At 41.4% G+C, this 144,179-nt stretch overlaps 5 protein-coding genes, 3 long non-coding RNA genes and 2 pseudogenes across 11 annotated transcripts; 8 read left to right on the top strand and 2 right to left on the bottom strand.

The window, feature by feature from the left end:
- Nucleotides 1-815, top strand: part of LOC139369430 (pseudouridylate synthase RPUSD4, mitochondrial-like) — a 2,757-nt pseudogene extending 1,942 nt beyond the window's left edge.
- A 231-nt stretch (nucleotides 816-1,046) lies between these two features.
- On the bottom strand, nucleotides 1,047-12,770 carry LOC139370821 (transcriptional regulator QRICH1-like). 2 transcript variants are annotated; one of them, XM_071110609.1, is made up of 12 exons: nucleotides 12,486-12,770; nucleotides 11,113-11,388; nucleotides 10,797-10,877; nucleotides 10,485-10,589; nucleotides 9,249-10,370; nucleotides 8,544-8,703; nucleotides 8,157-8,311; nucleotides 5,873-5,987; nucleotides 5,548-5,656; nucleotides 4,399-4,559; nucleotides 4,055-4,145; nucleotides 1,047-3,885 (listed from the first exon to the last, which is right to left on the bottom strand). In XM_071110609.1, the coding sequence occupies exons 2-12, from the start codon at nucleotides 11,356-11,358 to the stop codon at nucleotides 3,696-3,698; spliced, it is 2,535 nt and encodes an 844-aa protein (XP_070966710.1). In that variant the 5' UTR covers nucleotides 11,359-11,388; nucleotides 12,486-12,770; the 3' UTR covers nucleotides 1,047-3,695. The 2 variants fall into 2 exon arrangements, with proteins under 2 accessions (XP_070966710.1, XP_070966711.1); XM_071110610.1 differs by having other exon boundaries at nucleotides 10,485-10,583; nucleotides 12,486-12,761.
- An 8,424-nt stretch (nucleotides 12,771-21,194) lies between these two features.
- LOC139370819 (proline-rich transmembrane protein 3-like) lies at nucleotides 21,195-26,995 on the top strand. The gene is made up of 4 exons (XM_071110606.1): nucleotides 21,195-21,299; nucleotides 23,397-24,413; nucleotides 24,533-24,634; nucleotides 24,761-26,995. Exons 2-4 carry the CDS (start codon nucleotides 23,441-23,443, stop codon nucleotides 26,701-26,703), a joined length of 3,018 nt encoding a protein of 1,005 aa, XP_070966707.1. The 5' UTR covers nucleotides 21,195-21,299; nucleotides 23,397-23,440; the 3' UTR covers nucleotides 26,704-26,995.
- A 12,381-nt stretch (nucleotides 26,996-39,376) lies between these two features.
- Nucleotides 39,377-59,232, top strand: LOC139370825 (transmembrane and coiled-coil domain family 1b). 3 transcript variants are annotated; one of them, XM_071110615.1, is made up of 8 exons: nucleotides 39,377-39,440; nucleotides 42,105-42,279; nucleotides 45,835-45,878; nucleotides 47,648-48,434; nucleotides 51,899-52,324; nucleotides 53,661-54,142; nucleotides 57,638-57,773; nucleotides 57,956-59,232. In XM_071110615.1, the coding sequence occupies exons 4-8, from the start codon at nucleotides 47,829-47,831 to the stop codon at nucleotides 58,268-58,270; spliced, it is 1,965 nt and encodes a 654-aa protein (XP_070966716.1). In that variant the 5' UTR covers nucleotides 39,377-39,440; nucleotides 42,105-42,279; nucleotides 45,835-45,878; nucleotides 47,648-47,828; the 3' UTR covers nucleotides 58,271-59,232. The 3 variants fall into 3 exon arrangements, with proteins under 3 accessions (XP_070966716.1, XP_070966718.1, XP_070966717.1); XM_071110617.1 differs by having other exon boundaries at nucleotides 48,166-48,434; nucleotides 57,956-59,231; XM_071110616.1 differs by lacking the exon at nucleotides 39,377-39,440 and adding an exon at nucleotides 40,305-40,383 and having other exon boundaries at nucleotides 57,956-59,229.
- Nucleotides 59,233-60,609: 1,377 nt separating this feature from the next.
- On the bottom strand, nucleotides 60,610-66,314 carry LOC139369429 (protein B4-like; annotated as a pseudogene).
- Nucleotides 66,315-75,013: 8,699 nt separating this feature from the next.
- Nucleotides 75,014-75,759, top strand: LOC139370855 (uncharacterized). Its single transcript, XR_011627188.1, has 3 exons — nucleotides 75,014-75,047; nucleotides 75,157-75,197; nucleotides 75,690-75,759. It is a non-coding gene; the product is annotated as an uncharacterized lncRNA (long non-coding RNA).
- A 5,653-nt stretch (nucleotides 75,760-81,412) lies between these two features.
- Nucleotides 81,413-82,634, top strand: LOC139370853 (uncharacterized). Its single transcript, XR_011627186.1, has 3 exons — nucleotides 81,413-81,462; nucleotides 81,602-81,655; nucleotides 81,855-82,634. It is a non-coding gene; the product is annotated as an uncharacterized lncRNA (long non-coding RNA).
- A 1,176-nt stretch (nucleotides 82,635-83,810) lies between these two features.
- Nucleotides 83,811-84,257, top strand: LOC139370851 (uncharacterized). Its single transcript, XR_011627184.1, has 3 exons — nucleotides 83,811-83,858; nucleotides 84,052-84,105; nucleotides 84,201-84,257. It is a non-coding gene; the product is annotated as an uncharacterized lncRNA (long non-coding RNA).
- An 18,246-nt stretch (nucleotides 84,258-102,503) lies between these two features.
- On the top strand, nucleotides 102,504-110,261 carry LOC139369989 (mucin-3B-like). Its single transcript, XM_071109268.1, has 11 exons — nucleotides 102,504-102,611; nucleotides 102,937-102,963; nucleotides 105,485-105,772; nucleotides 106,045-106,323; nucleotides 107,955-108,266; nucleotides 108,408-108,464; nucleotides 108,995-109,057; nucleotides 109,227-109,247; nucleotides 109,746-109,799; nucleotides 109,987-110,043; nucleotides 110,155-110,261. The coding sequence occupies exons 1-11, from the start codon at nucleotides 102,554-102,556 to the stop codon at nucleotides 110,259-110,261; spliced, it is 1,323 nt and encodes a 440-aa protein (XP_070965369.1). The 5' UTR covers nucleotides 102,504-102,553.
- Nucleotides 110,262-120,895: 10,634 nt separating this feature from the next.
- Nucleotides 120,896-130,642, top strand: LOC139369988 (mucin-2-like). Its single transcript, XM_071109267.1, has 12 exons — nucleotides 120,896-121,012; nucleotides 121,348-121,374; nucleotides 124,069-124,356; nucleotides 124,629-124,910; nucleotides 125,140-125,424; nucleotides 126,132-126,443; nucleotides 126,585-126,641; nucleotides 127,152-127,214; nucleotides 127,354-127,407; nucleotides 127,641-127,688; nucleotides 128,006-128,035; nucleotides 130,533-130,642. The coding sequence occupies exons 1-12, from the start codon at nucleotides 120,955-120,957 to the stop codon at nucleotides 130,640-130,642; spliced, it is 1,614 nt and encodes a 537-aa protein (XP_070965368.1). The 5' UTR covers nucleotides 120,896-120,954.
- The last annotated feature ends 13,537 nt before the right edge of the window (nucleotides 130,643-144,179 follow it).

The following is a 144,179-nucleotide window of genomic DNA, read 5'->3' as shown; positions in this document are numbered from 1 at the left end:
TCGACTGCCTTGAGGGTAATAAGCATAATATTATTTGCGAACTGCAGCATCCCAAATTATTCATTCTCAAGTTCGAGTTTTTTGAGCAGAGGCTGTGTATGTTTTGGTTCTACAAAGCTGTGTAGAACTTGCGAGAATATATGATATATGCTGTCCGGAGCACGTTAACGGACGAGTGTGTATTAATCCTGCTGTAGAATTAATTGCGGCCAGCAGTTCAAACGACTTAAAACGAACGAGTCAAATCAGAAGAATTGTATCATAACTCTCGAGTCAGTAAAAAGTCCTTCAAAAATAACAGATCGTTCTTTAGTCTTCGTGTTGTTGAGGGGTCTGCTACACACTAATAGCTCACATTAACCTAGGTCATAGAAGACACGATGCTCCTTTTAACAGTAGCACCATTTTTGAACAACCTTGTGAACCAGCGTAGCAACCTGTTCACTGTGTCTCTTGCCTCATCTATCCATCTCCTGCTCATAGGGGTGAGGATCCACACCCCAGCATACGCTCTGGGGTGTCATATCCTTGGGGACCACAAAAACTTCCACCTTAAGTAAACACCACTTCACAATATAGATGCATTACAACAAAGTGTTGCCTAAGCTTTAAACCTCTTTGGTACCAGTCAAGTTAACTGTACTGGCATGCAATGATGGACTTTGTTTCTTTTTACTTCAGAAATTGCTGGATGGTTTGTTACCGAGCCTGGGATTGAAACAAAGCAAGGCACGTCGCCGCCTTCCCTAACCCTGCACGCACGTCAGCTGACACTGCCAATGATATCACTGTGTCCTGCCCCCTGCTGAAGTACTTCACCACCAGCACCCTGCGACGACTGCATTCCAGATAAGAGGATGAATGGTGCATCAGCGGCTCCTCTGCAGAGCAGACAGGATTCAGAAGATTCTCTTAAAATCAGAAATACGGAGCGGCATCACTTCAAGTGACCTTTGACCTAATGGTTGTCCCAAGTTCCAAGAGCTAAGGCCTGACTGAAATTCTTAAAAAGCCACACACACACTCATTCACAGTACAAAGGCACGTTTGGGGGAAAAAAACAGACTTTCTTATTTAGCCTCCAACACCACTAGAATATCAATACATACAGGAGATCATAAATGCCAATAAAAATACATGTAAAAAAAAAAAAAAAAAAAGCAGAGCAGAGTTCCCATTAAATGTCTGTTGGTGTGTAATCCACTCTGCTCTTGGCTCCTGTCCTGTCTGGAACCTGAGAGCTTAGAGGACAAGAGGCACAGGAGGGTCCCTGTGAGGGCTAACATGTTAAATGTGGTACATTTCCATATACACTCCCCTACGTATTTATTTGGACAGTGAAGCTAAAATATGTACATTTGGCCCTATACTCTAGCATCTTGGATGACATCAAATGTTATGAGGCGACAGTACAGAATGCCACCTTTTATTTGAAGGTATTTTCATACGTGATTACAAACTTGTGGATGCATTTGCAGTTTGGTTGTGTTTCGGATTATATTTTGTCCAATATGAATGGTGAATAATGTATTGTGTCATTTTGGAGTCACCTTTTATTGTAAGTAAGAATAAAATATGTTTGTTAACACTACATTATTGTGGATGCTACCATGATTATGGACAATCATGAATTAATCCTGAATAATGAGTGAACGATGCTCCTCAACAACAACAAAAATGCTAACCTCTTATTGGTCATGTTGAGAGGTTCAAATGTCTTGGGGGTATGATCTTTGTGCCTAAACCTTCTCACTCATTATCCACAATTCATTCATGATTATCCAGAATTATGGTAGCAGCCACATTCATGTAGAAGTGTTCGGAAACTTTATCTTATTTACAATAAAAGTGACTCCAAAATATCACAATACATTTACCATTCATTTCTATCTACAACAATCTGAAAACACAACCAAAACAAACCGCAAAAGCATCCAAGAAGTTTGTCGTCACTTGTAGTCATTGCATGCTAGGAATGCGACCAAATACTACAATTTTGATTACTTTAATACTACAAGTGAATTTGTCACTTTCAAAAATGGGGGGACTAGATACATGTTTTACTGTTTAGAAATTAAAGCACTATGTATGAAAATACACTCCAATGAAACATTTCATCTCAAATCCAAAATGCTGGAATACAGAGCCAAATGAATCATTTTTGGTTTTTAGCATCATTATCCAACTAAATACTTAGGGGAGTGTACAGTGCCTTCAGAAAGTATTCACACCTCTTGACTTCTTCCACATGGTAACAATCTGAATTTAAAATTATTACATTGAGATTTGTCACTGGCCTACACACACAGACACACACACACAAAATGTCAAAGTGTAATTATGTTTTTATAAACTTTTACAAATTTAAAAAGCAGAAATATCATGAGTCAATAAGTATTCAACCCATTTGTTATGGCTTACCAAAAAGACAGTGAATGTTCCCGAATGTCCGAGTTACAGTTTGGACTTAAATCTACGGCAAGACCTGAAAATGGCTGTCCAGCAATTTGACAGAGCTGGAATGATTTTGAAAAGTACAATGGGCGAATGTTGCACAATCCAGGTGTGGAAAGCTCTTAAAGACTTAAAGCCAAATTACGCTTGATCCAAAAATGTGGTCAGAGGGTTTGTATGGAGGGTGTGATGCTAAGGCGGAGTCTCCTGAAGTGTGCAGAGGCCAAATCAAGCTCCGTACCGCATCGCTACGCGCCTCTCAAAATGTTTTAACAATGCGGAGGGCTCCGCATTGACATGACTGATTTGACGGTAGGTGGGGGCGAGAGGTCCTGTATAAACACAAACTCACTTCCTTGACAACAGCTCAGCGAAGCGCAAAAAGTATGTTTGTTCTGACTTCTGCGGAGGCCGCATCGCAGTAAATGCTGTATGGCTTGACCACGCAGCGCCTTTTACCCAGAAAGACCCTCAGCTGTAATCACTGCCAAAGGTGCCTAGAAAAAGTATTGACTCGGGTGTGAATACTTATGTAAATGAGATATTTCTGTATTTAATTTTCAATAAATGTGCAAACATTTCTAAAGACATGTTTCCACTTTGTCATTATGGGGTATTGTGTGTAGAAGGGTGAGATTAAAAATAAACTTTTTCATTCAGGCTGTAACAAAATGTGGACTAAGTCAAGGGGTACGAATACTTTCTGAAGTCACTATGTGTATAATATATTTATATGACTGAATATATATCCGATATTTCACCATCCATTTCTGACCATTTCATCTTTATTGGGGGCTGCAACAGCCTACAGGAGTACATGATGAGCTCTGATTTAGTGACTTTGTCAAAATCCATCTCACTCGTCTCGTCAGTCCAGGAAACAATTCTATGGTGAAGTGAGGTGGGGGGTTAGGTGAAGTGGTGGCTTACGTACACGTGTGACCATCCCCAAAAAGATAACAGCATTGAGGGTGACATAACTGCCATTGAACTGCCATTAGATGAATAAACGCAGGAGTCTATTCCTTAAAAAAAGGCCCATAAGTCCACTCTGTAAACACTATCGATCGCTCCCCCACTCCTATGGTTGGCAGGTGTGATGGGTTGAGACTGAGGCCACTGGAGGTCCTTAGAGTTAGTTACTGAGTGAAGGAGGTACCACAAAGAGGAACGCTTGAGAGAGAGGAAGGCTGATTTCGGGGGTTAGTGTGTCCATTTCAGTTCCTCCTCCCCTCCCCTGCTCAGTGCATGCTGGCCGACGACATGGCGATGGCCTCCTGGATCTCCCGCACCATGATGATGCGCGTGAGCATGTGCTCCACCTGCTCACTCGTGATTGGCTGAGTGGAGTACCATATGGGACTGTTGGGCGCCACGACGGGCTCTGGCGTCAGGTAGTACGCGTCGTTACGCCCCTTAGCACTCTGGGGACTGAGCGAGACGGGAGGGTTAGACGTTGATTGGGTCATTAGAAATGCATCAAAGAGCTCCTGTTAAAGTTGATGTTCTGGTGTGTATTTAACACCATGGAAAACGTCACCCTGTGCAAGGGCATCCTCTTAGCGACTAGATATGTCGGGGGGGGGGGGTCATTACTCACCATTTGAAGAGGTAAAAATCATACAGCTTAATTGGGCATCGCAGAGGGTTCTCAGGATCCTCAGCCTGCTCCTCATACATGTCATCGGTCACTGCAAAGTTCAAACATCACAGAGGTCAGAGGTGATCATCAGCAAGTAGTGATGGGGATTATGGACCTCATAATGTTGACAAACTTAGATCGGTCAGAGAGGCGCAAAGAATTTGCCCCAAAGGGAAAGTTTTGAATCTATGGAACACATAGCTGACCAATACCAGTTAGTCGGTGACTGGGAAAATGGAGATCCAGTCTAAAATATATAAAGCTTAATTTGTATTTATTATGAACTCTAAAGATGACTTCACCTTTCTGCCCTGCATGGTGTGTTCCTAAGGGCCCATGGCCCTTCAGATAGCGGATACTGGTGCTCTTATCCTTTGGGTTGGACGGGTTCTTCTTCGTGTGCCTCAGCACTTTGGAGAAGGCCACCTTCATGTGCTGCTCTACCGTTGTTAGACGGAAATACCTACAGGAGAGAAACGTTTAACACAAAAACACACACACGCAACAGACAAAACCCGGCATTCACACACATCAGCTACCCTGCATCCATCAAAACAACAGCAAATAGGCCTGATCACATGAATGCTACAAAGGATTACAATTATATTGTGACTTAGCAAGTACAAGGGTCGTTCCATTTCATTTCAATCGCACCACCTTGGATTTGAACTAAACGTTCTATGTGTATTTTCCCATGGCAGAAGTGGTCAGAAAGTAACTTTTTGGACTTGAATGCCAAAACATTTCGGAGATGGAGGAACTCAAAGTCGAGCCATTTTGCATACCACACCATGACACATCCATGTCTTCATCACTGGAAAAGATAAACGGTTGAGTTGAATATAATTTTAAAGTTTACAAACAACTTACTATTTTATAATTTCTTGCATAAAATGTTGGATAAATATTTTTAAAATTAACATTAAAATTAAAAAATATAGATTATTTAAAAAAAACAATGCATCTCCAATTAACAGACATACACAAAACATGACAGCCACCCTGTATTCAAGAGCATGCCGTGTTTCAACAGTAGGCGGGCACAACAAACACTTCAGATGATGTAAAACAGAATCTAAAATTACAACATATGCATATACATTTTATTTAAATTTCAGAAACAAGAAAATATTTTGACAACCGTGTGTCTGTAAGCTTTTAAATTATATCAAAGTTAACCGTTTATCTTTTCCAGTGATGAAGACATGTCTCGTAGCAAGGTGGGGTATGCAAAATGGGTCAACGTCGAGCATTAATGATTTGGCATTCAGGTCCAAAAAGTTACTTTGAGCACTTGGGACAAATATGCATGGAAGGTTTCGTTCAAATCAAAAGGGGTGCGGTCAAAAAGCGATTGAAATCTAATGGAATGACCCACAAGTCTATTGGGTGAACAGGAGACATTAGTACAATGAGTATGAAATAAGAATCATGTGTCCAGTATGACTCACTTAGTGTTGAAGAACATGAGTGTTGTGAGCAGCGTGGCTGGTGAGTGGGCACCCAGCTGTTTACACTCCCACAGCATCTCCTCTGTCACATGACTGGGAATGATGTACCCTGGGAGGAGAGAGCAGAGTGGCCAATCACCATACATTCTCCTCTCAAGAGACAGCAAGCAGCCCAAAACACAGAAATGTACTCAGGTATGGAAGTCACAAAAACAGACTTGCTTTTATTTTTTTTACACCGTTTTGACCCTTAGGTCTTTAGCGGTTTCTTCCCCATACTCTCTCTTGAATTTACACCCGGAAACAGAAACTGATTGTATCTTACCTAGTGGATGGATGACAGGCCTCCACTCGTCCAGGGCTTTGTGTAACCACTGGGAGAAGCGTGTGTAGTACTGGTCAGAGAAGATATCATCCACCCGTCCGTTTTCAAAGAGGTACTGCCAGCAGAAAATAGAGAACGGCATTAACAACCTCAGTCAACTGTAATAGACTTCAGTCAGTATCTTGTATTGTGTGTGCGCGCAGTGGTGTAAAGTACTTGAGTAAAACCACCTTAAGGTACTACATAAGTTGTTTTTTGGTGTATCTGTACTTTACTATTTAGATTTTTGACAACTTTTACTTTACTACATTACTGAAGAAAATAATGATACTTTTTACTCCATACATTCTCCCGACACCCAAAAGTACTCGTTACATTTTGAATGCTATGCAGGACAGGAAAATGGTCCAATTCACTCACTTCAAGAGAACAACCCAGGTCATCCCTACTGCCTCTGATCATGTGGATTCACTCAACACAAATGCTTTGCTTGTGAATGATGTCTGAGCGTTGGAGTGTGCCCCTGGCTGTCAGTAAATATTTATTAAAAAATAAATAAATATTTTTTTTTTTAAAGGGGCCATCTGGTTTGCTTAATATAAGGAATGTGAAATGATGTATCTTCTTATGGCTGGGGGCAGTATTGAGTAGCTTGGATGAATAAGGTGCCCAGAGTAAACTGCCTGCTACTCAGGCCCAGTTGCTAATATATGCATATTATTAGTATATTTGGATAGAAAACACTCTGAAGTTTCTAAAATGGTTTGAATGATGTCTGTGAGTATAACAGAACTCATATGGCAGGTGAAAACCTGAGAAAAAAATCCAACCAGGAAGTGGGAAATCTGAGGTTTGTAGTTTTTCAAGTCATTGCCTATCGAATATACAGTGTCTATGGGGTCATATTGCACTTCCTAATACTTCAACTAGATGTCAACTGTCTTTAGAACCTTGTTTGAGGCTTCTACTGTGAAGGAGGGGGGAATGAGAGCTGATTGAGTCAGGGGTCTGGCAGAGTGCCATGAGCTCATTCAGGCGCGCTCCCATGAGAGCGACCTGCGTTCCATTGCAATTCTAAAGACAAAGGAATTCTCTGGTTGAAACATGATTGAAGATTTACGTTAAAAACATCCTAAAGATTGATTCTATACATCATTTGACATGTTTCTACAAACTGTAATGGAATTTTTTTACTTTTCGTCTGGCCTGGATTTGTAAACTCAAGGCGCGAACAAAAAGGAGGTATTTGGACATAAATTATGGACTTTATCAAACATTTATTGTGGAACTGGGATTCCTGGGAGTGCATTCTGATGAAGATCATCAAAGGTAGGTGAATATTTATAATGCTATTTCTGACTTCTGTTGACTCCACAACATGGCGGATATCTGTATGGCTTGTTTTTGTGTCTGAGCGCCGTACTCAGATTATTGCATGGTGTGCTTTTTCTTTAAAGTTTTTTTGAAATCTGACACATTGGTTGCATTAAGGAGAAGTTTATCTAAAGTTCCATGCATAACACTTGTATTTTCAACATTTTTTATGAGTATTTCTGTAAATTGATGTGGCTCTCTGCAAAATCACTGGATGTTTTGGAAGCAAAACATTACTGTACGTAACGCGCCAATTTAAACTGAGATTTTTGGATATAAATTTGAACTTTATCGAACAAAACATACATGTATTGTGTAACATAAAGTCCTATGAGTGTCATCTGATGAAGATCATCAAAGGTTAGTGATTAATTTTCTCTATTTCTGCTTTTTGGGACTCCTCTCTTTGGCTGGAAAAATGGCTGTGTTTTTCTGTGACTAGGTACTGACCTAACATAATCGTATGGTGTACTTTCCTTGTAAAGCCTTTTTGAAATCGGACACGGTGGTGGGATTAACAACAAGTTTATCTTTAAAATGGTGTAAAATACTTGTATGTTTGAGGAATTTTAATTATGAGATTTCTGTTGTTTTGAATTTGGCGCCCTGCACTTTCACTGGCTGTTGTCATATCGATCCCGTTAGCGGGATCTAAGCCATAAAAGGATTATACGTACTTTTGATACTTAAGTACATTTAAAACCAAATACTAATTTTCCATTAAGGTATATTTACTTTACTCAAATATGACAATTGGGTACTTTTGCCCACAACTGTCTGTCTGTGTGTGTGTGTGTGTGTGTGTGTGTGTGTGTGTGTGTGTGTATTGAGGATGTCAGTGAAAATGCATCCTTTCTGTACGGATATGTGAATTCCATTGAGAGGGTGTGTGTAGTAGTGGTACGTGTACCTTCTGTATACACAGGAAGATGTAGTAGAGGGCATCAGGCTCAAACTGTTCTCCTTCCAACCCCCGGGCCTCTTGGGTCATAAGGGCCAGAGCCACGTTGAGCTCAGCCACCGCACTCGACACCAGGTCCTCCTGGAAGCGCAGTGCCTGACGACCTGCACAGAGAGACACAGGGAGAGAAAAAGGTCAGATGAATATGGTCATTTAGATGACGTTTTTATCCAAACTCCAACTAAGAGAACTGCCAATATTCAGAGTGGAATTTATTCAGTATTCGGGAATCAAACCAACAAGACAGACAGGAAGGAGAGGATAAAAGAGATAAGTAAACATACTTGGAGAGAGCGGTTTAATGAGTGAGTGGGAGTCTGTATTGTGTTGACTCACGTCCGATGGGCGCCAGCTTGTTCTGCTCTTCCTTGTCCAGCTCTGTGTTCTTGCGCTGGACCCAGAGGCGCCACACGTCCATGCCCTCCTCAGGCTTCAGGGAGACAGGCAGCAGCAGCTCCTGGGGGGCCTCCACCTGTGACTCTGACTCCACATGACCCTGCAGGGGGACACACAGGAAGTTAAAATGTTAACACGCACACCACCATGCGTCTTCGATTTGTGGTTTACCCTGTGAGTTGACTTCATTGTAGAAAATAAATTCCACACACAAAATTACTGGATATTTCTACACAAACACTTTAAAAAAAAATGTAAAAACTAGGCAAGTCAGTTAAGAACAAATTATTATTTACAATGACGGCCTAACCCGGCCAAACCCGGGCCAATTGTACGCCGCACTATGGGACTCCCAATCACGGCTGGATGTGACGCAGACTGGATTTGAACCAGTGACTGCAGTGATTTGCACTGAGATGCAGTGCCTTAGACCGCTGCGCCACTCGGGACATTAAACTAGTGACATGGAGATTTGCTTCCAAAACACCACAATAGGCTAAAGTGTTACACTAGTCAAGCCAATCATCCCCTTCTTAACTGGGTGAGACTACAGCCTAAATGTATGTAATTGTTGTGGAAAACCTTGGAATCGGAGTCAAAGACAAAGTCAAGGTCTAACCCAGGTAATGTAAGTCCTGTTCTGACCTGTAGGTGGAGCTGTTGCTCTTGGTGTTCCTGCTGCTGCTGGGGGTCCCAGATGTGGAGCTGCTGCGTGGCGTTGTAAGCCCCTCCCACCGTCTGCACCACCACAGGGCCGTGGATGTTCCCGTTCATGAACTGCGCCGGGAAAAGCGTCTGCACCACTTCGTCGTTTGTCGTCGTCTCGGAGACTGACACCGTGGTGCCCGACTGGACGGACCCAGTCCCCGACGACGAGGAGTGGGCCACCCTATTGTCCTTGTTGTCGTGGTGACCAGAGGAGGACACCTGCATTGTGTTGTAAGCCTCCTGGGGGATGGCGATGTGATGCACGCCCCCCTGCTGCCCCCCGGAGTACACAGGGATGGTCCAGGTCTCCCCGGCAGGGCCTGTGATGGTACCTGTGGTGCTGTACAGGTGGGTGCTGTCCACAGTAAGCAGGTCGGGCCGGAGGGACAGGAACTGCTGTTGCTGCCCCTGCCCCTGGGGGAGGGCCAGGACCACCTGCTGGCCCTGTTGGCCCTGAGGGAGGGAGTACGACACCTGGATGGGGACGTCCACCTTGCGCTTCTTGGCAGGTTGGAGGACGCTGGTACCCGCCCTCCTCTCTGCCTCCCGGGGAGAGCCCTGCTGTTGCTGAGGAGACATGGCCTCCACTGTCTGGAACTGGATCTGCTGCCCACCCTGTAGTTGAATATGTTGACCACCTGGTAGCTGAATGTGCTGGATTTGTTGCCCGCCTTGTAGCTGGATTTGTTGCCCCCCTTGAAGTTGGATGTGTTGACCCCCTTGAAGTTGGATGTGCTGACCCCCTTGAAGTTGGATCTGCTGACCCCCTTGAAGTTGGATCTGCTGACCCCCTTGAAGTTGGATCTGCTGACCCCCTTGAAGTTGGATCTGCTGACCCCCTTGAAGTTGGATCTGCTGACCCCCTTGAAGTTGGATCTGCTGACCCCCTTGAAGTTGGATCTGTTGGCCACCCTGTAAGTCCCCTTGAAGCTGGATGTGTTGGCCTCCTTGGAGCTGAATTTGCTGACCCCCTTGTAGTTGAATATGCTGGATTTGTTGACCGCTTTGTAGTCTAATCTGTTGACCTCCTGACACTGCTGCCACCAACTGGGCCTGGATCTGAAAGCCACAGAACAAATACCTGAGCCTGGTGTATACAAAACCAATTGCCTGGTTAGTAAAGGACATGGGGTGAGTGTGTGTACTCAATAATGCGGAGTGCTACGTGTGTACCTGCTGGTGCTGCTCCTCTGTGAGCTCTCCTTGCTGGACCAGCTGTGCTGCTGTGGGGATGCCCTGGAGGTCCACCGTCTGGCCCTGCTGTCCCTGGATCTGCACCTGACCACAGATGTGAGGAGAATAAACACAGTGCATCATACACTTCTGTCACATCCACCATGCGTTACATGCCACATGGCTGAGGGTGTGTATCCGGCTACTGCATTTTCAACTGATCCTTTTGGTTATAGGCCCTGGATGTCGATAAGAAGGCCATTCAGTCCAGTCTGGAAAATAATTGAGTGGGAATACAAGTACAGGCCTCACCTGTACTTGTATCTGCTGCTCAGACCCCTGGTGCACACCAGCAGCCATCTGGGGTGAGATCTGTGCAGAGTTCACCTGCACCTGTTCATCCACAGGAGAAAATCAATCAATCACAGAGCAAAAGTGACAATGATAGCAGCAATAAGATAGGTAGTACCAATGTTGAAGTATGAGTTGGGCTTTACTCTCAATTTAGTAAAGTGATCTGTTCTTCAAAGTATATAGACTAGATGAGGGTAATGGGCACAAACGCAGCCTGAGGTGTATTCAAAAGAACTGAACTACTGGAGGAACCACATAAGGTCTCTCCTCTTACCGGACAGGCCAGCTCCAGCAGCGAGCCAGCCACCTCAGTGCTGTCTGTGTAGACACAGTTGCCCCCCTGCTGGTACACCATGGTGGTGGTGTCACCGTCCTGCTGGCTGAACTCCTGCAGTGCCTCGGGGCCCTTGTTGGCCAGAGACTCCAGGAACTCCTTCATACGGTGCTGGGGCACACTGCGGGCCTTCTGACGCACGTACTCGTCAAACGAGACTACACCGCTCTCTACGGGCTCGTTCATGACAAGTCACTATGCCCTCCACGGCACCTTCTGAGGAAGGAGGGGACATAAGATGCGTTCAAGACAACTGGGAACTAAGAAAAAAACTAGGTAAAATCATGAGGTCTGTGATCTTCAGGTTGGAAAGAGTTCCCGACTTGGAATTCCAAGTTGGATGACCCTTCAAAAGATTTTCCCAGTTGGAGCTTGTTTTTCTCTGAGTGCCCAGTTGTTTTGAATGCAGCAATTGTTTACACACCTATACAGCATCACTGCTCAGGACTGCATGTCATTTAACTCTGGTATCATTTAAGACTACAGCCCCTGTCATCAGTACAGCCTAACATCTCAAAGTCTAGTATACATTTAATGGCCAAGCTACCTAACTGTTTGCATTAGAGGGGAAGGTGAAGCGAGATGGGGCCAAAGCGCACAAGCAAACCCCTTTCCTTGATGAACTTTGAACCAATTATTACGCCATCTGATCACCTGGCACTATGTTCTGAACACTGTCCCAAAAAAGCAATATGCTGTTGTGGTCAATGACGTGTACGTCATTGGTTGTGGTATACAGTATCTGTCTATGAAATAAATATGATCGTTATTATTACTATGATGTAATGATTAGCTAGCTAGTTACATGTACTACTGGGGCAGTGTAAAGAGCCATCAGCCTCTATCATTTGCCATATATCACATGATTACTTTTGCTTATGTTTTTTGTCTATTTCTAGCTGCAAAGTTCAGCTAGCTACAATAATCCCACAATCTGAATAAAGTTAACATTTCAACAACGAATAAATTGTCTTTGAGTGATATATATACGTGCAACTTGTGCTATGTATTCTATAATAGCTAGCTAGCAAGTTGCTAACGTTAGCTGGCTAACTAGCTACCAGTGCATCTTCCCATGCTACCTTAAATAAAACCAAAACCCCTCCGTTCCGCCAAGACACGGCGTTCAAAAATAAAACGCGATAAACTCCAAGTAAATTGCGCTCCAAATGACATTTGTAAAGTCTTAATTTTATAGCGATGGAATACATTTCAAGAATTATGAATTTAAACAGCTAGCTAGCCAACTAAACAATATCATAACGTTAGCTTGCTAGCTTGCTACGTCGTGTGAGTATTTAAGCGATATTTACCCTGCTTTCGATGAGAACAATATGGGGGTAATCCACACAAATTTGTCTCGCTCACAGTTTCTCCAGCAGAATTCTGAGCGTTTGGCGATAATATTTGTCTAACTATTCAGAGGGAAGTATTTCATCAATACAGAGAGAATTATGGAAGTAGGCCCGATGGAACAACGTGAATCCCCGGACTTCTGTGACACTCAACCGCCGCATCAGACAGAGCGAGTAGGTCGCGACGCTCATTCGGCTACACCGCAAATTCCCAACTTGCAAAGGCTAGGTAACGACACATTTCATATTTACGGGAACGAGCATCGCGTGCCCCCGAGACAGTACATTGGTGACACAGCAGGCAACTATTTTCTTATTGCACGACATACATTATTTGATAGTAATTATGAATAGGGTGTAAAATTAGATAAATAAGATCATGTCAACATACACTTACAGAGGAAACTGTGTGTGTGTGTGTGGTAATGCATCCAAATGATACATAATTGACTGTAGTAGTGCCGCTGTACCCATGCTGTGTAATGTTAGCCAAGCAATAGCCAAGTACAATAGGAAAAAAACCTACACGTCCCTTGTCTATCACGAATATTAAATACAATTATATTTGAACTCGGTTTACTCCGCTGATTATTTGTGGGGTTGGTAAAATATCCACAGCCAAGTATTACTAAACCAACTTTAAAACTCGGGTCTCTGAAAAGTAGGATAAATAAAACAAAAAATTTCGACCCACTGAAGGACCAACCACAAAGACAACCAGAAAAGTAAGTTCAAATGTAATTTGCTTCAGAATGTATAGCAATAATTGGTATCACAGTCTGATTTATTACGCAACATTGAACATTGGCCCAACATTCTGTTCTTTCTATCATTCTGCTCTAAAGTCTCTTATCTTTATTATTTATTCCCTCTGTACAGTCAATGAGTTGTGTTGAGACCTTGTGACAATGCACTTTAAATAAAGTTTGACATTACTTGTAACTATTCAAGCGAATTTATTTATCTGCACTTCTGTAAGTTTGAACACATCATCAGCACCTGTATTGGAGTCCTGCTCGCCCCCGCGACATATAGATCGCGCGTATGTACGCGAACAGCTCTCGCAATGTTATAGTACAGAACCCAAACAAATATCCTCCTTATTGTAGTGGGTTTACCTGTTACAATGGCCAACCGAACATCTCCTTTAAATTAGGATGTGACTTGTAAATCCTCCCAGGCCCAGCCTTTTTTTATTTGACTAATAATTTGCACTTTTCTTTTAACATTTCATTTATCAATTTCCTACACATTTGTTGGAAGGTAGGCACCATTTTACATTCAGATTGAATGGGTATGCACATATTCTCACGATTACTCGCTAGGAAAGGGTCCCGAGTAGGGCATGGATGCAAGCAGATAAGATGTGCTGCAGTTTTGATGCTCAGTATGAGGATATGTAAGGCCTATTATATTCAAAGAATCAAGAAGTTGTAGAGGATCAATGAGTAGAAACATAGAGGCACAATATGCTGTCCTCATATTGAATCCCCTCCATCCTTATTTTTTTCAGTGAATAATGAACTCTGAAGGTTTGCATACAACCCTGGTTCTTAAAGTAGAAATCCATTCCCCCAAAATATATTTGAATATTTTTTTAAAATCAGTCCACTGTTGATACAGTCCCCAAACCTTTTCCATGTCAGCAGTCAAATTTTCAAGATATTGGACTTTCAAGAAGCAAATTGTCACTCGCCACATGATGATGCAAAATGCAATATCTTGAAAACTTTACTGCTGACATGCAAAATATTTTGGTGCTGTATGAACAGTGGACTAATTTTAAAAAATGTGGCACAACAAATGTACATTGCAATAGCTAAATTAGTTGCACATGTAATACTGTGATTGTCATTCAGAAAAGAATCCTCATGAAAATACGTAGGCTGTTTTGTAATAATTCCTCAATTGCGGAGGGGAAAAAATCAGTATGTTTAAAAAGCCTATGTTTTAATGTCGAAATGAGTGTTAAACTTACTGTTAAGGTAAATAACTTAATTTGGATGCTTACACACTGTTTTCTGCATAAAGGTTAATTTAGATTAGAGGTTCATATTCAAGGTTCATTTGGACGTATAACTTTTTGTGTGTATGTGCCTTTAAACAGGAATACAACTGCCCCAGTCTGCCTTAAAGAGCCAGGCATGTGCCAGTGAGGGCCTACCCCTGCTCTACCCACAACAGGCTGCCTCTCCGCTCTCTTAAGGTGGACCAGAAGAGATGTGCTGCATGTGTATAGTACCTTGCTGGGACAGTGGACAGGAAAGAGTTAATTCCCACGGTCTCTCCTCTAGCCTCTCTATGATCCCATGGAGGGTTGTCAAGTGGATATGTTCATGGCTCCATTCGCCAGAACACTTGTAATAGACCTCATCACACCTAATAATATGGTACACATACCACAGGAGGCTGCTGAGGGGAGGGCGGCTCATAATAATGGCCAGAACAGAGCGAATGGAATGGCATCAAACACATGGAAACTATGTGTTTGATGTATTTGATACCATTCCACCTATTCCGCTCCAGCTATTACCACAAGCCGACGTGTCCTCCCCAATTAAGGTGCCACCAACCTCCTGTGACACACACATCGCACCACTCATACTCAAGTTAATTCACGAGGTGTGTATGATGAGAGGTGGGATGTTTCTTTTATCACAAGTTGTACACAATTACATGATGTCAACTGTTTTGAACTGTTCACAGCATACAGAACAAAGGGCACTATGTTACGATTGTGGAATGAGAGGCCTTCTCATGGAATATTGCTGCTTAGTTTGTATACATTTGTAGTATATAATAATTTTAGTGTGTACAGTTTATTGCACGTGTACAGTTTATTTTCTGTAAGCTAGTTTGTGTTTGTTGGCTGACAGTGTCACCAGAGCGGTATACTTCGAGTGAAGCTGGATCTACAGGGGTGTCTAAAGATAGTCATCTTCAGTTAGCTTCCCATTCCAGCTCAGGCTTCATTCGTACTACAACGGTGGATATTGCTTGTCAGCATCCCGCTAACTCTGGCAGGTTTGTAACTGCGTGTGCATGTCGCACGTGGCTAGTCGAACGCCAAACTCTTCTTTTTGACAATGCTGAAACTCAAACCTGGGCAAGTCACTGCAACATATTTTGGTCCAAGCAAGTCTCTTCTTCTTAGTGGTGTCCTTTAGTATTGTTTTTTTTCTTCTAGAAATTTGACCATGAAGGCCTGATTCACACAGTCTCCTCTGAACAGTTGATGTTGAGATGTGTCTGTTACTTGAACTCTGTGAAGCATTTATTTGGGCTGCAATCTGAGGTGCAGTGCAGTTAACTTTAATGAACTTATCCTTTGCAGCAGAGAAAATATATTATTTGGATCACTCCAATATATTGGTATCACTCCGCGGCGGAGGGATACATCCGAGGTGAGGATTTACAGATTTACTCCCATGTACACCTGTGTCACGGCTGGGGTCCGCTCCTATATATAGACTGTCCGTACGGTTTGAGTTACAAACTTTCTGAAGTTCGCTTGGTAAGTCACTGGTAAGTGTAATATCTTGCGTGGAAGTATACTCACTGGCTGTTTGCAGTGGAGCAGCTGGCCACTTGGCCAGCCCCTCCTCCTGGGTGCTCCACTCGCTGCTCACGGTTGATCTGTATCTTCCGCCCGTGGTTTGTCGTGCTTGTGTTTTGTTAGCGGTACACTACGACTCAGTGTGCATCCTTTATATATTGGTGGCTCTTGCTGCCACAAACTGTATTTACCTTACACAACTTGCCGACTGGCTTGTTCTGTGTGTGTTGTGAATTGCTTAACATGCTGTGGCGCGGGTTCTCTGCTAATTACCCTACAAGTTTTGTTTCTTATTCTTTCCCCTGCAGAATGTAAGAGTATTGTGGTGGGCTCCACTACATTGAGACATTAACTTTGGAGTTCCTTAACGGAGTTACTCCATCATATGGTGCGGTATTTACTGCTTGGATATTAAACCAGCTAGGTAATATTGCAGTTGGTGTAAAAAAAACAACACAAAAAAACACAATCAAATCCATTACCTGGTTGCTGTTTGTCTGCCTGTTTTTCCCACACAGGTCTTCCCTGTATTTGCAGAGGAACTGGGTAATTGATCCCTCACCGGGTTCCTATTCCTCCAAGCGGGTCATGACAAGCTCTCCCAGGGCGTCGGACCATTGCTCCGTGGCCTTGCTGGCTTGGCTGAGTTTATGGCTTCCCTTTGTGACAGGTGTGATGGTGGCGTCCCCCCTGGAGATCCGCATACCTCGTGTATGCACTGCCTGAGTTTGAGCCATGCGGTGAGGGCAGTGGAGCGCCCTACTGGATGCCAGTTTTGTGTGGTGTTCTCAGAAAGCCTGCGCCTGGCGCGATTGGGGGCCATGCGCGAGTGGGTCGGCCAGGCTCGGGCTCAGGCTGGGGACGAACTCCCTCCCTCAGGAGTGGTGTGCCTGCAAGCTGTTAGTCCCTCTACTGGGCCCACTACCCCTCCCAGGAAGCGTGCCGGAGCAGAGCCCATCTGCTGCCAGTCCTGGACGGGGGCAGAAGTCGGACCGCTGGGACCACCTTGAACGGAGGGCGCATGCCCTGCGTCAGGAGGTTGATAGCTTCGATGGCAATGACAGCTGTTCCCTGTTGGCCAGTGATAGGCTGTTTCTGGGGGACGATACTGGCACTGTTCACCACCGTGAGCAGGGCTACCAGGCTGACAGGCCATCAGAAGCCGGCGGTGTGGCTTCATCGCCCCCAGCAGCTTGAGGGGCTATGAGGGGCCTACTCACTCAGGTAGCCACTGCACTGGACATCAAACTGGTGAACAGTGATGACTCTCCATCTGTCCCCATTTCTGCTGAGTTCCGCGAGGCCTTGCAGGAGAGCTGGGCCTCTGCCAGGAGGCGCTTCTGACTCACAGCAGGGACTGGACCATGGAGTTTTGTGGCGGGTGCAGAGTCACTCATCTTCCGGGAGTACCCGACCGTGGATACCATGATAGCTGCCATGGTCCTCCCGGGCCATGATAGCTGCCATGGTCCTCCCGGACCATGAAAGCCACATGTGGGTCCCTCTGCTCTCTTGGCCGCCTTACCTACCTGCAGACTCTGTTGCCCCAGATCCAGGGGGGCACAGAGGAGCTCCTCCAGGAAGCAATGGAGGTGTCTCGCCTGCTTTCCCTGCTCCAGAGGGATGTGGCCCACTCCAAAGGACGGGCCATGGCGCAGGTGGTTACCTCCCGACGCCATCTCTGGCTGGCCCAATCCCGTCTGTCACTCTCGCCATCCCCCCAGGGCTGACCTTTGGCATAGGGGTTAATGACATTCTGGAGCAGACCGATAAGGTTTGCAGGGACCGGGAGACCCTGAGACAGTCCACCCACCAGCACCCGAACGACGGTGGGGTCCCTCTCCTGCCCCATGCCTCATGCTGAGGAACGACAGCGGTGGAACAGTGTGCGGTGGAACAACAACCTGTCAACCATCACTGCCAAAGGGACGTGCCTGGGGGACCCAGGGGGGACTCTGGGCGCCAGAGGAAAAGCGAGCCCCAGCAGGACCCCTGACATACCCTTCCCCGGCCTCGGCCGCTTCTCCTGGTCACAAAGGGCAAAGTGGGAGGAGTGTGTAGAGTCCCCATGGGTGTTGTCCACAATGCTTGAGGGGTACCAACTCCAATTCCGGTGCCGGACCCGGTCCTTCAGGGTTCTTTGTGTCACCACGGTGGTCGACCCCCTGAAGAAAGCCCTCCGGCTGGAGATCTCCTCACTCATGGACAAGGGTACCATCCACAGGATCGAGAGTTCAGAACATCTAGGTGAGTTCTCCTCCACTTATTTTGTGGTGCCAAAAAGAGATGGAGGGTTTTGACTGATTCTGGACCTCCGCAACCTCAATGTGTACTTAAAGGTACTGGTTCCACATGCTGTCCCCAGCCCGCGTGTTGCAGGCCATGTCCAGGGACCAGTGGTTTGTGATGCTGAGGGATGCGTATTTCCATGTTCCTGTTCACCCAGCTCATTGGCAGTACCTGCTATTCGCTTTCGAAGAGAGGGCTTACGAATTAATGATTCTTTCCTTCGGCCTCTCCTTGGCATCCCGCACTTTCACAAAGTGGCACCTGTCACGTCCCGAGGGTTGTTGATCCTCAATTACCTGGACGATTGGCGGATTAGTGCCCCAACCAGGACCCAGGTCCTGTCAGATAGAGACATGCTCCTGACCCACGTCGGCGGGCTGGCATTACTGTAAACGACAAGAAGAGTCGTCTGACGCCAACCCAGAGGGTGGCCTTCATTGGCATGGAACTGGACTAAGTTCTCATGAGAGCACGACTGCCCACCAGAAGGGTTCAGGCGATCTTATCTTGCCTCAACCTGCCAACACCTGTTGATTCCCCTGGGCCTGCTCCATCTCTGGCCTCTCAAACGGTGGTTCAACTTCCACCCACTGCACCCGAAGCACCACCGTCTCCGCCAGCTGCGGGTGACTGCACAGTGCCTCCTGGCATTGTTGAGGTGGGCTGCCACTCCTTTCTCTCAGGTGGGGTGGAGACGCTGAGGATGTGCCACCGGGAGCTGGTCAGCACAGACGCCTCCCAGTTCGGCTGGGGGGGGGGGGGGGGGTGACCAAGGGCAGGTCGGCCAGCGGCTGTTGGCTACCCCCTTGGAGCGGAAGGCACATCAATACATTAGAGCTCTGAGCTATACTACTGGCCCTGCAGTCTTTCCTTTCACATCTGAAGGGAAGACATGTCCTGGTGAGAACGGACAACACCACAGTGGTGGCTTACATCAACCATCAGGGTGGACTGCGGTCGCACTACCTCCATGTTATGTTATTGGAGCTCCTTCTCTGGGCTCAGGGATGTCTAGTGTCTCTACGTGTAGCACACATACCTGGCATCCTGAATGTGGCAGCGGATATGCTCTTAAAGGAGGGCCCGCCACCTTCGGACTGGAGCCTACATCCCCAGGTGGTGCAGCACCTGTGGGACAAGTTTGGGAGGGCGCAGGTGGACCTGTTTGCCTCCCTGGACAATGTGCACTGCCCCCTGTGGTACTCCATGTCGGAGCCACCAGGGCTTGGATGCTCTGGCTCACGATTGGCCAGGGCTGGATCTTTACGCATTCCCCCCTTTTCCCCTGATCCAGGCTATGCTGGACAGGACCAGGTTGGCAGAGCATCGTCTGCTTCTGGTGGCCCCATACTGGCCCAGACAACCCTGGTTCAGCCTTCTCCTGTCGCTGTTGTCTGGGACACCTTGGCAACTTCCCCTGAGACCGGACCTGCTGTCTCAGGCCGGGGGAACTCTGTGGCATCCGAGGCCGCACCGCCTCAGTCAATGGTCCATGTTAGGACTACAGGAGGGTGTAATGAACACCATGCAGAGCGCAAGGGCGCTGGCTACAACCGTGGTATAACAGTTGCGCTGGCGGTTGTTCTGCTCTTGGTGCACTGGTATTTGGTTGTGCCCCAGTCATGTGGGGTGTAATATGTCCTCTAATACCTGCAGTCTCGCTTGGAAGAGGACTTGACAGCCTCTACACTGAGATAGTATTTGGCCACTATATCTGCCTGCCATGTAGGGTGGATGGACAGGCCAGTGGGGCGCCATCCCTTGGTCTCCAGGTTTATGAAGGGGGTTCGTCGCCTAGTGAAACCAATATATTGGAGTGATCCAAATAGCTCACATAACCTTCAGTCTTTCTTTCCTGTGGCTGTGCTCATGAGAGCCAGTTTCATCATAGCGCTTGATAGTTTTTGCGACTGCACTTAAAGAAACTTGAAAAGTTCTTGAAATTTTCCAGATTGACTGACCTTCATGTCTTAAAGTAATGATGGACTGTCATTTTTCTTTACTTATTTATGGACTTGGTCTTTTACCAAATAGGGCTATCTTTTGTATACCACCCATTCCTTGTCACAACACAACTGATTGGCTCAAAAGCATTAAGAAGAAAATAAATTCCACAACTTAACTTTCAACAAGGCACATCTGTTAATTGAAATGCATTCCAGGTGACTACCTCATAATGCTGGTTGAGAGAATGCCAAGAGTGTGCAAAGTTGTCATCAAAGCAAAGGGTGGCTACTTTGAACAATCTCAAATATAAAATATATTTTGATTTAACACTTTTTTAGTTACTACATGATTCCATATGTGTTATTTCATAGTTTTGATGTCTTCACTATTATTCTACAATGTCGAAAATAGTAAAAATAAAGAAAAACCCTGGAATGAGTAGGCATGTCCAAACTTTTGTCTGGTACTGTACATACAAACATTCTCAAACACACCTAGACATTAGTGGAAAACTCTACACTCTTATAACCACCCCAACTCGGTATTACACTCTTATGAGTATTTTCTCATATTTACATATACTGTGAAATAAACTCTGTATACATCCGTCTTCTGCTTACATTATCCCAAACCCTCCCACTACACTGAAATACAGTAAATAATACACAAATATAACTAATCTTATTTCTCTACATTTATGCACCTGTGTCTGTGTGTGTTTTGTTCTCTACTGTCCTCGTGCACTGCTGGTAGCTTTGTGTCAATCTAATGATCTTAATGTAATCCTTGACTAATGAGATTACAGAACACAGCTGTGATATTGTATAGGAGCAAGAGACTCTGAGCATCACTCTAACAAATCCAAACAGGACAACTACAAATGGCTACACTTGACCCATGAGACCAACAGGAGAAAAGGGAAAGCCAGTATGCTACCCAACAACACAACAAATGTGAAGCAGAGGTCTAAAGAATCACAGGTAGGCTTTAAAAGGATTGTCTTTTTTTTATTGCTTTTGAGGGAAATTCAACTGGTACATTAAAGCATCTGTTACTGTGCCTCAAAGTTAGTGAAAGAGGCCTAGATGTTCTCAGAGAACAGAACAGGCATACCATGCATTGAGGTAGAGATGCTGCAAGTGCAGAGAGGAAAAGAGTGTGTGATGTACCATTAATCGTTACAACTGTGTTGATCTACGAAATGTGCGCCATTTGTGCGTCCCTTTGATATTTTAAGTAGAAATTGTGCACCATTGCATTTTAATTCAATGAACTTCCCTTTAATATAGACCACATGGACAATTCAATACATCTTAAATATGACTAAAGACTTGCTAAAGTGCCAAAATTCAGCATTTTGTCATGGCCCTCCATACACCCTCTCTGACTTCTAGGAAGATTTTAACATACTTAACCTGAAAATGTATCGAAGTTTTCACCATCATGGTAAAGCCCTAGTTATTTTGTTACTTTCACAAAGTTATTTCTTAAGATAATTATTTATTTCATGTGATTAGTGATTCATTTACGCCTGTCCCTCATTTCAAGGTCAACCCTGTTACGTGACATGACCTCTCATTTTAATACGGTGAAACTATTCCTTTTTATTATTTTTCAAAATTAACGTTGAACATCTAGTAGTCAAGTCATAATGTAAAAGCAGGTCAGGTGGTTCTAGTCTCTCTGGCCATTTTCTGGTGTTTTGTAACACTGAGTGGGAGCAGCATAAGACATCAACCCTGCTACCCATAGATAGGCTAGAAATGTTGTAACTTTTCTTTGTATTTTTGTGAAGCTTGCATTCAATTGCCCCTCCCTGTTGCACACAACAAGCTTCCATTCCCCTTGTCACGAGGGGATTTATGGCTTATTTAAGAATTTGTCAACCCTGTTACAGTCAACCCTATTACGGTGTACCCTGTTACGGTCAACCCTAATACGGTCTACCCTGTTACGGTCAACCCTGTTACTTCATTTGTCACTTAATAGGCACTTACTGTACTACTTTATTTTATTTAACCTTTTGAAACGGGAAACCATTTTTTTTAATGAGGTTGAACATGCGCTCTTTATGACAGAACGTTAGAATTAGGTGAAATCAATGTGGGTTTTTTTTTATAGCAAGTTACACTTCTCAAAACATTTGTGAAATGACCCAACTGTGTAAGTTTAGCTACATTTTGTCAACTCAAAGGGCACGTTTTTCAACTTTAATTTGATGACCGCTGAACTAATAGTAAATTATGTGACGATATGTAAGACAGGAGGATATTAGTATTGTGTGTGTCTGTTGAGAGATGCACAGTCTGCATATGCCTCATATAAATCCCAGTGAAATTAGGCATCATATTTTTATGATGGTGTCAGATTGCACTAAGGAAACACTAATATTGTGCACCAAACACTTCCTCCCTGTGCAATAACTTGGGGAGAAGGTTAAGCAAAAAACAAATAAGGATGTGACAAAAAGGACACACCTGCAAACCTTCAGCAGATCAGACTACTTGCAGCTGTAGGCAATAGCTTCTGTCCCTCTCCTCACCCCTACCTGGGCTCGAACCAGGGACCATCTGCACACATCAACAACTGCGTCCCACGAAGCATCGTTATTCACTTCAAGGTCTCAGAGCGAGTGATGCCACGCTATTAGCGCGCACCACCGCTAACTAGCTAGCCATTTCACATCGGTTACACACACACACACAACACACACACACACAGGATTACCGAGGGGATTTATTGGTTCTTAATGGATTGGAAGTGCAGATTAATAATCAGGAGGGAAGCTGTTTTACACTTTACCCTTAGCTTACCTTTACAAGCTTCTACTTAACAGCCCTGCTGCTCACCCTGACAAACGTCATGCTACTAACCCCTTTACCTGCAAATTTCCCTGGAAAACCGCATTACCTAAGCATGAACAACAACTCCCAGACTCATAGTCAGTGTGTCACAGATAGTGAATGTTATCCATTATAGTTACTTTGTCCAAATGGAGTGCTATGCCTGTCTGCCTGCTGCTATGTCCTATAGCTTCTAGCCACCTCACTTACGTTTTCCTTTCTGTTGTTCTGCAGGTCTTCTATAAGGTATGATTGCTGCTTCAAGGTTACATTGAGCAATGGTGTGGCTCTTATCTCTCTCCTTGGTGCTGGCCACACTGTTTCACTGTTCACCTGGAAACATTATCAGGGCCACCTCCACCTCACCCTCATCCATCAACTATGACCATGTCCCACTCCCTTTATTCTCTAACTCCCTCAGCACCACCTCCAACATGGGTACAACAACCCCCAAGCTTACCACAACACAACAGACAGGGACAGACATCCTTCTGCCCGCCAGCGGTATGCAGGTGCCAGGAAACAGGATGACAAGTATGGAGGACTTAGATGGGGCATTGGTTGGCACATCATATGGCAGTGATGAGTCTATGGATGATAGTGGACTTGGGGACACAGATATAATAGAAAGTCAACAAGAGACAACTGCCAGCACACTTGTTATCAATTATGCGCCTGGAAATGAGGAGAAGAAAGCGAAGGAACTTGAAATGCATTCCTCCATCCCTACTTCTCTCTACCCCCCTCCCACGCCCCAAAAACAGACCCAAGACAGCGTCAGCACAGCAGGACCAGCTGGCTTACAAACGTCAGAGGATGTGCGTTCACCGGCCAAGAGCCCACTGACCAAGCTTACACTTAGAGCTACGTCTAAATTATCTTTGCCACCCATAGGGGACGATGACAGTGGACTCAATCTGGAACCTGCGTATTCTATTGTAGAGATCTCAAAACAATCGGAGCCAACTGTCAACTCGACATCAGAAATAAACAATTCTCCAAACCCATTAACTCATCACAGCTCCCACCAATCCCCTAAAGACACAATTACAGAGGCCACTCTCGAAGAAGAAGGGCTTGGAGCACTGGAGGAGAATGAGGAAGAAGATGTGGTTGTGTTAAAATACATTTTTGTGATTGACTCAGCGGTTCCCATAAGCAGAGACACTCGGGGAAAACTGTCCCACTCCTCCACCCTGTCATCAGCCAATCCCAAACAAGCACCCATTGTGACAGGACAGTTTCAAAAAGGTAAGAGTGGCACAAGAGTTGACTATTTTCTAATTCTGTTTATATTTCTAATTACTCACAAAATATCCAAGTGTTTCCTCTGCTATAAGTTCTATGTGTATGATTATTTTTATTTTCAGAAAAGGAACAAACTCAATCCTTTCCTGACATACAATCAACTGAGTTGCCGGCACAATCGTCACCTGACGTGAAACACATAATCCATCAACATGAAGAAAACAGTAAATGGTCCTTTTTGTTGTTGTTCTAAGTCGGGCAATTTCTCTTTCTCTTAATATGCTTTCTATATTACTTGATGAGATTATAAACTATTCTATTTTTCTCACACACCTTCCTCACTTTCTCAGCAAAGGGTCAACTCTGGCCTGCGCCCTCTGTCCGCTACGGTGTGTTTGGTCCCGTAACACATCAGAACCTGAATGGAGGCCCCTGTGTGCTGGGTCTTGGCAGCTGCGTGTTCCCTACTGGCACCAACGGCACTCTCCTTCTTTGGGAGGACCTGAGCCGCACACTGGCCTTCGCCTGGGAGCTCCACGTCTATGGCTCTGCTGGACTCTTCCTGCTGCTGTCCTGTGTGGCTGTGTTGGGAATGGTTGGACGGTCTAATATGCTTCACCCCCTCTGTGATGTACTAACCCTGGCCAATAGGCTGTTGCTGCTGACCGGGGCTCTGCGTGCTGTCCTCCTCCTCACTGACCCGTATGGCACACGCCGGATCCTGTCTCGGCCGGTCCTCACTGCCCTCTATAATCTGCCTCTGCTGCTGCTGCTGTGGGCACAGGTTGCCCTGGCAATGATTCTGCTGTCCCCAACGATGCAGCGCCCTCGTGTGGTGGGAAGTCTGGCAGTCTTACACTGTACCCTGCTGCTGGCAGCCGACCTGCTCTCCCCAACACTGTCCCATGCCTTTCCTTTGGTTCTACAGAGCCTCTCTCTCTGCTGGGGCCTGACTCTCTGCCTGGGCATTCTCACTCAGTCACTCTCCCACCTGCAGCCCTTCTCCAAGACTCCCATACACCAGTGGGGGGCCCCTCAGAGGATTGAGGAGCGGGCAAGACGCGTGACGGCAGTGTGTGCCCTCCTAGGGGTGCTGTGCTCCGGCCTGCAGATCTACAGCCTGCTTTGGCTCTATGGGCTGCTGGGGGACTGGAGGCGCTTTGGCTGGGGCTGGTGGCTGGGGCAGTTCTGGGCACGGGTGCTGGAGCTGTTCTGGGGCTTCTCTATGCTGGTGCTGGGTTCCTGGGTGTTCTGGACCCCTCGGAGGAGCCGTGCCAGGAGCGACCATGGCCAAGGGATGCCAGAGAGATCATCGTTTTGGAAAATCCTGCGGATAGGGCCTTTCAGGAGTTTTGAGAAAAACTGGGCAGAGCTCATACCGAAAAACTGGGCGGGGCAGCATCACTCGGGAGCAGACAGTGACTCCATACGTGTCTATGACAATCCCCCCACCACACACAGCTTGAGGGACACCATGTCACCATCTCATCACAAGGGTGGAGAACCCACTACCAGCAGCAGCGGTGATACCCACCTACTGTGGCAGCGGGTGGGTGAGCGCGAGTGCATCCTCTCCCTCATAGAGTTTGACATGCTCCCCCAGTCGCCGATCAACCTCAGCCGCAGCATCGACAATGCGCTCCACAATGACAATGGACACCTGCTAGGGGTAGGCAGCCTCTTCACAGCCCCACCTTCTTCCACCTGGACCCACCAAGCTGGTGCTGACACTGACACCTCACTGGCGGACAGTGAGATCACGCCACTCTCTCTCACCTCTCCCACCTCTCCCACCTCTAATGTTGGCTGTAGGTGGGAGGTGGAGGCTGGTTCCAGGCCTGCAACTTCTGATCATTTCAGAGCAAACCGGCAGGCACTGCCTGAGGCAGAGCCTAAGTTAGAGCCACAGCTACAGCCGGACCCACAGCCGCAGCTACAGCCGGACCCACAGCCGCAGCTACAGCTGGACCCACAGCCTCAGCTACAGCCGGACCCACAGCCGCAGCTACAGCCAGACCCACATCCGCAGCTACAGCCGGACCCACAGCCGCAGCTACAGCCGGACCCACAGCCGCAGCTACAGCCGGACCCACAGCCGCAGCTACAGCCGGACCCCCAGCCGCAGCCGGACCCCCAGCCACAGCTACAGCCGGACCCCCAGCCACAGCTACAGCCGGACCCCCAGCCACAGCTACAGCCGGACCCCCAGCTACAGCCACTGGAGGCTTCTGATAACCAGATCCTTCAGCCATCTCCAAACCCTGAAACACCAGGAGGATGTTCCAGACAATGATATATACATGTCTATTGTTCCAAACAAGGTGAAGAAGCCAGGGCTCCCTCAGGAGGATGACTGGTCCAGTGTGGGCTGCAGTGATGATGTTACAGATCTATGAGCTGACCGTGACGTCATCATCACCTCATCGAAATGCCCATGTCACTTCATATCAGTACAAAAGGACTTGAGTGGTTCCACAGTGAACACTTGGCCAGGGAACAGCACCACTCATCAGAAGTTTAATAAAGTAATATATAAGATATAAACATATTCAGTGTTGTTTATCAGCTCTCTATGTTAAATTCACTTACTGTACTTTAACTCGATGTTCTCTTAATAAATATTTCAGTTAAAGAAGTCTACTTATTACTCTTTTTTTGTATTATAAAGTTATAATGTTCATTGTGATGTTTTTACCATCTCATTATGAATTTCAGTAAAAGAGTACGATTAAGATCACTGTATTGGTCAATTGCACACAAAGGCCAACCCGAAATTTGATTTCTGCTTTTAACCCAACCCCTACGAAGGAAACACATACTGTACAGGTTTTGGAGAGGTGCGGGGTCTGCCACACTGGGCTCCAACATCAATTAGGAAAGCGGTTTAAAGGTGGGGCAACTTCTAGCAGAGCCCTCAGTCTGTTCATACAAACTAGCTTGATTACACCAAATTTTGTGTGCGCCAGCATGTGAAAAACGATGACAAGTGGGATGTCGTGGAGACATCCTTTATTGTACTCTATGGTGACAGCGACACTGAGCTCTGTTCTAAGCCGGACCCACAAGACTCAAGCATTCCCGTGCCAAAAGATGCCAAAATTGAATGTCCATTCCGGGAGGCTTACAGTTGGTAATAAAGTCCAACTGAGAAGTGTAGGCCTTGGTAGCACCAACGATGAATCGGCCGAATCTAACAGCATTAAGACTCAAAACGGATCGCTGACATTTGCATTTGAGGCTGGTTATCAGGCCGACCAACCTGCATCTCAAGGTAAGTCACAAGGCCACATGTTTTTTCACGAAAATAATTGTGTTCCAAATGAAGGGGCAATCTGGAATTGATACATGAGCTTCGACCCCATCAGAACCAACAATATATGCTTGTTTTACTCAATTTGTTTGTAAATCATGTAGCCTAATACTAAAATGTTGTAAAGCTTCAACACCTGGTTAGAACTATCATTTTGATCTCATGGATGGTCAGTCATTAGATGGATGGTCAGCCATATTATTCTTGTCACTAAGTATTTTTTATTTAGATGTTTTAAATGTGGGACACTTGAAAAAGAGATGATGCATCTCAAGAGTTTCTCCTGCTAAATTTCAAATAAATAACGTTAGAAAAATGTATTTTCGAAGTGTCACCCACAACTGGTTACATTTAAAAAAAAACTTTGTTTGGAATTAACTTCCTGCAATTCTACATACAGTATTTTGCCATGGGCAGTTTTATAGCTAATCTCATGGTATTATACACATTTTGCTATGAGGCAGAGAGAAAATGGTGCAGTTTAAAGCAAATTTCCTCCAATTCTACACATTTTGCCAGGGCTTAAGACCCGACATCCAGGGGGCCCTCAACGGATGTGTTCATATGCTATCTGGGGGGGAGGGCCCTGCTATCTGGGGATCTCTCAGAGGTCGGGAACCCAGGCACAGGAGGCCCCACGGCACGTGCCCTATGTGCCTGTTTGGTAATCCAGCCCTGGTCCCTTGCCATACCTCAGCTGTTTACCAAGAAAGTGGCATGGTGCCACACTTTGTTGTTTGAATCACAGATTGCCCCTTTAAAGAAGGAAAATGTTTGAGCCTTGACAGATCCTGTTTATTCGTTTTCTTTCCCAGAATGGCACCAGTTGGATGCTAAACTCCAGGGCATGGGGCCATCAGTAACAGCAGCAAAGCAATGACCTTTAAGGTCAAAGGGGGAGAGCTCCACATTATATATATATAATATATATTAAACACTGATCTAGCTGATGCAGGTAAATTCTGAGTCCCAAATGAGTTGGGGGTGAGTCTGAGGTATTTCTGTCTTGTGCAGGTGATGGGTCTCCTGTTCTTCCCCTGTTCCGGATGCCAACTCACTGTGGCTTCTCTGTGAATAGGTCACGCAGAGATGTGATGTTTGTTGTACCATACCAAGGCTGCCATGTCACACAACAGGTGACGTTTCCTCCATGGAAGCTCACTAACTTTTACTTATTTAAAAAATGAGCCTCTATTCACATTGGTCATTATACCACATTCACAGGACTGGCATAATGCCACTCAAATGCTTTATTCTATGTCCGGCCACTGCTTCTGTAGCCACCGTATACATATTATTCGCGGCAAAGTTGCTTCCTGATTAGTCATGTCTCTGGTCCCGTTCGCTTGGGTCAAACGAAAACATTAGAATGATTAGTTGTGCCAAATAATGCCTCCCACAATGCAGACGATGGCCACTTGTTGCAGCTGGTGAGGAGCAGCAAGTCGACTGCAGTCAAAACATCATGACCTTTGATCCCATGATTGTTGTAAAGTTCACGTAGGCGCAAGTCAGACCATTTTTATCCCCATAGTCCAACAAACTCCGAAAGATGTTGGTCACCGACTTGACAAAAGGGATCCACTTGAACGCTCCCATTCTCCAGAGTAAGAGTAAGTGATGATCACCAGTTTACAGTGGTGGAAAAAGTACCCAATTGGCATACTTGGGTAAAATTAAAGATACTTTAATAGAAAATGACTCAAGTAAAAATTAAAGTCACCCAGTAAAATACTACTTGAGTAAAAATGTTAACGTATTTGGTTGTAAATATATCAAAAGTAATTGTATTTGATAAAATACACATAAGTAAATGCTATATATAATTTAAAGTTCCTTATATTAAGAAAGCCAGACAGCGAGATTGTCTTTTTTTTATTTTAGTTGTTTTATTTTTGGATAGCTGGGGACACTAACACTCAGACATAATTTACAAATTAATAATTTGTCTTTAGGGGCTCCTGAATGGCGCAGTGGTCTAAGGCACTGCATTTCAGTGCTAAAGGTGTCACTACAGACCTTGGTTCAATTCCAGCCTGTATCACAACTGGCCGTTATTGTCTTTTTTATTTTATTTGTTTTATTTCTGGATAGCCGGTTGTGATACAGGCTGCGCAATTGTCCCAGCGTCGTCCGGGTTTGGCCAGGGAAGGCCGTCATTGTAAATAAGAATTTGTTCTTAACTGACTTGCCTAGTTAAATAAAGCGCCCGCCACAGCGCATTCTCTTGGTGAATTTGACAATTTTTCCCTAAGCATTCGAAATGTAACAAGTGCACATTGTCTTTAGGAATGTTGTGGAGTAAAAATATTAATATTAATATGAATAGGTTTAATACTCACCACTGCATCCTGTATCAGAATGTCGGCTACTAAAGTACCATAGATCACTTCCTTATTCCCCTTTTGTTTATAAAGCTCCAAACAAAGCTCCCTCACTTCACTTTTAAAATGTACAAATATGAGACACCAAACCCGTTCACAGGGATGGTTAACTCTCCAGGTTCCACTGGTCCGTAGCCTACCGATCTAGGTAGATCGGCTTTCAGTGTTGATGCAAGCCATTCTTGGAATTGTCTGCAGAACTCCTTGCAACTTGATTACCTGTTGCCGCCAAAGGTCGGCGATTACAGTTTTTTCCCACTGCTTACACACAAAATCTTTTCATGTCACACGATTTTTGAGACCTCTCACTCAAAGTGCAAAACTACACACCAAATATCCAAAACCATAAGCTATTTCTCAGCCTTTGACTCCGTTGTCAATTGCATAAAACACTTTTTTCAAAACACTACACACAATTCTCTACCTAAAACACAAAAATCTAACAGGAAGTGACTTTTCCAAACACAACCAATCAAAATGCTACACTTATTCACCAGGTCACACACACACCCCTCACATGTGCAAACACTAATAGCTTAACGGATCACTAACCAATCACTGCTTTACTGTAGTATAGGCCTACACATAGGTCAAAGGTCAGATGACCTGTTTTGAACAATGGATGCCAACAATGGACAGAGAACAAGAGGAGTAGGAGGGAGAGGAAGAAGAGGACGAGGGCAAAGAAGAGAAGGAAGGAGAGCCATCTCTGATGAGATTAGGGCAACACTTGTTGATCATGTGATCAACCACGGTTTGACCATGAGAGAGGCTGGACTGAGAGTCCAGCCCAACTTGAGTCGATTTACAGTGGCTTCCATAATTCGAACCTTCAGAAATGAGAACAGGTATGCAACTATCTAATGACTTTTTTAGCATTACAGTAATGTACTGTAAAATTTCACCTTTATTCACAAATATGTATGACTGCATAGTATTGCAAAAACATTTGTAACTCTAAGCCATCAATTTACTGCATTGCATTGAATGAACGAGGTTGGTTATCATGCTGTACTACATTTTTTTGTACATTGTTTACAGTTCCTATGCTGAACACATACTGTGTTTGAATTCTGTACAGAGTGGAAAGGCAAAGACATCATGGAGGACAAGGACTCTTGTTTACAGATGTACAAGAGACTGCAATTATAAATATGGTTTTGGCCAACAATGCAATTAGGATTCGAGAGATAAGAGAGCATATCTTGAATAATGACACCATATTTAACAACATCAATGCTGTAAGCCTGTCGACCATACAACGCATCCTCCAACGGCACAGAGTGACGATGAAACAACTTTACAAGGTGCCATTTGAGAGAAACTCTGACTGAGTCAAGAATATGCAACATGACATTGTAGAGGTATGTATGCAACACTACTTCCAGTACTTCAGACATACCATATTTACTCATCTGTATATCCTTTTGTCTGTTACAGAGAGTATTGGAGCTGGATGCCCATGTAATTCGCCATGAATTTACTTATGTGGATGAGGTTGGCTTCAACCTCACCAAACCCAGGCACCGCGGAAGAAATGTAATAGGACAGAGGGCAATTACCAATGTCCCTGGACAGCACGGGGGTAATGTGTGCTGCCATCACTCAAAACAGGGTCCTCCATCACAATGCCACACTGGGTCCGTACAACACCGGCCATATGCTCACTTTTCTGGATGCAATTTACACAATGCTTGTCCCTGATCCAGATCAGGAACCTGCTAGATTTGTGGTTTTATGGGACAATGTTAGTTTTCACTGGGCTGTTCTGGTCCAAAACTGGTTTGCCACCCATCCACAATTTGTAGTTTTGTACCTACCCCCATATTCACCTTTTCTAAATCCCATAGAGGAATTCTTCTCAGCCTGGCGCTGGAAAGTGTATGATCTCCAACCCTATGCCCGCATGCCGCTTCTCCAGGCAATGGAGGACGCATGTGGGAACATAGAGGTTGCCTCTGTCCAAGGTTGTTTTGCAAGAGAAAACATATCTTATGATGTGGACGAAGTATCGTGGCCAGACCCAGGCCGGAGAAGAGATGAAGCGTAGCTTAGCACTGGTGACTGTCCCCCCCCCCCCACCAATTCCTGGACTGACTGTCTACCCCCCCCCCCCCGGGACCCCACACACACAATTGTGTTCTTTACTGTATTCTAAAGAATATACATTTGGTTTACATATGTTTATGGTTTTGTTGTATGCTACTGTATACAACAGTAATGTTTGGCCTAATAAATATTTTCTGTTTCTACATTGCATTGGTGTTTACAGTGTACTTGTTACCCCTCTCAGCAGATTACTTTCACTGTAGAACATTGTATTGAAATGTAGATATAAGCCTATGAAAGACCAAAGAGCTTTAGATTTAGAACAACAGTGTTTACATGGTATATCCAAAAATGTACTATTATGAAAGCAGTGTTTGCCATTTGATGCAAATGCTTAATTCTGACATGTGTTTATGGCCTTTTGAATGCAGTGTTACATTTTGAAGGAGATATGAGGCATTTTGCATTTTGTGTGTGCAGTTTTGGGAATTGTGTGTAGAGTTTTGAAAAAAGGAGACAGTTTTGAAAACGTGTGTAAGCAGTTGGAAAAAACTGTATTATAATAGTCGAATGTGTCAGCCAGACAGCCGCTCAAACAGTAAACTACTGGTCGCTGTCCATGGTGCTGACATTCAATGTCAATGCGGCTGTTTGCCTATCGAATCGATGATAGGCTTTTTATGGTGCCGGGGCATAGATTTGCTTTAGCTAATGGAGAAATGTTTATTGGTAGGGCTATTTGGTAGTCATTTTCTCATGTTAAGCCTAACATTTTACGAAGCTATACACGGTGTCGCAATGCTGCACTTTTAGCCTGCTGACTGGTGGCATTAACGCAATTACTTTTTTTCAGTAGTTAAAGTTGAAAATGCAAACATTGCACATTGTCAAATATTAACCAGAATAATAACCAGCTACCAACTGATATTTTACAATATACAGCTGTCCTGTATAGGCTACCTGAACCTGCATGACATGAGCCGTCCTCGCACTCCCTCCCAGCTTGGATAGAAAGTCATTGTGCTTAAAACCAGTCTATTAATGCCAAATAATACAGTCCGCCCACCCTCAAAACACAAGCTCACTAGGGATTAGTAGCTAAATACCGTCTTTAGCTGCGATTTAGGTGCTATTTATAAACATTAAATAAAAAGTACATATCAAATAGCCTAACAATGAGGAAACAAGTAGCCTAGTTGGCTTGAGGATAAATTCAACCTCTATTTATTGTTGAACTCAGCTGGTTTTGTCTATCAAATAGCCTACACAAATGGGCTGCAATATTCAAGGTAAATTAAATTAGGCCTGAATCAAACTAAATCCAACTTGAGAGACTCCCCTGGTCTCCTGAAGTCCTCTTTTTTGTGTGCAAATGTTTTCACCGCGGTCTGTAGGTCCAGGTTGCATGTCCGACTGTTTTCTATACTGAGTATTGCCAACCCAGACAATCTTGCCTGAGACGTTGTCTTTAAACTTAGGCTTGAATGATGCATGCCAAGATATACCAGAGATAATGGACTGTTGATATTGTAACCACACAACTCAAACGCCGGTTTACCAGCATGAATGAAAATCGCAAACCGCTTTTTTTGTTCAAGCACTCAATAACGATTGTCCACTAAATATTATAATCTGTTTTGCATCTGCTAATTTATTGGCTGTCCAGTATCTAGACAACCTGTCCCCAGAGCTTCCTATACAGTTAAACTATTTCTGTAACGTGTTGAGCCTGGCTATTAAGGAGAACGAGAGGCTCAATTAAAGATGTTGCAGAGCTGCTGTATTTGAAGCACTCCTCCCTTCTGCACAGATTCCCTGATGTTGCATCGACAATCAAGCTGTTTATACCATCCCTGTACCTTTCGTTTCTGCGAAGAGATCGTTTTCTAAACTAAAACTCATAAAGAACTCCAAAAGAAGCATAAGGCTCTCTGTCTGATGAGAGCTTTTTGAACACCCAAGTAAGCTCCACTCATTGCATTGGAGTCGTTTCAGCCTTGACCACGGTATTTGTAAGCCGATATCCCCCTTATAATTTGAATGAGTTAACTTTCTTTTTTTAAGACCTGGGGCGCTTTTTCAGTCACATTCCTGAAGCCGAAGAAACAAACACTTAGCTTCCTAGTAGATATGGAAATTAAAAAGGTTTATGAATTAATTACTTTTGAGCGTTACTGTCAAAATTATTTATGACATAAACAAAAAAAGCAATGACCGATGCATGGGCCCCCAGAGCTCGTCGGGGTGTCCGGTATGCCAGCGATGAAGAGATTGGTGTGGGTGTAATGTTGAAAGTTGTTGTACTGCTGTGCTCAGGGCACCTTTGAAAATGAGACCCTGGTCTCAATGGGTTTCCCTTCCCCTGACTAAATAAAAGTTAAATAAATAAATACAAATAGTAAAGGAAAGTACATATACCCACCAAAAACGATTTAAAACCTCTTGGGGCTAGGGGGCAGAATATTCACTTTTGGATAAATAGCGTGCCCAATTTCAACTTCCTGCTACTCATGCCAAGAATATAAGATATGCATATTATTCATAGATTTGGATAGAAAACACTCGGAAGTTTCTAAAACTGTTTGAATCATGTCTGTGAGTATAACAGAACATATGTAGCAGGCAAACCCCGAGGACTAACTGTTCAGAATTTTTTGCCCCCCCTCTCTGTTCCCTGAATTGTCTTTGCCAAGGGATATTTCATAGGAACCTGTTTCCAGTTCCTACCGCTTCCACTGGATGTCACCAGTCTTTGGATTTTGGTTGAGGTTATTCCTTTGTGCAATGAAGAAGTAGGCCAACTCGGAACAGGGGACACTTTTGTGAGTTGCGCAAGACATGAAAAGCAGCGCTGATTTGTTTTCTTTCCTGTATTGAATACAGATTGTCCCATCTGCATTTTCCCAGGTAATTGGCCAGTTGAGAAATTTGCGTCCCGCCTATTCCTAAGAGGTTTTAAGTAGTACTTCAAAGTATTTTTACTTTGTTACTTTACACCACTGTTTTTTCCCCCTCGGGATGATGAGTGTTTGTGGGTCTATGCCTTCGGTTGATGGGGAGCTCACAGTCTCCTGCCCTGCAGGCCACCCTCAAACCACCGCTGCACCAACCACCACTGCAGCTACTACACTCCCTCCCTCTCCATCATCTCTTGCTGACAGCAAGGCTCCTCCCTCAGCAGCCCAGTTACCCCAAATACCATTTCTATTCTCATCACCCTGGCCAGAAAGCCGTGCCTGTGTCAACATCTCCTATGGAACCCACTCTTACTCCTCCTACTCCTAAACCCCATAATCCCTGAACCCTCGACCCAGGCACCTGCACCTGTTGAAGACCACTAACACCTGGATACCCATACGGCTACCAGGGATACCATTACGGCCTATTTCCCCAGTACATTTCCCTCAGTGTCCCCTTCAACAACTCTCTGTCCCAACAACAACCCCAACCACTATTTCAACTGCAGTTCCAACCACAAGTACCACTCTTAAACACACTCATTCACGTCAGGCGGTGTCTGAGAAAGGCCTGAGAAATTGCCCAAGACTCCAGCCACCAAAGAAATGGACTATTCTCCATGCTCCCATCCAGCAGGCAGTACCAGTACATCAAGGCTCAGACCAACAGACTCCTAAGCAGCTTCTATCCCCTGGCCATAAGGCTGTTAAATGGCTAACAACTACTGCTCTCCCTCTCCCACAGACTATCCGCACTGACTATGCCGAACCACAAGTCTCTACCCACTCAGACACACACTTTCATTGTCACTCTTACTCACACACACACACACACACACACACACACACACACACACACACACACACACACACACACACACACACACACACACACACACACACACACACACACACACACACACACAATCACATACACCCTCACTCACACACTCATTACTGACACCACACACACACATGCACATATATATGCTTCTGCTAATTAGTATCTATTGATTTATCCTGCTGCTGGTCACTATTACTCATGTTTACATGTGCAGTGCATTCGGAAAGTACTCAGATCCCCTGACTGTTTCCACATTTTGTTACATTGCAGCCGTATTCTAAAATTGATTAAATAATCTACACACAATACCCCATAATGACAAAGTGAAAACAGGTTAGTAGAATTGTTTGCACATTTATTAAAAATGAAAAACAGAAATGCATTATTTACAAGTTTTCAGACCCTTTGCTATGAGACTCAAAATTGAGCTCAGGTGCATCCTGTTTCCATTTATCATCCTTGAGATGTTTCTAGAACTTGATTGGAGTCCACCTGTGGTAAATTGAAATGATTGGGCATGATTTGGAAAGGCACACACCTGTGTGAAGGAACATTTTATGTTTGTGCTTTTCTAATAACCAATTAGACTGAGTTCATGCATGTGACTGGTTGATCGTGCCTGGGAGGAATCCTCACTATCAGTATAAGCAATTTGGGAGTACGCCCAGAACATTGTTTTGAGAACTGAAAAGGGTGTCTCAGTTTCAAAGGTCTCAGCTTGGAGAGAAGAAGCCTCATGAGGTATTGGTTGGTCACATAAATAAACCAAATTATGAATAATGAATAAGCTAAATCATGCAAATATAACATGTCTGTTGAAGCAGTATATATGACAACTAATGGGACTGCCCCGGCGGAGCTCCTGACAGATGTGTACTAATTGGTGCATTAAGTTTGTTGGAACCTCTCCAGCTTGCTGATAATAAAGAATGATTAATTTAAGATTGACTTCAGGTGTCCCTGGTGGTAATTTCAACGACAATTGTCTATATAAGCTCCGACAGTTGACAGTGCATGTCAGACGTAAAACCAAGCCATGAGGTCAAAGGAATTGTTTGTAGAGCTCCAAGACAGGATTGTGTCAAGGCACAGATCTGGGGAAGGGTACCACAAAATTCCTGCAGCATTGAAGGTCCCCAAGAACCCAGTGACCTCCATCATTCTTAAATGGAAGCAGTTTGGAACCACCAAGATTATTCCTAGTGCTGGCTTCCCGGCCAAACTGAGCATTCGGGGGAGAAGGGCCTTGGTCAGGGAGATGACCAGGAACCCGATGGTCACTCTGACAGAGGTCCAGAGTTCCTCTGGAGATGGGAGAACCTTCCAGAAGGACAATCATCTCTGCAGCACTCCACCATTGAGGCCTTTATAGTAGAGTGGACAGACGGAAGTCACTCCTCAGTAAAAGGCACATGACAGCCCGCTTGGAGTTTGCCAAAAGGCACCTAAAGAACTCCCAGACAATGAGAAACATGATTCTCTGGTCTGATGATTGAATCTCTCCAAGATTGAACTCTTTGGCCTGACTGACAAGCGTCACGTCTGGAGGAAACCTGGCACCATCCCTACAGTGGAGCATGGTGGTGGCAGCATCATGCTGTGGGGATGTTTTTCAGCGGCAGGGAAAGATAAATGGAGCAAAGTACAGAGTGATCCTTGATGAAAACCTGCTCCGGAGCACTCAGGACTTTAAGACTGGGGCGAAGGTTCACCTTCCAACAGGACAATGACCCTAAGCACACAGTCAAAACAACGCAGGAGTGGTTTCGGGACAAGTCTCTGAATGTCCTTGAGTGGCCCAGCCAGAGCCTGGACTTGAACCCTATCTACCTGAAAATAGCTGTGTAGCGGTGCTCCCAATCCAACCTGACAGAGCTTGAGAGGATCTGCAGAGAAGAATGGGAGAATCTCCCTAAATACAGGTTTGCCAAGCTTGTAGCATCATACCCAAGATGACTCGGTGATAATCGGTGCCAAAGGTGCTTCAACAAAGCACTGAGGGTCTGAATATTTATGTAAACGTCATATTTCATATAAATTTGCAAAAATGTCTACAAACCTGTTCTTGCTTCTTCATTATGGGTTATTGTGTTTAGATTGATCAACGGGAAAAAGACGATTTTAGAATAAGGCTGTAACATAAATTTTTTTGGAAAAAGTCAAGGGGTCTGAATGCTTTCTGAATGCACTGTATATATTATATATTACATGTTCGTCGCCAGACCCACTGGCTCCAGGTCATCTACAAGTCTATGCTAGGTAAAGCACCGCCTTATCTCAGTTCACTGGTCACGATGGCAACACCCACCCATAGCACGCGCTCCAGCAGGCGTATCTCACTGATCATCCCTAAAGCCAAAACCTCATTTGGCCGCCTTTCCTTCCAGTTCTCTGCTGCCTGCGACTGGAACGATTTGCAAAAATCTCTGAAGTTGGAGACTTTTATCTCCCTCACCAACTTTAAACATCTGCTATCTGAGCAGCTAACCGATCGCTGCAGTTGTACATAGTCCATCGGTATATAGCCCACCCAATTTACCTACCTCATCCCCATACTGTTTTTATTTTATTTACTTTTCTGCTCTTTTGCACACCAGTATCTCTACCTGCACATGTTCATCTGATCATTTATCACTCCAGTGTTAATCTGCTAAATTGTAATTATTCACTCCTCATGCCTATTTATTGCCTACCTCCTCATGCCCTTTGCACACAGTGTATATAGATTATTTTCTTTCTACTATGTTATTGACTTGTTTATTGTTTATTTTTTACTCCATGTGTAACTCTGTGTTGTTGTCTGTTCACACTGCTATGCTTTATCTTGGCCAGGTCGCAGTTGCAAATGAGAGCTTGTTCTCAACTAGCCTACCTGGTTAAATAAAGGTGAAATAAAAAATATATATAAAAAAATACCATTAGTATATTACCATAGTATTTATATATTCCTGTTACCAGTCACTTTTCAGCCCTGTTTACACTGCTATATATTAATATTATTATTAATCCTACTACCAGTCACTTTCTCCTTATCCCTTCCTACATGTTTTTTTAAATTTGATTTATTGAACGTTTATTTAACTAGGCAAGGCAGCTAAGAACAAATTGTTATTTGCAATGAAGGCGGCCTTCAGACTGCCTACCCTGGACAAACCCGGACGACGCTGGGCCAATTATGAGCTGTCCTATGAGACTCCCAATCAAGGCCGGATGTGACACAGCCTGGATTCGAACCAGGGACTGTAGTACAGTGCCTTAGACCGCTGTGCCGCTCCAGATCCCATACATACATATATATATAGATTTTAACCTTTTACATTATAATATTGAAGTATCTTACCAGACGGTTTGTCTTCTCCGTATCAAAATAAATGTCAGATGAGTGGCCCTATCACCACCTACGTTGAAAACGCTCTATGACGTCATCGTGGGAGTGTTCCATCGGGAGAAATGAACGTTCATCAACACAATCCTCTCAGCGCCCATGTAAGTTGTAATATATAAATACACAATATAGTTTGATTGGAGAACTGTAATATCAATGTCGAGTATAGAATTGCTCATTTTGTAGTTGTATATTCTCGAAAGAGGTGTATTGTTTATCAACTTCTGTTCAACCTGGTGTTAGCTAAGCTAGCTCGATTTAGCTGGCTATCGCTAAACCTATCTAGCCACCGTTAGAACAGGTTGGTTGGGAGTAACGTTAGCTATCTTACTAGATAAGCGTTAGCTAGTTGTGTGGGTGCAAGTGATTTACTTTAATGTGTCGTTACTGTTTGGGCATGAGCTGACTACGGTTTGTGTTGGGGTGTGTCAGCATTCATATATGATCAACCATGCCCTATCACACATTTCCAATAAACATATGCGCGCTAGCTACATTGTCATTGAATTAAACTAGCTAACGTTTGCTATTAATATTGGCTAAGTTAGTAAATAGGTGTAACTTGTTATTCAGTGTGGTGTCTGTCAGGGAGGGAGTAGCATGGACGCCACTCAGCCTGTGTAACGTCTGTGCTGCGGTGGAAATCCACGGTCACAAACCTAGCTAACGTTAGCTAGCTATGTCGTTACATCCTACAAAACACCGGGTGGGTGGATGTTTTCAGGCTGTCTGTGAGATCATTAGCCATACGCAACAACAAAAGTGTGTCTGAAAACAAACCATCTTTTTCATGTTTTGTCTATTGCCGGGTTAGCATTTTAATTAGGCCTGTCCACGATAGTGGATGTAACATTAGCTAGCCTCGATAAAAAAAAAAATCCACACCTATGCTAATAGCTAGCTAAATGCTCATAGCATGCTCATATTGATGATGCTGGCGGTAGTGTTTGGCCACTGACGGTGACGTTTGCGCGGCTGTCATTTTCTATTCTGAAATGGGATGGGATAATTGGTATTTTCCACTTTATAATCTCGGTAGTTAAGGTATGTAGTCATTTGCTTAGCAATACCTTGCCGTTAGATTGAAGTGTGACTGTAATTAGCTAGGTGTTTTATCGCTAGCTAATTACGCACAGGCCGGTTTTGGGCGTGAACACCTCCACATATCTTGCAGCAAACACATTTATCAACGGTTATCTGTCTGATTACGTTTATCGGATTAATTTCGCTAACAGCTCTGCGTTTAGCTCGATAGTCAACTAGCTAATGTCTCCTATTGTAAAAACAACCCCCACACAACTATTATTTCATTGATTGGAAAATCGATCTCAGTCAGTTAGCTAAGAAATAGTAAGCTCACAGAAATAGGCTACTCAGTGGAGGCAAAGTTAGCTATCTAGGTAGCCGACTGATTGTGGCAGTTGAACTAATCTCACACGATTTAGCCAGGATTGTATTAGGCCTAGCTATTCTAGTGCTTTGCGTTGACAGGTAGGCCCATCACATCCCTTGAAGATGTTGGCATTGGTTTGCCTATCCCAGGCCAGTGTCTGTGCACCTGTTGTTTTAGTGTTAATGACAGCCCACTGGACTAGACAGAAGGATATGCAGTGCAATAGCAAATTAAATCTGGAGAATGTACTGTATTACGTCCAGTGGTGTAAAGTACTTAAGTAGTTTTTTTGGGGTCATCTGCACTTTACTTTACAATTTATATTTTTGACTACTTTTACTTCACTACATTCCTTAAGAAAATGTTATACTTTTCACATACACATACATATTATACTTTATACTTTTCACATACATTTTCCTTGACACCCATAAGTAGTTGTTACATTTTGAATGCTTAGCAGGACAGGAAAACAGTCAAATTCACGCACTTGTCAACCGAACATCCCTGGTCATCCCTACTGCCTCTGATCTGGCGGACTCACTAAACACACATGCTTCGTTTGTAAATGATGTCTGAATGTTGGAGTGTGCCCATGGCTTTCTGTAAATTAACAATACAAGAAAATGGTGCCATCTGGTTTGCTTTAATATAAGGAACTTTAAATAATTTATACTTTTACTTTTGATACTTAACCACAGTTATGAAATGTGTAATTGAACTACAGGGAGTTTCTCAAAAGCATTATGATCCTATTTAAGTAAATTTGCAGGCCATGGATGGACCATGATCTTAACCCTATCAGTCCTGAGATTCCAGCAAAAATCATATATCTGACTTTCATTTGTCTGCATGTTCAGCCCTTACATTAGCTTCACAAATACAATTTTGTTTACAACTATTTTCTTTATAGGACAACCAGGATTACAAGTAGAACACAACAATTTGTCATAAAACCGGTGCGTTCATGAGTTTTATCGACAAATGTCAATAAAATAAGGTCCACCAAAGCAAAAACATGATGAATGCTGTAAGTACATAATTAATTGTGTGGAGTTTGACAGAAACTGTGAGCTTATTATAGACTCTATGTCCTGGGATTTCCAATTATCTTCTATGTAGAAGAGCTCTTTGGACTCTACGCCCTTGTCTCACAAACACCGCTCTAGCTCAGCCCCCACTAAGCACACAGACTAATGGAATCTACGGATGCAGAAGAAATAGACCAATTCAATTGTACAAACCAGAAGCTCAATGTTTAAATTGGTTTAGAAGTCCAAAACGCACCAGCGATATGGTGGGACTCATTGGGTTAATGGTAAAGATGTTTGAAAACCTGCCCTGACATATTTCTACCTTCTTTCATTTTCAGCATGTGACATCCCGAAACATCAGTGGAAACTGTTGACCGAAGAGGAAAGAACATCCCAGCTCTTGTACTTTGAAAGAGTGTTCAAAGGAAGTGGGTTTTGGAAATTTCCTTGGAATACTTACGCTTTTTCTATGCAGTGAAATCCCAATAGGCCTGCTGATGACCGGAACTCAAGGTATGCTTCCCAGTAAAGCCAAACTAAAGTAGCTAGCCAAACTAAAGGGATCCTAGACTAATTGCCAATTGCACCTTTCCGAGTGCTATTTTGGTGAAAAAGAAGGCCACTTTTGAGCTTAAAAAAATGGAGCCTGAAATAGTTGTGGCATTAATGTTACAGCCATGTTGGCTTTCATCAGAATGAAGAATAGCTTTTGGTAGATGAACAGTGGTAAAAATAGATGAAAAGATGGATGCAGGCAGACACAGCTCATTAAGACATTGTCCTCTTCCTGGACAAAGGGCCCTGCTGTAGATGCCATGTGAAAGTAGACAGTTACAGTGAATGGACACCAGTACAGATATGGTTGCAAATGTGGTAGATACATTTGCATGAAGTATCTTCTCCATAGGCACATGTAGTATAGACTATAGAGAGACACACACACACATTACACACATGCTGGTGTGACCTTGGAAGGCTGCAGTGCATGAGGCGGCCGAGGGAAAGAGGGGGGTGATCTCAATTGCATACTCCTCGCGTCCTCTCCTCATCTCTTTCTCAAAACCTATTGGAGGAGAAGGTCAGAGGGAAGTGACCTCTGGCTTTATCATCCAATGGGTTTTGAGAAGGAGGGAGGATGCAATTGAGATCTTCCCAGTGAAGGGAGAGTGTTGGCTGACTCACTTCAGACAGAGATAATGTAGCACCCTAACAGAGGAAAAAAGACTGGGGGTGTCATGGTGTGCTTCACCGTGTGAATGTCTGTTAGTACACTTGTCCATGTACTTGTAGATCGGGGCGGCAGGTAGCCTAGTGGTTAGAGCGTTGGGCCAGTAACCGAAAGGTTTCCAGCTCGAATCCCCGAGCCGACAAGGTTCCTAGGCCGTCATTGTAAATAAGAATTTGTCCTTAACTGACTTGTAAAATGGATGTTTGAAACTGCAGCAGTGGATGTGGATTTTGGACTAAATCTGTGGCAGTAGGTAGTCTGATATTACAGCATTAGGTCTTGTGTTCCATACTTCTATGAGCCTATCTGATTGTGGCAGAGGGTGTTTTATCCATAAGATGGTTTGGGGTGCCTGCTTGTTGACAGTGACGTACAATAGCTGTGCCGAGTCTTGGAGTCACTCCTGTCTATTTAATAATGCATTCATAATGCCATTAGACTCCCTAATCACTCTGTGGAACATGCATGTCACTGTGTGTGCTTTTGTTTAGTTTGTGTGTAGCCTACCTGCTCAATTGTTAACCACTGCGTCCCCTCAGTGAATTCAGGCCTGCAAATGGGCCTATATATAGCCGGACCTTTCGGTCTCGCTTGCAATAAGTTAAACATGGGGTGAAATGAGGAGGGGAATGGGTAAGAGCGTTAGGGGATTTCCACTGATAGATGAGGAGTATGCAGATATGCCTGTTGTTGACATCTACTTTAGCTCATTTGGTGAGGTCAAGTGTTAGTTACGGCTAAGTGTGCAGCGCTTCTGGGCGAGATTAGCCATAGTGTTACCTCAGTGTTGGGTTAATGTTACAGGCTTAGTGTTCCAGCTATGAGGAAGGGACTTACTCAAATGAAACAATCTCTCAATCCTATCCATTTGGGATACTTTCACTCTGTCATTAGTAGTGTGTTTTTCTATGCTGTATTTAGGCGTTGCGCTTTGCAGGCAGTTTCTTTCTGCGTCCTCCAATCTTCTGATATGAGGGGAAATTCTGGTGATGTATCATCATTTGCGAGTGGGTAGGGAGTTGTGTGGGAGGCATCGTGTCCTGCTGGTGCCAGTAAACTGGTGGTGACTGAATTCTTTCCCTTTTCCTCTTCCTTTAGTTATGTGCGTATTGGGCGACTGGTGTGGTTGGTGGGTTCCACTGACAGGCACTTACTCTGTCCGAAGCGGCACCCTGTCCCCTGTATAGTGCACTACTTTTTGACCAGAGCCCATCAAAAGTAGTGTACTATGTAGGGGGATTTGGTTCCATTTGAGATGAAGGCTTTGACTCAAAAGCAGGTTCTTTGCTCACTGCACAAAAGGAGCTCTGCTGGTCAGTGTCTCTCAAGCTTTGAGTCAAAGCTTTGAACACTTATTTTAACTTAATATAATACATCAATAAAATCAATTTAGCCTCAAGTAAATAATGAAACATGTTCAATTTGGTTTAAATAATGCAAAAACAAAGTGTTGGAGAAGAAAGTAAAAGTGCAATATGTGCAATGTAAGAAAGCTAACGTTTCAGTTCCTTGCTCAGAATATATGAAAGCTGGTGGTTCCTTTTAACATGAGTCTTCAATATTACCAGGTAAGACGTTTTAGGTTGTAGTTATTATAGGAATTATAGGACTATTTCCCTCTATACCATTTGTATTTAATGAACCTTCGACTATTGGATGTTCTTATAGGCACTTTAGTATTTCCAGTGTAACAGTATAGTTTCGGTCCCTCTCCTCACTCCTCCCTGGGCTCGAACCAGGGACACAACGACAACAGCCACCATCGAAGCAGCGTTACCCATGCAGAGCAAGGGGAACAACTACTAAAAGGCTCAGAGCGAGTGACGTTTGAAATGCTATTAGCGCGCGCTAACTAGCTATTTCACTTCTGTTACATTTCACTTCTGTTACACCAGCCTCATCTCGGGAGTTGATAGGCTTGAAGTCATAAACAGCGCAATGCTTGACGCACAACGAAGAGCTGCTGGCAAAACGCACAAAAGTGCTGTTTGAATGAATGTTTACGCGCCTGCTTCTGCCTACCACCGCTCAGTCAGATACTTAGATACTTGTATGCTTGTATGCTCAGTCAGATTATATGCAACGCAGGACACGCTAGATAATATCTAGTAATATCATCAACCATGTGTAGTTAACTAGTGATTATGATTGATTGATTTTTTATAAGATATGTTTAATGCTAGCTAACAACTTACCTTGGCTTACTGCATTCGCATAACAGGCAGTCTCCTTGTGGAGTGCAACGAGAGAGAGGCAGGTCGTTATTGCGTTGGACTAGTTAACTGTAAGGTTGCAAGATTGGATCCCCCGGGCTGATAATGTGAAAATCTTTCGTTCTGCCCCTGAACAAGGCAGTTAACCCACCGTTCCTAGGCCGTGAAAATAAGAATGTGTTCTTAACTGACTTGCCTAGTTACATTAAAAAATAATAATAAAAAGAATCGGCAAATCGGTGCTCAAAAATACAGATTTCCGATTGTGATAACTTGAAATCGGCCCTAACTAATCGGTCGACCTCTACTCCTGAGTAATCTGTATGGAGTCATCACTGTGAGGTGTTCCACACACCTTCATGTCATGGTCTCATAATTTGAGTGTGCACAGGGCAGTGGAGATATTTGCTGTTAAGATGAGGACTTCTCAAAATGTATTCTAGGAGGAGTCCCTGAAGCCCCTCAACGTGTGAGTGTGTACAGGTCTGGTTGATTCTGTGCAGTTTGTACACGGCTGATTTGAGCACGGGTCCGTGTGCCGCCGTTGCCAGCGTAATTTATTTGTATCTCGTCATTGGTTCCATTTTGATAGTGATTTCCCTCTGATGTTGACTTCTTCCTCCGCAGCCAACCCTGAGCTGTAAGCCGGAAGAGGAGAAGCTGGACGGAGGGTAAGATCTATCTCCCTGGCTCTTTCTTTTTTTCCCCCTCCTCTTTCTTGCCACCTGTTTCTTCTTGCTCTCTCCTTTTCCCTCGCGCTCTCTTCCTCCATATCTCTTCCCCCTTTCTATGCTGTGCTAAGTAAAATACAGTCTTTATATAAAGTGCTTTCCTGGAGCTCAACTCTCAGACGATGTGGATTTAGCCTTAGCCATCTCCGCTCACTGCTCCATGCTTGATCTGGTCTCTGAGGTCCAGGCTCTCTACAGGGATATCATGGCGCAACTCTGGGTGCCTCAGCCAGATAAGAAACCACCAGAAGATTCCATTATATTCATTTATATTTTGTTTCATTATTACTCATCTTTTTCATACTATTTACTTTAAACTCATTCGAAATCCTCAAAGGATGTTTTTTTTGGCACCCATTTTAGTAAAGAAATAGTTTCTGAAATGCTGTGTGTCTTATATTAGACTACAAATGACTGTCTAAGTAAATAACAAATTAAGGCAGTGTTTGTTAACCTCTGCCTGACGAGGAAACCACAGTCAGATTAGGCTAGTTAACCCAGGTCCTGTGACATGCTTTCTTCCTCTAAAATTGTGTTTGCAATATGACACACTGAAGTGCCACTATCTATGGAAACTGTACAATAAAACCCCAGCATTTCAGAAATTGTTTTTGGAAAGTATTTTGTTTAGCACGACATCCGTCATTGCTGTAGAAGACTGCTTTCTTTAGTAGAGTTGTTTTATAAGTGGGTTTGGACATCACAGACGTTGTGGTTTGGCTCATATGGATTTACCATACTGAACAAAAATATAAATGCAACAATTTCAAAGATTTTAGTTACAGTTCGTGTAAGGAAATCAGCCAATTTAAATATATTCATTAGACCCGACTCTATGGATTTCACATGACTGGGAATACAGATGCTGGGCACCTCAGGATCTCGTCATGGTGTCTTTGTGCATTCAAATTGGCATCGATTTAAAATGCAATTGTGTTCGTTGTCCATAGCTTATTCCTGCCCATACCATAACCCCACAGCCACCATGGGGTAGTCTTTTCACAACGTTGACATCAGCAAACCGCTTGTCCACACGAGGCCATACACGTGGTCTGTGGTTGTGAGGCTGGTTGGACCTACAACGTCATTTGAGAGAATTTGGCAGGAGGCGGATTATGGTTGAGAAATTATCATTGCCTTCTCTGGTGACCGCTCTGCTGGACATTCCTGCAGTCAGCATGCCAATTGCACGCTGCCTCAACTTGAGACATCTGTGGCATTGTATTGTGACAACTGCACGGTTTTGAGTGGGCTTTTATTGTCCCAGCACAAGGTGCACCGGTGTAATGATCATCCTGTTTAATCAGCTTCTTGATATGCCAAATCTGTCAGGTGGCTGGATTGTCTTGTCAAAGGAGAAATGCTCACTAACAGGGACGTAAACTAATTTGTGCACACAATTTGAGAGAAGCTTTTTGTGCGTCTGGAACATTTCTGGGATCTTATATTTCAGCTCATGAAACATGGAACCAAAACTTTACATGCTGCGTTTTTATATTTTTGTTCAGTGTAATATTGTAATAAAAAAGAATATTTGAACATACAAATATATATCGAGTCAACTAAACTCAAGCCTCAATGTCTCAAAGCTGACACGAGTTCAAACTCTGCTGCTTTTTGTAATCATTGTTTTAATTCTGGTGCTTTCTTTTGTCCCATCCACTCACTGTTGCATGTCATAATCCATTTTATTTTCCTTTTTGTGTTAGACAAGCATGTCTTTGAGCCAATCCGCATGCACGCGCACAGGGCCCGACTGAGTGAGCGCCATACTCCTTGCTTCCCGACTTTTGAAGCTGCCTCTCAAAGGGGGTGTGGTGTTGGGGCGTAGCTAGACCCCCGCACCCCCAGAGTTAACCCTGTGGCTGAGCATCAGCCTGGCGCCCCCTGATGGATCAGGCTAGTAGTGAGCAGAGTCCTGAGGAGCCGGATGCGGGAGGTCGGGCGGAGCAGGAGGTGGGCCGAAGGGCATCTGAGTCGGAGCACGGCCTGTCCAAAATCACCCACAATGCACTGGAGAACATGGGCGCGCTTGGCCACGGCCTGAAGCAGCTTTTCCAGCCGCAGCGCCGCCGCTCGTCCGTCTCCCCGCACGACGCCGCCGCCTCCTCCTCAGGTGGCCCCGCCCTTGAGCCCCCTGACGGTGGGGGGCCAGAGGTTGGGGACGCCCACTCGGCACCCGGTCCGGACTCTGACCCCCACACTACTTCCTCCGCTCCCCCTGCAGCTCTGAGCCGCGTTCTGCAGCAAATCCGTGGCGCGCCCCCCATAATGAAGCGAGGGACCAGTCTGCAGAGCCGCCGCACTAAGGCGGGGGGGACCGGGGACCCCCCCCAGAAAGGCAGCCCCCAGATCCACCGGAGGAGTACCCAGGAGGTTATGCTGCTGCAGGCTGGCCGCCCGCGCTCCTCCTCCACCACGGACACGCCCACCAGCCCCGCCCTGGCCGACATGCTGCTCACTTCCGGGTACCACTCCACTGAGGAGCCTGACAGGGTGAGTTGAAACTAGGGCCCTGCAGGGGTTGGTCCCCTGTAAAACCTACCCACTGGTGCAGACTGGCCACTGCAAGCTTTTCACCTATATTTTAAACAAAACATGTAATTAACAAGCAGCTGCTGCTAGAGAAAACGCATATCTAAATGGAGGTGCAGTATTGGAAGGTCAGAAATTCATGATGATTTACTGTGAAATGAAATTGATCATATTGGGCTAACTGGCTGGCCTTCCTCTGGATGTTCTTGGATGAAGGAGTGAAAGGAACTGTCATTACTGGCAGGTCAGTGTGTGTGTGTGTGTGTGTTGGTCACTATGTGCTCTAAGCCTTTCTATATTTAGCTGTGGCTGTCTCCAAAAGTACTTCAGGTCAGCCAGCGAAGGCTTGACTTGCAGGCCAAAACAAGCTGAAAAGCGGATGGTTCCCTGACATCTCTGACACTGTCCTCCAACATTTTAGATGTAGACTGGTCCTCACTGGAATTGCTCAAATCCATAGAAATTGAGTACACTGTATTAACAATATTTTGCCAATGAATGAATACTGACTGACTTAGTAGCAGGACAGTGCATTTCTGAATCCTTCACACTGTTGGGATTGTTGAACACCTAGACAACTAGTACAACTAGCCCATCATTGTGTCTGAGGTATACCCATCATGCTTAGTGCATAACCCTAGCAGTCACCTCACAATGCTTGATGACACCACCGAGCCTTTTGAGCAGGAAGGGTATGAATCGGGCAGTAGGATAACCAACCTGAGCAGTCTGTTCCACCAACAGCAGACTTACTGTGTGAACTGTAATTGACTCGTGTTACATGAGCAGCTAACAGGCTCGTGGCTAGCTACAGTAGCATCTGGATGTGTCTGTAGTTGAGCGACACAGTCTGTCGGTCTTTGAGAAAGCAAAAGTCCTGTCCACCCCCACTGGTTGTCTGTTACATAAGCTGTCTGAACTGACAGTGATGGAAGGTGGGATGGGAGTGCAACTCCACTGTAGTTAGTGGCCTTCGCCTGGCCCAACCCCCCAGAACAGGCCAGAATGAATGATTTATTGTCCGATCTCCAGCACCGACATTCTAGAATCCCACCTCTGTGTAGAAAATAGATTTGAGAACATAACATTAAATTTTTTCTATTTGAGAATAAAGCTTTAGCTTATTCAGTTAAGCCACCTCATTTACTGTGAGTAGGGAAGTTACACACACACACACACACACACACACTGTGTATGGCATCCCTGTCTGATGGATTACTGCTCAGTATATAGACATGGATTCCTCTGGAGATTATTTATGGAAGGTACGACTTGGCTGTTTTTACAAATTATTAACATGCTCCTTTGTGGTAAGTCAGTCTGAGGTAACATTATGTAGGGTGTCCAGCCACTGCCCAGAAGGGGGGGAAAATGTCACTTCTGTATGTTATAATAGGCAGAATCTACCACAAACCCAAAGCTTCTTTATGTTATAAAACACATTTTGCCAAGACATCTGATTATTTGTGTTCTGAATCGTTCAGTGGGGTCTTTCTCTAATGTGTCATTAACGTTATGTCCAAAAAGGTCAGGTTTTGTATCTTAATATATCCGATAATAAGCACAGAGCTCCGTTGATATAGCGCTGCAGGCTTCTCATAACCTTTGAGGGTTTACAATTTTGTCGTTGTCGTCAGTTATTTCCGCGGGTCACCAAAGGAGCATTTCACAAATGTCATTAAATGTAAAAGGCTTTGACAATAAAAAGCTTGGAACATGCTCTGTAATCCATTGCCATTTCACCGAGCAACGCTTGTTTTTATGAGAAATCTTCGAAAGAGGAATTTCGACTTAATATGAAAAGCGTATATTTCATGTCTCAATCGATATCCATCTTACCTCTATTATTTTATGTCCTGCGGATTCGAGAATGACGACTAGTTCAATGGGAAAGTGAGCCTGTCAGAATTAAGGCTACGGGCTTCCTTTCACAGAATCCAGCCTAGCTGACGCGATAGAGATATACCCTACGGTTTAAAAGTTTGTGGTCACGCAGAAATGTCCTTGTTATTTTAAAATGGACAAAATAAAAAAACATCAAATTGATCAGAAATGCAGTGTAGACATTGTTAATATTGTAAATGACTATTGTAGCTGGAAACTGATTTATTTTTATTTTATGGAATATCTACAGAGGTCCATTACCAGCAACCATCACTCCTGTGTTCCAATGGCACGTTGTGTTAGCTAATCCAAGTTTATCATTTTAAAAGGCTAATTGATCATTAGAACCATTTTGCCTGGAAGGCCAGCATCCCGGAGTCGCCTCTTCACTGTTGACGTTGAGACTGGTGTTTTTGCGGGTACTATTTAATGATGCTCCCAGTTGAGGACTTGGGAGGCGGTTGTTTCTCGAACTAGGCACACTAATGTACTTGTCCTCTTGCTCAGTTGTGCACCAGGTCCTCCGACTCTTTATATTCTGGTTAGAGCCAGTTTTCGCTGTTCTGTGAAGGGAGTAGTACACAGCGTTGTATGAGATCTTCAGTTTCTTGGCAATTTCTCGCATGGAATAGCCTTCATTTCTCAGAACAAGAATAGACTGATGAGTTTCGGAAGAAAGTTCTTTGTTTCTGGCAATTTTGAGCCTGTAATCAAACTCACAAATGCTGACGCTCCAGATACTCATCTAGTCTAAAGAAGGCCAGTTTTATTGCTTATTTAAGCAGAACAACAGTTTTCAGCTGTGCTAACATAATTTAATAAGGGGTTTCTAATGGTTAAATAGCCTTTTAAAATTATAAACTTGGATTAGCTAACACAACGTGCTATTGGAACACAGGAGTGATGGTTGCAGATAATGGGCCTCTGTACGCCTATTTAGATATTCCATTAAAAATCCGCTGTTTCCAGCTACAATTGTCATTCACAACATTAACAATGTCTACACTGTATTTCTGATCAATTTGATGTTATTTTGATGGACAAAAGCTTTTTTTTTCTTTCAAAAACAAGGACATTTCTAAGTGACCCCAAACTTTTGAACGGTTGTGTGTGTGATATAAAAAATGGGTTGTCATTTAGTCACCTACAAGGGTGACCATCCTACAAGGGTGACCATCCTACAAGGGTGACCATCCTACAAGTCTGACCATCCTACAAGGGTGACCATCCTACAAGGGTAAAAACTAACTTTTGAAGGGATTATGATAGAGACATGAGGTTTGGATCACTGGGTTTTCTTGGCTGATTATCTACACAATTAACATTATTTTACACATTGGTCAAAATGTGTTTTTGATTGGAGACCCTGTATTATGATTATATGGTGTTGGCTGATTTGATCATGTTTGCCTTATAGTTACTTTCCACTCCATTTAGGCTACTTTTAATGCTCTTCCTCAATCTTACACGACAGTCTCTGATCTATCCTTCTCTCCTCCTATCTTCTCTTCCTCCTCGTTACTCTGTCTTACCTGAGTCAGCTGGATTGTCTGGACGGTTCCGGCCCGGCCGTATCGCCCAACGCCCTCTCCTGCGGAGCCGACGGTTACGGGCTGGACTCGGTCGACACCACACCCGACCCCCAGCGCACAAAACAGGCCATCGCCCAGCTGCAGCAGAAGATCCTCAAGCTCACAGAGCAGATCAAGATTGAGCAGACTGCCAGAGACGACAACGTGGCCGAGTACCTGAAGCTGGCCAACAACGCGGACAAGCAGCAGAGTGCCCGCATCAAACAGGTGTTTGAGAAGAAGAACCAGAAGTCGGCCCAGACCATCCAGCAGCTGCAGAGGAAGCTGGAGCACTACCACCGCAAACTGAGAGAGGTGGAGCACAACGGTATCCCCCGTCAGCCCAAAGACGTGCTCCGAGACATGCACCAAGGCCTCAAGGGCGTGGGCGCTAAGGTTAGCGTTATGAACATTTTAACATCGCATGTACTTTCCTTATGAGGTCATCCCACTTATTTTTCACCAGTGTTATTTCTACCACTAGTGCGCCACTGCAACTGTTAATGTGAGTACTACCACCTCCACCATTAAAATCTAGTTTGTCTGGTTTTAGCCACCTGTCCTTTTCAGAGTAATTAGCAGCACACAGTTTCGAACAGAATTCAATAGATTGTGTGTAGAATATGTATGTCTCAGACCTGGGTTCCTAAATACTATTAGAAATAATTTCATACTTTAGCTGGGCTTGACTGGTGCAATAACTTATAGAAGAGTCGCAAACCGTACCCATCAGTCACTCCAGGCAGACTAAATCAAACGCTAAAAGTATTTGAAAGATTAAGTGGTATTTGAACTAGGGGTGTGAAATGTTTTAAACTAAATTGGGATCCCTAACGTTAAGAATAATCCCAAATGGAAAAAGTATTTCCTCCCCCACACACAATATGAAAATCAAAGTGCAGGTGGCTCGCCTGCTCTTTCTCTTCGCTAATGATGCATGTGTGTGTTCAGTCTTTGGTCTGTTGCATGTAGAATTTCCTAGCCTGTTCATTGGTTTACTGAAGTTGAGAGACATTATAAGTTAAGAAATTGCGAAGTACATTGCGTGGTACAGCTTCTGATTGCCGACAGATAGGCCTAGTGCACAGTTCTGCCTGGCCGACCTGCCTATACTCTGCCCCTCCCCTCTCTCTGTCGCTCGCTAAGAAAGATGCAAGTGTTTGCGAAGCACGGCAACTAATCGGTCTCCTCCGTTTTTTTTACTTTTTTATTTTTTTTTTTATCTTATCAGTCGATTCCTATCGAATAAATGTTCTTTCTACTAAATGTTTTGTTAAGGTATTTAACCAATTTTAGACCTAAAGTTGCGCGCAGTCAGTTATTGATTATTTGAGTGGCACTTCTGGTAGTTAGTACCGCTTCAGGGGTATTCCTTTCCAGACAAGTAAAATGCCCGTTCAGTCGCGCTTCGAAACTATCTCCAGAGTTTTTTTGTGTCGACATTTTTAAAAGCTTAAACGTACCCTTACAGACACATGCCGTGGCTGAGGCGCCTTTAAAGGTATATGACTGCAGAAGTATTCATTTCATTGCCCGGCCCAGCGGTCATGCATTAGGACCATTATTATGCATTGTGAATTGATGTAGAATTTTCAGATTTATTCTGAAAAATTGTCAATTTGTCACATCCCTAAGTTGAACCCAGGTCTGGTATCTCTGTCCCATGTGTTTTCACTACCACCGTAGTCCCCCCTCCCTCCCTAGTTAGTAACTGACCCATCTCCCCCAACAGGTCACCGGTGGCCTCTCTAGCTTCTCCCACGCCACTCACTCGGCGGCCGGGGCCGTGGTGTCCAAGCCTCGAGAGATCGCCTCCCTCATCCGCAACAAGTTTGGCAGCGCAGACAACATCTCTGCCCTGAAGGACTCCCTGGACGAGCCCCAGGAAGATGGTCACGTTCTGGGGACTGGTGGGTCCAGGACCCTGGGGGGGGCTTCTAGCCCCAAGTACGGCAGCGAGGACGACTGCTCCAGTGCCACCTCCGGCTCGGCTGGGGCCAACAGCATCACAGGGGCCCCCGGGGGCCCGCCCAGCTCTAAGGGCCTGAACACACTGGAGCACGGCCAGAGCTTGGGCTTGGACACGCTGCTCCACGAGGTCCAGGAGCTCCGGGACAGCCAAGGTCGGCTGGATGAGTCGTTTGACAGCCTGAAAAGCCATTACCAGAGAGACTACACCATGATCATGCAAGCCTTGCAGGAGGAGAGATACAGGTAGCCACTGCATGCCACACACAAACGACAACGCAACCGGTATTAAATAGACTAGACCAGTGGTTACCAACAGGTCGATCGACTGGGCGACCTTCAAGGCATTTTTAGTTGATCAAACATTTCTGTAGAAAAGGCTACCTGGGTGGCAGGTAGCCTAGCGGTTAAAAGGGTAAGGCCAGTAACTGAAAGGTCACGGGTTCGCATCCCAGAGCCGACTTGTTGAAACATCTGTCGATGTGCCCTTGAGCAAGACATTTAATCCTAATTGCTGCTTTTAGTCGCTTTGTAAAAGAATGTCTGCTAAATGACTCAAATGTAAAAATGATAAAGCCTTGTGCTTATTTATATATATACATATATATATATATATATATATATATATATATATACTGCTCAAAAAAATAAAGGGAACACTTAAACAACACAATGTAACTGCAAGTCAATCACACTTCTGTGAAATCAAACTGTCCACATAGGAAGCAACACTGATTGACAATAAGTTTAACATGCTGTTGTGCAAATGGAATAGACAACAGGTGGAAATTATAGGCAATTAGCAAGAAACCCTCAATAAAGGAGTGGTTCTGCAGGTGGTGACCACAGACCACTTCTCAGGAGACAGGCCAGTACATCAGGAGACGTGGAGGAGGCCGTAGGAGGGCAACAACCCAGCAGCAGGACCGCTACTTCCGTCTTTGTTCAAGGAGGAGCACTGCCAGAGCCCTGCCAAATGACCTCCAGCAGGCCACAAATGTGCATGTATCTGCTCAAACGGTCAGAAACAGACTCCATGAGGGTGGTATGAGGGCCCGATGTCCACAGGTGGGGGTTGTGCTTACAGCCCAACACCGTGCAGGACGTTTGGCATTTGCCAGAGAACACAAGATTGGCAAATTCGCCACTGGCTCCCTGTGCTCTTCACAGATGAAAGCAGGTTCACATTGAGCACATGTGACAGACGTGACAGAGTCTGGAGACGCCGTGGAGAACGTTCTGCTGCCTGCAACATCCTCCAGCATGACCGGTTTGGCGGTGGGTCAGTCATGGTGTGGGGTGGCATTTCTTTGGGGGGCCGCACAGCCCTCCATGTGCTCGCCAGAGGTTAGTTCAGTTAGTTCAAATCACCATGCCTACAGCTTCCACGACCCCCACAGCAAAGTTTGATACTAGACTACTTGAGACTTCAACTTTGAAAACTATGACTAAAGAGAGACTCAAAGAATACAGCAAAGAGCTGCTTTTTTTATAATGGAGTTCATGTTTAAGTTTTTATTAAGCATTGTCAACACAAAACAAAAACACATCTCCCTACTTCCACCAGTGCTACAACCAGCACTGCAGCTGCAATGAATGAATGAATTGAGTAGCCAAATGTATCGATAGGCCTGCGTTTTTATTATTAGCAGCTCGTCGTATCTATTTTAATATAGAGGAATATTTAACCTTCTCTAGTTATAGGAACAACATAAATTTGTGCATGAGGCAGAAATAATGTGGTGCGACTTGAGGTTCGCCATCAGGTTTAAGACTGTCTTCTCTTTCTGGTCAGTCTCACCGGAGGAAAGGAGCGAGCAGGGACCGTGGGAGGTGGACTCTCTGCTTCTCTCTCCCTCTGCTGAGACTGACCGTCAGATGCAGGGAGCATCAGTTTCCCCAGTGGGAGAAACTCCCCAAATACAGGTGTGCCAAGCTTGTAGCGTCATACCCAAGAAGAGTCAATGCTGTAATTGCTGCCAAAGGGGCTTCAACAAAGTACTGAGTAAAGGGTCTGAATACTTATGGAAATCTATTTCAGTTTTATTTATTTTGTATAAATTAGCAAAAATGTCTAATCCTGTTTTCGCTTTGTCATTATGGGGTATTGTGTGTAGTTTGGGGGGGGGGGGGTGACTAATTAATTTTAGAATAAGGCTGTAACAAAGTCAAGGAGTCTGAATACTTTCCGTAGCCACTGTGCCTTCAAAGTATTCCCACCTCTTGACTTTTTCCACATTTTGTTACATTACAGCCTTATTCTAAAATACTAACCTAGTCTAATTGACAGTGAAAATAAACCCTTAACAGAATTAAAATATTCTAAATACCCCATAATGTCAAAGTGGAATTGTGTGTTTTGACATTTTTTACAAATTAATTAAAAATGCTGAAATGTTGTGTCTAAGTATTCAACCGCTTTTGTTATGGCAAGCCTAAATTAGTTGAGTAAAAATTTGCTTTAAGAAGTCAGAAGTTGCATGGCCAATACAAAGACACAGGCGTCCTTCCTCACTCAGTTGCCAGAGAGGAAGGAAACCGCTCAGGGATTTCACAATGTGGCCAATGGTGACTTTTAAAACAGAGTTTAATAGTTGTGATAGGAAAAACATTGTAGTTACTCAAAAAGTACTAACCTAGCTTAATTGACGGAGTGAAAAGGAAGCCTGTACAGAATTAAAATATTCCAAAACATTTTACAACTTGTTGTCCTGAAATTTGAACTGTTATGTTTGGTGCAAATCCAATACAACACATTAGATTAGACTTCTTATCTCCATATTTTAATGCAGTTGGTGGCTGAATTGTTATGGGTATTCATGTAATCATTAAGAACTGGGGAGTTTTTCAGGATAAAAAATAAACAGAATGGAGCTAAGCACATGTAAAATCCTAGCGAAAAACCTGGTTCAGTCCGCTTTCCACCAGACACTGGGAGATGAATTCACCTTTCAGCAGGATAATAACCTAAAACACAAGGCCACATATACACTAGAGTTGCTTACCAAGAAGACAGTGAATGTTCTTTACAGTTTGGATTTAAATCTGCTTGAAAATCTATGGCAAAACCTGAAAATGGTTGTCTAGCAATGATCAACAACCAATTTGACAGAGCTTGAAGAATTTTGAAAAGAATAATGGGGAAAAATGGTACAATCCAAGTGTGCAAAGCTCTTAGACTTCTCCAGAAAGACTCGCAGCTGTAATCGCGGGCAAAGGTGCTTCTAACATGTATTGACTTTGGGGTGTGAATACGTATGTAAATTGAGATATTTAATTTTCAATATATTTGCAAAAAACTAAACATGTTTTCACTTTGCCATTATGGGTTATTGTGTATAGATAGATAGATGCATGAGAACGATCTATTTAATACATTTTGAATTTAGGCTGTAACACAAAGTGGAACAAGTCAAGGGGTATGAATACTTTCTGAAGGCAGAGTACATACTCACTGAACTCGGCAGTTACTCAAGTTGCTAAGAGATGCAAAATCCCCTTGTTACTAAATTTAGAATACCGGTATACTTTCTCAGTTCAAAAGAACTCTTATCACTCAGCACCAGCAAACATTTCCACTAACACTTCCTTTCATGACACATTTTATAATAAATTAAAATAATACATGTATATGTAGCAAAAGCTGTAAAAAAATATTCAAATATATTTTTTGTCCTCAGAGGGTGGGGAGGGGTTAATGAAAGGAAATGTTTGATTGGTACCGTGTGTGTGTGTGTTCAGGTGTGAGCGTTTGGAGGAGCAGCTGAATGACTTAACAGAGCTGCACCAGAATGAGATCCTGAACCTGAAGCAGGAGCTGGCCAGCATGGAGGAGAAGATCGCCTATCAGTCTTACGAGAGAGCTAGAGACATTCAGGTGGGTTGTTGTCAACAATTGAAATATGGATTATTTTTTACCTCATCATTTTTAGCTCCTGTGAACTCCATTTGTTCTTCCTCCCCCCTTGATATGTTTTACGATAGGGTCTCGCTGTGTTTGTGGTGAAGCGAGTTGGTGACATTCCAACCTGTTTAACCATGCCCCCCCCCCATATGTAGGAGGCTCTGGAGGTGTGCCAGACGCGTATCTCCAAGATGGAGCTGCAGCAACAACAGCAGCAGGTGGTCCAGCTAGAGGGCCTAGAGAACGCCACGGCCCGGACCTTGCTGGGCAAGCTCATCAACGTACTGCTAGCCGTCATGGCCGTGCTCCTGGTATTCGTCTCCACCGTGGCCAACTGCGTGGTGCCCCTGATGAAGACGCGCAGCCGCACCTTCTCCACGCTGCTCTTTGTCGTCCTCCTCGCCTTCCTGTGGAGGAACTGGGAGGTCATCTCGCAGTACCTGGATCGCTTCCTGCTGTCCCCTAGTTGACCTACAGGGGTGGGGCTCTCTTAATGAGTGACGAAGGGAGGCGACGGTGGGGCGGGGCTCCCTGAACAATGAGGGACAGGCCTGGTGGGGGGTGACTAACTAACAAACCCGTACTCTGCCTCTGATGCATGTGGTGGAACCAGGCCAGCACAAAGGGCAGGTTTAGCGGAAAGGAGGATGAGGAGCCAGGAGATCTGCACACTTACTTCTCTCGCTCTCTCCAAGCAGTGAAATTGTTTACACGTGGAAGATGTTTTCTTGCTTTTAGAATTGATTCAAGTGGTATTGAATTTTTCTTCTTGTTATTGCAGTCATTCATGCAGATGCTTGAGGGCTTTCTCTTGTGGCAGGATTGGGAAGGTAAACAGCTGGCATGTTGATGATCCACATGGCTAGTGACTTTACCCTTTTTCCGTTCTCCTTTTCTCTACATCCAAAATCTCTCTTCCTTTTCTCTCTTTAACCCTAAAATCTCTCCTTTCTCAATTTTCTTACTCCCAATATGTTCTCTTCCGTGTTTGTCTTCCTCTGCCTGTCTTCTCAATCACCCCAGTCTTTGCCCATTTCACCAAATCGCTCTTCTTTTTGGGAGGTTTGATGTGACTAGCTACAGTGCACTGCTGTGGACAATATCAAATTTATCACTGGATCAAGCAAGTGATGGGTTCTTGACTTGTTTCTATTGGATGAGCTAAACGTGACGTTGGGCCTGATTGGATCAGGACTGAGTCAGAATATGCTCAGCTTGAAGCCCCTCACTCTTGGCCTGGCCTGTTGGATCTGCCCCTGCTGAGACTATAAACTAATCTATAAACTGAATGAACATACTTGAAGAGCTGTGAAGCTTCTCAGTCTTTCAGTGCTTCCGTACTGTTTCTATTAGTGACAATGAAATGTAAACTTTTTATTTTTTAAAACAAATAAACATGCGGTTTTAAAAATAAAGGATTGAGTCAACACATCCCTTTCAACCTCGTTTTTGACGTGTTGCAAATGTTGCCTATATTGACAAGCTAGTCGAGCTCTAACAATGTCCTCAAAGATGGAAGGCAGGCTAGACCTTTCAAGCCAATGAGGGCAGATAAGTGTGACTGGGCCATAGGCCACATCTGTGACAGCTTCAATGGCGTTGTTTATACACTCCATTTTAAAGTATTCAATTTCCTTCAATGGCAGATGTCTCCTGACTCTTAAGAATTCCCACCCAGTTGACTATGTTAAAATAGTGTAAGCCTTCCATGGCAATGTCTATGCTAAAATGGGTTATCCTTAAGTATCACAACAGGCACAACTCCAATATAAAGTTGTTTTTTCAGTTGCAGAAATTCCACATGCGTCCACAACCTAAAAATTATGAAACTTGGATTCGATCAAATTACCCCCACATGGATAATTGGCAAATATTTGTCGACCAAATTCAACTCATTGAACTCCATACGAATTGCTCAAGTCGTGGACAGATTCTGGGCAGAGTAAAAACTTGCTTTGCTTCTTCCCGTGTATCCTTTTTCAAATCCAGGCCTTGAGGTCCACAGCATTAATTATTTATTTTTCTCCTTGGGGGTGGTTAAACTTCCAGGGAATAAAGAACCAGGAGCACCAACGGACAGCAATGCTTCGGGTACCTTTTGAATATCAAACTGAAGACTCAATTAGTTCTGGCTCCCCCTTGTGGACAAACTGAAGTGGTACAACATGTTGCATTGCACCATTGTGGGCACGGACCCATAACAGACTAGTTTTGAATAATTTCCCATAGATTAATAGTTATGGGAAATGTTTGTTTTGAGATGGTTAGTTCTAACTGTATAGAAAGACTGCTACCACAAACCAGCAGCATCAACAATTCCATGGTGGAGAGAACAGTGAAAGACCAGTATCAGGGTCGTCCCTCAGGAGACTGGTACCAAGACGTCATGTCCAGTGTTCCAGGCTCAGATTGGTCTCTGCCATGGTCATCAACCTATGAAGGACGGACGAACAAAGTCCTGACTGTATAGAAAACACCTTAGCCATCAATATTTTCCAGGAACCGTGAAGTCACTGTACTAGTGATACAATTAATCTGGCAGAAGAGGGTACTGATTTAAGCAGGGTTAAGAAACAAGAAACAAAACTTAACAGCTTTTTATTTATATATAAAAATATATATATTTATAAACTTGCATCAGTGAATCATTAAACATCTTTACAAACCCCTAATTACCACCAACACTTATCTACAGGAAAAGTGGAGATTACATTTTACATCAGCTAGGTCTACACTTAAATGCCACAAACAAGAACTACAAAAAAACTGCTTTATTTAAAAACATACAAAGTGGATAAAAGGAGTGCAGTCACTCTGCTGCTGCCTTCTTGCCTCGTTTCCCTGTGGTTTTAGCTTCAGGAGCAGCAGTGTCCCCTTCATCACCCTCTGCAGGCTTCTGGAAAGCGTTGGCCTTTGCACCCTTCTTGGCTGCCCCTTCACCCTTGGTAGTCTTCTGTGCTTTGGGTTGATCCTCAGCTGTCCCCTCTGCCCCTTTGTCCTCTTTGACTTGGGCTTCTTAGCAGGGGCCACCTTGGAAGCAGATGCTTTTGCGGAATTCCTGAGTTTTCATCCTGAAAGATGAAAATGACAGGTTTATAATACAATCACCATTTAAAATGAGAGATTCAATTTAACCATGATCAAATCAAATTTATTTATATAGCCCTTCGTACATCAGCTGATATCTCAAAGTGCTGTACAGAAACTCAGCCTAAAACCCCAGCAAGCAATGCAAGTGTAGAAGCACGGTGGCTAGGAAAAACTCCCTAGAAAGGCCAAAACCAAGGAAGAAACCTAGAGGAACCAGGCTATGAGGGGTGGCCAGTCCTCTTCTGGCTGTGTCGGGTGGAGATTATAAGGCTGAGACAGGAGGGGTCAGGAGACACTGTGGCCCCATCCGATGATAGGGCCACGCAGGAAGGATATAACCCCACCCACTTTGCCAAAGCACAGTCCCCACACCACTAGAGGGATATCTTCAACCACCAACTTACCATCCTGAGACAAGGCCGAGTATAGCCCACAAAGATCTCCGCCACGGCACAACCCAGGGGGGGGGGTGTGCTAACCCAGACAGGAAGATCACATCAGTGACTCAACCCACTCAAGTGACGCACCCCTCCTAGGGACGGCATGAAAGAGCACCAGTAAGCCAGTGACTCAGCCCGTGTAATAGGGTTAGAGGCAGAGAATCCCAGTGGAAAGAGGGGAACCGGCCAGGCAGAGACAGCAAGGGCAGTTCGTTGCTCCAGAGCCTTTCCGTTCACCTTCACAATCCTGGACCAGACTACACTCAATCAAATGACCCACTGAAGAGATGAGTCTTCAGTAAAGACTTAAAGGTTGAGACTGAGTTTGCGTCTCTCACATGGGTAGGCAGACCATTCCAGCTTTGCGACAGTATCAAAAAAGAATTTCGGATCGTTCTTACTTTCCTCAATTAAGTTGGAAAAATAGGATGATCGAGCAGCAGTAAGGGCTCTTCGATACTGCACGGTACTGTCTTTCCAAGCTAGTCGGAAGACTTCCAGTTTGGTGTGGCGCCATTTCCGTTCCAATTTTCTGGAAGCTTGCTTCAGAGCTCGAGTATTTTCTGTATACCAGGGAGCTAGTTTCTTACGAGAAATGGTTTTAGTTTTTAGGGGTGCAACTGCATCTAGGGTATTGCGCAAGGTTAAATTGAGTTCCTCCGTTAGGTGGTTAACTGATTTTTGTCCTCTGACGTCCTTGGGTAGACAGAGGGAGTCTGAAAGGACATCAAGGAATCTTTGTGTTGTCTGTGTATTTATAGCACGACTTTTGATGTTCCTTGGTTGGGGTCTGAGCAGATTATTTGTTGCAATTGCAAACGTAATAAAATGGTGGTCCGATAGTCCAGGATAAGATCCACAACATTTATTCCATTGGACAAAACTAGGTCCAGAGTATGACTGTGAGAGTGAGGAGGTCCAGAGACATGTTGGACAAAACCCACTGAGTCGATGATGGCTACGAAAGCCTTTTGGAGTGGGTCTGTGGACTTTTCCATGTGAATATTAAAGTCACCAAAGACTAGAATATTATCTGCTATGACTGCAAGGTCCGATAGGAATTTAGGGAACTCAATGAGGAACGCTGTATATGGCCCAGGAGGCCTGTAAACAGTAGCTATACAAAGTGATTGAGTAGGCTGCATAGATTTCATGACTAGAAGCTTAAAAGACAAACATATATTTTTTGGTAAATTGAAATTTGCTATCGTAAATGTTAGCAACACCTCCGCCTTTGCGGAATGCAAAGGTAACTAGTGTAGCCAGGAGGTGAGGCCTCATTTAACACAGTAAATTCATCAGGCTTCAGCCATGTTTGTCAGTCCAATCACATCAAGATGATGATCAGTGATTAGTTTATTGATTATAATTGCCTTGGAAGTGAGGGATCTAACATTAAGTAGCCCTATTTTGAGATGTGAGGTATCATGATCTATTTCAATAATGACAGGAATGGAGGAGGTCTTTATCCTAGTGAGATTGCTAAGGCGAACACCGCCATGTTTAGTTTTGCCCAACCTAGGTCGAGGCGCAGACACAGTCTCAATGGGGATAGCTGAGCTGACTACACTGACTGTGCTAGTGGCAGACTCCACTAAGCTGGCAGGCTGGCTAACAGCCTGCTGCCTGGCCTGCACCCTATCTCATTGTGGAGCTAGAGGAGTTAGAGCCCTGTCTATGTTGGCAGAGAAGATGAGAGAACCCCTCAAGCTAGGATGGAGTCCGTCACTCCTCAGCAGGTCAGGCTTGGTCCTGTTTGTGGGTGAGTCCCACAGAATTTGTAGATAATTTATCTTTTGTGAGGGGCAGAAAACAGAAAACATGATAAAGCCCAAATAGGGAACAGTACCCATGACAAAAGTGTGTGTATACAGTGGGCTCCAAAATTACTGGCACCCCTGACTGGCAATGCACAAACAATACTTGAAAAAAATATAAACAATATAATTAAAGAGAGACTCAAAATACCAACATGTGAGAAATACTGTACTTTATTAATGTTTCAATGGAACACACCAAAATTATTCAATTATTTAATACAAAATCAATTTAACCAAAATCAAGGTTTCATAATTATTAGCACTCCTCATTTAGTACTTTGTGCAAACACCTCTGTCAAGGATAACAGCATGGAGTCTTCTCCTGTAATGTCTAACAAGGTTAAGGAACACATTTGGAGGGATTTTGGACCATTCCTCTATGCTGATCCTTTCAAGATCCTTCACATTCTTGGGTTTGCGCTTATCAACTGCCCTCTTCCACTCAGCTCACAGGTTTTCCATTGGATTGAGGTCCGGCAACTGAGATGGCCATGGCAGAACATTGATTTTGTTGTCACATTACCATTTCTGTGTGGATCTTGAGGTATTTTTCGGGTCATTGTCTTGTTGGAAAGTCCACCTACGGCCAAGTCCCAGCCTTCTGGCACAGGCAACCAGATTATCAGCCAAAATTGCCTGATACTTGGTAGAATTCATTATGCCACCAATCTTAACCAGTGCCCATGGACCTCTGGAATTAAAACAGCCCAAAAACATCACTGACCCCCCCCTAAATGTGACTGGTCAATTATGTGAATCAGGGGCTGGGCCCAAGAGGCAAAAAAACAAATGACTTATTCTATAACCAACCAAGATAACCGGTTCTCAATGTTCAAAATAAACCAGAGAAGATATTTAGCTACAGACGATCAATAGTTTCTCAAAAATAACTGGATTAAATGTAATAACCTGCACATGCAGGTAACTGCCAAAATAAAGAAAACCCCAACAAAGTGTCTTAAAAAGGGTGTTTGTCCTCCACCAGCTGCAAGAACAGCTTCAATACGCCTTGTCATAAATTCTACAAATTTACCTAAACAGTGGCAGGAAAACACACCCCATACACACCATAAACTTTGTCCCTCATTTACTCAATTGTTTCCTTGATTTTGGCAGTTTCTGGTTGCCTACACTCAGGAAGGCTGCAATTTGGGCAGCATGCATGCCAAATGTACAGCTTGTTGTGTTGTGGCCATAGACATAATACATTGATTTTTTTGGAACCTCTTACCCTGGCATTTTGAGTGGAAACTCATGGGTACACTAGCAATGGCTGCCAGTTCTGATCTGAACTGGAACTGCCATCCATGGATGATACGTTGTTGGTTGCAGCTGTCTGTTTGCACATTTCAAAATACAAATCGTGAGAAAAACATAGTTTGGAAAGCAAATGTCTACTGCTGAAAATAGAAGACAGTCTGTAGAACCAATATCATTCTCAACTCCCATTTTTTTGTGACTAGCAGCACTATTTTTTTCAAAGTAGCTCATCCTGAGATAGGCTATTGCCAAGAGGAGCGCATTGGCCATCACCGTGAGTAGTAGTATATGGTGGCTTCATCGTTACGTGAGTCAGTGTGCCACTGGAAATTGTATTTAATTGCCAAATGTAGTAATATATAAATAAAAAACACAATTCAAACAGGAAAGCCGTTTTAACCTCTTGAATCTAGGGGTCACTATTTTCATTTTTGGAAAAATAACGTACCCAAAGTAAACGGGCTATTTTGTCAGGACAAGATGCTAGAATATTCATATAATTGACAGCTGTGAGTATAACAGAACTGATATTGCAGGCGAAAGCCTGAGAAAAATCCAATCAGGAAGTGACTCTTATTTAGAAACCTCTGCGTTCCTATGCGTCCTTATTGAGCAGTGAATGAGATATCAACCAGATTCCTTTTTCTATGGCTTCCCAAATGTGTCTAGTGTCACAATACATAGTTTCAGGCTTTTATTTTGAAAAATTAGCCTGAACCATTGCGTCAGTGGTCAGCTGGAGTCTCTCAGAGTGTTTTGTGCGTGAGGGACAAATGCGGCCATTGTTTCTCTCTTTCCTACTAAGAAGCCATCTGTCGCGGTTGCTATATTATCGAATAGATATTTGAAAAACACCTTCGATATTATGGAGCTAATTTGGAATATTTTTCGGCTTTGTCGTGACCGCGATTTCCGGTCGAATTCTCAGCCAAAGTGAAAAACTAACAGAGTTATTTCGGCTACAAAAATAATATTTTTGGAAAAAAGGAACATTTGATATCTAACTGGGAGTCTTGTGAGTGAAAACATCCGAAGCTCATCAAAGGTAAACGATTGAATTTGATTGCTTTCCTGATTTTCGTGACCAGGTTGCTTGCTGCTAGCTAGGCATAATGTTGTTAGGCTATCGATAAACTTACACAAATGCTTGTCTTGCTTTGGCTGTAAAGCATATTTTCAAAATGTGAGATGACAGGGTGATTAACAAAAGGCTAAGCTGGGTTTCAATATATTTCACTTGTGATTTCATGAATATGAATATTTTCTAGTAATATTTATGTCCGTTGCGTTATGCTAATTAGTGTCAGTTGATGATTACGCTCCCAGATCCGGGATGGGTATTTACAACATTAACATACTCAATTACAATTTTTGGGAAGGAAAACCATTTCACTCATATTGTAAATTATAGGTCATATTTCATAGAAATCTGGAAACATTGGGCATTTACTTTAAGAAGATTTAGTCGTTTGCTATCGAGTTGATGTCCTCACCAACACGCCGCCCTCGATTCCTTTTTTCAGGGTCTTGCGTGTCATGTACTTCAACCTCACCAGGTCCACAGATTATTATTTCTCTGTTATGTAGCCGCGAATGGCCTGTGATGAGACGATTCGAGAGTCCAACTCCTTCAGCGCTTCATTAACCAACACCATCGTGGGTGGATGACGAGGAGTTTTTCGTGCCACAGCAGGTGCTCTGCTGGTTTCTAACAATGAAATTGACAAATGTATCAACCGTAATCTAACCAAATAGCCTAAAATTAGGCTACTCAAATTGGCCTAAACCGCACATGGTTTTACAAACCCAATTTTAGCTTTTCCTGACACTTTTTCATATTTTTTGGGCACGTCAGAAAGTGAAGTTACTTCTTCGGAGGCTGCTGCTTTTTCTTTAGGTGGCATGATCAAACGGTTCATCTCAAAGTTAGGCTACATAAAAAAGTTAGTTTAAAAACAGCAACTGCATTCTCAGCCTACACACGTTCAATGTTATGCACCGCAGCAAAGCACACGGTTTACCTGAACAGGCGCTGACATTTAGGTACCAGTCAGAGCATTAAAGGTAAACTGATCAGTCCGAGTAGTGTGAACTCGCTTCTCTCCTCCGTTCCTTCCTTCCATCCTTTCCTTTCATTTACTGCGCTTATCAGTTTACCGTCATTGCTCTGGCATATTATTAAACGTGACTCACCAAACATAAATGAAATATGAAAACCCTTCTACATTTTAGAGATCATCAAACTCTCAACCACAAATGCAGGGTTTTTGTAGTTAAACTTTGTGCAGCTGTTAAAAACTTAAAACAAAAGGTCGAAGATAAATATTTTAGTTTGTTGGTTTAAAAAATCAAATTATCGGCAATAATGATACAAAATAACATCTGTTAAAGACAGGTAGCTTTAGAACCTAAAAATAATTACAGATAAATGATTCTGAATGTTCAGCCTCCTTGTCCTCTGCAACATGACATTAGCCCATAGTTGTCATATGAGACATCTGTGGTTTTCCTGTGAACAAGCTCCACATCTGCATTTATTTTGAAACAACAGTTAATCTTTGTCCCAGTCACTGCCACCATCTTCTGTGAAGTCAGACTAACAGTATGTATGTCGCTGTCTAAAAAATGACATTGTTCATCCCTGATATGGCTGGTCGTCTGTTTTTGCTCATCCTCCTTTTCGGTGAGTTATTTTTCCTTCCATCTGTTTGTGCTTCAGGATATTCCATTCTTCTTTCCCCTCTTTTAGTCTTTTACTTTAGGAACTCTTAATATTTCAACATGTTATGGTTATAATAAATGTGTCTTATTCCATTGATCATCCTATTGATTTATATTTCTCTGTCATTATTTTACATTTTGTTCAGATAAGAATGACCACTGCTTGATAACATGGCTGTGAATACATTACAGACTGTTCTGCTTCGCCAGCTTGTGTAAAGTGTTCCCATCTCATGTTTTCATAATGTCAAAAAGACCATGATAATGACCCATTTTGTTATGTCTAGATACCTTCCAGTTCCTCAAAACCAAAGGTCAGTATCATTATCATGAATTTAAAGCTGCAATATGTAACTTTTTGGGCTACCAAACAAAACAACGGATTACCAAAATATTCAAATGATTGACATATTTTCAATAATAATGTTATTTTGATTAACTTATTCATATGATTTCATCCTTCCATGAGATGCTGTATACACTGGCTATACAAAACATTAACATGACATAGACTGACCAGGAGAATCCAGGTGAAAGTAATGATCCTTATTAATGTCACTTGTTAAAGCCACTTAAATCAGTAAATAGATGAAGGGGAGGAGACAGGTTAAAGACATGGATTGTGTATGTGTCCTATTCAGAGGGGGAAAGGGCAAGACACAATATTTAAGTGTCTTTGAACGAGGTATGGTAGAAGGTGCCAGAACTGCATCAGTGCTGGGTTTTTCACGCTCAACAGTTTCCTGTGTGTATCAAGAATGGTCCACCACCCTAAGGACATCCTACCAACTTGACACATTGTTAAATCCATGGTCCGACTGTTTGGTATATTCAGTGTAATCCTGACACAAATCTAGGGTTGGTACCCAAGCCAGCTGGTCGATCCATGATGGCTGTCAACGTTCTTATTCCTTGCTTGCTAGCTAGGCAACTTCGTTTAAAACTGTCACGTCAAACAGTGCAGCCAGAATAACAGCAAAGAAGCTGTATTTGCATTTGTTTAAGCTGTTTTCTATATATTTTGGGGGATACATCCATAACAATGAGCTAATGACTCGATGTGAGATTTCGCCTGGCATAGAACATGTGCTCTCTCTCCAGGACATTATTCAGTGGAGCTAGCCCGCTACAGTACACAGTTTACATAATCACTTCAAACTGAAGCTGGAATGACAGTAAACTAGCTGAATTTTGTGTTTTTCTATTGGCATTTCTTTGAATATATCCATAGAAATGATACTGATTTATGACTTTGACTGGCTAAGAAAAGCTGCCAGACTCTCTCATCTCGACACATTCGTTCATTACTATGTGACAGCTGGAGATGATCAAAATTCAATATTGAAACAATGTTGCAAATGTCGGAGACAGACAGCAAGGTGAATACAAATCTACACTGTTGAAAAACAAATGCCAGTCTAAAATAAATGGGATATAATATCTAAATGCTTTTTACAGTAGAGATCAAGTTTATAAATTGCCTGGCTGGGCTGATGAGATAGTAGATTGAGCAGTCAAATGGAATAGTGAATAGACTATTTTTTTTGTGTTCGCAAAGACAAAAAATAGTCTATTCACTATTCCATTTGACTGCTCAATCCACTATGGTGACAGAACATGGGGGAGTTTTTCTAGAATTCCTACAAAAAAAGCCTCTATTTACATGTTGCATAAGAGTGCATCTCACACTACTTTTGGATTAAAATTGGAGTTTAAGGCTCGTATGAATGACCTGCTTAATATAATGTTTGTGTCATCATCGCGATTCAACTGCATTATACTTAAAAATAACATACTTCAACCAGTAAAATGTCTCTTTGGCTACATCCTATGGCCATGTCAGCGAGTGTTTAGCATTCTAGCTAACAACTTGCTACATCCAAAATAGTTATTTTACAAAGATCACAACAGAATATAATTTTAGTGACTGTTCAAGCAAGAATCAAAACATCATTGTCAGGGTAGGAGAGCCCCCCAAAAGTTATTTTGTTTAGAAGTAATAAAAACTAAATCTAGGCTATGTTGAATGGGCTCAGATGGAGTGGCTTTCTTACTGCATCCAAGAGTCACGTGCATCTGTACGTGACGTCAGTGTGTCGTGCACTGGAAAGTATGGAACACCATCTGGGTCTTTGCATTTCAAAAAAGATACACGTGAAATAACACTGTTTGATGCATCAAATAACAATATTTGAAGGGTCAAATCAGCTTGTTGACCAATCAGGACCTGGATATGACTGTACGTCACATAATCATTTAACAAGTTTGTTACTTCTTTACGTAGTTATTACAGATTGATTACACTATCACTTGTATTTCATATGTCACAGTGATTCACCGATATGTGTGATGCTGGTAATGTTTGGTCTTGTGCACCTGCCGCTGCAGCACAAGCGCAGACACACCTCCCCAAGCTCTGGGACAGTTCTGGTCAGAAAGAAATCCATCACTTCTGTTGTTTGGCTGTGCCCATTTAGCAACGTTCCAAAATGAGCATATGTCCTGGTGGAAGGATGTAAATAAAACACATTTACTCAGAACAATAATACGTCTTGAATGAAAGACAGGTCCTTAATCTTTTGTTTAAATGTTGGCAACTGTTTTACAAAAGCCAAATGGCCATCAAGGCCGAGGATTATTGTGTGATAACTCCCTCCTAAGGACTGTTCCTGGCACAGGCTCTCATTGTTTATTTATTACAATGTCTGAATTGTTTTTCTCTTTCAAACTCATGTAATATTATGTGGTACATTATCTGTATGAGTCGTTAAACATTGAAAATGAATTTATAATTCAATTTAAAAAGACACCCCATCATCTCTCTGATCTCACAGATCTTCCTCAGCCCAGTCTAACAGTGATTCCTGCAGTCATCAAAGAGAGAGACTCAGTTCAGCTGAACTGTCAGACTCCTCCATCTGTCTCTGAGTGTTACTTCAAAATAGAGGGGAAAGTAGAATTCACCCTTCCATCACCCTGTCAACAGACACTCACAGGAACACTACTGGTGAGGTGGACAGGTTCACCAGCTGAGGTCAAAATACAATGTCAGTACAGTGCTACAGGTTCACAGTTTAGATCCATATACAGTGAGCCTTCAACAGTCACAATTCAGGGTAAGAAGACTATTTGAATGATTGTAAACAATGTACTGATGTGCCATCATTACCATGTTCCTCTTGTGATATGTTATCATACTGTGTGTTGTCATAATCTATTACATGAAGCAATCAGGCAATATATTATATCTCCTTAATTTCCCATACTGTCGCTGCATAAAGTAATTGACTCAATATCCTTCAGTCTGAAATAACAAGGAGGGATTAGACTATCAATACATTTCTCAAAACCACTAAATGCTAAATGCTTAATTCCCCTATTCTCACAGACATTCCTCAGCTGACAGTGAGTTCTACAGTCATCAGAGAAACAGAATCAGTTCAGCTGAGTTGTGAGACTCCTCCATCTCTCCCTGTGTCTCACTGTTACTTCAACATAGAGGGGAAGAATCTTCCAGACTCATTGTGTACGCAGACAATAACAGGAACTGAGCTGCTCAAGAGGTCTGGTCCAACATTTCCAGCTGTGGTCAAAGTGTTACTATGCTGTATGGAAGTCTCACACATCTCCTTTTAGTGACCCTGTCTCAGTCACTGTTCAGGGTAAGTAGGTGGTTTAAACATTGAGTCACTTCACTGTTATACCGTATTAATTATGCTCTTTGTGAAAATGAGATCTTCTGTCGTATTTTCTAAACGTCTTCATTTCACATAATGATAGGATTTACTGTACTTTGTACAAACATAAATTCTGACATAGTTGAACATTTTATTAATGGATTTTCCATACTGTTAGTATGTATGGATTATCTGTAATGTTTTTTTAAATGCAACGTTCAAAGAGACCCACCTCCTCCCAGGCTGACAGTCAGTTCTACAGTCATCAGAGAGAGACTCAGTTCGGCTGAGCTGTCAGACTCCTCCATCTGGTTCTGTGTCTCAGTGTTACCTAAACCCTCACCCTGTACGAGGTCACTCACGGGGACTGAGTTGCTCTTGTGGGCAGGTCAAAGTTTATCTGTTGAGATCAATCTGAGATGTTTTTACACTATAGAAACTCACTATCCATCGATGCACAGTGGTTCAGTCTCTGTTACTATTCTTGGTAAGAAATGATATATTCAGATTGTCTTGAATGATTCTGTTTAAATCACAATCTCATCCAATGTCATTTCAAAATGTTTGTTGTGAAGACAATAAATCCATAGAATATTTGAAATGTATATGTCAAAAGTAGAGTTCTTAGATCCCACGCAAACAACCACAGAGAGGCCAAAGTACAATCTAAGGTTCTTTATAAACTCTGTTTACACCGTAATACACAGTATCACTACAGTCCTATTAGAAAAGTATAAATAGGCTGGGATTTAGGGCTGTAGGCTAACTAGAAGCAACGGGACAAACTAACACAGCGGTTGACTCCCGATTGGTGGCCAATGTTCATTCTGGTCCATCCGAGCAGGGTTTGTTCCTTCGGTTTCTCCCGAGCAGGATTAGTTCGGCTCTACCCGAACAGGGTTCGGCTCTTCCTCCTGAGCAGGGATCGTTAGTCGATGGCTGGTCTGGTAGTCAATTGCTGGTTTGGTGTTCAGTGGTAGGTCGCCTTCTGTCCCTCACTCTGCACCGGCCTGGCTGTGTATTAGAGTTGGGTGTAGCCTCTCAGCGGCGTCAAGCGTGTCCCCCGTGTCTGTAGTTGTGGGGGACAGAAAACATACAATTAGAGCATCACACTCACGTTCGAAACAAGCGCTTTCCTTTAGTAGTGTTTATAAAGAGCTTTGTGATTTGTGTCTTTCCCACTTCAGGCGACCAGCGGAAACGAGAAGCAAGTCGGTCGAGATGTCCCTGGTTCAGTTCCTTTTTAACTCTAGTTCTGGGGCGTGTTTAGCTATTTGTTTAGGGAGGGGAAGGGGATAGAGAATCATCTCAATGTCAGTTTAGTCTGTGTTAATTTTTGGAATCACAGCACACCATACAAGCAAGCAAAATAGTCCATGCGATTCAATTTGATTCACACGTGAGAATGTAAGGAATTAAGTGAAAGGCAATTGTTGTAAATACACAGCACACAAGATTGAATGGCACTCATAAATAGGAATGATATCAAATAAGACATGATGTTAGTTAATATAAAGAGAATGGCAGGGTCTAGTTTAGTAAGAGTGTCACTTGTGACATATACATTACATTCAAATAGAGTGATGCAAAACGGAATCTCTGTCCTTTCCTAACAGATCCAAAACCAGACATTACAATCAAATTTGATGAGGACTTCAACATCATCTGTTTGATTCCTGGATCCGTCAGTCCTGACACCCCCTGTTACCTGTATGTTGGAGAGGAGAGTCAGCCATCCTTCACAGCACCGATCAAGAAGAGAAAAGCCACCTCAGCATCCGGACAGCAGTTCTGTCAATTCACTCCAAAACATAGTGATCTGATCAGTCGTCTACAGTCAGTGAGGCATAAGGAGGTGAGCTGTGACTACAGAGTGAGCTCAGGACCAAACTCTCTCTCACCACGCAGTGATGGGTACAGCTTTGCACGTGAGTCATTATCTAAACAAATCTATCAGTGCTGCAGGTCTTCATGATCTGACTCACTTTTATTTCAGCATCTTCTTATGTTCTTATGTTCTTCTTCTTCTTCTATGTTAATTCTGACCAACAAACTAAATACCACATTTCATTCCCAAATGATTTTAGATCTGGTGGGAGTTCACATCAGTGATCCAACAACTATACAGACACCTTCTATAGCAGGTAGACTACACATTTGTGCTTTTATAGTGGCACTGCTTTTATTTTTATAGCAAAGCAAGTTTCAGCAATAAGAATAGCTGTGTTAATGTGTAAATGAAGCTGTTCTGTTAGATAATGAAGCTGTTCTATAGATATGACACCAGCCTCAACACCAACGCCTGGGATCATCAGCACAAGTATTATAATGTCTGTGTTCATCTAGTCGAGTGTTTAGATCGTATCTATACTCTGTTAGGCTTCTGCTGTTAGATAACATGGTGACCTTATTCTAGGAAGCTGTCAACAACAATCAACACCTTATCTGTCCTGAAAGACTTGATCACCTTATGAATTGGTCTTATCATCTCTATAATGAGGAGAAATCTAATCTACCAGGGCAGGAAGCAATCTGTCCGTAGTGATTTTATAGTCCTACTTTTCCCACTTTGAAAAGATGGTATTTCAAAAGGCCAACAACACCATGATGATCATTAATACGATCATTCATAAAATGCTAATTTCATTAAATGTGTTTTCTCAGTGAGTTTGACTCCAGGTCCTAGATCTACTTTGCCGCCCAGCACGACAGTGAGTCCTACAGAAGGTGTGTTGGGCCTCTAAATGACCATCTCTGCGAATAGTAATTATACAGTCAAGAGTTTAGATTACGGGCCTGTAAAATTAAGTGACCCAAATGTGAATGTAAAACCTTATTCTTGTGTAATCATATTGCTTCCCACTATTTTCAACTGTTACTTGTACTTTTACCCCAGACACCACAGTGACAACAACCAGTAAGTAGATCCACCAATTTTAACTTAGTTTGAAAAGACAATATCTTTGTTTACATTCATTCACTAAAGCTCTGACTGGTTAACTAATAGATGTATTCATAGCTGCTTGTAATTTCAGTCCAGATTTTTAACCACTTTTAGTCCATCTGATTTGTAGGTAATGTGTAGTGTACTTCTCTTCATGCTTATTGAAAGACCTTAGATATTACATTCACTTTCATTTGTTCTTGTGTAATATGAGTAATATCTTCTCACCAGGTTTGACCTCCCCTTTGACCCCTAGCAGGGCAGTGAATTCTTCATCAGTTCTCCTAATCATCTTTAACTAGTTAGCAAATATAAGTAAAACAAATAGAGTAGCTTTATCTTCTCCATGTTTTGTTTTTCCACATCACAAATTTGCCTCATTACAAAAAGAGGTTGATTTTTGATTGATTAAAATCAACACATTTAGATGTATTTTTTTATAATCAGATCCAATGATTTGCTTTGCATCAGGGCCGACTGTTTGCTGTACTTTGACCACTGACACCCCAGCAAGTCCAACTGAAAGTAAGTTTAGCCAATAGGTTTAATTTAGTTTGCTAAATATTTTTGTAAATTTAAGCATAAACCAATTTTTCAAATATAGCCAAATGTAAATTCAGTCAATGTAGTAGGATTAATCAAACAATTTGTCTCTTCTTAGAAATATTTACATAGCTTTGTTATTAAACTGTCCTTCTCTCTTGCATGTGACCGGGAGGTCAAAGCTCCACAGAAAGTGAAGTGGAATCAAACAGTCAAGAAAGCATTCTGGGTAAGTATCCTTTTCTAGCTGTCTTTTCTCACATGAAAACAGAGCTGTGCACATTTTCTTAGAAGAACAAGAGCTAATGACCTCTCCTTATGTCATCATGTCACCAAATAGTGGGGCAATTATGGCAGGCAGTATTGGGTGTGGCTTCTGGAGTGGGCGTGTTCCTGGTAGGATTGACAGCTGTCTGTCTCTGCAGGAGGACCAGTGAGTACATTTGATTCTGCAAAACAAATCATTTGAAAATTTACCGTGCTAACATTAATGTAAGTGCCTTTGGCATGGGTTCATTTATCAACTCATTTGATCATATTGTATAGGTTAGACTATATTCAATGTAATTAATTTAGCCTCATTTATTTTTCAGAGAAAACCAATTCTCTGAGGTAAGAATTCCCTTGTGAATATGATGCAGATTGTATCAACCTTTAGTTCTGTATTGTCCATGATGAGATGTTCTTACCACAACCTTCTTATACTTGTATGTTGTACAGACCTACATCCAGACAGGATGATCACAGACAATGTATGTTCCAAACAAAATACATCAAACATACACACACATACGACATACAGAACTATATAATCACATGTACAAGAACTGTAATTCAATTTTCATTGTGTTTCTGTTGTAGATGATTTGGTGTCTATGGGAGCGGTGAGCAGCGGAGTCATGGTGATTATTCTACATTACAGTGGAATCTGTACACATGTACCCTCTGACAGAGGAGGCTGGTGGGCTGAGTTATAGGAGGACAGGCTCATTGTAATGGCTGGAATGGAATTAATGGGACAGAGTCAAACACATTGAAACTACATGTTTGACTCCATTCCATTAATTCCATTTCAACAATTACAATGAGCCCGTCCTCCTATAACTCCTCTCACCAGCATCCTCTGCCCTCTGACTGTCTGATCTGAGGATCAAGACCTTAATGTTACATTAGTAGTGCTTCAACATATGAATGTTCAAAGTATCAAACTAACAGCTGTATTTATATGTTAATATTTATAATTACCATATAAAGATGGATTTATTATTTATATTTGTATTTGTATTTATTACCAAATAAGATGTTCTTCACCAGAAATAATTTCTTGATACATTAATTCATGTTAAACCTTGTAAATGTGTTTCTCTCATCTTCTCCCTCTCTCTCCACTACAGGTGGATTCAGGAGATGCTGGAATCGATTCTCAGATCACTTCTGTACTGCCCACGTTCATGCCCTCAGGTCTGTCCCTCAGATCTCGGGACCATCTGCAAGTGCACAGCTACTGTACATGCTTAAACTTTGGGCCTAACCATATCAACCTTATCAAAACGCATATATAACATTTAAAACAGAAATGAATGTGTCAGAGCATCAGCAGTGTGAGAATAGAGCTGTAGATCTGCAGGGGGGTTTGAGACATGAGGAAAAGTGTGAAATGACATCAAGCCTTGTTACTTGCACTTCTTCTGTTTGGCTGTTAGTAACGCAAGAGGGCAAACTCGACTAAATAACACACATGCAATGTAGACATATAATATACACATGATCCCCCTCAAACACACATACATACATGCAACCTCTTACTCATGGAATTGTCTCTCTGTGATGTGCAGGTCCCGTTGATGTGGATTCACAGGCATTTGCAAATGAACATGTAAGTACAGCACAAATGTCCTATTCATTGTATTATATTATATTGTTATATTATTATAATTATACATAGCATTGTTTTCACAGACAGACTGACTCGAGGATAAAAGTATCTCTCTTTCTCTCACTGTGTTTTGACTTTCAGTTTAAGATTGGTCTTACATCCCCATAAAATACCCTTTATGAATTACAATTACTGTACTGTAGATTCAAAGCCCTAAACTGAATCTGTTTCTTTTCTCTAGTCTGATACGTACCATGTATACAGCTCAATCCCCGACAGACCAGCATCCTCAGCCCAGCCTGATGGGTTGTACAGCCTTCTGCAGACACACTGAAACTTCACCTCTGGCTTTCTGTATCTATGTCTCACACATTCTTTCTCTTTCTCACACGACATCCTTTATTATCACTCATCCAGTTACTGTAAATAAGTTGATTAACAGGTAATATTTCTACTGTATTACACATGGACAACTGATTTCTGTTACATGTCTATCCGTAATATCTCTTACTGTGTTAATATTTATATTTTGGAGGGGTACGGGGCATACTCCCCTTTGAGCATTTTTCTTATTTCTTCTCCCTAGTAAATGCTAAATCTACTGTATTTAAGTATATTATGTTGACTGTTTGATACCTTCTTCCATAACAGTTGGATACAATTAATTTCCTATTGGGCAAAACATAATCCACAACCAAAACAAACTGCAAATGCATACAAACTCAAGTTTGTTGAGTCACAAGCTTGATGCATTTATTGGGTGCGAAAAATTTAGGACCAAAATACATAATGCTTGACTACTTTAATACACTATAAATGAATTTGTCCAAATACTTATGACTTCTTGAATTGGGGGGACTATTTACATAAAGTGCTTTTATATCTAAATGGTAAAACATACAATATCTTCAGAAAGTATTCACACCGCTTGACTTTTTCCAAATGTTGTTATGTTACAGCCTGAATTTAAAATGTATGAAATTTAGATTTTTTTTTTATGTCCCTGGCCTACACACAATACAATGTAAAAAAAATGTCAATAAGTATTCAATTACTTTGTTATGGAAATCCCAAATAAATTGAATAATACATTGCATGGACTCACTCTGTGTGCAATAATAGTGTTTAACATGATGTTTATTGACTACCTCATCTCTGTGCCCCACACATACAATTATCTGTAAAGTCGGTCAGTCGCGTAGTGAATTTCAAGAGATTTAACCAAAAACAACAGGGTGGTTGTCTAATGCCTCACAAAGATGGAAACTATTGGTTAAAAAAGCAGACATTGAATATCCCTTTGAGCAAGGTGAAGTTATTAATTACACATTGGATGGTGTATCAATATACCCACTCACAACAATAATACTGCCATCATTCATAACTTAGTTGCCGGAGAGGAAAAAACCCACTCAGAGATTTCACCATGATGCCCATGGTGACTTTAAAACAGTTACAGAGTTTAATGACTGTGATAGGAGATAACAGAGGATGGATCAACAACATTGTAGTTAATCTTCCAAACTAACCTAAATGACAGAGTGAAAAGAAGGAAGCTTGTACCTGTTTGCAGCAAGGCACTAAAGTAATACTGCAAAAACTGTGGCAAAGCAATTAACATTTGGTCCTGAATACAAAATGTTATGTTTGGGGCAAATAGGATACAACACATTACTGAGTACCATTCTCCATATTTTCATGCACAGTGGTGGCTGCGTCTTGTTATGGGTATATTGTAATCATTAAGGGACTGGGGAGATTTTCAGGATAGAAAATAAATGTAATGGAGCTAAACACAGGCAAAGTGCTAAAGGAAAACCTGGTCGAGTCTGCTTTCCACCAGACACTAGGAGATGAATTCACCTTTCAGCAGGATAATAACCTAAAACACAAGGCTAAATATACACTGGAGTTGCTTACCAAGCATACAGTGAATGTTCCTGAGTGGCAGAGTTACAGTTTTGACTTGAATCTACTTCAAAATCTATGGCAAGACCTGAAAATGGTTGTCTAGCAATGATCAACAACCAATTGGACAGAGCTTGAAGAAATTTGAAAAGAATAATGGGCAAATGTTGCACAATCCAGGTGTGGAAAGCTCTTAGAGACTTAGAGACGCAGAAAGACTCACAGCTGTAATCGCTGCCAAAGGTGCTAATACAAAGTATTGACTCAGTGATGTAAAGACTTATCTAAATGAAATATTTCTGGATTTCATTTTCAAAAATGTAGCAAAAAATTACAAAAAACATGTTTTCACTTTGTCATAATGGGGTATTGTGTGTAGATTGGTGAGATTGTTAATTTATTTAGTACATTTTGAATTCAGGCTGTAACACAACATAATGTGTGATAAGTCAAGGGGTTTGAGTACTTTATGAAAATACCCTCAAATAAAGGGGAAATTCTGTACTGTCGCCTTATATAAAACAATCTTAAATGTAAAATACTGGAGTATAGAGCCATATATAATTTTTGGGCTTCACTGTCCAAAGGCATATGGAGGGGAGTGTATGACCGATAAATGATTCTGATTGTTCAGATACCCTTACTTCTGCAACATTAGCTCACACTTGTTGTATGAGACTGTTGTTTAGGTTTCTGCTCTCTGTGGTTTTGCTGTGCACAAGCTCCACATGTACGTCTCTATTCAAACAATCCTCTGACACAGTCATACCTTACTGTGAAGTCAGACTAACAGTATGTAGCTGTCTGACAAATGGCATTGTTCATCCCTGATATGGCTGGTCATCTGTTCTTGGTCTTCCTCCTTTTTGGTGAGTTATTTCTACATTTCTACAGTTTCATCATCTGTTTGTTCTACAGGATATTCCTCTTCTTCTCTCCCCTCTTTTAGTCTTTTACTTTTTACTCTTTTACTTTAGGAACTCTTGATATTTCTGAATCTCATGGCTATGATGAGTATCTTATTCCATTAATCATCTTATTTATTTCGCTCTATCATTATTTTACAATTTGTTCAGATAAGATTGACCACTGCTTGATCCCCATTAATGCATTACAGTAGATTACGCTACTTTACCAACTTGTGTGAAGTGTTCAGGTGTCTCCTGTTAAAATATACTTTTTGAATGGCAGACGATGATAATCTACTTTATAATTTCTAGATACGTTCCAATCCATCAAAGCCCAAGGTCAGTATCATTATTATGAGTTTTTAGTTACCCAGTAAAAATATAATAATGACCATGGTATGAGATGTTTTTTCACAGTAGAGACTCACTATCCATCGATGCACAGTCATCCTGCGCCTATCACTATTCTTGGTAAAAATAGTATTATTATTATGAATACACGGATCTGATTGGCTCACTGTAATCAGATTGGAATATGTCATGTCATGCTAACATATACAGACTTTTAGTTCTTACTATTTTCGTTATCTGGTAAAGAAAGAGGTGTGTATTCTCATTAACCTACAGTATGGACAGTTATTGATGTGTTCTCCTCACAGGTAAACTGCTGAAACCAGACATTAGTGTCAATGACGAATCATCTCATGACATCACTATTGCCTGTGTACTTCCTGAGTCTGTCAGTGATGGTCATAGCTGTAACCTGTACACTGGAGACCAGCCTCAGGCCTACAAAGAGGCTTGGGTGAGGAGATTTAACGCAGCATCATCCAAACTATTCTGTACCTTCAGTGTTACTAAGAATGATCTGTTCAGGCATCTGCAGTTGGTGAGAGATGTGAGCTGTGACTATAGAGTGAACACAGGATCACACTCTCTGTCTCCCCGCAGTGATAAATACATAATTACAGGTAAGATACTTACATAAACAAATGCAGAAATATGTATTATATGTACATTTTTTAAGTGTAGAATGGTATGGGCAAAAACAGGTTGAATAAACGTTGTAGTAGTAAATAGTTTTCCCTTCTGATGACACTAAATCAACGTGAAAAATGTATTGGATTTGCCAAAATCATTTTGGGAATGTTGGTCTTTTTTTCACCCAACTCGAACCTAAATCCATTGACATGGCTGAAATGTTGTTGATTTCACTTTGAATTCACATTAGTTGACAACTCAATCAAATGTAAATCAAAACTAGGTGTGGAACTGATGTCTGTGCTCATTGGGCAAATGCTTAATTTATTGCTAACTTGTTTTGAACAAATCAATTCATTTTAATTCATGTTTTTAAATCACAGTCCAAGGTAATTCAAAGTAGTTATACAAATCATAAGTCCATGTCATGTTTATCACCATCATGATTTGACTTTGCATAGTGAAAGACTGCGGGCTCTACAGTATATTGTTATGTGCAGAATAGTGTGCCTTGTACTTCATGAAGTCGTTGTTCTCTCCCAACAGGTCAGAAACCAAATATTACAATGAGAACTTCATCATCACCTGTTTAATTCCTGGCTCTGTCAGTAATGACACCACCTGTAACCTGTATGTTGGAGAGAAGAGTAAGTGTCTCATAAGAGCACACATCAGGAAGAAGAAACACAGATTCCAAATGCTGGTTCTGTCAATTCTCTGTGGATGAGAATGATCTTATCAGAAGTCTACAGTCAGTGAGGCATAAGGAGGTGAGCTGTGACTACAGACTGAGCTCAGGACCAAACTCTCTCTCACCACGTAGTGATGGGTACAGCTTTGCAGGTGAGTCATTATCTATACAATAAGAATCTATCAGTGCTGCAGGTCTTCATGATCTGACTACGCTTTGATTAGTTTAATATCACTATATTAATTCTGACCCTCCCTCCCCCACTAACTCAATCACTCACTCATTTTTGCTCGCTCCTTGGAGCATAGCACTTTGACATATGGATCTCCACACTGTCTTAATCTGGGCCAGATCCCAGGCTGATCTGGTGTTGAGTCCCAGGATGAGAAGTTTAATTTCTTTGTTGAACTGGTTCAGCGTTTAGATTGTATCTATGCACTATTGTGCTTCTCCTGTTAGATTCATGGTGACCTTATTCTAGGAAGCTGATAACAACAATCAACACCTTATCTGTCCTGAAAGACTTGATCACCTTATGAACTGGTCTTATCATCTCTATAATGAGGAGAAATATAATCTACCAGGGCAGGAAGCAATCTGTCCATAGTGAATTTATAGTCCTACTTTTCCCACTTTGAAAAGACAAGTCATGAAGGTATTTCAAAAGGACAACAACACCTTGGTGATCATTAATAAGATCATGAATAAAATACTAATTTAATTAATATGTGTTTTCTCAATGGGTTTGACTCCAGGTCCTAGATCTACTTTGCCTCCCAGCACGACAGTGAGTCCTACAGAAGGTGTGTTGGGCCTCTAAATGACCATCTCTGCAAATAGTAATTATACAGTCAATGGTTTAGATTACAGGCCTGTAAAATGAAGTGAACAACATTTTAATGTAACACCTTATTCTTGTGTAATCATATTGCTTCCCTCTAGTTTCGACTGTTACTTCTACTTCGACCCGAGACACCACAGTGACACCAACTACCAGTAAGTAGATCCACTCATTTTAACTTACATGTATATTTTTGATTACAATAATTCATTAAAGCTCCATCCGATTTATGAATTGACCCATGCTTGTAATTTTAGTCCAGATTTGTGTACTTTTAGTCCATCTGATTTGTAGAAAATGACCTTAGATACTAAAATAATTTACATTTGTTCTTGTGTAATCTCCTCTCACCAGGTTTGACCTCTCCTTTGACCCCCAGCACGGCAGTGAATCCTACATCAGGTGTGTTGGTCATCTTTATCATGAAGAAGGCATGACAATGCCTATCCCCTCTCAGGAGACCGAAAAGATTTGGCATGGGTCCTCAGATCCTCAAAAAGTTATACAGCTGCACCATAGAGAGCAAGGCTTAGTTTGGCAACTTCTCGGCATCCGACCGCAGAGGTTAGTGTGTACGGCCCAGTACATCTCTTGGGACAAGATTCCTGACATCCAGGACATCTATATCAGGCGGGGTCAGAGGAAGGCCCTTTAAAATTGTCAAAGACTCCAGCCACCCAAGTCATGAACTGTTCTCTCTGCTACTGCATGGCAAGTGGTACTGGATTGCCAAGTCCAGGTCCAAAAGGCTCCTTAACAGCTTCTACCCCCAAGCTATAAGACTGCTGAAGAGTTAATGAAATGGCTAACCAGACTATTTGCATTGACCTCCTTTTTTATTCTGCTGCTACTCTTTGTTTATTACCTATAAATAGTCACTTTACACCTTTCTACATATACATATTACCTGAATTTCCTCCTTTATATTGCCTCGCTATTGTTATTTTATTTTATTGTGTTGTTTTTATTTTTAATTATTTCAGTATTTAAAAAATTAAACAAAGGTAGCAAATATTTTCTTACATAAAAAAAATGCAATGTTGATAGTAAGTGTTTCATGGTAAGGTTGTATTGTAACACCTGTTGTATTCGGCGCATGTGCATAACGATGGTCATTATGGCCAAACAGTTCAATTTTTCATTTATCAGACCAGGGGATATTTCTCCAAAAAGTACGATCTTTGTCCCCATGTGCAGTTGCAAACCATAGTCTGGCTTTTTTATGGTGTTATTGGCGCAATGGCTTCTTCCTTGCTGAGCGGCCTTTCAGGTTATGTTGATATAGAACTCATTTTACTGTGGATAAATATACTTTTGTACCTGTTTTCTCCAGCATCTTCACAAGGTCCTTTGCTGTTGTTCTGGGATTGATTTGCACTTTTCTCACCAAAGTACGTTCATCTCCAGGAGACCGAATGTGTCTCCTTCCTGAGCGGTATGACGGCTGTGTGGTCACATGGTGTTTATACTTGCGTACTATTATTTGTACAGATGAACGTGGTACCTTCAGGGGTTTGGAAATTGCTCCCAAGGATGAACCAGACTTGTGAAGGTCTACACATTCTTGGGGGGTCTTGGCTGATTTCGTTTGATTTTCCCATGATGTCAAGCAAATAGGCACTGAGTTCGAAGGTAGGCCTTGTAATACATCCACAGGTACACCTCCAATTGACCCAGATGATGTCAATTAGCTTATCAGAAGCTTCTAAAGACATTGGCATCATTTTCTGGAATTTTCCAAGCTGTTTAAAGGCACAGTCAACTTAGTGTATGTAAACTTCTGACCCACTTGAAATGTGATACAGTTAATTATAAGTGAAATAATCTGTCTGTGAACAATTGTTGGAAAAATTACTTGTGTCATGCACAAAGTAGATGCCCTTACCGACTTGCCAAAACTATAGTTTGTTAACAAGACATTTGTGGAGTGGTTGAAAAACGAGTTTTAATGACTCCAACATACAGTTGAAGTCAGAAGTATGTAAACAGAAGTATGTAAACTTCTGACTCCAACTGTATGCATAGTCACATTACACCTTCCTACATACACATTTTACCTGAGTTACCTCCAGTATATAGCCTCGCTATTGTTATTTTATTGTTACTTATTTAAATGTTTTTTTATGTGATTTATTTAGAGTTTTTTAGCAAATATTTTCTTACTTTCAGCAATGCAGTGTTTTGAAGGTAAGTGTTTCATGGTAAGGTTGTATTGTAACACCTGTTGTATTTGGAGCATGTGACAAAAAACATTTCATTTTATTTGATATGAAACAAATGTACATTTCTCTTCTCATCTCTTCTCAACAGGTTTGACCTCTCCTTTGGCCCCCAGCACAGCAGTGAATCCTACATCAGGTGTGTTGGTCATCTTTAGTTAGTAAAACTGAAAATAATTTAATGATTTTATCTTACCCAGGTCTTTGTATACATTTTTTTAATCACAAAATGTGCCTAATTACTAGAAATGAGGTTGATATTGAATTGATTAAATCATCCCATTAAGATACCTTATTGTATCACCAGATCCAATGATTTTGCTTTGCACCAGATTTGACTGTTAGTCCTACTTTGACAACTGACACACCAAAGAGTCCAACTGAAAGTGAGTATGGCCACACGATTTTTGATTATTGGTGTTGACTAAGTTGTGATGTGTGTTAACTGTTAACAAACTGTCTCTATCTTGCATGTGCACAGGAGGTCAAAGCTCCACAGACAGCATTGTGAATTCAAACAGTCAAAAAAGAGTTTGGGGTAAGTGTCCTTATTTAGTAATTCCACAGCAAAAATGCACTTGTCTTTTTCTGCTAGCTCTGACTTTGCTGATAACTACTTTGTTGAGGGAAAATGTACTTGTTGTGATTGTGATATGTTGTTGCCTCACCAAGCTATCTTCAAATGAATGCACGTAAGTCGCTCTGGATAAGAGCCTCTGCTAAATTACTTGTCGCAGAAATTACCATCAGGGACACCTGAAGTCAATATTAAATTAATCATTATTTATCATCAACAAGCTGGAGAGGTTCTAACAAACTTAATGTACCATAGTACACGTTGGTCAGGAGCTCCACCGGGGATGTCCCATTAGTTGTCTTATCTTAAACAGACAAGTTATATTTGCAAGATTTAGCTTATTCATAATTCATAATTAATTCATCATTAACATTTGGTTCATGCATGTGACCAACCAATACCTCACGAGGCTTCTTCTCTTCAAGCTGAGACCTTGAAACTGAGACACCCCTTTTGGTTTTCAAAACAATGTTCTTGGCGCACTGATAGTGAGGATTCCTCCCAGTCACGATCAATCAGTCAGTTGCATGGACCCAGTCCAATTGGTTATTAGAAAAGCACAAACATAACATTTTCCTTCACAGACTCAAATGTAAAACGCTTAGCTGACTAGCTGTCTTTTCTCACATATATGAAAACGGAAACATTTACCAAGACTAATAATAAAGTGGTATTCTAACACCTGTCTACCATTGAAGTATTTACATTTGGATTAAGAGCTAATGACCTCTTCTGATGTCATCATGTCACCAAACAGAGGTGCAATTATGGCAGACAGCAGTGTGTATGGCTTCTGGAGTGGGCGTGTTCTTGATGGGATTGACAGCTGTCTATCTCTGCAGGAGGACCAGTGAGTACTTCTGATTCTGCATAACAAATAACTTGCAAACATTTTCCTTCTCATATTAATGTAAGTGCCTTTGACATGGGTTAATCTTTCAACTCCTTTTGGTGATATTGTGTAGTGTAGGCTATTCAATACCATTCATTTAGCCTCATTTGTTTTTCAGAGAAAACCAATTATCTGAGGTAAGAATTCCCTTGTGAATATGATGCAGATTGTATCAACCTTTAGTTCTGTATTGTCCATGATGAGATGTTCTTACCACAACCTTCTTATATACTTGTATGTTGTACAGACCTACAGCCAGACAGGATGATCACAGCCAATGTATGTTCCAAACAAAATACATCAAACACTGCCCACACTACAAACACAACTACACACATGCATGTCCAAACACGTATCCTAATTTAATTTTTCATTTTGTTTCCGTTGTAGGTGATTTGGTGATGGGAGCTATGAGTAGTGCAGGCATGTTGGATTCAAGGGATGCTGGGATCTATTCTCTCATCACCTCTGTACCGTCCACGTTTTTGCACTCAGGTGAGTTTGTAACAGAATGTCTTCTGTCCCTGTCTTCCCCACCTGGGACTTGAATTTGGGACCCTCAGCACAATAACACTTAATCACTCAATGCCAACCTTACAAACTTACATTTTTAGAGCATCTTGAAAGCGTGAGAACAGAGCTGTAAGTCTCCAGGGTGGTTTGAGTCAGGAGGAGAAGTGTGAAGTGACATCAAGCCCTGTTATTTTCTCTTCTTCTGACCCCCCCCCCCCCCCCCCACAACCTCTACTTGTGGCTTTGTCTCTCTCTGTGAGATGCAGGTCCTGTGCAGCAATCTACAAATGAAGATGTAAGTACAGCAAAAATAATAGCCTTGGATATAGATACAAACTTGTATCAGACAGTCTGACAGACAGTCTGAGGGATAATAAGGATCTTTCTCTCTCTCTTTCGTCCAGGCTGATTCAGAGAATGCAGGGGTCTACAGCCTGATCACTTCTGTACCATCCACATCTGTACCATTAGGTTTGTCTATTTAACTCTGTCCCAATGTTTCATAACATGTAGGGCTTTTATAGGACTCAAAGTTGTTTAGGCTTGTTTGTTGGTCTGAGGTCGTCATATCAGTAAGCATGTATGTGTATAAGTTATACATAAGATAATGTGTTAGAGCATGAGAGTAGAGCTGTACGTCTACAGGATGGTTTGAGTCAGGAGGAGAAGTGTGAAAGGACATTAAGTATAGCAAAGTGACATGCAACCACACACTCACTCACTCACTCATTCAGGCTCCCTCTGTGTTGTACAGGTCCTTTTGAAGAAAATGGAAAGTCATCTGAAAACGACAATGTAAGTTCAGAATCACCCACTGTGTTTGGTGATTGTGATCGACTCTCAGTTTCAGATTGATTTGACATCCTTTTAAATTACATTACATTTACAGTACTGTAGAATTAAAGGACTGATGCTAAACTGTCTGTTTCTTTTCTCTAGTCTGATACGTACCACGTATACAGCTCAATCCCCGACAGACCAGCAACCTCAGCCCAGCCTGATGGGTTTTACAGTCTTCTACAGACACACTGAAACTACACCACTGGCTCTCTGTATGTCTCACAGAAATATTGTTTCTTTCAGGATGTCCTTTATTTATCACACATCATGTTACTGTAAATAAGTATCTAAAACATCTACTGCAGTGCCGTTTCTATTTATAAGTAACATTCAGTAAGCAGCCGCTAGAGCCCCCCCCCCTCCAAAAACAACCGTAGGATAGTAGAATACACAACGTGCAGTTTCGAAATATGGTTCTACATCAGAAGTTTTTCTCTTGTTATTTCAGTCACTGACAGTCACTCAATTATCCCATGTCAGCTAAGATTTTATAGATTGCTAGGCAAGTAATCTAGCCAGCTATCTAAGTCTTGTAGTAATGGTCCAATTACTGCCCAGGGGCCCTGACTTCCACGGGGCCCCCAATAATTTTGTTAGTCACTCTCAATCAGATGTCAAATGAACATGGCATAAGTCATGGCAAAATGTGGAGAATTGCAGGAAATGAGCTTTAAACTGAATTTTATTATTTCAACGACAATGGCACAACGTGTTGAATTTCAGGAAATGTGCTTAATAACTGCAAAGTTCTCTCCGCCCCATGGCAAAATGAGTAGAATTGTAGGACAAATACTTTAAAGCTCCAAATGTTTCTCTCCGCCGCCATGAGCGGGGCCACTAAAATGTTTTATCGGTGAGGTGGGCAAATCTCGCTTAGGGTCCCCAAAATGCTTGGAACTGCCGTAATTTCCTGTATCACACATTGACACCTGGCCTGGATTTTGGAGGGGTCCGGGACATACTCCCCTTTAAATATTTTTAAGTAAATGCCCAAGTAAATATATACTGTATTTATACATATTCTGTCATCTGTGTGATGTCTCCTTCCATAACGGTTTGATACAGTTTACTAAATAAAATATATTTGTGATCAAAATCGATAGATACAGACAATTTAAAATAAATAAATAAATATATAACATATTCACACAATGCAAAAAAACAGGTAAATAGGAAATTAAGATAATTTAAGTCATTATGATCCAAAGTGGTATTGCTAAGACATTTTTCCTGGTGAAATTCATCTTGTGTTGAAATATGCTTATAATATAAACCAGATGCACCCAAAAAATCTGGGGGAAAAGTCTAATGTTATTTGAACAATTTTTGCGGCAAAGTTTAGCAAACCCCAAAAGCCTGATCTTATAGCATAAGTATTGATATTGATATTGCCTACATACGTTGTTACAAGCTACAAAATATAACATTTCGGTTTTAAAAATGTTTACATTGTTGGCAACATCAGATCATCAAAACTGAAAAAAATAGATTTCCAAATGCTATTCAAATTTCCAAATTTCTCCATGTTAACTTGTTGTTTTCCAAATTCCCAGTTGAATTTCAACTTACTCAGCACCTCAGTCGCTCCTTCAATGTGCAGTGTTGTAGACACATTCTAGCCTTGAAGTCCAATGACTGCGGAGTGGTTTAGATGTAAATGGTGTGAGAACACAACTTCATTACATTTTTTTTCAGTTAATATGAGCTTACATTCTGTTTCGATGCACACTTGAGCCCAGCGGTCAGGATGGTCGATTATGCTATGGGGGATGGCTTTGTTTGTTGAAAAGGGGTGGCTCCCCGCTCACCTCCCATATACACTGTACACACTGTACATAGATCTTTCTATTGTGTTATTGACTGTACGTTTGTTGATGTGTAACTCTGTGTTGTAGTTTTTGTCGCACTGCTTTGCTTTATCTTGGCCAGGTCGCAGGTGTAAATGGGAACTTGTTCTCAACTGGCCTACCTGGTTAAATAAATGTGAAATAAAATTTAAAAAAATAATAAATCCCTCTTCTATACAGTGGGGAGAACAAGTATTTGACACACTGCCGATTTTGCAGGTTTTCCTACTTACAAAGCATGTAGAGGTCTGTAATTTCTATCATAGATACACTTAAACTGTGAGAGACGGAATCTAAAACAAAAATCCAGAAAATCACATTGTATGATATTTAAGTAATTAATTTGCATTTTATTGCATGACATAAGTATTTGATACATCAGAAAAGCAGAACTTAATATTTGGTACAGAAACCTTTGTTTGCAATTACAGAGATCATATGTTTCCTGTAGTTCTTGACCAGGTTTGGACACACTGCAGCAGCGATTTTGGCCCACTCCTCCATACAGACCTTCTCCAGATCCTTCAGGTTTCGGGGCTGTCGCTGGGCAATACGGACTTTCAGCTCCCTCCAAAGATTTTCTATTGGGTTCAAGTTTGGAGACTGGCTAGGCTACTCCAGGACCTTGAGATGCTTCTTACGGAGCCACTCCTTAGTTGCCTTGGCTGTGTGTTTCGGGTCGTTGTCATGCTGGAAGACCCAGCCACGACCCATCTTCAATGTTCTTACTGAGGGAAGGAGGTTGTTGGCCAAGATCTCGAGATACATGGCCCCATCCATCCTCCCCTCAATACGGTGCAGTCGTCCTGTCCCCTTTGCAGAAAAGCATCCCCAAAGAATGATGTTTCCACCGCCATGCTTCACGGTTGGGATGGTGTTTTGGGGTTGTACTCATCCTTCTTCTTCCTCCAAACACGGCGAGTGGAGTTTAGACCAAAAAGCTCTATTTTTGTCTCATCAGACCACATGACCTTCTCCCATTCCTCCTCTGGATCATCCAGATGGTCATTGGAAAACTTCAGACGGGCCTGGACATGCGCTGGCTTGAGCAGGGGGACCTTGCGTGCGCTGCAGGATTTTAATCCATGACGGCGTAGTGTGTTACTAATGGTTTTCTTTGAGACTGTGGTCCCAGCTCTCTTCAGGTCATTGACCAGGTCCTGCCGTGTAGTTCTGGGCTGATCCCTCACCTTTCTCATGATCATTGATGCCCCACGAGGTGAGATCTTGCATGGAGCCCCAGACCGAGGGTGATTGACCGTCATCTTGAACCTCTTCCATTTTCTAATAATTGCACCAATAGTTGTTGCCTTCTCACCAAGCTGCTTGCCTATTGTCCTGTAGCCCTTCCCAGCCTTGTGCAGGTCTACAATTTTATCCCTGATGTCCTTACACAGCTCTCTGGTCTTGGCCATTGTGGAGAGGTTGGAGTCTGTTTGATTGAGTGTGTGGACAGGTGTCTTTTATACAGGTAACGAGTTCAAACAGGTGCAGTTAATACAGGTAATGAGTGGAGAACAGGAGGACTTCTTAAAGAAAAACTGGTCTGTGAGAGCCGGAATTCTTACTTGTTGGTAGGTGATCAAATACTTATGTCATGCAATAAAATGCTAATGAATTACTTACAAATCATACAATGTGATTTTCTGGATTTTTGTTTTAGATTCTGTCTCTCATAGTTGAAGTGTACCTATGATAACAATTACAGACCTCTACATGCTTTGTAAGTAGGAAAACCTGCAAAATCAGCAGTGTATCAAATACTTGTTCTCCCCACTGTAAGACCTTTAAGGTACAGCAAATACAAATCCTATGTTTTTTTTCTCCGTTTGAAATGCTCTCTTCTGTAAAACAAAAAATTATGCAGAATAAATTGACTTTGACCATTCCCTCATCTTTGTTAGTATTTTACATTATTTGATCTTGATTATTCAAGATAATGCAAATAATATGTACAGTTGTCTCCGTCACCTTTTTCTGGCCATTGGTGAAGATCAAGGTGCTATTTTCCTTAAATGTTTATTTCAGTCCATATACAGCACATTCAGAAAGTATTCAGACACCTTGACTTTTTCCACATTTTGTTACGTTAAAGCCTCTCTAAAATGGATGAAATAGTCCCCCCCCATTAATCTACACACAATGCCCCATAATGACAAAGCAAAAACAGATTTTTAGACAGGTTTTTAGACATCAACACTGAAAATGATATTTAAATACGTATTCAGACTCAATACTCGGTACTTTGCTGAAGCACCTTTGGCAGCAATTACAGCCTCAAGTCTTCTTGGGTATGATGCTACAAGCTTGGCGCAACTGTATTTGGGGAGTTTCTCCCATTCTTCTCTGCAAAACCTCTCAAGCTCTGTCAGGTTGGAGGTGGAACGTTGCTGCACAGCTATTTTCAGGTCTCTCCAGAGATGTTTGATCGGGTTCAAGTCCGGGTTCTGGAAGGGCCACATAAAGAACTTTCAAAGAGTTGTCTGAAAGCCACTCTTGCGTTGTCTTCGCTGTGTGCTTAGGGTCATTATTCTATTGGAAGGTAAACCTTTGCCCCAGTCTGAGGTCCTGAGTGCTCTGAAGCTGGTTTTCATCAAGGATCTCTGTACTTAGCTCTGTTCATCATTCACTCAATCCTGACATGTCTCCAAGTCCCTGCTGCTGAAAACATCCCCACAGCATGATGTTGCCACCACCATGCTTCACAATAGGGATTGTGCAAGGTTTCCTCCAGACGTGATGCTTGGCATTCAGGCCAAAGACTTCAATCTTGGTTTCATCAGACCAGAGAATTTTGTTTCTCATGGTCTGAGAGTCGTTAAGGTGCCGTTTGTCAAACTCTAAGCGGGCTGTCATGTGCCTTTTACTGAGGTGGGGCTTCCATCTGGCCACTCTACCATAAAAGCCTGATTGGTGGAGTACTGCAGAGATGGTTGTCCTTCTGGACGGTTCTCCCATTTCCACAGAGGAACTCTGGTGCTCTGTCAGATCGGGTTCTTGGTCACCTCCCGGGACCAAGGCCCTTCTCCCCTGATTTTCCCAGAGACAGATAATGCTTAGTCCTGGACTTTAAATATTATTCAAAGGACAATTTACAGATTATCTGCATTGTGGTTAGTTTTACTGTGAGGGAAGCAAAGATGCCTACATTCTCCTGCAGCAGTCACACAGTCTACAGATCACATACCAACCAGTACATGTATGCTGCCACGTATCCACACCTGCAAACAGGTGCACGAGTGCACACATGCACACGCACCCACACACACATACACCACAGTCGGGTGGAAAGTTAGACGAGACTCTTGCCGCATCCTGTCCTTCTGAAACTTCAGCTTATCATATTTCAGAGACTAGTTGTGTTGAGGAGCTTGACAGAAGTACTGTTGAACCAAACCTCAGATACATCTAACTGAAACTATTCAAATACTTTACCAGACAATTTTAGCAAGATATAAAAATAAAAAAAACTCAACTAAATTCACCCTCCAAAATCACCATTATGAGAAATGTATTCATGCTTCTGACCATTACAACAAGCATCTCACCAGTGATGAAACCCCACTTGTCATGTTATATTTCCATGGAAATATTCAGTGTTGTTGTTTACTGCTTATGTATCTGCACCTCTATCTTATTAAGCTAATAACTACAGTAGATAGGAAAAATATTGCCTCTAATGCATAATGTGGAGAGTCATATAGACACAGCAAGACTGTTTCTTGTTTCTTACTTTTGGATGTTGGCAATATATACTGTAGTTGTACATGAAACCTGCTTTTTATTGTGCATTGTAGTTAAAAAGAAAGCCTGAATAAAATATAGTTATTTACTCTGACAGATAAGCAAATGGTTTTGGCTCATGTTAGGAGCAGGACACATTTACCTCTAATCACACCAGTTGATGGACTTTCTTTGTGGTTTCCTGTGAGTAGGCTCCTCGTCTTCCTCTCAATTAAAAACATTCTCTCAGTCACAGACACAGTACTTATTATGTAGTTTGTGATAGTCTGTTTCTCTGAAACATTGCATCATTCACCCCTGATCTGGCTCGTTATCTGTTTTTGATCATCCTCCTCTGCTGTGAGTTATTCCTCTGATCCAACTTTTGCACTAGTATATATACACTGTGTACAGATATATCATTGGTATTGAGTGTCTAATTTGATCAATTTGATCATATTTCATGTTAATATTGTACACTGAGTATACAAAACATTAAGAACACATGGTCTTTCACCAATTTCATTGGATTTAGGTGAAAAGTTGGGAGAAAAAAGATCAAATATTTTTCCACATTGATTCAATGTAGTCACATAGAATTTTTTGGTTGAAAGGATGTGGAAACAAACTTGATTCAACCAGTTTTTACACAGTGGGTAGTTACTAACATGATGTTACTTGTGCACTTTGACTGATGGCAATCGATACAAATGTTAAACGTTTGTTCTCAAGAATAATATCTCCACCGTGTTTTTCATTTTCTTTTCTTAGTCTCGAGTTCGGTCTCGATACCACATATTGAGTGTCTCGGTCTCAGATCGATTCTCACTTTGTCTTGACTTGGTCTTGGACAATGATGACTGAATTTCTTCTTTAAACCAGCCGAGTCTTTGGAGGTGGCAATTTTTTTTCTTTTGCAGTGACATTTGCTGTTTTGGACCTGTAAACAGATTGTTTGCATTCAATAATGTTTGCATTTACTTTTTGCCTAAATATGCTGGACTGCCTTTTGAAACATTGCCTACTCAGACAAAAATAATGGAAACTACAGTAGGCCTACTTGCAGTGGCAGTCTACACACTTCAATGCAAAATATCAACAGTCTGTTCAATTGACAAACTCCACTGTAGATCTGTGTTATCAACCACGCTCCTTTTTGGATGCATAGAGCAAAAACAAATGATGTAATATCCTGTAATAGTTCTAATAGGCCCAGTGAAATGAGACATGCATGGTAATTTGTCATATGGTTACTTCGTGAATATGAACTCTTCATGGCCAGAAAAGGTGAGAAATTGATTATGCAATGGTTATGATATATTTATATATTATGCTTATAAATTAACATTCGGCCCTACCAAAGGCAACAAAAAGGCAGAAACTATTCACAGCGTGGAACTGAGAAAAATGGCTTCCAACTTTAAATGTCCAGCCAATTGAACTATGGGAGAATAATTTGAGATGTGGTGATCTGTTGCCTTACTATTAGTTCATATTTTATTCATGTTGACCCTGACCTCTGACATGACCTTTGACCCTTAAACAGCGTTACTGCCTTCTTCCTTGGCATGATATGTTGCAAATGGCAGGGTAATACCAAAGCAAAGAGCAGTGTCTGCCATTTTCATTTGTTATTTTACTATTCTTCTCATGTATGTTATTAATAAAAGAGCAGTGTAATTCCTGACAGTGAAGCAGAGTTCAAACTGCATTCTTCGTGTGTCTTCCACTAAGATACCAGTTGCATTTATATGGAGATGTAGGTTCTGCGTCAGTCACACGACATAATGTGTTTTACAACTAGCCCATGTCTTGTTATAAGAATACATGTGAAAAGCAGCACTGCAATTGTTTGAATTACATTAAATGATTACCTATATTGTAATATATAATGATGCAATGGAACATGGTAGAAGAATGCCATAGGGTAATACTAATTATAACAAATTACCATGAGATTGCAAAGTAAATGATTTGTATACACTACCGGTGTAGTGTGACACCTACTCATTTAAGGATTTAATTTAAGGACATCAAAACTATGAAATAGCACATATGGAATCATGTAGTAACCAAGAAAGTGTTAAACAAATCAAAATATATTTTATATTTGAGATTCTTCAAATAGCCACCCTTTGCCTTGATGACAGCTTTGCACACTCTTGGCATTATTTCAACCAGCTTCACCTGGAATGCTTTTCTAACAGTCTTGAAGGAGTTCCCACATTGAAGGAGTTCGCCCCGCCGGGGCGGCAGGGTAGCCTAGTGGTTAGTGCGTTGGACTAGTAACCGAAAGGTTGCAAGTTCATATCCCCAAGCTGACAAGGTACAAATCTGTCGTTCTGCCCCTGAACAGGCAGTTAACCCACTGTTCCTAGGCCGTCATTGAAAATAAGAATTTGTTCTTAACTGACTTGCCTAGTTAAATAAAGGTAAAATAAAATTTAAAAAAATATGCTGAGCACTTGTTGGCTGCTTTTCCTTCACTCTGTGGTCCGACTCATCATTGGTTAGAGCGTTGGGCCAGTAATTGAAAGGTTGCTAGATCAAATCCCCGAGCTGACAAGGTAAAAATCTGTCGTTCTGCCCCTGAACAAGGCAGTTAACCAACTGTTCCTAGGCTGTCATTGTAAATAAGAAATTGTTATTAACTGACTTGTCTAGTTAAATAAAGGTAAAATAAAACATTAAAATAAATAATGTCAAAGTGGAATAATGTCAACAACAAAAAAAGTGTGAATGAGTATTCAACACCTTTGTTATGGAAATCCAAAATAAGTTCAGAAGTAAAATTTTGCTAAACAAGTCGCATAATACATTGCATGGACTCACTCTGTGTGCAATAATAGTGTTTAACATGATTTTTAATGACTATCTGATCTCTGTACCCCACACATGCAATTATCTGTAAAGTCGGTCAGTCGCGTTCTGAATTTCAAACACATATTCAAACAACAATACCAGGGAGGTTGTCTAATGCCTCACAAAGAAGGACACTTATTGGTAAAATTACACAATTACACTTTGGATGGGGTATCAATATAAACAGTCACAACAAATATACTGGAATCATTCCTAACTTAGTTGCTGGAGAGAAAGAAACCCGCTCAGAGATTTTACCATGAGGCCAATGGTGACTTTAAAACAGAGTTTAATGACGCGCAGCCACACCTTCTCCATGCTGCTCTTCGTCGTCCTCCTCGCCTTCCTGTGGAGGAACTGGGAGGTCATCTCGCAGTAACTGGATCGCTTCCTGATTTCCCCGAGTTGACCTACAGGGGTGGGGCTCTCTCAATGAGTGACGAAGGGAGGCGACAGCGGGGCGGGGCTCCCTGAACAATGAGGGACAGAGGCGGGGCCTGGTGTGAGGGGCGGGGGACGACTGACTAACAAACCCGTACTCTGCCTCTGATGCATGTGGTGGAGCCAGACCAACACAGGGCGGGCTTAGCGGAAAGGAGGAGGATGATGAGGAGCCAGTGAAATTGTTTACACATGGAAGACATTTTCTTGCAAAAACATCCTGTGGCGGACTGCAATAGCATCGAATAGTCCCCGCGATATGCAACTGTTCAGGGAAGTCAGGAACCAATGCACACAGTCAGTCAGGAAAGCAAAGGCTAGCTTTTTCAAACAGAATTTTGCATCCTGTATCTCTAACTCCCAAAAGTTTTGAGACACTGTGAAGTCCATGGAGAACAAGAGCACCTCTTCCCAGCTGTCCACTGCACTGAGGCTAGGCGACAAGGTCACCACCGATAAATCCATGATAATTTAATTAATCAATAAAATGTCAATAAGCATTTCTCTACGGCTGGCCATGCTATCCTCCTGGCTACCCCAACCCCGGCCAACAGCTCCACACCCCTCGCAACTACTTGCCCGATCCTCCCCAGCTTCTCCTTCACCCAAATCTAGATCGCAGATGTTCTGAAAGAGCTGTAAAACCTGGACCCGTACAAATCAGCTGGGCTAGACAATCAGGACCCTCTTTTTCTAAAACTATCCACCGCCATTGCTGCAACCCCTATTACCAGACTGTTCACCCTCTCTTTCGTTTCGTCCGAGATCCCTAAAGATTGGTAAGCTGTCGCAGTCATCCCCCTCTTCAAAGGCGATGACACTCTAGACCCAAACTGTTACAGACCTATATCCATCCGGCCCTGCCTTTCTAACGTCTTTGAAATCCAAGTTAATAAACAGATTACTGACCATTTCGAATTCCACCGTACCTTCTCCGCTATGCAATCCGGTTTCCGAGCTGGTCACGGGTGCACCTCAGCCACGCTCAAGGTACTAAACAATATCATAACCGCCATCGATAAAAGACAGTACCGTGCAGCCGTCTTCATCGACCTGGCCAAGACTTTCGACTCTGTCAATCACTGTATTCTTATTGGTAGACTCAATAGCCTTGGTTTCTCAAATGACTGCCTCGCCTGGTTCACCAACTACTTCGCAGATAGAGTTCAGTGTGTAAAATGTTGTCCGGACCTCTGGCAGTGTCCATGGGGGTACCAAAGGGTTCAATTCTCGGGCCGACTCTTTTCTCTGTATATATCAACGATGTCTCTTGCTGCGGGTGATTCCCTGATCCACCTCTACGCAGACAACACCATTCTGTATACATCTGGCCCTTCTTTGGACACTGTGTTAACTAACCTCCAAATGAGCTTCAATGTCATACAACACCCCTTCCGGGGCCTACAACTGCTCTTAAACGCTAGCAAAACCAAATGCATGCTTTTCAACCATTCGCTGCCTGCACTCGCCCGCCCGACTAGCATCACTACTCTGGACGGTTTTGACCTAGAATACGTGGACAACTACAAACACCTAGGTGTCTGGCTAGACTGTAAACTCTCCTTCCAGGCTCTTATCAAACATCTCCCAATCCAAAATCAAATCTAGAATTGCCTTTCTATTTCGCAACAAATCCTCCTTCACTCACGCCGCCAAACCTACCCTAGTAAAACTGACTATCCTACCAATCCTCGACTTTGGCAATGTCATCTACAAAATAGCTTCCAATACTCTACTCAGCAAATTGGATGCAGTCTATCACAGTGCCATCAGTTTTGTTACCAACTCGCCTTATACCACCCACCACTGCGAACTGTATGCTCTAGTTGGCTGGCCCTCACTACATATTCGTCGCCAGACCCACTGGCTCCAGGTCATCTACAAGTCTATGCTAGGTAAAGCTCTGCCTTATCTCAGCTCACTGGTCACGATAACAACACCCACCCGTAGCACGTGCTCCAGCAGGTACATCTCATTGGTAATCCCCAAAGCCAACACCTCCTTTGGCCGCCTTTCCTTCCAGTTCTCTGCTGCCAGTGACTGGAACGAATTGCAAAAATGGCTGAATCTGGAGACTTACATTTCCCTCACTAACTTTAAACATCAGCTATCTGAGCAGCTAACTGTTCGCTGCAGCTGTAAATAGCCCACCCAATCTACCTACCTCATCCCCATATTGTTTTTATTTTACTTTATGCTCTTTTGCACACCAATATCATTACTTACACACCATCATCTGCTCATCTATCACTCCAGTGTTAATCTGCTAAATTGTTATTACACTGCTACTATGGCCTATTTATTGCCATACCTCCTCATGCCATTTGCACACACTGTAAATATACTTTATTTTTTTCTATTGTGTTATTGACTGTACGCTTGTTTATTCCATGTGTAACTCTGTGTTGTTGTTTCTGTTGCACTGCTTTGCGTTTATCTTGGCCAGGTCGCAGTTGTAAATGAGAACTTGTTCTCAACTACCGTACCTGGTTAAATAAAGGTGAAATAAAAAAATAAAAGATAGGCCCCATGTGACAGCTTCAATGGCGTTGCCTATGCTCTCTTCCCGTGTATCCTTTTTCAAATCCAGGCCTTGAGGTCCACAGCATTAATGATTTATTCTTCTCCTTAGGGGTGGTTGAGTAAAAGCTGGTTAGACTTCCAGGGAATAAAGAACAAGGAGCACCAGCGGACAGCAATGCTCTGGGTTGGGTACCTTTGAATACCAAACTGAAGACCCAATTAGTTATTGCACCCCCTTGTGGACAAACTGAAGTGGTACAACATGTTGCATTGCACAATTGTGGGCACTGACCCATAACAGAAAAGTTTTGAATAACTTCCCATAGCTTCATAGTTATGGGAAATGTTTGTTTTGAGATGGTTAGTTCTAACTGTATAGAAAGACTGTTACCACAAACCAGCAGCATCAAAAATTCCATGGTGGAGAGAACAGTGAAAGACCATTATCAGGGTCGTCCCTCAGGAGACTGGTACCACGATATCATGTCCAGTGTGTTCCAGGCTCAGTGGGATCTCAACCATCTGCACACTCACTGTACCAGATTTCCCCAACGAATCGTGCCATGGTCATCAACCTATGATGGATGAACAACAAAATCCTGACTGTGTAGAAAACAACCATCAACCATCAATATTTTCCAGGAACCGTGAAGTCACTGTACTAGTGATACAATTAATCTGGCAGAAGAGGGTACTGATTAAGCAGGTGCAAGAAACAAGAACTTAACAGCTTTATATATATATATATATATATATATATATATATATATATATATACATACATACTGTGTATATATATATATTTTTTGTATATATAAACTTGCATCAGTGAATCATTAAACATCTTTACAAACCCCTAGCAACCACCAACACTTATCTACAGGAAAAGTGGAGATTACATTTTACAGCAGCTAGGTCTACACTTAAATGCCACAAACAAGTAGTACAAAAAACTGCTTTATTTAAAAACATACAAAGTGGATAAAAGGAGTGCAGTCACTCTGCTGCTGCCCTCTTGCCTCGTTTCCCTGTGGTTTTAGCTTCAGGAGTAGCAGTGTCCCCTTCATCACCCTCTACAGGCTTCTGGAAAGCTTGGGCCTTTGCACCCTTCTTGGCTGCCCCTTCACCCTTGGTAGTCTTCTGTGCTTTGGGTTGATCCTCAGCTGTCCTCTCTGCCCCTTTGTCCTCTTTGACTTGAGCTTCTTAGCAGGGGCCACCTTGGAAGCAGATGCTTTTGCGGACTTCCTGAGTTTTCATCCTGAAAGATGAAAATGACAGGTTTGCAATGCTGCTAGTTTGTGGCAGCATTTAAAACATGAGATTCAATTCAACCATGGTAAAGCCCAAATAGGGAACAGTACCCATGACAAAAGTGTAAAAAAAAGTCCCTATAACCCAAAACCACTTGAACAATGCCAATAGTCAGAACATAACTGAAACCACACTTGCCTCTGAAGGTTTCTCCTGCTGCTTTTTGGCTGTAACCTTTTTCTTCTCAGCTTCTAGAGACAAGAGTTAGTGATGTGTGTGTATGCATACAATCATGGACACAATAAGGAGAAGAGAGATTGGCAAGGGAGAGTGATCACACGTTGAGCTACATTATATTAAACAGCAAGCCCATGATCAATATGTTTGTCATATAATGTTGACTTATCTAATAAACACACCACTTTTTATTCAAAACTGGTACCATGAAGTTTGGCTCATTTGGCAGGTAAGCTACTACCAAATTCAGAAAATAAAGTCCATTCACCTTGGATCACATTATTCTTGATTTAATGACTTGGGTTAACAAAGCCTAGTTGCCACAAGGAGCCTATTAAAGTAACTGTCCAGTGGAGATCTCACTTTAAAAAAAATTATATTCTGTTAATTTGTATCTAAATAAAGTTGTGGACTCATCCGGTATAGTGATGTTATGTTTGATGCCTGTGCTCTGAGGTAAGCGTTGAAATCGTAGTGTGTCGATGCCCATATCACCTTATCACAAGCACGTGATAAATGACATCAAAAGCTTTGTTTCGTCGAACAACCACCTGATTGGTAGAAGACAAAAAGGCTACACTGCACACACACTCTTTGGGGTGTGGGACATAATCTATAATAATTTGGCTGCTCTAAATTCGATGACCAGCAGGTGGCACTAGTGTGCACTCAATCAAAGCCTTGAGTAATTAACCTATTTCAGACAATTAGCTGGAAAATCTCAACGCGTTTCCCCATCAGGATTAACAAAGGTGCTTCTCTTGGCTGAAGCCCCTGGGCCCAGAAAGCAGAAAAAAGGTCACAAATTTATACATACATCTTACAGTACATATTAGATATGTAGTATTATTTTTTTACTGCAACAGCAAACCACAGAAGGATTCAGGAGCCTGCTCTCAATGAGTGTAGACAGCTTCCTACTGCCACTCTGCTAATCATCAGATGGAGGGAGGAGAGGTTTGGGTAACTGAAAAAATAAACTGCATAATAACTAAATGTGACTGGTCAATGATGTGAGTCAGGTGCTGGGTCCAAGAGGCAAACAAACAAATGAATTATTTTTTAACCAACCAAGGGAACCTGTTCTCAATGTTCAAAATACACCAGAGAACATATTTAGCCACAGAGGATCAATAGCTTCTCAAAAATAACTGGATTCAATTTTATCACAAGAGCATGCAGGTAACTGCCAAAATAAAGAAAATACCAACAAAGTGTCTTAAAAAGGGTGTCCAGCTGCAAGAACAGCTTCAATGCGCCTTGGCATAAATTCTACAAATTGATCTAAACCATGACAGGAAAACGCACCCGACACACACCATAAACATTGTCCATCATTTATTCAAATGTTTCCTTTATTTTGGTAGTTACTGGTTGCCTACAGTCTGGAAGGCTGCAATTTGGGCAGCATGCATGCCAAAATGTACAGCTTGTTGTGTTGTGGCCATAGACATAATACATCGATTTTTGGATCCTCTTACCCTGGCATTTTGAGTGGAAACTCATGGGTACACTAGCAATGGCTGCCAGTTCTGATTTGAACTGAACTGCCATCCATGGATGATATGTAGTTGGTAGCAGCTGTCTGTTTGCACATTTCAATATAAAAATTACATAGTTTGAAAAACATAGTTTGGAAATCAAATGTCTACTGCTAAAAATAGAAGACTGTCTCTAGAACCAATATAATTCTCAACTTCCAATTTTTAGTGACCAGCAGCACTGTTTTTCAAAGTAGCTCATCTTGAGATAGGCTATTGCCAAGAGGAGCGCATTGGCCATCACCGTGAGTAGTAGCCTATGGTGGCCTCATCATTACGTGAGTCAGTGTGCCACTGGAAATTGTATTTAATTGCCCAATGTAGTAATATATAAATAAAAAACACTATTCAAACAGGAATGCTGCTTTAACATACTCAATTAACATTTTTGGGAAGGAAAACCATTTCACTCATGTTGTAAATTATAGGTCATATTTCATAGAAATCTGGAAACACTGGGCATTTACTTTGAATAAGATTTAGACATGAATGGGTCACTTACCCGAAACCTCCCCTGTGCGCCGTTTGCTATCGAGTTGATGTCCTCACCAACACCCCGCCCTTGATTCCTATTTTCAGGGTCTTGCGTGTCATGTACTTCAACCTCATCAGGTCCACAGATGGATATTTCTCTGTTATGTAGCCGCGAATGGCCTGTGATGAGACGATTTGAGAGTCCAACTCCTTCAGCGCTTCATTAACCAACACCATCGTGGGTGGATGAAGAGGAGTTTTTCGTGCCACAGCAGGTGCTTTGCTGGATTCTAACAATGAAATTGACAAACAAATCTAACCAAATATCCGTTACTTCTTCTGCGTCTGCTGCTTTTTTTTTTTAGGTAGCATGATCAAACGGTTAATATCAAAGTTAGGCTATATAAAAACGTTAGTTTAAAAACAGCAACTGCATTCTCAGCCTACACAGGTTCAGTGTTATGCACTTCAAGCAAAGCACGCGGTTTATCTGAACGGGCGCTGAAATGTAGGTACCAGACAGAGCATTAAAGGTTCACTGATTAGTCCGAGTAGTGTGAACTCGCTTTTTCTTCTCTCCTCCGTTCCTTCCTTCCATCCATCCTTTCCTTTACTGCGTTTATCAGTTTACCTTCACTGCTCTGGCATATTATTAAACGTGACTCACCAAACATAAATTAAATATGAAAACCCTTCTACATTTTAAAGATTCTAAAACTCTCAACCACAAATGCAGGGTTTTTGTAGCTAAACATTGTGCAGCTGTTAAAAACTTAAAACAACAAGTCGAAGATAAATATTTTTCTCCGAAAGACAAGTTAGTTTGTTGGTTTTAAAAATGGAATTGCCTGCAATAATGATACAAAATGCAATTTGTTAAAGACAGGTAGCTGTAGAAACTAAAAATAATTACCGATAAATGATTCTCAATGTTCAGCCTCCTTGTCTTCTGTAACATGACATTAGCCCACAGTTGTCATATGAGACATCTGTGGTTTTCCTGTGAACAAGCTCCACATCTGCTTTTCTATTGAAACATTTAATCTTTGTCCCAGTCACTACCACCATCTTCTGTGAAGTCAGACTAACAGTATGTATGTAGCTGTCTAAAAAATGACATTGTTCATCCCTGATATGGCTGGTCGTCTGTTTTTGCTCATCCTCCTTTTCGGTGAGTTATTTTTCCTTCCATCTGTTTGTGCTTCAGGATATTCCATTCTTCTTTCCCCTCTTTTAGTCTTTTACTTTAGGAACTCTTAATATTTCAACATGTTATGGTTATAATAAGTGTGTCTTATTCCATTGATCATCCTATTGATTTATATTTCTCTGTCATTATTTTAAATTTTGTACAGATAAGAATGACCACTGCTTGATAACATGGCTGTGAATACATTACAGACTGTTCTGCTTCGCCAGCTTGTGTAAAGTGTTCCCATCTCATGTTTTCATAATGTCAAAAAGACCATGATAATGACCCATTTTGTTATGTCTAGATACCTTCCAGTTCCTCAAAGCCAAAGGTCAGTATCATTATCATGAATTTAAAGCTGCAATATGTAACTTTTTGGGCTACCAAACAAAACAACGGATTACCAAAATATTCAAATGATTGACATATTTTCAATAATAACGTTATTTTGATTAATTTATTCATACGATTTCATCCTTCCATGAGATGCTGTATACACTGGCTATACAAAACATTAACATGACATAGACTGACCAGGAGAATCCAGGTGAAAGTAATGATCCTTATTAATGTCACTTGTTAAAGCCACTTAAATCAGTAAATAGATTAAGGGGAAGAGACAGGTTAAAGACATGGATTGTGTATGTGTCCTATTCAGAGGGGGAAAGGGCAAGACACAATATTTAAGTGCCTTTGAACCGGGTATGGTAGAAGGTGCCAGAACTGCATCAGTGCTGGGTTTTTCACGCTCAACAGTTTCCTGTGTGTATCAAGAATGGTCCACCACCCTAAGGACATCCTGCCAACTCGACACATTGTTAAATCCATGGTCCGACTGTTTGGTATATTCAGTGTAATCCTGACACAAATCTAGGGTTGGTACCCAAGCCAGCTGGTCGATCCATGATGGCTGTCAACGTTCTTATTCCTTGCTTGCTAGCTAGGCAACTTCGTTTAAAACTGTCACGTCAAACAGTGCAGCCAGAATAACAGCAAAGAAGCTGTATTTGCATTTGTTTAAGCTGTTTTCTATATATTTTGGGGGATACATCCATAACAATGAGCTAATGACTCGATGTGAGATTTCGCCTGGCATAGAACATGTGCTCTCTCTCCAGGACATTATTCAGTGGAGCTAGCCCACTACAGTACACAGTTAACATAATCACTTCAAACTGAAGCTGGAATGACAGTAAACTAGCTGAATTTTGTGTTTTTCTATTGGCATTTCTTTGAATATATCCATAGAAATGATACTGATTCATGACTTTGACTGGCTAAGAAAAGCTGCCAGACTCTCTCATCTCGACACATTCGTTCATTACTATGTGACAGCTGGAGATGATCAAAATTCAATATTGAAACAATGTTGCAAATGTCGGAGACAGACAGCAAGGTGAATACAAATCTACACTGTTGAAAAACAAATGCCAGTCTAAAATAAATGGGATATAATATCTAAATGCTTTTTACAGTAGAGATCAAGTTTATAAATTGCCTGGCTGGGCTGATGAGATAGTAGATTGAGCAGTCAAATGGAATAGTGAATAGACTATTTTTTTTTGTGTTCGCAAAGACAAAAAAAAGTCTATTCACTATTCCATTTGACTGCTCAATCCACTATGGTGACAGAACATGGGGGAGTTTTTCTAGAATTCCTACAAAAAAAGCCTCTATTTACATGTTGCATAAGAGTGCATCTCACACTACTTTTGGATTAAAATTGGAGTTTAAGGCTCGTATGAATGACCTGCTTAATATAATGTTTGTGTCATCATCGCGATTCAACTGCATTATACTTAAAAATAACATACTTCAACCAGTAAAATGTCTCTTTGGCTACATCCTATGGCCATGTCAGTGAGTGTTTAGCATTCTAGCTAACAACTTGCTACATCCAAAATAGTTATTTTACAAAGATCACAACAGAATATAATTTTAGTGACTGTTCAAGCAAGAATCAAAACATCATTGTCAGGGTAGGAGAGCCCCCCAAAAGTTATTTTGTTTAGAAGTAATAAAAACTAAATCTAGGCTATGTTGAATGGGCGCAGATGGAGTGGCTTTCTTACTGCAGCCAAGAGTCACATGCATCTGTACGTGACGTCAGTGTGTCGTGCACTGGAAAGTATGGAACACCATCTGGGTCTTTGCATTTCAAAAAAGATACACGTGAAATAACACTGTTTGATGCATCAAATAACAATATTTGAAGGGTCAAATCAGCTTGTTGACCAATCAGGACCTGGATATGACTGTACGTCACATAATCATTTAACAAGTTTGTTACTTCTTTACGTAGTTATTACAGATTGATTACACTATCACTTGTATTTCATATGTCACAGGGATTCACCGATATGTGTGATGCTGGTAATGTTTTGTCTTGTGCACCTGCCGCTGCAGCACAAGCGCAGACACACCTCCCCAAGCTCTGGGACAGTTCTGGTCAGAAAGAAATCCATCACTTCTGTTGTTTGGCTGTGCCCATTTAGCAACGTTCCAAAATGAGCATATGTCCTGGTGGAAGGATGTAAATAAAACACATTTACTCAGAACAATAATACGTCTTGAATGAAAGACAGGTCCTTAATCTTTTGTTTAAATGTTGGCAACTGTTTTACAAAAGCCAAATGGCCATCAAGGCCGAGGATTATTGTGTGATAACTCCCTCCTAAGGACTGTTCCTGGCACAGGCTCTCATTGTTTATTTATTACAATGTCTGAATTGTTTTTCTCTTTCAAACTCATGTAATATTATGTGGTACATTATCTGTATGAGTCGTTAAACATTGAAAATGAATTTATAATTCAATTTAAAAAGACACCCCATCATCTCTCTGATCTCACAGATCTTCCTCAGCCCAGTCTAACAGTGATTCCTGCAGTCATCAAAGAGAGAGACTCAGTTCAGCTGAACTGTCAGACTCCTCCATCTGTCTCTGAGTGTTACTTCAAAATGGCTGGGCAAGTGGAATTCACCCTTCCATCAGCCTGTCAACAGACACTCACAGGAACACTACTGGTGAGGTGGACAGGTCAGAGTTCACCAGCTGAGGTCAAAATACAATGTCAGTACAGTGCTACAGGTTCACAGTTTAGATCCATATACAGTGAGCCTTCAACAGTCACAATTCAGGGTAAGAAGACTATTTGAATGATTGTAAACAATGTACTGTTGTGCCATCATTACCATGTTCCTCTTGTGATATGTTATCATACTGTGTGTTGTCATAATCTATTACATGAAGCAATCAAGCAATATATTATATCTCCTTAATTTCCCATACTGTCGCTGCATAAAGTAATTGACTCAAGATCCTTAAGTCTGAAATAACAAGGAGGGATTAGTCTGTCAGTAAATTTCTCAAAACCACTAAATGCTAAATGCTTAATTCCCCTATTCTCACAGACATTCCTCAGCTGACAGTGAGTTCTACAGTCATCAGAGAAACAGAATCAGTTCAGCTGAGTTGTGAGACTCCTCCATCTCTCCCTGTGTCTCACTGTTACTTCAACATAGAGGGGAAGAATCTTCTAGACTCATTGTGTACGCAGACAATAACAGGAACTGAGCTGCTCAAGAGGTCTGGTCCAACATTTCCAGCTGTGGTCAAAGTGAAGTGTTACTATGCTGTATGGAAGTCTCACACATCTCCTTTTAGTGACCCTGTCTCAGTCACTGTTCAGGGTAAGTAGGTGGTTTAAACAATGATACACTTCACTGTTATACCGTATTAATTATGCTCTTTGTGAAAATGAGATCTTCTGTCGTATTTCCTAAACGTCTTCATTTCACATAATGATAGGATTTACTGTACTTTGTTAAAACATAAATGCTGACATAGTTGAACATTTTATTAATGGATTTTCCATACTGTTAGTATGTATGGATTATCTGTAATGTTTTTTTAAATGCAACGTTCAAAGAGACCCACCTCCTCCCAGGCTGACAGTCAGTTCTACAGTCATCAGAGAGAGACTCAGTTCGGCTGAGCTGTCAGACTCCTCCATCTGGTTCTGTGTCTCAGTGTTACCTAAACCCTCACCCTGTACGAGGTCACTCACGGGGACTGAGTTGCTCTTGTGGGCAGGTCAAAGTTTATCTGTTGAGATCAATCTGAGATGTTTTTACACAGTAGAAACTCACTATACATCGACGCACAGTAGTTCTGTCTCTCTTACTATTCTTGGTAAGAAATTATTATTCAGATTGTCTTGAATGATTCTGTTTAAATCACAATCTCATCCAATGTCATTTCAAAATGTTTGTTGTGAAGACAATAAATCCATAGAATATTTGAAATGTATATGTCAAAAGTAGAGTTCTTAGATCCCACGCAAACAACCACAGAGAGGCCAAAGTACAATCTAAGGTTCTTTATAAACTCTGTTTACACCGTAATACACAGTATCACTACAGTCCTATTAGAAAAGTATAAATAGGCTGGGATTTAGGGCTGTAGGCTAACTACAAGCAACGGGACAAACTAACACAGCGGTTGACTCCCGATTGGTGGCCAATGTTCATTCTGGTCCATCCGAGCAGGGTTTGTTCCTTCGGTTTCTCCCGAGCAGGATTAGTTCGGCTCTACCCGAACAGGGTTCGGCTCTTCATCCTGAGCAGGGATCGTTAGTCGATGGCTGGTCTGGTAGTCAATTGCTGGTTTGGTGTTCAGTGGTAGGTCGCCTTCTGTCCCTCACTCTGCACCGGCCTGGCTGTGTATTAGAGTTGGGTGTAGCCTCTCAGCGGCGTCAAGCGTGTCCCCCGTGTCTGTAGTTGTGGGGGACAGAAAACATACAATTAGAGCATCACACTCACGTTCGAAACAAGCGCTTTCCTTTAGTAGTGTTTATAAAGAGCTTTGTGATTTGTGTCTTTCCCACTTCAGGCGACCAGCGGAAACGAGAAGCAAGTCGGTCGAGATGTCCCTGGTTCAGTTCCTTTTTAACTCTAGTTCTGGGGCGTGTTTAGCTATTTGTTTAGGGAGGGAGAAGGGGATAGAGAATCATCTCAATGTCAGTTTAGTCTGTGTTAATTTTTGGAATCACAGCACACCATACAAGCAAGCAAAATAGTCCATGCGATTCAATTTGATTCACACGTGAGAATGTAAGGAATTAAGTGAAAGGCAATTGTTGTAAATACACAGCACACAAGATTGAATGGCACTCATAAATAGGAATGATATCAAATAAGACATGATGTTAGTTAATATAAAGAGAATGGCAGGGTCTAGTTTAGTAAGAGTGTCACTTGTGACATATACATTACATTCAAATAGAGTGATGCAAAACGGAATCTCTGTCCTTTCCTAACAGATCCAAAACCAGACATTACAATCAAATTTGATGAGGACTTCAACATCATCTGTTTGATTCCTGGATCCGTCAGTCCTGACACCACCTGTTACCTGTATGTTGGAGAGGAGAGTCAGCCATCCTTCACAGCACCGATCAAGAAGAGAAAAACCACCTCAGCATCCGGACAGCAGTTCTGTCAATTCACTCCAAAACATAGTGATCTGATCAGTCGTCTACAGTCAGTGAGGCATAAGGAGGTGAGCTGTGACTACAGAGTGAGCTCAGGACCTAACTCTCTCTCACCACGCAGTGATGGGTACAGCTTTGCACGTGAGTCATTATCTAAACAAATCTATCAGTGCTGCAGGTCTTCATGATCTGACTCACTTTTATTTCAGCATCTTCTTAGTATGACTATGTTAATTCTGACCAACAAACTAAATACCACATTTCATTCCCAAATGATTTTAGATCTGGTGGGAGTTCACATCAGTGATCCAACAACTATACAGACACCTTCTATAGCAGGTAGACTACACATTTGTGCTTTTATAGTGGCACTGCTTTTATTTTTATAGCAAAGCAAGTTTCAGCAATAAGAATAGCTGTGTTAATGTGTAAATGAAGCTGTTCTGTTAGATAATGAAGCTGTTCTATAGATATGACACCAGCCTCAACACCAACGCCTGGGATCATCAGCACAAGTATTATAATGTCTGTGTTCATCTAGTCGAGTGTTTAGATCGTATCTATACTCTGTTAGGCTTCTGCTGTTAGATAACATGGTGACCTTATTCTAGGAAGCTGTCAACAACAATCAACACCTTATCTGTCCTGAAAGACTTGATCACCTTATGAATTGGTCTTATCATCTCTATAATGAGGAGAAATCTAATCTACCAGGGCAGGAAGCAATCTGTCCGTAGTGATTTTATAGTCCTACTTTTCCCACTTTGAAAAGACAAGTCATGAAGGTATTTCAAAAGGACGACAACACCATGATGATCATTAATACGATCATTCATAAAATGCTAATTTCATTAAATGTGTTTTCTCAGTGAGTTTGACTCCAGGTCCTAGATCTACTTTGCCGCCCAGCACGACAGTGAGTCCTACAGAAGGTGTGTTGGGCCTCTAAATGACCATCTCTGTGAATAGTAATTATACAGTCAAGAGTTTAGATTACGGGCCTGTAAAATTAAGTGACCCAAATGTGAATGTAAAACCTTATTCTTGTGTAATCATATTGCTTCCCACTATTTTCAACTGTTACTTGTACTTTTACCCCAGACACCACAGTGACAACAACCAGTAAGTAGATCCACCAATTTTAACTTAGTTTGCAAATACAATATCTTTGTTTACATTCATTCACTAAAGCTCTGACTGGTTAACTAATAGATGTATTCATAGCTGCTTGTAATATCAGTCCAGATTTTTAACCACTTTTAGTCCATCTGATTTGTAGGTAATGTGTAGTGTACTTCTCTTCATGCTTATTGAAAGACCTTAGATATTACATTCACTTTCATTTGTTCTTGTGTAATATGAGTAATATCTTCTCACCAGGTTTGACCTCCCCTTTGACCCCTAGCAGGGCAGTGAATTCTTCATCAGTTCTCCTAATCATCTTTAACTAGTTAGCAAATATAAGTAAAACAAATAGAGTAGCTTTATCTTCTCCATGTTTTGTTTTCTTCCACATCACAAATTTGCCTCATTACAAAAAGAGGTTGATTTTTGATTGATTAAAATCAACACATTTAGATGTATTTTTATAATCAGATCCAATGATTTGCTTTGCATCAGGGCCGACTGTTTGCTGTACTTTGACCACTGACACCCCAGCGAGTCCAACTGAAAGTAAGTTTAGCCAATAGCTTTATTTTAGTTTGCTAAATATTTTTGTAAATTTAAGCATAAACCAATTTTTCAAATATAGCCAAATGTAAATTCAGTCAATGTAGTAGGATTAATCAAACAATTCGTCTCTTAGAAATATTTACATAGCTTTGTTATTAGGTTGTCCTTCTCTCTTGCATGTGACCAGGAGGTCAAAGCTCCACAGAAAGTGAAGTGGAATCAAACAGTCAAGAAAGCATTCTGGGTAAGTATCCTTTTCTAGCTGTCTTTTCTCACATGAAAACAGAGCTGTGCACATTTTCTTAGAAGAACAAGAGCTAATGACCTCTCCTTATGTCATCATGTCACCAAATAGTGGGGCAATTATGGCAGGCAGTATTGGGTGTGGCTTCTGGAGTGGGCGTGTTCCTGGTAGGATTGACAGCTATCTGTCTCTGCAGGAGGACCAGTGAGTACATTTGATTCTGCAAAACAAATCATTTGAAAATTTACCGTGCTAACATTAATGTAAGTGCCTTTGGCATGGGTTCATTTATCAACTCATTTGATCATATTGTATAGGTTAGACTATATTCAATGTAATTAATTTAGCCTCATTTGTTTTTCAGAGAAAACCAATTCTCAGAGGTAAGAACTCCGCTTGTGAATATGATGCAGATTGTATCAACCTTTAGTTCTGTATTGTCCATGATGAGATGTTCTTACCACAACCTTCTGATACTTTTATGTTGTACAGACCTACATCCAGACAGGATGATCACAGACAATGTACGTTCCAAACAAAATACATCAAACATACACACACATACGACAGAACTATATAATCGCATGTACAAGAACTGTAATTCAAATTTCATTGTGTTTCTGTTGTAGATGATTTGGTGTCTATGGGAGCGGTGAGCAGCGGAGTCATGGTGATTATTCTACATTACAGTGGAATCTGTACACATGTACCCTCTGACAGAGGAGGCTGGTGGGCTGAGTTATAGGAGGACAGGCTCATTGTAATGGCTGGAATTGAATTAATGGGACAGAGTCAAACACATTGAAACTACATGTTTGACTCCATTCCATTAATTCCATTTCAACAATTACAATGAGCCCTTCCTCCTATAACTCCTCTCACCAGCATCCTCTGCCCTCTGACTGTCTGATCTGAGGATCAAGACCTTAATGTTACATTAGTAGTGCTTTAACATATGAATGTTCAAAGTATCAAACTAACAGCTGTATTTATATGGTAATATTTATAATTACCATATAAAGATGGATTTATTATTTATATTTGTATTTGTATTTATTACCAAATAAGATGTTCTTCACCAGAAATAATTTCTTGATACATTAATTCATGTTAAACCTTGTAAATGTGTTTCTCTCATCTTCTCCCTCTCTCTCCACTACAGGTGGATTCAGGAGATGCTGGAATCGATTCTCAGATCACTTCTGTACTGTCCACGTTCATGCCCTCAGGTCTGTCCCTCAGATCTCGGGACCATCTGCAAGTGCACAGCTACTGTACATGCTTAAACTTTGGGCCTAACCATATCAACCTTATCAAAACGCATATATAACATTTAAAACAGAAATGAATGTGTCAGAGCATCAGCAGTGTGAGAATAGAGCTGTAGATCTGCAGGGGGGTTTGAGACATGAGGAAAAGTGTGAAATGACATCAAGCCTTGTTACTTGCACTTCTTCTGTTTGGCTGTTAGTAACGCAAGAGGGCAAACTCGACTAAATAACACACATGCAATGTAGACATATAATATACACATGATCCCCCTCAAACACACATACATACATGCAACCTCTTACTCATGGAATTGTCTCTCTGTGATGTGCAGGTCCCGTTGATGTGGATTCACAGGCATTTGCAAATAAACATGTAAGTACAGCACAAATGTCCTATTCATTGTATTATATTATATTGTTATATTATTATAATTATACATAGCATTGTTTTCACAGACAGACTGACTCGAGGATAAAAGTATCTCTCTTTCTCTCACTGTGTTTTGACTTTCAGTTTAAGATTGGTGTTACATCCTCATAAAATAGATTCAAAGCCCTAAACTGAATCTGTTTCTTTTCTCTAGTCTGATACGTACCATGTATACAGCTCAATCCCCGACAGACCAGCATCCTCAGCCCAGCCTGATGGGTTGTACAGCCTTCTGCAGACACACTGAAACTTCACCTCTGGCTTTCTGTATCTATGTCTCACACATTCTTTCTCTTTCTCACACGACATCCTTTATTATCACTCATCCAGTTACTGTAAATAAGTTGATTAACAGGTAATATTTCTACTGTATTACACATGGACAACTGATTTCTGTTACATGTCTATCCATAATATCTCTTACTGTGTTAATATTTATATTTTGGAGGGGTACGGGGCATACTCCCCTTTGAGCATTTTTCTTATTTCTTCTCCCTAGTAAATGCTAAATCTACTGTATTTAAGTATATTATGTTGACTGTTTGATACCTTCTTCCATAACAGTTGGATACAATTAATTTCCTATTGTGTAAAACATAATACACAACCAAAACAAACTGCAAATGCATACAAACTCAAGTTTGTTGAGTCACAAGCTTGATGCATTTATTGGGTGCGAAAAATTTAGGACCAAAATACATAATGCTTGACTACTTTAATACACTATAAATGAATTTGTCCAAATACTTATGACTTCTTGAATTGGGGGGACTATTTACATAAAGTGCTTTTATATCTAAATGGTAAAACATACAATATCTTCAGAAAGTATTCACACCGCTTGACTTTTTCCAAATTTTGTTATGTTACAGCCTGAATTTAAAATGTATGAAATTGAGATTTTTTTTTATGTCCCTGGCCTACACACAATACCACATAATGTCAAAGTGGAATTATGTAAAAAAAAAAATGGCAATAAGTATTCAATTACTTTGTTATGGAAATCCCAAATAAATTGAATAATACATTGCATGGACTCACTCTGTGTGCAATAATAGTGTTTAACATGATTTTTATTGACTACCTCATCTCTGTGCCCCACACATACAATTATCTGTAAAGTCGGTCAGTCGCGTAGTGAATTTCAAGAGATTTAACCAAAAACAACAGGGTGGTTGTCTAATGCCTCACAAAGATGGAAACTAATTGGTTAAAAAAACAGACATTGAATATCCCTTTGAGCAAGGTGAAGTTATTAATTACACATTGGATGGTGTATCAATATACCCACTCACAACAATAATACTGCCATCATTCATAACTTAGTTGCCGGAGAGGAAAAAACCCACTCAGAGATTTCACCATGATGCCCATGGTGACTTTAAAACAGTTACAGAGTTTAATGACTGTGATAGGAGAAAACTGAGGATGGATCAACAACATTGTAGTTAATCTACCAAACTAACCTAAATGACGGAGTGAAAAGAAGGAAGCTTGTACCTGTTTGCAGCAAGGCACTAAAGTAATACTGCAAAAACTGTGGCAAAGCAATTCACTTTTTGTCCTGAATACAAAAAGTTATGTTTGGGGCAAATAGGATACAACACATTACTGAGTACCATTCTCCATATTTTCATGCACAGTGGTGGCTGCGTCTTGTTATGGGTATATTGTAATCATTAAGGGACTGGGGAGATTTTCAGGATAGAAAATAAATGTAATGGAGCTAAACACAGGCAAAGTGCTAAAGGAAAACCTGGTCGAGTCTGCTTTCCACCAGACATTAGGAGATGAATTCACCTTTCAGCAGGATAATAACCTAAAACACAAGGCTAAATATACACTGGAGTTGCTTACCAAGCATACAGTGAATGTTCCTGAGTGGCAGAGTTACAGTTTGACTTGAATCTACTTAAAAATCTATGGCAAGACCTGAAAATGGTTGTCTAGCAATGATCAACAACCAATTGGACAGAGCTTGAAGAAATTTGAAAAGAATAATGGGCAAATGTTGCACAATCCAGGTGTTGAAAGTTTTTAGAGACTTAGAGACGCAGAAAGACTCACAGCTGTAATCGCTGCCAAAGGTGCTAATACAAAGTATTGACTCAGTGATGTAAATACTTATCTAAATGAAATATTTCTGGATTTCATTTTCAAAAATGTAGCAAAAAATTACAAAAAACATGTTTTCACTTTGTCATAATTGGGTATTGTGTGAAGATGGTTCAGACATGTTTTTTTTAAAATACATTTTGAATTCAGGCTGTAACACAATAGTAATAATAATAATAAGTCAAGGGGAATGATAACTTTTTGAAAATATCCTAAAAAAGGGGGAAATTCTGTACTGTCGCCTTATATGAAACATTATATCTAAAATGTAAAATACTGGAGTATAGAGCCAAATATAATGTTTTAGCTTCACTGTCCAAATGCATATGGAGGGGAGTGTATGACCGATAAATGATTCTGATTGTTCAGATACCCTTACTTCTGCAACATTAGCTCACACTTGCTGTATGAGACTTTTGTTAAGATTTCTGCTCCTTGTGGTTTTGTAGTGAACAAGCTCCATATCTACTTCCCTATTTAAACAATCCTCTGACACAGTCATACCTTACTGTGAAGTCAGACTAACAGTATGTAGCTGTCTGACAAATGGCATTGTTCATCCCTGATATGGCTGGTCATCTGTTCTTGGTCATCCTCCTTTTTGGTGAGTTATTTCTACATTTCTACAGTTTCATCATCTGTTTGTTCTACAGGATATTCCTCTTCTTCTCTCCCCTCTTTTAGTCTTTTACTTTTTACTCTTTTGCTTTAGGAACTCTTGATATTTCTGAATCTCATGGCTACGATGAGTATCTTATTCCATTAATCATCTTATTTATTTCTCTCTATCATTATTTTACAATTTGTTCAGATAAGATTGACCACTGCTTGATCCCCATTAATGCATTACAGTAGATTACGCTACTTTACCAACTTGTGTGAAGTGTTCAGGTGTCTCCTGTTAAAATATACTTTTTGAATGGCAGACGATGATAATCTATTTGATCATTTCTAGATACGTTCCAATCCATCAAAGCCCAAGGTCAGTATCATTATTTGAGTTTTTAGTTACCCAGTAAAAATCTTATAATAATCATGGAATATATTCTTCTCATTCAAATATAACATTAGCTGATAGCGTATCCATCTGACACTATGAATTCAAAAGGAATTACGGATAAATGATTAATACAATACAGTGCTGAAGGTTGGCAGTTTAAATCTGTAAACAGTGAACCTACTTCTGTCCAAATTCAGGGTAAAACTAATGTCTATAGCTGTAAACACTGCAAACACTGTTCTGCTCAGTTGGTCATCTAGAAACATATTGTCATATTGTCTTTTTGCAAAGAGCAATTGCATGAAAAAAAATATTATATGCCCTTTATTTCCCATACTATCGCTGGGAATTATTCTCAAAGATCTAGGTTCTGAGAAAACAAAGTGTGATTGTTTTATGTTTAATGGCTGACAGTAGATTTCCCAAACCAGTAACAAAATGCTCAGTTCCTCTGTCCTCTCAGATCTTCCTCAACACAATCTGGAATATTTGTATGTATGTTGTAATAATCCATTACTTAAAACAATATATACTTCACATACTATCATTATATGAAGGAATGGACCTTATTATCAAAATCCTTTAGTCTAAATAACATGAAGATACATGTTTTTAGACATTAAATGTTGATAGATTTACTTGATTTTATAATAGACATATTTAAATCCAATTGAATGGTTGTTAGTACATTTCTCAAAATAAGTCAGACATTTGACATTTGAAATACTCCTCTCTTCTGATCTTACAGACCCTCCTCTTCCCAGGTTGACAGTGAGTCCTGCCGTCATCAGAGAGAGAGACTCAGTTCAGCTGAGCTGTGAGACTCCTCCATCCGTCTCCGTGTCTCAGTGTTATCTCTTCACTGAGAAGGGAGACTATAAACCATCCTGTCGGCAGACACTCACAGGGACTGAGCTCCTCTCGTGGTCAGATCAACGTTCACCTGCTGTGGTCAACGTGAGATGTTACTACTACGCTATTGGTAGTTCTTCCCCATCCTCTCACAGTGACCCTGGCTCAGTAACTGTGCAAGGTAAGCAGGTTATTTACATCATTGTGAACATGACCCTCCTATTACATATTACCATATTCTGAGATTCAATCAGCAACAATACACTAACCTGCAACAATATAATTCTGATTTCAAAGACAATGTTTCACAAAATTATTTACTGTCTTTTTACAATCTAGAAGTAATTTGTGTGATGAGTCATGTTCTTGAAATGCTCACGTCTGTTACACATGAAGATTTTATGTACATATTAGATTGACATACTATTTCCCTCTGAACTCACAGTCCCTCCTCAGCTGACAGTGAGTCCTGAAGTCATCAGGGATACGGACACAGTTCAGCTGAGATGTCACACTTCTCAATCTACCTCTGAGTCTCAGTGTTACTTCTACATAGAGGAAAGACAACATCTCCAACATACCACATCCTGTCAGCAGTCACTCACAGGGACCAAGCTGCTTGAATGGGCAGGTCAAGGTCCAACCACCAAGGTCAACATGAGATGTATCTACTATGCTGTAGAGGTGTCTATCTACTCTCCTTCCAGTGACCCTGTCTCAGTCACTCTCCTGGGTAAGCAGGGTAGTTTATGTATTATTATACCCTAGTGTTTTTCTATTCTGGTCCAAGATTAACACACCAGATTATTTTATATTATTTATATAATATACATTTTAAATACTGGCTGAAGTAATAAGAGATGAAGTTATGCACTTTTAGATTTTAGGGTTTATTATTTCATCCGATGTATTTTAGCAAACTGTTGAGTGGTTTTAGTTTGCTAAATATTTTTGTATATTAAAGCATAAACCAATTTTTCAAATATAGCCAAATGTAAATGTGGCCATATTAATCTAACAATTTGTCTCTTCTTAGAAATATTTACACAACTTTGTTATTAAGTTGTCCTTCTCTCTTGCATGTGACCAGGAGGTCAAAGCTCCACAGAAAGTGAAGTGGAATCAAACAGTCAAGAAAGCATTCTGGGTAAGAATCCTTTTCTAGTTGTCTTTTCTCACATGAAAACAGAGCTGTGCACATTTTCTTAGAAGAACAATAATGTGGTCCAAGAGATAATGACCTCTCCCGATGTCATCATGTCACCAAATAGTGGGGCAATTATGGTAGGCAGCAGTGGGTGTGGCTTCTGGAGTGGCCGCGTTCCTGGTAGGATTGACAGCTGTCTGCCTCTGCAGGAGGACATTTGATTCTGCGTAACAAATATTTTTTCAAATTTACCCTGCGGACATTAATGTAAGTGCCTTTGGCAACTCCTTTTGATGATATTGTATAGGTTAGACTATATTCAATATAATGAATTTAGCCTCATTTCATTTTCAGAGAAAACCAATTCTCAGAGGTAAGAATTCTCCTTGTGAATATGATGCATATTGTATCAACATTTAGTTCTGTATTGTCCATGATGAGATGTTCTTACCACAACCTTCTTATACTTTTATGTTGTACAGACTTACAGCCAGACAGGATGATCACAGACAATGTATGTTCCAAAACAAAATACATCAAACATACACACACATACGACATACAGAACTATATAATCGCATGTACAAACACTGTAATCCCATTTTCATTGTGTTTCTGTTGTAGATTATTTGGTGTCTATGGGAGTGGTGAGCAGCGGAGTCATGGTGATTATTCTACATTACAGAGGAATCTGTACACATGTACCCCCCTGACAGAGGAGGCTGGTGGGATGAGTTATAGGAGGACAGGCTCATTGTAATGGCTGGAATGGAATTAACAGAACAGAGTCAAACACATCAAATACATCAAAACGACGTGTTTGACTCCATTCTCTTCATTCCATTTCAACAATTACAATGAGCCTGTCCTCCTATAACTCCTCTCACCAGCATCCTCTGCCCTCTGACTGTCTGATCTGAGGATCAAGACCTTAATGTTACATTAGTAGTGCTTCAACATATGAATGTTCAAAGTATCAAATCAACAGCTATATTTATTTACAGATTTATATGGCAATTTATATTTATTATCAAATAAGATGTTTTTCCCCAGAAATAATTTCTTAATACATTAATTCATGTTAAACCTTGTAAATGTGTTCCTAAGTAGGTACAGAGTTTAGTATTATAAACTATTTTTGATCAAATAACCTACATCTTGCATTGGACATGTGTAGACCTCAGAATAACACAAAACCCACAAACACTTCCTGTGATACAAAGGAGAGTGCAGTTCATGTCTCGAGCTAGAGAATAGAATAGAAAGACAGTTTGTTACGACTGGAGGATAAAAAGTCTCTCTTCTCCCTCTCTCTCCACTACAGGTGCATTCAGGAGATACTGGAATCGATTCTCAGATCACTTCTGTACTGTACACATTCATGCCCTCAGGTTTGTCCCTCAGAACTCAGAACCATCTGCACGTGCACAGCTACTGTACATGCTTAAACTTTGGGCCTAACCATATCAACCTTATCAAAACGCATATATGACACTTAAAATTAAAACACTTAATTAGAAAATGAATGTGTCAGAGCATCTGGGGAGCGTGAGAATAGAGCTGTAGATCTGCAGGGGGGTTTGAGTCATGAGGAGAAGTGTGAAATGACATCAAGCCTTGTTACTTGCACTTCTTCTGTTTGGTTGTTACTAACGCAAGAGGGCAAACTTGACTAAGTAACACACATGCAATGTAGACATGTGAAATACACATGATCCCACCTCAAACACACACTCATACATACATCGTTGTACAATTCATTGTATTATATTGTTATATTATGATATGTAGCATTGTTTTCACAGACAGACTGACTAGAGGATTACAGTCTCTCTCTCTCTCTCTCTCTCTCTCTCTCTCTCTCTCTCTCTCTCTCTCTCTCTCTCTCTTCCTCTTCCTCTTCCTCTTCTGACAACACTTTAGTGGCTCCTGAGTGGCACTGCATCTCAGTGCTAGAGGCGTCACAACAGACACCCTGGTTCAAATCCAGGCTGTTTCACAGCAGGCCGTGGTTGTGAGTCCCATAGGGCGGCATACAATTGTCCGGGTTTGGCCGGTGTAGGCAGTCATTGTAAATAAGAATTTGTTCTTAACTGACTTGTATAGTTAAATAAAGGTTAAAAAGCCTTTAAAAGTCTCTCTCACTGTTTTTTATGACTCTCAGTTTAAGATTGGTGTTACATCCTAATAAAATTTCCCTTATGAATTACATTTACTGTACTGTAGATTCAAAGCCCTGAAGTGAATCTGTTTCTTTCCTCTAGTCTGATATGTACCATGTATACAGCTCAATCCCCGACAGACCAGCATCCTCAGCCCAGCCTGATGGGTTGTACAGTCTTCTGCAGACACACTGACACTACACCTCTGGCTTTCTGTATCTATGTCTCACACATCTCACACAAATACATTCTTTCTCACACGACATCCTTTATTATCACTCATCCAGTTACTGTAAATAAGTTGATTAACAGGTAATATTTCTACTGTATTACACATGGACAAGTGGCTTCTGTGACATGTGAATCCATAATATCAGTTATTTTTAAAATATGTTTTATTCGGAGGGGTCCGGGGCATATTCCCCTTTGAGCATTTGACTTATTTCTTCCCCCTAGTAAATGTTAAATCTACTGTAATTATGTATATTATGTTGACTGTGAGATACCTCCTTCCATAGCGGTTGGATATAATTAATTTCCTATTGGGCAAAACATAGTCTAAAGCACAACCAAAACAAACTGCAAATGCACCCAACAAGTTTGTTGAGTCACAAGCTTGATGTATTTATTGGGTGCAAAGAATATAGGACCAAAATAGAAAATGTTTGACTACGTTAATACACCATGAATGAGTTTGTCCAAATACTTGTGACTTCTTCTTCTTCAAATTTTGTAAAATTTATTTTACCTTTATTTAACTAGGCAAGTCAGTTAAGAACAAATTCTTATTTTCAATGACGGCCTAGGAACAGTGGGTTAACTGCCTGTTCAGGAGCAGAACAACAGATTTGTACCTTGTCAGCTCGGGGATTTGAACTTGCAACCTTCCGGTTACTAGACCAACGTTGGGTCTATATAGATAAAGTGCTTTTATATCTAAATGGTAAAACATACAATGCCTTCAGAAGGTCTTCATACCCTTCAGACGTTTTCCACATCTTGTTGTGTTACAGCCTGAATTTAAAATGTATGAAATTTAGATTTTTTTGTCACTGGCCTACACACAATACCCCATATCGGGGTGGCAGGTAATCCAGTGGTTAGCTTTGGACTAGTAATCGAAAGGTTGCAAGATGGAATTCCCGAGCTGACAAGGTAAAAATCTGTTGTTCTGCCCCTGAACAAGGCAGTTAACCCACTGTTCCTAGACAGTCGTTGAAAATAAGAATGTGTTCTTAACTGACTGACTGAAAATTAAAATTTAAATAAATGTCAAAGTGGAATTACGTAAAAAACAAAACAAGTGTGAATGAGTATTCAACACCTTTGTTATGGAAATCCAAAATAAGTTCAGAAGTAAAATGTTGCTTAACATGGCGCATAATATGTTGCATGGACTCACTCTGTGTGCAATAATAGTGTTTAACATGATTTTCTAATAACCTCATCTCTGTACCCCACACATACAATTTCAGTTTACCGTCACTGCTCTGGCTGCTCTGGCATTTTATGAAATGTGACTCACCAAACATAAATGAAATATGAAAACCCTTGCAGGGTTTTTGTAGTTAAACATTGTGCAGCTGTTAAAAACTTAAACCAAAAAAGTCAAAGATAAATATTTTTCTCCGAAAGACAAGTTAGTTTGTTGGTTTTAGAAATTGAATTGCCTGCAATAATGATACAAAATACATTTTGTTGAAGACAGGTAGCTTTTGAACCTAAAAATAATTACCGATAAATGATTCTGAATGTTCAGCCTCCTTGTCCTCTGCAACATGACATTAGCCCACAGTTGTCATATGAGACATCTGTGGTTTTCCTGTGAACAAGCTCCACATCTGCTTTTCTATTGAAACATTTAATCTTTGTCCCAGTCACTGCCACCATCTTCTGTGAAGTCAGACTAACAGTATGTATGTAGCTGTCTAAAAATGACATTGTTCATCCCTGATATGGCTGGTCGTCTGTTTTTGCTCATCCTCCTTTTTGGTGAGTTATTTTTCCTTCCATCTGTTTGTGCTTCAGGATATTTCATTCTTCTTTCCCCTCTTTTAGTCTTTTACTTTAGGAACTCTTAATATTTCAACATGTTATGGTTATAATAAATGTGTCTTATTCCATTGATCATCCTATTTATTTTTAATTTCTCTGTCATTATTTTACATTTTGTACAGATAAGAATGACCACAGCTTGTTAACATGGCTGTGAATACATTACAGACTGTTCTGCTTCGCCAGCTTGTGTACAGTGTTCCCATCTCATGTTTTCTTATTTTTCATAATGGCAAAAAGAGCATGATAATGACCCATTTTGTTATGTCTAGATACCTTCCAGTACCTCAAAGCCAAAGGTCAGTATCATTATTATGGATTTAAAGCTGCAATATGTAACTTTTTGGGCTACCAGACAAAACAACGGATTACCAAAATATTCAAATAATGATTGACATATTTTCAAAAAAAACGTTATTTTGATGAATTCATCCATACGATTTCATCCTTCCATGAGCTGCTGTATACACTGGCTATACAAAACATTAACATGACATAGACTAATCAGGCAAATCCAGGTGAAAGCTATGATCCCTTATTTATGTCACTTGTTAAAGCCACTTCAATCAGTAAATAGATTAAGGGGAGGAGACAGGTTAAAGACATGGATTGTGTATGTGTGCCATTCAGAGGGGGAAAGGACAAGACACAATATTTAAGTGCCTTTGAACGGGGTATGCTACTAGGTGCCAGAACTGTAACAGTGCTGGGTTTTTCACGCTCAACAGTTTCCTGTGTGTATCAAGAATGGTCCACCACCCTAAGGACATCCTGCCAACTTGACACAACTGTGGGAAGGATTGGAGTCAACATAGGTCAGCATCCCCGTGGAATGAGACAGACAGCAAGATTAATACAAATCTCCACTGTTGAAAACCAAATGCTAGTCTAAAATAAATGGGATATAATATCTAAATGCTTTTTACAGTGGAGATCAAGGTAATAAATTGCCTGGCTGGGCTGATGAGATAGTAGATTGAGCAGTCAAATGGTATAGTGAATAGACCCTTTTTTGTGTTTGCAAACATTGCGCGCATCGCCCTCGTGCGGCAACGTTTACAAACACAAAAAAATGGTCTATTCACTATTCCATTTGACTGCTCAATCCACTATGGTGACAGAACGGAAAGCCAACAAAAAAAAGCCTCTATTTACATGTTGCATATGAGTGCATTTCACACTACTTTTGGATTATAATTGGAGTTTAAGGGTCTTACGAAAGTCCTGCTTAATATAACGTTTGTGTCATCATTGTAAATCAAATGCATTATACTTAAAAATAACTTCAACTTCAACCAGTAAAATGTCTCTTTGGCTACGTCCTATGGCCATGTCAGTGAGTGTTTAGCATTCTAGCTAACAACTTGCTGCATCCAAAATAGTTAATTTACAAAGATCAACACCAAATTATATTCTTAGTGACTGTTCAAGCAAGAATCAACACATCAGTGTAAGCGTTAGGAGAGCCCCCCAAAAGTGATTTTGTTTAGAACTAATAAAAACGTAAATCTAGGCTATGTTGAATGTGAGCAGATGGCGTGGCTTTCTTACTGCAGCCAAGAGTCACGCGCACCTGCACGTGATGTCAGTGTGTTGTGCACTGGAAAGTATCAAATTGTATTTGTCACATACACATGGTAGCGAAATGCTTGTGCTTCTAGTTCCGACAATGCAGTAATAATCAACGAGTAATCTAACCTAACAATTCCACAACAACTACCTTATACACACAAGCATAAAGGAATAAAGAATATGTACATAAAGATATATGAATGAGTGATGGTACAGAACGGCATAGGCAAGATGCAGTAGATGGTATCGAGTACAGTATATGCATATGAGATGAGTAATGTTAGGTATGTAAATATAAAAGTGGCATTGCTTAAAGTGGCTAGTGATACAATTTTCCATTATTAAATTGGCTGGAGTTGAGTCAGTATGTTGGCAGCAGCCACTCAATGTTAGTGGTGGCTGTTTAACAGTCTGTTGGCCTTGAGATAGAAGCTGTTTTCAGTCTCTCGGTCCCTGCTTTGACGCACCTGTACTGACCTCGCCTTCTGGATGATAGCGGGTGAACAGGCAGTGGCTCGGGTAGTTGTTGTCCTTGATGATCTTTATGGCCTTCCTGTGACATCGGGTGGTGTAGGTGTCCTGGAGTGCAGTTAGTTTGCCCCCGGTGATGCGTTGTGCAGACATCACTACCCTCTGGAGAACCTTACGGTTGGGGGAAGAGCAGTTGCCGTACAGCCCGACAGGATGCTCTCGATTGTGCATCTGTAAAAGTATGGAACGCCATTTGGGTCTTTGCATTTCAAAAAAGTTACACGTGAAATAACAGTGTTTGATGTGTCAAATCAGCTTGTTGACCAATCAGGACCTAGATATGACTGTACGTCACATAGTAAATTAACACGTTTGTTACTTCTTTACGTAGTTATTACAGATTGATTACACTATCACTTGTATTTCATATGTCACAGTGATTCACCGATATGTGTGATGCTGGTAAAGTTTGGTCTTGTGCACCTGCCGCTGCAGCACAAGCGCAGACACACCTCCCCAAGCTCTGGGACAGTTCTGGTCAGATAGAAATCCATCACTTCTGTTGTTTGGCTGTGCCCATATAGCAACGTTCCAAAATGAGCATATGTCCTGGTGGAAGGATGAAAATAAAACACATTTACTCAAGAACAATAATACGTATTTAATGAAAGACATGTCCTTAATCTTTAGTTTAAATGTTGGCAACTGTTTTACAAAAGCAAAATGTCCATCTAAGCCGAGGATTATTGTGTGATAACTCCCTCCTAAGGGCTGTTCCTGGCACAGGCTCTCATTGTTTATTACTTAAATAGACAACAGTGTCTGAATTGTTTTCTCTGTCAAACTCATATAATATTAAGTTGTACATTATCTGTATGAGTAGTTAAACATTGAAAATGAATTTATAATTCAATTAAAAAAGACACTCCAACATCCCACTGATCTCACAGATCCTCCTCAGCCCAGTCTAACAGTGATTCCTGCAGTCATCAAAGAGAGAGACTCAGTTCAGCTGAACTGTCAGACTCCTCCATCTGTCTCTGAGTGTTACTTCAAAATGGCTGGGCAAGTGGAATCCACCCTTCCATCACCCTGTGAACAGACACTCACAGGAACACTACTGGTGAGGTGGACAGGTCAGAGTTCACCAGCTGAAGTCAAACTCCAATGTCAGTACAGTGCTAAAGGTTCACAGTTTAGATCCATATACAGTGAGCCTTCAACAGTCACAATTCAGGGTAAGAATACTATTTGAATGATTGTAAACAATGTACTGTTGTGCCATCATTACCATGTTCCTCTTGTGATATGTTATCATACTGTGTGTTGTCATAATCTATTACGTGAAACAATCAAGCAATATATTATATCTCCTTAATTTCCCATACTGTCGCTGCATAAAGATATTGACTCAATATCCTTAATTCTGAAATAACAAGGAGGGATTAGACTATCAGTAAATTTCTCAAAACCACAAAATGCTAAATGCTTAATTCCCCAATTCTCACAGACCTTCCCCAGCTGACAGTGAGTTCTACAGTCATCAGAGAAACAGAATCAGTTCAGCTGAGTTGTGAGACTCCTCCATCTCTCCGTGTGTCTCACTGTTACTTCTACATAGAGGGGAGGAAGAATCTTCCAGACTCATCCTGTACTCAGACACTCACAGGAACAGAGCTGCTCAAGAGGGCAGATCAAACGTTTCCAGATGTGGTCAAAGTGACGTGTTACTACACTGTATGGAAGTCTCACACATCTCCTTTAAGTAACCCTGTCTCAGTCACTGTTCAGGGTAAGTACGTGGTTTAAACAATGATACACGTCACTGTTATACCGTATTAATTATGCTCGTTCTGAAAATGAGACATAATGATAGGAATTACTGTACTTTGTACAAACATAAATGCTGACATAGTTGAATATTTGATTAATGGATTTTCCATACTGTTAGTATGTATGGATTACCTGTGATGTTTTTGAAATACAACTTTCAAGGTGACACTATTCTCCTGATCTCACAGACCCACCTCCTCCCAGGCTGACGGTCAGTTCTACAGTCATCAGAGAGAGAGACTCAGTTCGGCTGAGCTGTCAGACTCCCCCATCTGTCTCTGTGTCTCAGTGTTACTTCTACACAGAGGGGAGAGATCCTAAACCCTCAACCTGTACGCGATCACTCACGGGGACTGAGCTGCTCTCGTGGGCAGGTCAAAGTTCATCAGCTGAGATCAAACTGAGATGTTTTTACACTGTAGAATCTCACTATCCATCGATGCACAGTGGTTCAGTCTCTGTTACTATTCTTGGTAAGAAATGATATATTCAGATTGTCTTGAATGATTCTGTTTAAATCACAATCTCATCCAATGTCATTTCAAATAGTTGTTGTGAAGACAATAAATATTTGAAATGTAAATGTCAAAAGTAGAGTTCTAAGATCCCACGGCAAACAACCACAGAGAGGCCAATGTACAATCAAAGGTTCTTTATAAACTCAGTTTACACCGTAATACACAGTATCACTACAGTCCTATTAGAAAAGTATAAATAGGCTGGGATTTAGGGCTGTAGGCTAACTAGAAGCAACGGGCCAAACTAACACAGCAGGTGATTCCCGGGTCCTTCCGAGCAGGGTTTGTTCCTTCATTTCTGCCCGAGCAGGATTAGTTCGGCTCTACCCGAACAGGGTTCGGCTCTTCCTCCCGAGCAGGGAGAGGAAGATCTGTGGAATCACTACACACCATACAAGCATGCAAAATTGTCTGTGCGTTTCAATTTCATTCAATTTAATTTCACACGTGAGAATGTAAGGAATTAAGTGAAAGGCAATCGTTGTAAACACACAGCACACATGATTATTTGGCACTCATAAATAGGCATGATATCAAATAAGACATGCCTAATATAAAGAGAATGGCAGGGTCTAGTTTAGTAAGAGTCAGTGTCACTTGTGACATATACATTATATTCAAATACAGTGATGCAAAAAGGAGTCTCTGTCCTTTCCTAACAGATCCAAAACCAGACATTACAGTCAATATTGATGAGGACTTCAACATCATCTGTTTGATTCCTGGATCCGTCAGTCCTGACACCACCTGTAACTTGTATGTTGGAGAGGAGAGTCAGCCATCCTTCACAGCAAAGATCATGAAGAGAAAAGCTATCTCAGCATCCGGACAGCAGTTCTGTCAATTCACTCCAAAACATAGTGATCTGATCAGTCGTCTACAGTCAGTGAGGCATAAGGAGGTGAGCTGTGACTACAGATTGAGCTCAGGACCAAACTCTCTCTCTCCACGCAGTGAAGGGCACAGCTTTGCAGGTGAGTCATGATCTAAACATATCTATCAGTGCTGCAGGTCTTCATGATCTGACTCACTTTTATTTCAGCATCTTCTTAGTATAACTATGTTAATTCTGACCAACAAACTAAATACCACATTTCATTCCCAAATGATTTTAGATCTGGTGGGAGTTCACATCAGTGATCCAACAACTATACAGACACCTTCTATAGCAGGTAGTCCACACATTTGTGCTTTTTATAGTGACACTGCTGTTATTTTAAAGCAAAGCAAGTTTCAGCAATAAGAATAGTTGTGTTAATGTGTAAATGAAGCTGTTCTGTTAGATAATTAAGCTGTTCTATAGATATGACACCAGCCTCAACACCAACGCCTGGGATCACCAGCACAAGTATTATAATGTCTGTGTTCATCTAGTCGAGTGTTTAGATCGTATCTATACTCTGTTAGGCTTCTGCTGTTAGATAACATGTCAACAACAATCAACACCTTATCTGTCCTGAAAGACTTGATCACCTTATGAACTGGTCTTATCATCTCTATAATGAGGAGAAATATAATCTACCAGGGCAGGAAGCAATCTGTCCATAGTGAATTTATAGTCCTACTTTTCCCACTTTGAATAGACAAGTCATGAAGGTATTTCAAAAGGACAACAACACCATGATGATCATTAATACGATCATGAATAAAAATACTAATTTCATTAATATGTGTTTTCTCAGTGGGTTTGACTCCAGGTCCTAGGTCTACTTTGCCGCCCAGCACGACAATGAGTCCTACAGAAGGTGTGTTGGGCCTCTAAATGACCATCTCAGCAAATACCAATTGTACAGTCAATGGTTTAGATTACAGGCCTGTAAAATTAGGTGAACAAAATGTTAATGTAAAACCTTATTCTTGTGTCATCATATTGCTTCCAACTAGTTTTGACTGTTACTTCTACTTCGACCCGAGACACCAGCGTGACACCAACTACCAGTAAGTAGATCCACTAATTTTAACTTACATGTATATTTTTGTTCACATTAATTCACTAAAGCTCCTTCCGATTTATGAATTGACCCATGCTTGTAATTTCTGTCCAGATTTGTATACTTTTAGTCCATATGATTTGTAGGTAATGTGTAGTGTACTTCTCTCTTTCTGCTTATTGAATGACCTTAGATATTCAATTAATTTACATTTGTTCTTGTGTAATCTCTTTTCACTAGGTTTGACCTCTCCTTTGACCCCCAGCACGGCAGTGAATCCTACATCAGGTGTGTTGGTCATCTTTCTCTAGTTAGCAGATAGGACCTAAACAAATAGACTAGCTTTATTTTAGCCAGGTTTTTACTCACAAATATCCCCTGATTAAAAAAAGAGGTTGATATTCCATTAATTAAATCAACCCATTTAGATACCTTTTATTGTTGTATAATCAGATCCAATGACTTTGCTTTGCACCGGGTTCGACTTCTAGTTCTACTTTGACAACTGACACCCCTAAGAGTCCACATGATTTTAGTTTAGTGGCGTAATAAGTTGTGTTGTCTGTTAACTGTTATCAAACAGTCTCTCTCTTGCATGTGCCCAGGAGGTCAAAGCTCCACAGAAAGCGTTCTGGGTAAGCATCCATCTCTAGCTGACTACCTGTCTTTTCTCAGACAAATGAGACATTTACAGGAAGGAAATGGAGTTTACAATAAAAAATATTCTATATTATTCTCAGAAAATAAGATGTTGTCCCCCAACATTATTATTATTATTTTCTGAACCAGTTGCAGTACAAATGAAGAGTTATCATTCAACGAAAATAAAGGTGGATCTTCACATGGAAACACATGTTTGTAAGGAAATCCGAAACATGTGACCAGAACTGGGACACCACAGGACATTCCCAAAACATTTGTGTTACAACAGCATTCATACGCCGTCTCTCACATTTTGGAGTAGGAATCAGCTTCATCTTAAAATGTCTAAATGTGGTTGCATAACTTCTATGTATGAGCTTATTATGTATAAGCTGGTGTGCTGGGTTTTTAGAGGTAACAAATACATTTTCCTAAATGGTATCCCAGTTCAGGTCAGTCCCCAATCCCTGCATTTCACGGTTCCATACTAGAGTGACACCCAATGTAGAGCATTTAACAGACAGCAGGCAATCATAAGTAGCAGAGACCATTCTAGAAGTTAATGAAGGGAATATCCTGTTAGAATTATGTGGGATGTTATGGCTGAGATCCCACTAACGGGATTGATATTACAACAGCCAGTGAAAGTGCAGGGCGCCAAATTCAAACAGAAATCTCATAATTAAAATTCCTCAAGCATACAAGTATGTCACACCATTTTAAAGATACACTTCTTTTTAATCCCACCACAGTGTTCAATTTCAAATCGGCTTTTCGGCAAAAGCACCACAAATGATTATGTTAGGTCAGAGCCAAGTCACAGAAAAACAAAACCATTTTTCCAGTCAGAGAGGAGTCACATAAATCAGAAATAGAGAGAGAATGAATCACTAACCTTAGATCTTCATCTGATTACACTCATAGGATTTCATGTTACACAATACATGTATATTTTGTTCGATAAAGTTCATATTTTTATAAAGAAATCTCAACATAAATTGGCGCGTTATGTTCAGTAACGTAAACTCACTCACTTTTGTACATCGCCTTGATCCGTACAATGACCTTATTTTTGAGCCCAGAAAACATAATACTTCCAGATCAACTGTAATATCAATACCAATGTAAAGCACAATTTATCCCCTTTCCAACTAAATTAATGACGAGACCTTCATGATGCCCATCTCTGCATAATTCATCAAGGCAATGAGCTCCGTCTGGTCTTTTTAAAAATGGCGTGTGGGGAGTGAAGGCTACGAAGTGATCTTGAAAGGGGGTAATATGTTGCGTGAAGAAAACAGTTTTTTTCACCCGATTTGTCCAACTAATTAACCTTAAAATGTAAATAAAACATAAATAGTTTATGTAATGTCTCATCACATACCTGTTTGAAAGTTTGTGTCTAATTTGAAGAGGGGTTTAGGGCTGCGCTAACGTTAGCCTCACAAGTGAACTGCAGCTGTTCCGGCTTTTGAGTGTCATGATGGCTCGCAGAAATGACCTGCAAAAAACTGCAAATGGCACCCTAGTCATGAAATATTAGTTTAATATTAGCAATAATTATATTAATTTAGACAAAAATAATGAAGTTTTCTTACAAGTGTATATGGTTGAGCATGATTTTAATCTGCGAGAGAAGGGCTACCCCTGGTGGAAAGAGGCTGTACGGCACAAAATGAGTCGCAAATGCGCACTGGACGTTACGTAGTGACACGTCACGATGTAACGTACAGCACCAGAGGGGTTAGTTTTTTCATCTTTTCTCCAATACTGTTAGCTCATTACCATGTCAATCAATGCTGAATCGAAATGTAGTTTCACACCTCGGATTTTGATGCCAACACAGTCACTACAGTCTCATTTGTTTTCATTGCAGCCTCGTTTGAATGCCGTGGTTACCCACATTTGTACGGAATTGGGTGAGTTTACGTTAGTTCCAAAAACATCTGGTGATTTTGCAGAGAGCCACATCAATTTACAGAAATGCTCATTATAAATGTTGATGAAAATACAAGTGTTATACATGGAACTTTAGATACACTACTCCTTAATGCAACCGCTGTGTCAGATTTCAAAAAAGCTTTACGGAAAAAGCAAACCATGCAATAATCTGAGTACGGCGCTCAGAGCCCAAACAAGACAAAAAGATATCCGCCGTATTGTGCAGTCAACAGAAGTCAAAAATAACATTATAAACATGAATTTACCTTTGATGATCTTCATCAGAATGCACTCCCAGGAATCCCAGTTCCACAATAAATGTTTGTTTTGTTCGATAATATCCATCATTTATGTCCAAATAACTCAGTTTTGATCGCGCGTTCAGTACACAATCTAAACTCACGACTGGCAGGTCCAGGCAAAAGTTCAGACGAAAAGTCATATTACAGTCAGTAGAAACATGTCAAACTAAGTATAGAATCAATCTTTAGGATATTTTTAACATAAATCTTCAATACTGATCCAACCGGAGAATTCCTTTGTCTTCAGAAATGCGATGGAACCGAGCTCGATCTCACGTCAACGCGCATGGTCAGCGCATGTTCAGCTCATGGCAGACCTTACTCAATCCCCTCTCATTCAGCCCCACTTCACAGTAGAAGCATCAAACAAGGTTCTAAAGACTGTTGACATCTAGTGGAAGCCTTAGGAAGTGCAACATGACCAATATCCCACTGTTTCTTCAATAGGGAATGAGTTGAGAAACGACCAACCTCAGATTTCCCACTTCCTGGATGGATTTTTTCTCAGGTTTTTGCCTGCCATATGAGTTATGTTATACTCACAGACATCATTCAAACAGTTTTGGAAACGTCAGAGTGTTTTCTATCCAAATATACTAATAATATGCATATCCTAGCAACTGGGACTGAGTAGCAGGCAGTTTACTCTGGGAACCTTATTCATCCAAGCTGCTCAATACTGCCCCCAGCCATAAGAAGTTAACGGGGCATCCCATGGTACACCATAAGCTTTTAAGGCTCTGGGTTTTAACAATAATATTCAAAATTCTGAAATTGTGAATCTTTCTACTGACTGAGTTGTGTTGTTTTCTAACAGAAATAATGCATACCTTTCTTATTGTGTAATCAGATCCAGAATTAACTTTTAATACTTTCCAGCAGTTTCGACTGTTACTTCTACTTTGACCCCTGACATCACAGTGAGACCAACTAGTAAGTATACCTTACTTTGCAATTACATTTTTAGTTCACTCTAATTCACTGAAGCTCCAACAGGTTTACTCATAGACTTATTCATGGCTGCTTGTACGTTCACTCTAAATTGTACTTTTCTTAGATATGAATAGCGCCGGAAGGGGATGGCTGCCATTTTACGGGTTCCTATCCAATTGTGCTATTCTGGGTGTTTTTTTTGCGTTGTTTGTAACTTGTTTTGCACATAATGTTTCTGCCACTGTCTCTTATGACTGAAAAGAGCTTCTGGACATCAGAACAGTGATAACTCACTGGGCGAAGATTTTTTCTTTAATGAATTGAAGGAGAAAGATTTACTTCTTTTCACGGACCAGGCCCAAAGCCCCGTCATTCGCATGAAGAGGAGACGACCGATACAGGGGCCGCAGATCCTGATGCTTGGTGAGAATTCATCTGCAAGTGGATAATCCTGCTTTACCATCCGTATCTTATGTTTCACCGAGTCATGGCTGAACGAGGACATGGATCATATACAGTTGGCTGGGTTTACCGTGTATCGGCAAGACAGAACAATAAACCTCCGGTAAGACGAGGGCTGGTGGTCTGTCTATTTGTCAATAACAGCTGGTGTGCAAATATTAAGGAAGTCTAGAGGTTTTGATCGCCTGAGGTAGAGTATCTCATGATAAGCTGTAGTCCACACAATATACCAAGAGAGTTTATCTATATTTTTTGTAGCTGTCTATTTACCACCACAAACCGATGCAGGCACTAATACCGCACTCAACGAGCTGTATAAGGTCATAAGCAAACAAGAGAATGCTCATCCAGAAGTGGTGCTCTTAGTGCTGGAGACTTTCATGCAGGAAAACTTTAATCCATGTTACCTAATTTCTACCAGCATGTCAAATGTGCAACCAGAGAAAAAGAAAATCTAGACCACCTTTACTCCACACACAGAGATGTGTACAAATCTCTCCCTCACCCTCCATTTGGAAAATCTGAAAATCTGAAAATCCCTCCTGATTCCTGCTAACCTGCAAAAACTTAAGCAAGACTTACCAGTGACTCGCTCATTACGGAAGTGGTCAGATGACACGCATGCTATGCTACATGACTGTTTTGCTAGCACAGACTGAAATATGTTTTGGGATTCATCCGATGGCATTGAGGAGTACACTACATTACCGACTTCATCTGTACATACATATGCCAACCAGAAGCCATGGGTTACAGGCAACATCCGCGCTGAGCAAAAATCTAAAGCTGCTGCTTTCAAGGAGCGAGACACTAATACGGATGCTTATAAGAAATCCTGCTATGCCCTCAGATGAACCATCAAACAGGCAAAGCATTAATACAGGTTTAAGATTGAATCCTACTACACTGGCTCTGACGCTAATTGGATGTGGCAAGGCATGCAAACTATTACGGATTACAAAGGGAAACCCAACCATGAGCTGCCCAGTGGCGAAAGCCTACCAAACGAGCTAAATGCCTTCTATGCTTGCTTCAAGGCAAGCTACACTGAATCTTGCATGAAATCACCAGCTGTTTCGGACGAATGTGAGATCACACTCTCCGTTGCCGATGTGAGTAAGACCTTTAAACAAGTCAACATTCACTTGGCTGCAGGGCCAGACGGATTACCAGGACGCATACTGAGAACATGCACTGACCAACTGGCAAGAGTCTTCACTGACATTTTCAACCTCTCCCTGACCGAGTCTGTAATACACAAACTGACATGGTCCAAACACACCAAGACAGTCGTGAAGAAGGCATGACAATGCCTATGCCCTCTCAGGAGACCGAAAAGATTTGGCATGGGTCCTCAGATCCTCAAAAAGTTATACAGCTGCACCATCGAGAGCATCCTAACTGATTGCATCAATGCTTGGTATGGCAACTGCTCAGCATCTGACCGTAGAGGTTAGTGCGTACGGCCCAGTACATCACTGGGGACAAGCTTCCTGCCATCCAGGACATCTATACCAGGCGGGGTCAGAGAAAGGACCTAAAAATTGTCAAGACTCCAGCCACGCAAGTCAAAAACTGTTCTCTCTGCTACCGCATGGCAAGTGGTACCGGATCGCCAAGTCTAAGTCCAAAAGGCTCAAATGGCTAACCAGACTATTTGCATTGATCTCCCTTTTTACGCTGCTGCTACTCGCTGTTTATTACCTATGCGTAGTCACTTTACACCTTCCTACATATACATATTACCTGAATTACCTATAGCCTCGTTATTGTTTTTATTTTTTAAATTACATTTTATTTCTTTAGAATTTTTTTAGCAAATATTTTCTTACTTAAAAAAAATGCATTGTTGAAAGTAAGTGTTTCATGGTAAGTGGTTCATGGTAAGTGTTTCATGGTAAGTGTTTCATTGTAAGGTTGTATTGTAACACCTGTTGTATTCAGCGCATGTGACAAAAAAACATGTTATTTTATTTGATATGAAACAAATGTACATTTCTCATCTCTTCTCACCAGGTTTGACCTCTCCTTTGGCCCCCAGCACAGCAGTGAATCCTACACCAGGTGTGCTGGTCATCTTTAGTTAGTTAAAATAAGTCAATTGTTTTCAGTTTATCTTACCCAGGTCTTTGTATTCTTTCCTCATCACAAATGTGCCTAATTACTAGAAAAGAGGTTGATCTTGGATTGATTAAATCATCCCATTAAGATACTTTATTGTATAACCAGATCTAATGACTTTGCTTTGCACCAGATTTGACTGTTAATCCTACTTTGACAACTGACACACCAAAGAGTCCAACTGAAAGTTTGTATGGCCACACGATGTTTGTTTATTGGTGTTTACTAGTTGTGATGTGTGTTAACTGTTAACAAACTGTCTCTATCTTGCATGTCTCTATCTTGCTCCGCCGGGGAAGTCCCATTAGTTCTCTTATTTAGTGCTTAAACAGACAAGTTATATTTGCAAGATTTAGCTTATTCAAAATTCATCATTAATTCATCATTAACGTTTGTTTCATGCATGTGACCAACCAATACCTCACAAGGCTTCTTCTCTCCAAGCTGAGACCTTGAAACTGAGACACCCCTTTCGGTTTTCAAAACAATGTTCTTGGCGCACTGCCAAATTGCTTATACTGATAGTGAGGATTCCTCCCAGTCACGTTCAATCAGTCAGTTGCATGGACCCAGTCCAATTGGTTATTAGAAAAGCACAAACATAACATTTTCCTTCACAGACTCAAATGTAAAACGCTTAGCTGACTAGCTGTCTTTTCTCACATATATGAAAACGGAAACATTTACCAAGACTAATAATAAAGTGGTGATCTAACACCTGTCTACAATTGAAGTATTTACATTTGGATTAAGAGCTAATGACGTCTCCTGATGTCATCATGTCACCAAACAGAGGTGCAATTATGGCAGACAGCAGTGTGTATGGCTTCTGGAGTGGGCGTGTTCTTGATGGGATTGACAGCTGTCTGTCTCTGCAGGAGGACCAGTGAGTACTTCTTATTCTGCATAACAAATAACTTGCAAACATTTTCCTTCTCATATTAATGTAAGTGCCTTTGACATGGTTTCATCTTTCAACTCCTTTTGGTGATATTGTGTAGTGTAGGCTATATTCAATATCATTCATTTAGACGAATTTGTTTTTCAGAGAAAACCAATTCTCAGAGGTAAGAATTCCCTTGTGAATATGATGCAGATTGCATCAACCTTCAGTTCTGTATTGTCCATGATGAGATGTTCTTACCACAACCTTCTGATACTTTTATGTTGTACAGAACTACAGCCAGACAGGATGATCACAGCCAATGTATGTTCCAAACAAAATACATCAAACACTGCACACACTACTAACACAACTACACACATGCATGTCCAAACACGTATCCTAATTTAATTTTCATTTTGTTTCTGTTCTAGATGATTTGGTGATGGGAGCTATGAGTAGTGCAGGCATGTTGGATTCAAGGGATGCTGGGATCTATTCTCTCATCACCTTTGTACCGTCCATGTTTTTGCACTCAGGTGAGTTTGTAACAGAATGTCTTCTGTCCCTGTCTTCCTGACCTTGGACCTGGGACGTGAATTTGGGACACTCAGCACAATAACGCTTAATCACTCAATGCCTACCATAGAAACTTACATTTTGTAATCAGAGCATCTTGAAAGCGTGGGAACAGAGCTGTAAGTCTCCAGGGTGGTTTGAGTCAGGAGGAGAAGTGTGAAATGACATCAAGCCCTGTTATTTTCACTTCTTCTGCCCCCCCCCCCCCACACACAAACACAGACACACAGCCTCTTACTTGTGGCTTTGTCTCTCTCTTTGAGATGCAGGTCCTGTGCAGGTATCTTCAAATAAAGATGTGAGTACAGCAAAAATAATAGCCTTGGATATAGATACATACTTGTTTTCGTACAATAAGACAGACAGTCTGAAGGATAATAAGGATCTTTCTTCTCTCTCTTTCCTCCTGATTCAGAGAATGCAGGGATCTACAGCCTGATCACTTCTGTATCATCCACATCTGTACCACCAGGTTTGTCTATTTAACTCTGTCCCAATGTTTCAGAACATGTATGGCTTTTTATAGGACTCAAAGTTGTTTAGGCTTGGATGTTGGTCTGAGGTCGTCATATCAGTAAGCATGTATGTGTATAAGTTATACATAAGATAATGTGTTAGAGCATGAGAATAGAGCTGTATGTCTACAGGATGGTTTGAGTCAGGAGGAGAAGTGACTTGTGTGTGTGTGTGTGCACATACTGACTCACTCACTCACTCACTCAGGCTCCTTCTGTGTTGTACAGGTCCTTTTGAAGAAAATGGAAAGTCATCTGAAAACGACAATGTAAGTTCAGAATCACCCACTGTGTTTGGTGAATGTGAACGACTCTCAGTTTCAGATTGATGTTACATCCTTTTAAATTACATTACATTTACAGTACTGTAGAATTAAAGGACTGAAGTTAAACTGTCTGTTTCTTTTCTCTAGTCTGATACGTACCACATATACAGCTCAATCCCCGACAGACCAGCAACCTCAGCCCAGCCGGATGGGTTTTACAGTCTTCTACAGACACACTGAAACTACACCACTGGCTCTCTGTATGTCTCACATAAATATTGTTTCTTTCAGGATGTCCTTTATTTATCACACATCATGTTACTGTAAATAAGTATCTAAAACATCTACTACAGTACCGTTTCTATTTATAAGCAACATACAGTAAGCAGTCGCTAGAGGCCCCTCCAAAAACAACCGTAGGATAGTAGAATACACAACGTGCAGTTTCGAAATGTGGTTCTACATCAGAAGTTTTTCTCTTGTTATTTCAGTCACTGACAGTCACTCAATTATCCCATGTCAGCTAAGATTTTATATATTGCTAGGCAAGTTAGTCTAGCCAGCTATCTAAGTCTTGTCGTAATGGCCAAATTACTGCCCAGGGGCCCTGACTTCCAGGGGGCCCCCAATGATTTTGTTAGTCACTCTCACTCAGATATCAAATGAACATGGCATAAGTCATGGCAAAATGTGGAGAATTGCAGGAAATTAGCTTTAAACTGAATTTGATTATTTCAACGACAATGGCACAACGTGTTGAATTTCAGGATATTTGCTTAATAACATCAAAGTTCACTCCGCCCCATGGCAGAATGAGTAGAATTGCAGGACATAAACTTTAACCGTTCGGACAAGAAATAAAAAAATCTGTCATTCTTGTCTGAAGGACAAGTTTCAGAAAAAGTTCATGTCAAGCCCTGCAGATAATTCCACCATGGGTAACTGGCTATAAGAACTGAGCAGATGGACAAGGGGCAATGAAATGTGGTATGTAAACCTTATGTATGTCCTTAGAAGCTGTGTGAATATAAAGTCACTGCAACCTTAGATGGCTGCACCAGACCAAATGGTGGCACTATAGATCTCCTCGTCACCAGTGCCACAATATTATATTAGAGCAATAACTATTGATCATGTGGACTTTGTCTCATGCAATAAATTATGTCAAATATTGTGGTTAGTATATCTGTACAATCACATATCGTTGCCCGTGTTATGATGTCTGAATGTAGGGAAAAGTGGATCTTTTAACTGAGATTTAAATCAACATGGTAATGCTTTAACTGACTGCACATAAAGGAAGAGAGGGCTGGCTTTGTTATCCAACTGATCTTGTGTCCTTTCTGTCATCCTGTGAAACCCATTTATTGCTGCTCTCAGTTATATTTTTTCTGTCTAATGTCCATATTGTTTCCCCCTTTGAATATTGTTCTGTTTCTCTTGAACAATGTCTAATTTGTTATTTCTCTGCTGGTCAGGGAGATTGATTTACAATTGGTCCATCTCTCTGTTGGTAATAAGTAACTCAGTTAGTTGAGCAAGTTCTTCTTGTTGGCGAGGCTCCCTGTGCGTTGTCAGCATTTGATGGTGCGCCAGTCTATCAATCTCTCCAGTGTTAGGTCCAGTGTTGGGTCCTGCTAATGGTCACCTGCTAATGAGAGTGGCCAGTAGGGGGAGCAGTGCTGTTGTAAGGGGGGCAGAGAGGCCTGCTGTTCCTCCACACTCCATGTCATTATCCTGCATCAGACACAGGGGACGTCACAGGAGTTTCACACCATAGAAATTAATTAATACATACATACAATACATACAATAATTTCATGTTATTAAACACTCATAAACAGGCGTTCATGTACTTTCCGTGTAATCACAGAATTGTGACGCAGACAGATATCTACACACTGCGTACCTCGGGGTGAAAAGGATGACACGTTTCTGGCCGCTTTCTGTCTTTCTGAAACTTCAGACTATCACATTTCAGAGACTCATTGTGTGCAGAGGGGTTAAGGATAGAAATACTGATGATGAACCACACCTCAGATACCTCCGATACATTTAACTGATAGCGTGGTGACTGTTTCTGCAACATCATTCTAGCATGATGAGAAAACCAAACCGTAATGCACGCATAAATAGCTACATGTATGAGAAATGTATTAATACCTCTGACAATGAAGACGCTATGCACATTCTCAGAAAACTAAAGTCTAAGTTCAGAGTTCACTTACAGTTAACTTACAAAACATTTATACTAAAAAACACTCAAAGGCTTTGTTATAACAATACACTCAAACACCTCAAACTTATTGAGGGTTAGTAAAGGATATACATAATCTCGATGGGATCCATGGAAACCAGGGGGGCAGAGCTGCAGTCACACTTGTTGTCCACGACGACCATGAAGAGATTACTGCTGGGAATCTGCTGAATTACAAAAGATCTGAGGAGTGAGATAGAGAAAGAGAGTTGAGTAGATGCTTTTAACCTGTTATGGCTGCATCCCTTTGTTCTCAATTTCCACCTGAAGACATACCCTAATCTAACTGCCTGTAGCTCAGCCCCAGAGGCAAGGATATGCATATTCTTGGTATCATTTGAATGGAAACATTCTGAAGTTTGTGGAAAATTAGAAGAAAAAAAATCCAGAAAATCACATTGTAGGATTCTTTATGAATTTATTTGCAAATTATGGTGGAAAATAAGTATTTGGTCACCTACAAACAAGCAAGATTTCTGGCTCTCACAGACCTGTAACTTCTTCTTTAAGAGGCTCCTCTGTCCTCCACTCGTTACCTGTATTAATGGCACCTGTTTGACCTTGTTATCAGTATAAAAGACAACTGTCCACAACCTCAAACAGTCACACTCCGAACTCCACTTTGGCCAAGACCAAAGAGCTGTCAAAGGACACCAGAAACAAAATTGTAGACCTGCACCAGGCTGGGAAGACTGAATCTGCAATAGGTAAGCAGATTGGTTTGAATAAATCAACTGTGGGAGCAATTATTAGGAAATGGAAGACATACAAGATCACTGATAATCTCCCTCGATCTGGGGCTCCACGCAAGATCTCACCCCGTGGGGTCAAAATGATCACAAGAACGGTGAGCAAAAATCCCAGAACCACACGGGGGGACCTAGTGAATGACCCGCAGAGAGCTGGGACCAAAGTAACAAAGCCTACCATCAATAACACACTACGCCGCCAGGGACTCAAATCCTGCAGTGCCAGATGTGTCCCCCTGCTTAAGCCGTACATGTCCAGGCCCGTCTGAAGTTTGCTAGAGAGCATTTGGATGATCCAGAAGAAGATTGGGAGAATGTCATATGGTCAGATGAAACCAAATTATAACTTTTTGGTAAAAACTAAACTCGTCGTGTTTGGAGGACAAAGAATGTTGAGTTTCATCCAAAGAACACCATACCTACTGTGAAGCATCGGGGTGGAAACATCATGCTTTGGGGCTGTTTTTCTGCAAAGGGACCAGGACGACTGATCCGTGTAAAGGAAATAATGAATGGGGCCATGTATCGTGACATTTTGAGTGAAAACCTCCTTCCATCAGCAAGGGCATTGAAGATGAAATGTGGCTGGGTCTTTCAGCATGACAATGATCCCAAACATACCGCCCGGGCAATGAAGGAGTGGCTTCGTAAGAAGCATTTCAAGGTCCTGGAGTGGCCTAGCCAGTCTCCAGATCTCAACCACATAGAATATCTTTGGAGGGAGTTGAAAGTCCGTGTTTCCCAGCAACAGCCCCAAAACATCACTGCTCTAGAGGAGATCTGCATGGAGGAATGGGCCAAAATACCAGCAACAGTGTGTGAAAACCTTGTGAAGACTTACAGAAAACGTTTGACCTCTGTCATTGCCAACAGAGGGTATATAACAAAGTATTTAGATAAACTTTTGTTATTGACCAAATACTTATTTTCCACCATAATTTGCAAATAAATTCATTAAAAATCCTACAATGTGATTTTATGGAATTGTTTTCTTCTCATTTTGTCTGTCATAGTTGAAGTGTACCTATGATGAAAATTACAGGCCTCTCTCATCTTTTTAAGTGGGAGAACTTGCACAATTGGTGGCTGACTAAAAACATTTTTGCCCCACTGTATATATATATTTTTATATTTCATAAAACGGCATTAGCACTTACCCATCCAGAAGTACGTCCTGTCCTTGCAGAAACAGCTCCTCAGTTCATTTGAATCATAACACTCCAAGATTCCTCAAACAAAAAATCTGTCTCACTTTCACTTTTTCACTTTCACTTTAGACTTTGACTTCGCTTTTCCTGATTTATTCGCCATGATATCTTTTATGAAATCGTTTAAAATACAACTTTCCGAAATACAGCTGGGCGTAAAAAGCCTTACAGCAACTCCTCTGATCGTCAAGGCGAGAATGGAGTTCCTTGCGCGTGCGATTACAAAGAAGGAATGGTGGTCCAACCCAAAACCATTACATACTGGCGTTTACCTCAGCTCATTGGCTATCTACCCAGCTAGATTTCAAGAAGATCAGTGGTCATTGGGCAGAAATATAGTCAATCAATGAAGCTTCGCTAAAATTATTGGTGCGTAAGTTAGTCATTGCTCGTTGTCTTCAAATCAGTTCACTTCGGTCAATAAATGTTTCTGTTGTTGATTGCTCTTCTCAAACAAAAGCATGGTATTTGTTCTCTGTAATAGCTATTTTAAATTGAAAAACGTAGTTTGATTACCAAGATTCTAATCTTTTGAAGGGTGTAAGACACTTACATTTTCAAGAATGTTTAATGTTACGAAGTTGTATTTTTAGTTGTCACTCTGATATTTCGCAGTCACACTTGTTGTCCACGACGACCATGAAGAGATTACTGCTGGGAGTCTGCTGAATTACAAAAGATCTGAGGAGTGAGATAGAGAACGAGAGTAGAGTAGATGCTTTTAACATAAGGCTAGGTCCCTATTTTCTCCACTTCCTGTCTGACTGACGTGCCCAAGGTAAACTGCCTGTTGTTCAGGCCCTGAAATCAGAATATGCATATAATTGTACCATTGGTAAGAAGACACTTTGAAGTTGGTAGAAATGTTAAAATAATGTAGGAGACTATAACACAATAGACATGGTCGGAGAAAATCCAAAGAAAAACCAACCGGAAATGTTTTATTTGGGGGAGAGCCCATGCTCTTACAATGGAACGGAAAGGGAAATAATTAAATCTACCTCCCAGTATGCAATTATGGCTTCCACTGGGTGTCAGTAGTCTTTGTTCAAGGTTTCAGGCGTGTTTCTTCTAAAACGAGTAAGAAAAATGAGTTTTACTACAGGGACACAGACTTGGAAATTCGTGTATGCGTGCAATGACGAGGACACACACATGCTCATATCATTTTCCTATTGAACATAAATCTTTCCGTATGAAATATTATAGCTTAATGACATTTTACGGTATCTGAGGGTTAAATAGAAACATATTTTGAGTTGTTGAAACAAAGTTTAGGGGTAGATTTTCGGATTCCTATCTTGGCATGTTGAACGAGTGAATTACTCAAATCGATGGCGCCAACAAAATACTTTTTGGGATATAAAGAAGGATTTTAATCTAACAAAACAACACTACATGTTATAGCTGGGACCTTTTGGATGACAAATCAGAGTAAGATTTTCAAAAAGTATGTGAATATTTAATTTGTGAATTTATGAAACCTGTGCCGGTGGAGAAATATTTTGATGTGGGGCGTCGTCCTTAAACAATCATATGGCATGCTTTCGCTGTAAAGCCTACTGTAAATCGGACACTGCAGTTAGATTAACAAGTATTTAAGCTTTCAACCGATATAAGACGCTTGTATGTACCTGTCAGGAGAATTCTATACTCCTGTTCATTTACCAATTCAATTAAGTTACCCTTAGTCTGTTATATCAGGATTTGTAAGATACTGCTAGAAAAGGAAACAGACAGAGGCCCAGTCTACCAAAGTTAAATGTTTATTCACGGGAATGTTCTGACGTGTACAGTACAGGACCTTCAATTTATAGCGACACACATACTTCCACACCAACCATCAAATCCGCCAGCCAATAGAGCCTAGGGGAGTACGTGAGAATAGTGTCTTCCTACCTTCCCCTAAGATAGGGAGAGACCTGGGACTGGGAAGTGTCCCAGCCAAGGTCTCCCCGGATCTGGCACAGACAGATAGTCTGTTCTCAAAACACAGACACATTGTTCCCAAAACGTTGATTCTGACTAAAACCACACACAGTATTATAATATAATCATCAAATGAGTCTAACACTTACACACATGTATTATAATAATCTATTGATTCAAATTAATTTCATACAATCACATGGTATCAGACCTATGGTTTCAGGACTGTAACATTCTAATCATTTATTAAAACACATTTCCTTATCAATCCACCCTTAAATGACTAGATGATACATACTGAAACTAATATCCTACAAGGAAACATAACAAATAATCAAAATTAATACAGGCGAATATAATGTATGTACATCAGATATTCATTAATGACTGTTATAGGTCTAAATCCAATTGTAACATTTCCGTTGGGATTTTTATTACAAGCTTCATAAAAATACGGTCTTATCCCTCAAAAATAACAGTCTCATCCAACATTGGCTCCTCATAGTTGAAAGAAACGGAATCCTCTGCTAGCCCTTGAAGCTCGAACTCGTCATCACACAGACCAGCACTCGAAACCGGTCTATACCTCACCATCTGTTGCGCCATCGACCACTCCAGAGTCCTGATGAGCAAAACTTTCACAAGGTACATAACAACATTCACACAGAACCAAAACACTCATACAGGTGAAGGTTGCCCACAAACACAGTGATTATGACATTTTTCCATTTCCCGAACACCCTATCAAACCAATTTGTTAGAGAATTATCTACCCCAGAGTTCTCAGCCAATTAATGAGATAATGTGGTTAAACCAGCCAGGGCCTTGGTCACCGTCTGGAGCTGTGTTATCGGGAATAAACGTACAATATTCTACTTCCGAATATCACATATCCCACCACCCTTTTCAGCCAGTAACATATCCAATACTATCCTATGTAAATTCTATTGTTAAAAGATCCAGACGGAGCACTCTCTCTCTCTATTCTGCCTGGCTCTAGGTCTTTGTGTTTGATAAGGGGAAGGGCATGCCTAACTGCATTGTTGCACAACTACTGGTCCAATTGGTAGGCAGGTTAGGCCCCAGTCTCACACCTCCACAAACCACCAGACATCCATTCTAGGCCTTTTATCTTACTAAAGTCCTCGGACCCAGTCAGGTCCCTTATTGTCTTGTCAGTTGTAACATTCTCTGTCCTATTGCATGTTCTTACTTCAAATCAAATTTATTTACAGAGCCCTTCGTACATCAGCTGATATCTCAAAGTGCTGTACAGAAACCCAGCCTAAAACCCCAAACAGCAACCAATGCAGGTGTAGAAGCACGGTGGCTAGGAAAAACTCCCTAGAAAGGCCAAAACCTAGGAAGAAACCTAGAGAGGAACCAGGCTATGTGGGGTGGCCAGTCCTCTTCTGGCTGTGCCGGGTGGAGATTATAACAGAACATGGCCAAGATGTTCAAATGTTCATAAATGACCAGCATGGTCGAATAATAATAAGGCAGAACAGTTGAAACTGGAGCAGCAGCACAGTCAGGTGGACTGGGGACAGCAAGGAGTTATCATGTCAGGTATTCCTGGGGCATGGTCCTAGGGCTCAGGTCCTCCGAGAGAGAGAAAGAAAGAGAGAATTAGAGAGAGCATATGTGGGATGGCCAGTCCTCTTCTGGCTGTGCCGGGTGGAGATTATAACAGAACATGGCCAAGATGTTCAAATGTTCATAAATGACCAGCATGGTCGAATAATAATAAGGCAGAACAGTTGAAACTGGAGCAGCAGCACGGCCAGGTGGACTGGGGACAGCAAGGAGTCATCATGTCAGGTAGTCCTGGGGCATGGTCCTAGGGCTCAGGTCCTCCGAGAGAGAGAAAGAGAGAAGGAGAGAATTAGAGAACGCACATTTAGATTCACACAGGACACCGAATAGGACAGGAGAAGTACTCCAGATATAACAAACTGACCCTAGCCCCCCGACACAAACTACTGCAGCATA

This window comes from Oncorhynchus clarkii, chromosome 17, assembly GCF_045791955.1.
Source record: "Oncorhynchus clarkii lewisi isolate Uvic-CL-2024 chromosome 17, UVic_Ocla_1.0, whole genome shotgun sequence".
Lineage (NCBI taxonomy): Eukaryota > Metazoa > Chordata > Actinopteri > Salmoniformes > Salmonidae > Oncorhynchus > Oncorhynchus clarkii.
The sequence above is the reverse complement of the archived record's forward strand: the minus strand, read 5'-3'. Positions and strand labels throughout refer to the sequence as shown.

What these genes read in the sequence shown, in the direction of transcription:
- LOC139370821 (XM_071110609.1), bottom strand. Translation starts at nt 11,358, where the DNA reads ATGAACGAGCCCGTAGAGAGCGGTGTAGTCTCGTTTGACGAGTACGTG. An exon ending in CAAGCTGGCGCCCATCGGAC is followed by an intron (nt 8,312 to 8,543) that starts GTGAGTCAACAC and finishes CTCTCTGTGCAG; the next exon opens with GTCGTCAGGCACTGCGCTTC. An exon ending in CTCATGTTCTTCAACACTAA is followed by an intron (nt 4,560 to 5,547) that starts GTGAGTCATACT and finishes TCTCTCCTGTAG; the next exon opens with GTATTTCCGTCTAACAACGG.
- LOC139369989 (XM_071109268.1), top strand. Translation starts at nt 102,554, where the DNA reads ATGACATTGTTCATCCCTGATATGGCTGGTCGTCTGTTTTTGCTCATC. An exon ending in TTCAACAGTCACAATTCAGG is followed by an intron (nt 105,773 to 106,044) that starts GTAAGAAGACTA and finishes CTATTCTCACAG; the next exon opens with ACATTCCTCAGCTGACAGTG. An exon ending in TGTCTCAGTCACTGTTCAGG is followed by an intron (nt 106,324 to 107,954) that starts GTAAGTAGGTGG and finishes CTTTCCTAACAG; the next exon opens with ATCCAAAACCAGACATTACA.
- LOC139370825 (XM_071110615.1), top strand. Translation starts at nt 47,829, where the DNA reads ATGGATCAGGCTAGTAGTGAGCAGAGTCCTGAGGAGCCGGATGCGGGA. An exon ending in CCACTGAGGAGCCTGACAGG is followed by an intron (nt 48,435 to 51,898) that starts GTGAGTTGAAAC and finishes TACCTGAGTCAG; the next exon opens with CTGGATTGTCTGGACGGTTC. An exon ending in TCAAGGGCGTGGGCGCTAAG is followed by an intron (nt 52,325 to 53,660) that starts GTTAGCGTTATG and finishes CTCCCCCAACAG; the next exon opens with GTCACCGGTGGCCTCTCTAG.
- LOC139369988 (XM_071109267.1), top strand. Translation starts at nt 120,955, where the DNA reads ATGACATTGTTCATCCCTGATATGGCTGGTCGTCTGTTTTTGCTCATC. An exon ending in TGAAGGGCACAGCTTTGCAG is followed by an intron (nt 126,444 to 126,584) that starts GTGAGTCATGAT and finishes AAATGATTTTAG; the next exon opens with ATCTGGTGGGAGTTCACATC. An exon ending in ACAGACACCTTCTATAGCAG is followed by an intron (nt 126,642 to 127,151) that starts GTAGTCCACACA and finishes GTGTTTTCTCAG; the next exon opens with TGGGTTTGACTCCAGGTCCT.
- LOC139370819 (XM_071110606.1), top strand. Translation starts at nt 23,441, where the DNA reads ATGGTGTGGCTCTTATCTCTCTCCTTGGTGCTGGCCACACTGTTTCAC. An exon ending in GACAGGACAGTTTCAAAAAG is followed by an intron (nt 24,414 to 24,532) that starts GTAAGAGTGGCA and finishes TTTTATTTTCAG; the next exon opens with AAAAGGAACAAACTCAATCC. An exon ending in CCATCAACATGAAGAAAACA is followed by an intron (nt 24,635 to 24,760) that starts GTAAATGGTCCT and finishes TCACTTTCTCAG; the next exon opens with CAAAGGGTCAACTCTGGCCT.